Source organism: Labrus mixtus, chromosome 16 (genome assembly GCF_963584025.1).
Source record: "Labrus mixtus chromosome 16, fLabMix1.1, whole genome shotgun sequence".
Classification (NCBI taxonomy): Eukaryota; Metazoa; Chordata; class Actinopteri; order Labriformes; family Labridae; genus Labrus; species Labrus mixtus.
Window position 1 is genome coordinate 7679670 of NC_083627.1, and position 143789 is coordinate 7823458.

The 143789-nt window shown below is 43.4% G+C and overlaps 4 protein-coding genes and 1 long non-coding RNA gene across 18 annotated transcripts; 2 read left to right on the forward strand and 3 right to left on the reverse strand.

Annotated features, from left to right (window-relative positions):
- Positions 1–17952: 17952 nt before the first annotated feature.
- Positions 17953–23818, forward strand: ccn2b (cellular communication network factor 2b). Its single transcript, XM_061060014.1, has 5 exons — positions 17953–18154; positions 20820–21036; positions 21168–21419; positions 21519–21775; positions 21914–23818. The coding sequence occupies exons 1-5, from the start codon at positions 18107–18109 to the stop codon at positions 22217–22219; spliced, it is 1080 nt and encodes a 359-aa protein (XP_060915997.1). The 5' UTR covers positions 17953–18106; the 3' UTR covers positions 22220–23818.
- Positions 23819–26284: 2466 nt separating this feature from the next.
- Positions 26285–90087, forward strand: epb41a (erythrocyte membrane protein band 4.1a). Of its 13 annotated transcripts, none has more exons than XM_061060037.1 (22): positions 26285–26542; positions 48357–48682; positions 49908–50234; positions 51389–51493; positions 51579–51621; positions 51710–51785; positions 52576–52794; positions 53808–53895; positions 54808–54960; positions 55225–55322; positions 55412–55587; positions 60085–60332; positions 61619–61693; positions 61966–62013; positions 62969–63031; positions 66123–66293; positions 77573–77701; positions 79237–79353; positions 80273–80353; positions 80595–80712; positions 87805–88973; positions 89524–90087. In XM_061060037.1, the coding sequence occupies exons 2-20, from the start codon at positions 48365–48367 to the stop codon at positions 80691–80693; spliced, it is 2634 nt and encodes an 877-aa protein (XP_060916020.1). In that variant the 5' UTR covers positions 26285–26542; positions 48357–48364; the 3' UTR covers positions 80694–80712; positions 87805–88973; positions 89524–90087. The 13 variants fall into 13 exon arrangements, with proteins under 13 accessions (XP_060916020.1, XP_060916019.1, XP_060916022.1 ...); XM_061060036.1 differs by lacking the exon at positions 26285–26542 and adding an exon at positions 38346–38505; XM_061060039.1 differs by lacking the exon at positions 26285–26542 and adding an exon at positions 38346–38505 and having other exon boundaries at positions 79252–79353.
- A 4609-nt stretch (positions 90088–94696) lies between these two features.
- LOC132991502 (ladderlectin-like) lies at positions 94697–98038 on the reverse strand. Its single transcript, XM_061060286.1, has 5 exons — positions 98005–98038; positions 95932–96026; positions 95673–95807; positions 95058–95169; positions 94697–94885 (listed from the first exon to the last, which is right to left on the reverse strand). Exons 1-5 carry the CDS (start codon positions 98036–98038, stop codon positions 94803–94805), a joined length of 459 nt encoding a protein of 152 aa, XP_060916269.1. The 3' UTR covers positions 94697–94802.
- A 2224-nt stretch (positions 98039–100262) lies between these two features.
- On the reverse strand, positions 100263–104260 carry LOC132991590 (uncharacterized). Of its 2 annotated transcripts, none has more exons than XR_009676207.1 (6): positions 104197–104260; positions 103648–103713; positions 101477–101589; positions 101218–101352; positions 100603–100714; positions 100263–100430 (listed from the first exon to the last, which is right to left on the reverse strand). It is a non-coding gene; the product is annotated as an uncharacterized LOC132991590 (long non-coding RNA). The 2 variants fall into 2 exon arrangements; XR_009676206.1 differs by having other exon boundaries at positions 101477–101587; positions 103644–103713.
- Positions 104261–105770: 1510 nt separating this feature from the next.
- LOC132991201 (galactose-specific lectin nattectin-like) lies at positions 105771–109049 on the reverse strand. Its single transcript, XM_061059861.1, has 7 exons — positions 108992–109049; positions 108450–108515; positions 107509–107527; positions 106889–106983; positions 106630–106764; positions 106128–106239; positions 105771–105958 (listed from the first exon to the last, which is right to left on the reverse strand). Exons 2-7 carry the CDS (start codon positions 108513–108515, stop codon positions 105876–105878), a joined length of 510 nt encoding a protein of 169 aa, XP_060915844.1. The 5' UTR covers positions 108992–109049; the 3' UTR covers positions 105771–105875.
- Between the last annotated feature and the right edge of the window lie 34740 nt (positions 109050–143789).

Sequence of the window (143789 nt, forward strand, 5' to 3'; positions counted from 1 at the left end):
GTTATTTTCAAATAGAACTAAACAGGAACAATGACAGTTTATCAAATGGTAAGATAAATATATGAATTTACAAAAGAACATGATCATTTCCTGCATGTTAGGAAATCGTTTTTTCCGGCCTCATGTTGGCACACGGTGTCTTTAATAAATTGTAGGTTTCTCAGTTCGGTCCAGATCTCCTAAATTCAAGCAGAGATGCGTCTCTGTTTTTCTCTAGTTTGTGTCATAGACTGCTCTGCCACTCAGCGCGAGAGCGGGGGGCGTGTATCAGTGGGGAAGTGACTATAGCCTCTATAGGAGACAGGCTGTCCTCTGTCTTCTTTTCATTGTGATCCAGTGGTGATGAATTGATGCTATTCTCCACGATACAACATTTCTGTTATCAGCAGCTGTGAGGTCACAAGAGAAACTTTCAGCGATTCGATATTTTGTCAACGGAGGTCAAAAAAAGATCCACTGAGGACGGACTTGTTTTTTGAATTTGCATTTTCAAAAAAGCCCATTTATATTCAGTGTGTATGCCATAGATCACACCTTTATTTGAAAGGGAGGACGAGGACTTCTCCTTGTCCTCCTTATCCTTCTCGTTCACCTCTTTGTGTTCCTTCTCATTTACTTCCTCCTTGTCCTGGTATAGCTTTACTCCTCTTCCTCCTCCTCATGTGGAGTCCAATAAGAATACCTAAAGTTGGTGGCAGTAATCAAGAAGCACCTTGACGTTAGTAGGAACTAATGTAGTCCACACCTGAAGTCTTTGATACTGTTGTTACTATGAGATCTTTTCTAAAGCGTGCAGGTGTAGGACACAGTCTGAGCCTTCAGTGGAGTCTGCTTCATGCAGCAGGCGGATGTTGGAGTCTTGTCTTGTTCTCCATGCAGGATCAACCGAAATCCTCTCTAACACGATCCAGATGCAGAGATTCCCCCCACGAAGAAGCGTTTCTCCAAGTCGCCATGAAATCGTATCCGTCCTGACGCCGTGTGCGATGAGAAAGAGGGGGCGTGAAGAACACAAGGCGGGGATTCAAACCCTCGGAGAGCTTTTATTCGGATTCTGCTCCGCCTCGCTTCCTCTCTGGACACTAAAAGTCTCTTGTTATGTAATATCTGAGTGACCTGTGACCACACTCATGCATCTTTATGGGTTTCATCGACTCCCCGGTCCCGTCCCTGTCCGTGCTCATAAAACACACCGTGGGGTCTTGGGACTCGGTCTGCGAAATGATTTCATTCCTGAAGGAGGTTTTTTTTATCGTATGCAGCTCATCTGATGAAGAGTTGTCGCTGTAGCTGAAGCCAAAGATCCTTAAATAAAAACTCCCGAGATCAAACCACAGGCAGGGCTGGGATTATTCTGTGATACAAAACAAATTAGTGGTTCTCAACTGGTGGGCCGGGACCCAAAATTGGGTCACAAAGCCGTTATCAGTGGGTCCCGAATGTGCCTGGAAATGAAACTGCGTCAAAACGTCTATAATGACCCTTAAACACATTTCAGTTTCTTTATAGAGAGGGGAAAGAAATCAGGAATAAAGAGCGCGGGGAATGAAATGCGGGAATGTGAGATCTTTCCAGTTCCTGAGGACTGGACAAATATTCAGTGAGCGGTAACCCAGTTTGAGCGTGACACCAGGCGGTGATGGTGTGATTCACAGGGGAGAACCATAAGAACAGGAATGTGGTTCCAGGGGAATTGTGGGTAAAGAAGTGAGCCTGGAGTCGGGGCGGGTCTCTCTCCGACTCTGGGAAAATTGGTCTCACCACCTCATCCACCTTTTTTCCTTCTTTAATTATTTCCAGACGACCCAATGTTGAATCTGGACGGCCTTCAAGGGCCTCTACTGTATGTGTGTGAGTGTGTGTGTGTGTGTGTGTGTGTGTGTGTGTGTGTGTGTGTGTGTGTGTGTGTGTGTGTGTGACAGAGAGAGAGAGAGAGGGAGAGAGAGAGAGAGCAGGGTGGGCACGAGGGCAACATGATACACCTCCTCAGAGGACCTGTAGGGCTACTTTTTCAGAAATCCCCTCTCCTGTCCAGTCACACTGAAACAAACTGCTCTCTTTCTTCTCCTCCTCCTCCTCTTCCGAGATGCGCTCGTTCACCTCCTCCTTCACCTTGTCGTTGTACTCTCTCCTCCTCCTTGTTCTTCTCCTCTTTCTCTTCCTCATCCCGGTCTTTGTCCTTATCCTCCTGCTTCTGCTCCGCGTCATTCTCGTCTTCCTTCTAGTCGTTCACCTCCTTTTCCTTTTTGTTCTACCTCCTCCCGTCCTTGTCCTATTTATTGTCCCATCCTCCTTCTCTTCCTCGTCCTATTTCTCATCTTCCTCCTCCTCCTCCTCCTTCTTTCTCACTTCCTCCTCCTAACACACCTCCTGCCTTCTTCTCCTTCTCCTCATCCCCAATCTCCTCTTGCAGCCTCCTCCTTGCTCTCCTTTCGTAGCCTACTCCTTCTCCTTCTCAGGCTTTTCCTCCACTTTGTCCTCCTCCTGCTGCCTTCTTCTATGACTCCTTCTCCTCTGCCTCCTTCTCCCATTTCACCTCCCCCTAATCTTCACGTCCTCCTCTCCAACTCCTCCTTGTCTTGGTCCCTATCCTTATGATCACCCTCCTCCACCTCATCATCCTGGTCCTCATCATCCTCCTTCTTCTCCTCCTACTCCTCCACTGCATCCTGATCCTTGTCCTCCTACTCCTTCTTTTCCACCTCTAGCCTCCTCCTCCTTCCCCCTCTCCCCCTCCTCTTCATCCTGTTACTTGTACTCATCCTTCTCATCTCCTTGTCCTGGTCCTTTTTCCTCTCCTTCCTCTTCCCAATCGTCATGCTCTCCTCCTTCTCGCCCCTCAGTCCTTTCCTGCAGGCTCTTTGTTCTGCACTGTACCTTCTTCTTCTTCCTCCTCCTCCTCCTCCTCCTCCTGCAGACGAGTGGAGGTGTTTCCCGCAGGCTGTCAAAGGTGAGGCACGCTGCCCTCGCTCTCCTCCTGAGGTATTTCCTCTCAGACGTGCTCGGGTTCAGACTTCAGGGACTCGTCGTCCTCTTGCAGCTCCTTCAGTCCAAACAGCCTGAAGCTGCAGCGGCCGAGGACAAGGGTCCATTCTGCTGCAGCTCCCCGCTCACACACCTGCAGAGACACACACTGATACATGTACGATCTGATCACGATCTTTATTCATCCTGCAGACGTCTAAAGAGAATAAAATATATAAAGTTTAAATACAAAATGAATAATAAAGTACACAACACCAGAAATGTAAACAGGACTATGGGATGGATCCGTATATATTAAAAAGTTAATGTGATTACATATACGTATGATAAGTAATACTGTAGACAATACCAACATATTCACCTGGTGACATCAAACATTTCACTTTTTTTACCGTTCCCTTTCGCTGTTTTCATTCACTTTTCCATCTGTAGCGAGTTTCTTCTTCCTTGGTGAAGTGAACGTCGTAACCTTCGATCTCAAATAAAAAGCAGGTTTTGATCTAAACAGGAAGTAAAGCTAACCTGGCTTGAGAAAGTACAAAATACAAAATAAAAGCATGACAAAAAAACTTTTGAAACGCAAAGTAGGGACGGCAGTGGCTCAGTCTGTTGGGACTTGGGTTGGGAACACCCAACGGAGAGGTCACCAGTTCAAGTCCTGGTGTGGACTGAAATATGGAAGTCGGTCTGGGTGCTGGAGAGGTGCCAGGGCACTTCCCGAGTGCTGCTGAGATTCCCTTGAGCAAGGCACAGAACCTCCAACCGCTCTGGGTTGCTCCCTGTGTAGCAGCCCCACTCTGACATCTCTCCACTAAAGCATGTCCACAGGTCACGCAGGTCCTGTTTGTGCATGTGTGTATTTTGGGCCTATGTGTGTGAGAAGCGTGTCTCTCAATAACTCAGAATTCAGGAAATGAGAGCTAAACTGTTAAAAAGTGTTCTGCGGGAGGACCCCATACCCCCCCTTAAATTGTCCCTCCCTCTTCTTTAATGCTTCGGACCCCTCTCTGAGTTTCAGCAGAGCTTAAAGGCTGGTGTTAAGTTACTGTGTTTGAGTTACACATCTGTCTCAAAAAGATGCACTCACACATTTTATTTTATAGTTCACATGTTGCTAAATGAAGGAAACTCTACTTCAGGTTACCTGGAAGTAAACGGTGTTCTGCATATTTTAACTGTTAGAATAGTGGTCTGAGCTGCTCACTCTGTTTCTCCTACATGAACAATAACAACAGGAGAGGACACATACAGGTGTGTGTATAATTCTATATATTATCCTCGTCTGTGTCTCAGTCTGACAGCTCGCCGCCGGGTACTCTGACCCCCCCCCCCCCCCCCCTCTTCCCTCACACTCAGACCCTTCCTCTGGTCTCTCTGAGGAGAAGCGTGTCTGCTGTAGAGTTTTACATTCCTGCGGTCTGACTGGCACTTCCTGTCAGGAGCACGGCTGCAGTAAAGAACATCGCTTTACCTCCTCGTCCTCCTCCTCCTCCTCCTGTGTTTTTAACAAGCTACGTTTTGTTCAAAGACATGTGGTGAAGTTTGCTCATGAGTGACAGCTGCTGTATAAATCAAACCAAAGACATATCCGTCATTTCAGCCCTGTAGAAAAGGTGAATGCAGTCATACCTGTCTGTGTCAGATCTGCTTCACAGGGAGTCACCATGCTGACTTAGGTCGTCAAACATTTCTGTTCTTTTGGATACCATGTGTTTACAGTTTCAAAAAGTACAGAAGCTTGGAAAAAACTTCAAATCTTGAGTCACATTTTTAACCAACAGCTGCAGCTAGCGACAGTCAGAACTGCACAAATATGAAATGTTGCCAACGTATTTGTGCAATTTAGACTTTGTGCAGGAGTTCCCCTGCATTCTTTGATCATTAAAAAACAAGAAATGACCCAACATAGGGTGTCTAATGGACTTCTATTTCTGTTACCGTGGTGTTTAAACTTCATTAACAGGATTTAACATGCTCATCCTAAAATGAGCACCACTGATCTTCACCTAACATCGTGCTCTTTTTCCACACCATCGGATGAGAACATGTTCTCCAGTTGCCCCTCTGAGGCTTAGAGACATCCTCACAATTATTATTATAATTTTTTTTTAAATTAGTTTTAACTTTAAATGACGTACCTCACCGATTATGAAAAACTTCACTGTGCAAAGCGAGATAAATCCTTCTGAAGGGTGTTGCTGCTGCTGCTGGTGGTAAAAAGTCTGTGACCAGAAAAGACACGGCACCAATAAATTAATGTGTCGATGGAGTCTAGAAGATTTACACTATGGGAAGAATTACATCGAAGCTGAGATCCTGATTTGATGTCTCAGAAGAGAACTGGTCAACACGGCTTACTGTGAAAGGTATAATATGCAGAATCTTTACACCAGTATACCTAAATTCATTTAAAATGGACGAAACCAATGTTGAATATTTTTTGCTACTTTACCTCAAATATTTACAACAGTTATCAAAGCCTGAGAAATCTGTAATTTTATAGTAGTAATGGGACGTGTCTTGTGGTGGCAGACTCGACATGTTTGCCGTTGCCGTGGAAACACCGGATGTTACGTCAAAGACCGCTGCATAAGGAAGTGTGAGCTGCTGCTGAAAGCTTCCGTACTGTTGCTGTATGTGCTGCTGTGATAAAAACGTCATGTAAATTATACTCGGATACATTAGCTCATCTGTCAACATGTTCTCTTCCTCAGGTCGGTTTCACCCGGTCGTCATGACTACGGTCAACTCAGAGTTCGTTTTCATCGGGTGTGGAGCAGAGAGAATCACTCCCATGATTCCCCGCCAGCACCGACATCATCTTTTCTTAATGTTTTGATTGAGAGCCCCCTGGTGGTGGATTTTACAAACTGTGCGCTGGAAACTTTTAAGGCCTGATTTTATACATCGTGTTGTACGTTTTCTTTGACCTCTCTTGTAAGTGGTAAACCTTCTGACTTCACTACCCACTGAACGCCTGTCTCACTATTTTTACTTTGCTCTCTCCTCCACGTGAAAGGTCTTCCCCACAGAAGAAGGTTTTATATGTTGTTGCCACAAATGTATAAAAAAAAAGATCTTGACCTCTCCTATGTGTCGGGGTCAGCTCACCTTGTCGAGGTTCCACACCGTGATAACCTTTAAATCATCCCTAACACATCTTCTTCTTCTTGTTTAGCTCCCAGCAGCTGTGCGTTTTTCAGACATGGTTAACAGCCTCTAAATTTAGCAGCTCTTTGTCGTCTGTCCATAAAAAAAATAAAAACTAACCACCTCAAAGATCATAAACCAGCAGCAGCAGATTGAATCCAGCTGACTTCAGAAGTGTTTCTTTAATTCCTCTCGGCTCCGATGCCCACAGCTACTGGTTGTGATGAATTTGGTCGATGACATCTCAGACTGCGTTTCACAAACATTACACCAAGCCTGCTCACACAGCAATCTGAGACCGTCAGGCAGAACAAGAGAACAAACGATTGGAAAGAATGAAGACATAAGCACAAAATCATTGTACTCGTGTACCGCAAATTATCGAAATCACAAAAGAGATTCAACACATTTAAAGGTAGAAAAGTCAAAAGTACGGGAAATTACAACAGTATTACATATAGTATCTTGCCCAATTCCCATATAATTCATGCCCAACATGGGCCGTCAGTGCCGTGGTATTGCTCCCTTGGATGGTGGGCGCCTTGCCCAACTGGATCAGTTTCTTGAACGTGAGCGTAGAGGAGCATAGCCATGAGCAGCTGTTCACTTTTGTTGTTTGTTTGGTGCCTGTTTTGACGTAATGTTGACAAAGTGATGAAAAATATGAGAGTGAGTAGCAGCAGAGAGAACTCCCATGATGCCCCGTGAGCCTCGACATCGTATTTTGTTATTTTTTGATTGAGAGCCCCCTGGTGGCAGAATTCACATACTGTGTGTTTAATGTCAGTAAATCACGAGAAAATCTCTTCAAGTTCTTTTCAGGTGAAACGGAAAAACCGATGTGTAGGCTACTTATTATCTTCTGCTGAACTGAGATTCACAAGAACCTGATGAATGGGCGCGATACTCAGGGATGTAATGGACCAAGAAATGACAGAGTTTATCTTGCAGAGGTGAAACACAGCACAGAAAAGGAAGTCTTTGGCTGGAGGTCATTCAAACCTAACTGCTGGCTACACTAAGTGCACGCTAATTTTGGCTGCTATCAAAACCAGAGAAGGAGACCTCTCGGACTTCACAGTCCTTCAGGGTAAGAAGAGGACGAAGCCTCACTGCTCTGCCTTCAGTGGAAAACTCAAGCCACAGTGCAGCAGCTGCTCCTCGAGCACATTTTTGCACCAGGTTGACCTCCAGAAACGCCTTTCATGGCCCAAAACAACCTCAGGCTCTGGTACCTCTCCTGCAGCCTGTCAGACCACACCACGTCTGCTTGCTTTGAGAAATCCCTCCATCCAACCGTCCACCCATCCTAAGTCACCTGGCAGAAGAAGAAGTCATAGCAGTCCCCTCAGTGTTGGAGTCCGTGCCAGCTTGTTCCAGTTTAACAGGAAAAGTTCTCCTCCCTCTCTGTGCCGTGTGAGCTCAGTTTGAGCTTTCCAGACAAGAAGAAAACAGACTCAGCTCGAGGGCCGGGTTGTTCCCTGCCAACCTTAAATCTGACAAGCTTTCTGTTTCACAGTCTTATACAGTCATTTCTTCTTTATTTATAAATCTAGGAAACCAGTCCAGGGCAGTGTTACAACTTTCCCAAGAGAAAAAAAAAAACACAAAGCTGCAGAAAATGACTGAAGTACAACCCACAAGTCGACTGTAGAGGGAAGTGTTCTTAGAGAAGAAAGACATTGACCTTGGGGCGCCGGTAGCTTAGTGGTTAGTTTGCACGCTCCATGTGCAAAAGGCTTAAGTCTTCAAGAGCGGGCGACGCGGGTTTAAATCGGACCTGTGGTTCCTTTCCCGCCTGTCGTTCCCTACTCTCTCTCTCTCTCTCTCTCTCTCTCTCTCCTGTTTCTGACTCTATCCACTGTCCTATCTAAAAAATAATAAGCTGCAGAAAATTGCATGACAGAAGTAAAACTCCCAGGTCTTACTGTAGAGAGAAGTGTACTTAGAAAAGAAAGACCCTCATAGAATTAGGGACAATAATTGAGATTGGTGTTAAGGGCGTAAGCTACAGACTGCAACAGGTTACAGCACCTCCTTGTGTCAACGGTGTCAGGGTTAGTCTGCCAAGAAGAAGATCATTACAAAACCTCTGTAGTCAGATCATGCAGTTGATCTCGTCTCCTTCTTCATGATTCTGGATAAACTTTCTTCCAGCTTCTGCTGTCCAGGTCCCGGTTTGATGACCTGTTAGGATCAGTGATGAGGTCAAAAAGCTCCAGCAACACTTATGAACATCAACTTTAATAACAAATTAGACCGACGCTTTTCGGCTTCTGGTATTCATCAGGGTCATCCCCTCATGACCTCAAGCCTTCCACTCTTCATGCATCTTGTTAGTTGATGAAGTTGTGCCAGAAAATCCCACTCTGCGTCCAGGATTTATCTGATGGACACTAGAGTGGTGTAATGATGTTTGTATTTGTCTTGAACAATGACAATCCAGTGCATGCGGTCACACATGGCAGTATCCACTCTCCAATCCAGGTAGCAGTAATGCTCGAAACTGTTCGCTAACCGTTATTAAACAACAAATGCAGAAGAAGAAGCAGACCTATGTATGTACGTATACATGAGATGGCCCAGATCACCCAGAGGTGCCGATCACTGGAGCTAGGTTAAAGTAACCAGGTGTCCAACAACTTATCCCCGCTGTTTTTTTTAAAAAGCACGGAGGGTTGAAGACAAGACCGAAGCTGATGCATTTTCAAGGCCATGCGTGCACGTGCAGTAGGAGCGGACCCCGGCCTCAGGTGTGTCTTTAAAGTGCTCAAACTTTTTTTTGTGTGTATCAGAGTGTAACATCCTGAGTGCACATAGGCCAGTATGTGGTCCTCTACTGGCTTACAGGAGCACGATGACCTCTGCACCCGCTGTTCACTCACAACAGACTGACGGACACTTAAAGTGACCTCACATTGACAAACTTATCATCTCTGAGTGGTCATTATCCATCTCCAAGACATTGCAATATTTGGTTCCCTTGGTGGCTGGTACACAATTGAATTTGCATTGATACTTTAAGTAATTGCTTTTATTTTTTGACTAAAGACACCTTTATGCATATTCAAAGAACACCTCAGTGTAAGACAGATAAAATAAGGATTTAAAACATTGAACTTGAGGCGGCGGTTACCTAGCGGTTCGTTTGCAGGCTCCATGTAGAGAGATTTAAGTCAGTCCCTCCAGGAAGTTGCAACGTCGCATTTGCAACAATTAACGCAAATTCAACCAATCCCCGTGAATTCTGGGTGACCTTGCAATTTTGACCAATCACCGCAACTTTTCTGCAAATTTGACCGATCCCCCGCAAGTTTCACCAATCATAGAAAGTCCCCCGCTTCAATCACATCGAAGTGTGTGTAAGAAAATAGTTTAAGAATAAAAAGTCTCGTTTTTTTTTTTTTTACATAAAATTATTTTCACTGACTGCCGCAATTTAATTGCAAAAAAACCCATCTAAAAACATTGCAACATGCATTGCAATTTTTTTGAAAAAAAAAGTCAAAACCCCCAAAAAGTCTGCAAAATCTTGGAGGGACTGTTAAGTCTTCAAGAGCATTCCTCACTCTCTCTCTCTCTCCCCTGTTTCTGACTCTATCCACGGTCCTATCTAAAAAAAAAAGATGATGGCATAAAAAGCCCAAGAATTTATCTTAAAAAAAGTCTTCAACAAACAAAAAACTTTGAACTTGTGACCCCGATGACATTCAGAGAGGAATCAGCAGAGAAAAGATATCTCGCCAGTAAATATTATTAAAGTCTAAAATCTTCAACACAATCACAAAGTCCAGCAGCTGAAAGACCCATTATGTTTTTTAACATCTGTCTAAAAGAAAACACAATGTGGACTTCAGAAACGTTCATGAAGGATTTATTGCAGGATCTCTGGATTAACTGTGCGAGTTTAAGTCTCAGCTTTATGTTACAGTGACTAAGTTACATACATCGTGACAGATGTGCAAACACTCGGCGCTTCAGATCTGGAACAGACTGTTCTCCGGGCCGTGAGAAGGTGGAATAAAAAAAGGGAGAGAAGGGGAAGAGGCAAGTATGCAGGTTGGCTGAGCGTGTGAGGAATGTTCCAGACATAAACAACATCCTGACTGAACACATGAGGAAGGTAGAGATGTGGTTCCCTCCTGGAGTCAGGACTATTTTTAGCCCGGCTCTTTAGAGACGAGGTGTTTGTGTAACCCCAGTAGGTGTCCCAGAGGGCCAGGCTTTTGGGGAAAATAACCTGAGTGTAGCAGCCTAACAGGACTGAAATGTCAACCCCCCCCCCCCCTTCTGCAAAGCTTTAATCTCATAAAATTATGCAACATGGGACTGGCACGAACTCAAACTATCCCTCGGGAAACGCTGGACTACAATGGACTGTGATCTCCTGCAATTTTCACCTCATAAAGTGATCTGGTTTCTGTAGTCCAGATAATGAAAAGGCCTTAAGAAAAAATCTTTTTCCATCAGACCCGACCGACACTCCCAGCCTTCTCACCCAAACACAGAAAAAGAAACTTTCACTTTGGATCTTGCCTCCTTTGATCCGCCCCGTCGTTCCCAAACTGTACATTTCAGCCTGAACTTTATGAGAGCACTCATTAAAGCGAGGAGGGACCCGGGTTCATGTAACTGACCTCAGATATCACCGTGAACACACTTCCTCTCCTCTCACGTTCAGCACCAAACTCAGAGCTGAAGGTGTTTTTTTGGACAAGTGGAAAAGTCTTTACAACACAGCAGGGGCCTCATGAAAAGATAACACATCGGGGCCTCAACTCAATTGCTAAAAACCACTTCTCCAGAAACAGATCCCCTCGTTCAAAGCTTTAAATAACTCGACTTCTGCAGCCGTGCACCTCTCTTTAAGTTCAATGCTGTGCAGTATTTACTGACACTGAGCTGGGACGAGAGAAAACTACTGAATGTTGAAAGGATCTCATTGTGTCATCCTCTAGAATAAATGTGCTACAGGCTGTCAAAGCATGAGATAGAGTCAGTAGCTTTTCCCTGAAAGATAGAATATAAACAGAAAAATGTACCCCAGGGATGAGACAGCTGAGCGGGGCTTCTGTCAGGGCCGCCCTATTCAGCGCTTCTCAGTGGTTGTTATGTTTTGGAGCATGGAAGCTGAGCCTTGGCACTTGTCGACCACCGTACCTATCACCTACCTAAAACATCTGACAATGAAATGGTGGCTAAGATGACGTGTGAAAAACAAGACAAGATGTGCAGAGTGTTCCAGTCCCAGGTGTGAGTGCGATCTGGGAACAGGTGCTGCATCAGCACCATCACAGAAACATTCCCAGCAGGAGGATCAGCTCCGTCAGGAAACTCCTCTGTTCATTATTTCTTTATGTTCTACAAAAACAGCAGCAAAGCCTCGAGCCAGGAGCCCGACTTTGATGTATGTCAGATCGAGATGAAAACAGAACTGAAAAGTCTTGAGAACGGAGGACGGCTGTGAATATCAGGATATAATGTCCTGCAGTGGGAGGAGGTTACATCACCTCAGCACAACATTAATCCCTGTGTGCCAACGCCATCTATTTCACACTGTATGAATAATGGACATAGCCAACATTTTGTCAGCTGTCCTTCTGAAACTCTCCTGGAGCAAAGATGGAGAAGCAAGAAGTTGTCTTTCTCCAGGCGATCAAAACTTTAGTGTCGGATTCTTGTAGCTAATTCTCGAGATGTGAAATATGCTAATTAACCTTCATGTTTTCCACAAAATTTAATTCTATTTGAGGTAATATCTGGCAGGAGTTTTTAAATGTATCCTGACTCGATCGGCAGGACACCCGTAATAATATGACAAATGCTAAACAAGCTTACACTGCATGGTGAGCACGACATAGATAGCTGCTAATTAGTGCTAACAAGTTGTTGGAAAGTCTGTTAGCACAATAAAGCTCCCCGCAGGACAGACAATTTACAGGAAAATGAGGTTATAAGGATATGACACCACAAACACGGCCCAGAGGTTAAAGTTCAGGGACTGCATTAGCTGAGGTGACACCTAGCAGAAGGCTAGCAGCTCTAACCTGTCACTCAAAGAGGCCACGCCCCTAATCATGCACACCTTTAATATTCAGCCTGTACAGTCGTCATGAAGAGAGAAATGAGCTCCAGAGACCCAAACTGTTTTTGTACCAGGTTGTAAAGATGTTTACTTCTGCTGTAAAGTTGGACATTTTAACATGGAGCTCTAGGGGGATTGATTCACTTCTGGGACTGCCTCTAGTGGACAAAAGAGGAACTGCGGTTTATCTGCATTTTGGTAAATGGTAAATGAACTTGAGCTTGTAGAGTTATTTTCTCGTCTTCTGACTACTCAAAGCACTTTTACACAGCAGGTCACACCTACACATTCACACACTGATGGTAGAGGCTGCTGTGTAAAGAGTTTAAGAGTATTAACTCATCCTTTCATACACTTTTATACGCTGCCGACGATGCAGCTAGAGCAACTTTGGGTTAAGTGTCTTGCCCAAGGACACATTGGGTATGTGGCTGCAGGATCTGGGGATCGAACCGACGACCGACTCTACCAATTGAGCCACAGCCGCCCGCTGCCTACATTACTCAGCTAATCTTTAGCAGTTTTTTCTCTTCTTTTTGGACTTCTTTCTCTAAACTGACAGGTAGGAAGGACATGATGCGACATAATGGCTGTACTGTGAAATGAAACACGAAGAAAGCGTTCAGCTTTTAATAATTTTGTTTTGACTGAGAAACGGTCTGAGGACCAGTTGGTTCTGAACCTGATAGTTGGTTCAGTGCACGTTCTAAATATTTGGGGATTTGGTCTCAAGGCGACGGGTGTTCAGGAAACGAACAGTCAAGGACCGACCTTCATTTTCTGATTTTTCAGCAGGAAAGTTTCCCAAAGTAATCAGTTCATCTGGTTTAATCACACGTCAGCCCGGCTCCACCCTGCTGGGTCGGGGGCTAATCTAGCTCCAATAACACTCGTCAGCGCATTAACAGGTGAGGTCATGGCGCAGGAAATCAGAGTCAGCTGAGATAAAAGCGTGATGTCAGGTCGCGACCTGGACTCTGTCTCTGCTCAGCAGGAGGTTCAGGAAGTGGATGATAAGCTCGTCGGCCCTCACACATCGTCTGGACGGAGGAGCGGGGAGGGAGCCTGCAGTCTGTGGGAATATCAGAGTACGATGAGGACGGTCAGAAAAACTAAAAGAGCGTTTGTGCGTTTGAACTCTGCAGCTAAGAGCTTCTCTTATTCATGAAACGAACCAGAGTTTAAAGATGAAGATGTTAAAGTGTGAAAGTCGATTCTAAACTATGGAAGTGATGACAGAGAAACAAGTCGATTATTGACAGTATATGATTTTTCCAACTGATCCTCATATCTGAAGAAATTTGGTTTTCATAATAAAGTTGTTCCATGATCCCTTAAACATGACAGAATAAACACAAGTAATATTTCACTTGAGAGAATCAAGCCAAATGCTTTAGAAGACAAACAGAGCAAACAGTGTTTTATAATGTTTACATTTATTGATATTGATTTTAGAAACTCTGGGCAACAAGAAATCTGATTAGTTTATGAGAAAATCGTCTTTCTTCTCCGTTTATTGACTCCCTCTGTAACATTTTCATAATCTGCAGTTTCAAGTCTTCTTCAAAACAGCATGATATTCATTTCATAAATGATGGTCCCGTTTAGAGTCATCCAAACCATTAAGCAGCGGAGGATCTAAGTTCAAGTCCCGACCGCATTAACCTCCAATTTCCACAGACTCCATGCGCGCCGCGGTCAGTCAGCGCTGCGCACTACTCTTTTGCCTCTATTTGATAGGACAGCTGAAGAGAGACCGGATACGTTTAGGGGAGAGAGCGAGGGATGAAATGAAGGGCTGAGACTGGATTTGAACCCATGGCTGAGACCCATACAAACTGTTATTAAGACTGGTGCATAAAGGTAGCTTACAAAAACGTTCATTTTGCAACGCACTACACTCCTCTCAGGCGTTAGAAATCTCTCAGTAAATCTAGAAAACAAATCGTGTCTGACTCACTCTCACCTGCAGACGAGTTTCCGTAAACGAGGACTTTAATAAAATCAACAACAGTGTGAGTTCAGTCTGTGAGCGCGCTCTCACCGCTCCAGCTGCACTGACTCATCAGCCGCTTCCATCGGCGGCCAAAAGCACCAAACTGAGCTCTAATTCCAGTCAAACACCTCCAGTCACCTCAGCTGTTGTAGCGTAACACAGGATGCAATTAACTGCACATATCCTGCTGTGAATAACAAGCTGCGGAGTCAGGTGGCTTGTTTTCACTCTGAGTGAGAGGTACACAGGTCAGGAGTTATACAACAACATACTCAATGTCTTCACCATGGAAGGGGAGGGTTTGCCTGGTTGGGTGCAGCTCCTGATAGATAAGGATTTACCCTTTCAGAGGAAGCTGTGGTGAAGTTATACACAGCCCAACAAGAAGACAGTCAGGTCCTTCATTTAGGGAGCATATATGGAGACTGATGGGTTGTGGGTAATCCCTGTGATTAGGAAATTCTGACTACTTTACCTGACACGACACCCACATTTGGGCCCTCGCTGGGAAGTAAACACTGGGGATTCAAATTTACGTCTCTTTGAAAAGGGATGAATCTTTTTGCCCTGTTTCCTTTCTATTCTTTTTCTTGAATCTTAAAGGACACACAGGTTGGAGCTAGCCCATTTAGGGTTTGTTTTTTGGATGCAAACAATTCAATCTTACAATCGGGTGGAAAAGCATGATTTGATCACTAATATAAACATTATATAAATTTTGAAAGTACAGTGTCCATTATGTAGGGTGATCATATTTTTAAACGTTCAAATAGAGTCACTTGTGTTTCTTCCAGTCTGTACCCACCGTTTGTGTTCACCTGTTTTAATATGGTTTTTGTATGTCTGCATTTCCTACGTGGGCGACTTTAAAACAGACTCTGGCAGTGTGTGCAAAACGCAGCGTATTCATTGGCTGGTACTTTTCAAAGATAGCTGTAACTCTTTGGAAAACACTGACTTCATTTTCAGTACGACAGCTGGCCTACCTGTTGTTAAGCAGCTGATCCTGTAAGTATGATAAAGCTAGACTAGCTAAGCAACAGCCGCAACCCTGAGATTGATTGACACATGACCAGACAAATCAGTGTTGATCTTTGACTTGTGGTGCATTATGGATGTTTTTCTATTGGTTAAAACAGCAACAACCTTGGTAACGACATTGATTGACATACTGTATATACAGACAGACAATGATGTAAGCATGGTTTATTGTTTTGGTTGGTTAAAACCGGGACAGGGACTGTTCAAAACCGGGTACATATCAGTGTTTTATTGATATTTGTTGGGACTTGGGACACAGAGCTTGAGAACAGTTCAGTCCTGGTCAAATTGGGGAAGAATGGTTCCCCTACCATTATGACACTGAGATTTTCTTCTGTCGGTTGGCATGTGGTTCAACTGGTCCATGGTTTCAGTGGTTTTAGTAAGTAAGCGTCATTTGTTAAGGTAAACTAGTGTGTCGTCTGCGTAACACAAGGCGTGAACAAGATGGCATACTTTGAAGGATCCATCCTAAATGGAGCAATGGGGAGGAAAAGCTGGGCTGGGGTGACAGTTGAGTTTAAGTATGTGACCAGGCACAGTTACAGTAAATGGATCTGCAGTTTTAGCTCGACTAGGCCATTTAATTGGCTCAGAATATTCTTGGGGGCAGAATGAATTTATTGGTGGAAATATGTCTGTACAGTGGCAGGCAATATGACCACTTTCAGCTAGATACTACCTCCTTCTGGTTGACCTATTATATCACGTATCAAACAATCCACAATCAAATTATCAAGCAGCAAACTGGTTGTTTTCTGATTGCCCCGCACCTACCAACTGGTGGTTGTATAACCTGCCCTGTTTCAGTGACTTAATGTGCCTTCTTGAACCTGAAAATACTTTCAGAAACCAGAGACCAGTATGTGAGAGTCAAACTCTTTATAATGGAAACAGGCTCAGCTGCATCTGTCAACGTCGGGTGAAAAAAAGAAGACAGGGCTGAAGGCCGAGTGTGAGAAACAACAAATAAAGGTCATTTACTCCCCAGGTCGGACATTATGAGGAGCACATGTGAGCCAAGCTGTGGCAGCTCGATGATGTCACCGAGCAGGCATCGTGTCACCTGTCTGGGCATGGTAACTATTAGCTTGTAGTCAGTAAAGAGGTGTTATGCAATGTTTATGGGACGAACACATCAAACATTTCATTATGTGGTTACTGCAGTCTGCCAATAAACACAACAAGGACTCACTGTTTTCATACCGCTCCATGTCCAACTATTTCCTCCTGATTTCTATGAAAAACCTTTTCAGTGGAAGACAAAGTCACATTGTTTTATAACCTCCGCCAAGTTTGTCTGTATGTCAGCTGGATTACAGAAATACTACAGGGCAGATTTTACCATGGAGGATGGACGTAGAATCAGAGCAAACGCTTTACATTTCCATGACTAAACCCTTACTATAGCTTTGCTCTCGAGGCACGATTCACAAAAAGATTGCATGGCTTTTGTGCCCACCTAAGCTCTGCAAATGAGTCAAAGAGACACTTCTAATCTTAGACTGTAAATATTAATGGACAAAGCCTGAGTGACGTCACCCGTCTGTTCCTGCAGGGGGCTCTGGAGGCTCATCGGCAGCAGCCGCCATGTTGGAAATGTTGTCTCAGCCTAACTTCCAGTCAACCTAACGACAGGCTGAGAGCTGGAGCTGAGGCGGGTTTTAATCCTCCTGACAAACTGTTAGACTGGTCTCACAATGCACTTGAAAAAGCTTCCCCTCGCCTCCCAGCGCAACTTTGAGCACAAAACAAGAGCAAACTGCACGGAGCAGGACGACACTATGGGTGTGTTTGTGCCTGAATATCATTACCGCTGTTTGCTTTGTGAATTAGACCTTGAGTCAGAGAAAGGTAGGAGCAAATGATGTGCAATATTTGGAGCAATTAGCAGCTGCAATCCATTTGAGGGCTCTTAAAGGTGCAATTTTAAATAGTTCCAGCACAAACATGAGGTCCATTTTCAGATTTGCTCAAGCACCTGAAGAGTAGGTTTGAGAACATGTTCTTTCCACTGCAGGAGAGACTTCCTTTGCTCCTTAATTAGGTGGAAAATCGGACAAAGAGGCTTATAAATATCAATTAATCGGATAAATGCAAAACTTCACAATCATGCATCCCTACATGAAAGGAGGTGAGGGTGATATTCTGACCATCAAGCCTAACCTTGAACTTTACAGTAAAGTGTGATGAAGAGCATAGACAGAGGAAGGTGTGGCAGTGTGACTGAGTAAGTCAAAAGTGACAGAAAGCAGATGATCGGATTCATGTTTTCTGCATCTTAAACTGCTGATTCAGGAGACAAGTTGTCCCTGCAGTGAAGCATCTTTCTGTAACAGTCTGTACTAAAAAAGTGTTGTTGTGGATCCTAAGGATTTTATTGCTGTCTCTCTTTTTTCTGTCCGTCTGTCCTTGTGGCTGTTTCACTTCTGCAGCTTTTAAGTCAGTTTTGCCACATGTTGCTCTTATTTTCCACAATATTCCACCAACTAACATTCCTTAAAACCTTTCACAGCTTTAAAACACTCAGATGTTACAGTGACTGTTTATTCCTCTCCTGTAAACTGATGCTGTGTCTGCGGAGACTGTCTCTCTCTCCCTCTCTCTCTCTCTCTTTCTCTCTCTCTGTCTCTCTCTCCCTCTCTCGCCCTCTGTGTCTCAGAGTTTGATTTGGAATATTTTCACCTCAGAGCATGCAGGCATGGCTCTGGTTTCTCCGGCTACACCCACCGAGCTGCTATTTAAGCCCGTTTCTCATCCCGGGGCTTCATCAGTCTGCAGCTGCAGGGAGAATCAGGACTACAGAGCACACAGAGGACTACAGAGAGGACTGCAGCCTGCACACTAACATGTCGGTGGAAACAACATTTTATCTCCTCCTGCTTCTCTTCTCATTGGTAAGTTGGCTTCAAACAAACACAAATGTTATCACACTGCAAAAACTCAAACCTAAAAACATTCTCAAACTCAAACATTCACCTGAGAGGACCGAGTAGAAATCTTATTTAGAAAGCAAAGGTGTGTTGAAATGTTGATACTTTTTATAATAAAACATTTAGATACAGACATCTTCTTTCAGGACACTCAACCTGTATATTTTGCAGCATTGGCTGATATTTTTACTCATTAAAAACCATCAAGTCTTTATTATTTTTCTTTAAATGTCTTGAAATAAGAAGTTAATCTGGACTTGTCAGGTGAATGTGGCTCTTTGATATATTCTTGATAGATGTGCTATAAGTTGAGGTTTTGCAGAGTTGTGTTCATGTTAAGCTGGTGTTATGGTCCTGCATGGAAATGTTTGTTTGAGTCAGCATGTGAGTCACTGCATCGACGTGTCGTCAGACTTTAAAAAGAACTGAAAGTCCTCCTGAAGTGTGGCATCGTTGCATTTGGTCTGATTGGCTCTGAGCTCCTGCTGGTTTTGCACTTCTGGGATTTTTCTTCCAAAACATTTTTCTTCTGCAACACCTTCCGTCCTCTGCTGTCATGTTTTCCTCTGAACGTGCTCCCTCTCTCTCTCTCTCTCTCTCTCTCTCTCTCTCTCTCTCTCTCTCTCTCTCTGATGCTGAACTCTGGAGGGAAACTAAACATGGAAACTATTCGCTGGCTGCCTCCTCACAGTGTGGTGTCGCCCTCTTGTGGCTTTAAACCAGATCAAACAACAGCCCAGATGACTCAGACTCACTTCTCCTTTTATGTACGTGTTTGCAGGAGAACAGTCTAAACTGCTCTACCGAGGTGTCGAGTTACCTGGCTGACGCCCTCTACCTTTTGCATTCAATTAATGTTCTGCAACCAAATCTCAGCTTTTTAAAACAGCTCCCTTATCGTGCAACGGTCTGTCTAAAGTCAAGGCAGAAGCAAACTAATTCCAAACTTTTGGTGGCAAGACTTCACAGCATAATAGTCAAAAACAGTTTGTCCTTCCAGCCTTGTATCAGTTATCTCTTCTAAACCTGCTGCAGTTAGTTTGTAAGAACTACCGCAGCTAAAGGTTTCATACATTTTAGGATGGAGTTTTATTTACCGCAGTTTACTGCTTATCTTTCTGGGGATCACAGGGGGTGGGGGGCCTGAGCAGGTCCCAGTTATCGTTGGCGAGAGGCGGGGTACACCTGGAGAGGTCGCCAATCACAAAGAGAGACAAACAAACATTTCATACTCACACCCAAAGGCATTTTAGGGTCACCAGTTAACCTAATGAGCGTGTCTTTGGACTGTGGGAGGAAGCCGGAGTCCCTGGAACAAACTCCACACAGAGAGGCTGGATGACCGTGGATTAGAACGAGGGACATCATGATCAGGAGGTTGTCAAAAGTATTCTTACGTTTTTTTGTAGTCCAAGTTGAATCAGGGCCTGTGTCCATTCTTTTGCGCCTATACTTTTCAATAAAAAAAAACAATGCACACCAGTACTCAGCACCCTTAGTGCAATAACGCCTCAGGCATCAGATGTTTTTTGTAACATAATGGGCCTGACTGATCTGTCTGTCTGACGGGCAGGCACGTTGTAGCTGTTTGCCAGGAGGCTTAAGGCCCGCCTCAGCTCCACGTCCTTGTCAGGAGGTTGACTTAAAGTTAGTTTGAGACAGCGTTTCTAACATGGTGACTGCCACTGATGGGCTTCAAAACTGTGCTGCAGAAGTCAATGGGTGACGTCCATCGGTCTACATACGCTCACAGCGCTGTCTGTTGTACATTTTTCAACTTTTGGAACACCGTTGCGCTTGTTAATGTCACTTCTGGCGGAGTAGAAACTAATCTGACTCGTCTTTTCAAGGGCACAAGTTCCTGGTCTGGAAGAGCTGCTGCTCCCGATTCCTTGCCATCGTTTTCACATTTTCTTTGTACAATTGAATTGAATAGAAGTAAAGATTAAGCATTCTGAGCAATTAAAAACAGATCACTACTGAGGGAAACAGAAGTGCCACCTAGCAACAGTAGGCGGCACAAGAAACGCTCTGAAACTGATGCGGCAAACGTTGCCAGTGCAAAACAAGCCGTAAATTGACATTCTCATCGGATAGCGTTTGGTTTAGGTTATTTTTATGAAAACAGTGATGAAAGAGAAAAAGAGACAGAACACATCAGCCGTAATGCAATCAGCCACCAACCGAGGAAACAAATTCCCTGCAGATTTGAGCCGTTTGGTTCAGAGACTGTAGGACCATAACTTAACCACATGGAAGGTTGCAGGAGGAAAGCCCTTATTTATCTGTCCTTCCAAACTAATCTGCATCATCATCATCCTCACTAACTGTAGCCTGTGTTGCTTTGAATCTCATGTTTTAAAAGACGATGCAGTGTGTGCATCGGTCTAACTGTCTGCAAGGGTCCTAGCCTCCGTGCTGGCAATCCGATCAATAAAGCTGACCGGCGTCTCCTATTGGTAAAAAACGTACTATTGACAAGTACCTGATACAACCCCACTTCAAAAATACAGAACTATCCCTTTAATTCATTCTGTGGCGTCAAACTGACACTAAATCAGTTTACTTGTGCTCTCCTCCTGCTCTCTCCTGTTTCATGTGACCCTTACCTGTATTTGTTGTGTTTCAGACAGCGGCCCAGGACTGCTCCCAGCCCTGCTCCTGCCCCTCTGCCCCCCCTCCCTGCCCCGTGGGGACCAGCCTGGTGCTGGATGGCTGCGGCTGCTGCAAGGTGTGTGCCAGACAGGCGGGGGAGCCGTGCTCTCTGCTGGAGCCCTGCGACCACCACAAAGAGCTGTACTGTGACTACAACCTGCTGAGCGACACTGAGACCGGAGTCTGCATGGGTAACACACTCTCACCTAATAACAGCTGTGCAGAAGAAATCTCATATCTGATGTTTGTCTTCTGTGTTACTCCATTAAAGAGCAGTTTTTTTCTTTAAAATAAACAACGTGGTGTCTGTGTTTGTCTGCAGCTCAGGAGGGTCAGACGTGTGACCTGGGGGGTGTGATTTACCGCAGCGGGGAGTCTTTCCAGCCCAGCTGTAAACACCACTGTGTGTGTATGAACGGAGAGATCGGGTGTGTGCCCATGTGTGCCAGCGACGTCCGGCTGCCCTCGCCCGACTGCCCGTACCCCCGACGCATCACCATCCCCGGGAAGTGCTGCGAGGAGTGGGTGTGTGAGGAGACCCCCCAGGACCAACACTACGAGTCAGTGATGGCCGGTCAGTATCGCCCTTAACTCAACTTCAGTGATTCTCCGGCTCTCTTAAACCAGCCAGCTAAACTTTCAAAACCCTCCACCCTCCTTCCTCTCCTCTCAGGGGCGTCTCAGATTCACCCCCTGCCCTCCTCAAACCCGATCTCGGTCTTCAGACATGGGTCCCCTTATGGACCGCCTGCAGAGAGTCCCAGAGATAACTGCATCGTGCAGACCACGGAGTGGAGCGAGTGCTCGGCCTCCTGCGGCATGGCTGTCTCCTCTCGCATTACCAACGACAACCAGCGCTGTCAGCTGGAGAGACAGACCAGGATCTGCATGATCCGACCCTGCAACAGCCAGCAGGACAGAGAGATCAAGGTGAAGGCTTGTGTTTCGTGCCCTCGTATTCTCCCCCCGCCTCCCAAAGTGTCCCAACTGTCCCCCATTAAAGGTGACAAAAGTATAACAACTCCATGATGATGCTGACTTTTAATCACTGATGTCTCTGTCCTGCAGAGGGGGAAGAAGTGTGTCCGGACCCCAAAGGCGCAGCGGTTCATGCGCTTCGAGCTGTCGGGCTGCTCCAGCACCAGACTGTACAGACCAAAGTTCTGCGGCGTCTGCACCGACAACCGCTGCTGCACGCCGCATCGCACCGTCACAGCACAGGTGGAGTTCCGGTGTCCAGAGGGAGACGTCTTCATCAAGAAGATGATGTTCATCAAAACCTGCTCCTGCCACCACGACTGCCCCCAAGACAACGACATCTTCCTGGCGTCAAACACTCGGAGGATGATCGGGGACTACGACAACGAGATGTGACGCAGACGTGCGTTCACACAAACGTAACGGGACTGCACTTAAGCACAACTCTGCGTACAATCACACACTTCTCTTTTCTCTAACTCAGCCTAAAGGTAATGGGTCGGCACTTAATTACTTCTTCATGAAGGGACTGTTGATTATTCTTTGTTTAGAGGAGGTGAAAGGACGAGGTTGCTCTGAGATGTTGGTCTGGAAATCATCCACTGAGCGCGGTGGATCCAACAGGAAGATCAAACTTTAAAAACACAAACACTTAAAGTCCGAGCTACGAAACTAGAAAAACATAAAAGTTGCTTCGGCAGCTGTTCACGCTTAGAGACGAAGGAGGGTCACAAAAACCTCCTCTCCTTTAGTTGAACCTGTTTTCAGTAGATGTTAAAATGCAGTTATAAAACCCTCACAGCTCTTTACTCGACTAGTTTTGAAGGTTGACGTATAATTTGGTGGAAAGACGCACTGGCAAAGAAATATCAGATTTTAACGTTTTTTTACCGTTATCTAGAGCAAAACGCCATCATGAAGCACTCGTACACCCTGTGTTTGGAGTTTTAATGTCCGGGAAAAGCTGCACGCACAAAGCGGCCATTTTTAAGTCAGGAGAGGAGGCTGAAGTTACAAATATTCAAAAATTAAACGAAAGCAAATTGCCTGATTTTGTTGATGTTGCCGGACATCTCAGACTTTAAAAGTGGAATGTTTAAACATGTGACAAATGACACAGATGACATGAATTTGACCTGAACAGCTCTGAAGAAGTACTTGTAATGTAGAGACATTGACTTCTCTGTCAGAAACCATACTGTCTCTAAAGGATGAAAAAACCCCGGCACTGTTGCACTGTATGCACGCCACTGCTGCGATCTCCGTGCTCGTAATGAAGCGTCTTCATTATGTTGTTTGTTCATATTGTGAATATGTCGAAATTCAACACGTAGCATTGATATTAAGTCAAAAATAGTCAGAGCATCAGACTCTTTTTCTTTCTCCGCCATGTCCGCATTTTTTCCTGACTCCTGAAACCGCCAACCTCCCGTCAGACAGGGACAGCCTCTCCCGCTGTGAGGTGCACGTGTGAACAAACAACCCCAGGACGATTTCAGGAGCAGTCTGCCTGAAATTCTCAAGAAAGAAGAAGCTCATGTGTGAAAATTGGCTTATTTCTTTTTTTCTAACTTATGGATTCAACCTTTTGTTTGCGAGGTGAAGATTATGACATGACTTTTCAGAAGGTTTTGGTGACATGTTTGGATCACCATCTACGTAAAGAAGCCAAAGAAATCTGTCCCATGACTGTTAAAATAGGGTCCACCATTGTGTCTATAAATAAATGTTTCGTTTGGTTTTACGTTTGAAAGGGGAGAAAACAGGACAACTGATTTACAGAACGAATCTCTTCTCTGAGTTTATTGGCTTTAGGTTTGTGTAGCATCAAGCTGTTAGTTTTTTATTCTGACCTGGACGTCCCTCCTCAGAGGCTGGAGCCGGACGTCTGATGATACTTCAGTGTTTGTCATCATATTAAGACTTTTAACGTAGCTCTTCGTTTTGACAGTTTGGTCTTAAGATCAGTGCAGGAAGAAAAAAAAAAGCATAAAAGATGACTGAAGAAGTGCTGTAGCTTCTCTAACTTACTGTATATTTAAGGATGAGAGACGAGTTGGGCCTTTTGTTAAATGTAGCTCGTGTAAATACTGTAAGACTGTGTACAGTTTTGTACTCTAATTTATGTAACGCAGTGTGTCCTTCTGTTGCTGTATCATGTTCTATCCACCTGACTGAGAGACATGGTCTGTTGCACTTTTTCCTTTTTGTTCCAATAAATAAAGTATATATTTTTTTATAGAAACCCTGACTGTGTGTCGGTCCTGCAGCTGAAAATAGAAAAACACAAAGTCGACTGGATGTCTCTGAAAAAAAGCAGCAGTGAGTGCATGATGATGATGATGATGGTTGAAGCAGCCGCAGCAGCAGCAGCAGCAGCAGCAGAGAGCTGGTGTGTTATGTAAGAGAGACGTGTGTTTGAGCTGCAGGCTGTGAGACCATTAGGCTGCACACACACACACACACACACACACACACACAAGCGCGCGCGCGCACACACACACACACAAGGAGGAGAGGGAGATCAGTCTGTGCAGAGGGATTAAAGAGACAGATTTCTGCTCAGTTTTCAAAGACAAAAGAAGTACTCTCAGTACTCTACAACTCATTTTGATAGTTTGAATAATTGTAAATGTTTGTTTGGGAATTTAAATCCACTTAGGCTGCATGATGACATCATCCATTCTGCAAAAAGACTTATTATGCATTCATTATTAAGCCAGTTAAGATTGATTACATGTCACAGAGGCTTAAAGAACACTTGTCATTATGTGAGCTGGTTTGCGTCTTAAGACCAGCTGCAGCGATTCAGATAAAGAAAAGAAAACCAGCCAGAGAGCAGAGGGCAGACATGCAGCTCGTCAACAGGCAAGGCAGGCAACTGCTTGTGGTCGCAGGTCAGTAGGGGGCCTCCCCGAGGGGGGGGGGGGGGAATGGGGGGACAAACTTTAAACCACAGCAGTGCCTCAAAATGTGCAAAGTGTGCAATGACAGTAGGAAACCTCCCTAAGGGGGCCCATCTGACAGAACTCATGCTGGCTGTGCTGCTACATGTCAGATACATTATTCATGTGAAAACCAAAGTTTGTCAATAAAAGTGAAGGAAAATTAAGAGAAAGCTCCCTTCATTAAAGACGCTATGATTTCTGACTCTGATTTAAAGGAGCAATATGTAACTCTGACACCTAGTGTTTAAAATGAGTACTGTAGTCCAGATTCTAAACATTGGAGAGAGTTTGTTATTTTTAATACTTTATGTATCGTCTACCAGGGGATCTGAGTTGATAAGTTCAACAATGGCTGAAATAAACTAAACTTATCTCAAGTCTACCACACCACACCATCGGGAGTCAGAGGCGGGACACTGGTGGTCGACTTGTTAGCGTAGCTATCAGGCCTGAAAGAACGTGAAGAAGCTAGTTACAGTATTAACACTTTATAACCAGTCAACTTGGTTTTGTTTATCCTGAATCTTATACCATCAGCTCCTCCTTAGTAAAATGGAGAGAATCAGGATGAGCCGATGTGTCAATACAGCAGGTGTGTTCTCCAAATGTCCAGGAGCGGAGAGCGAATGGTTCTTCACTTATCTAGACTCAGAATCACAAACATAGGAGGACTGAGCCACACACACATAATAACACACACTCCTCCTTTAAACTCCACACTGGCTCTGGTGAAGTTTAAAGGATGGTGAGGGGAACTTTAACTGTGCATCAATCTACACACAGAGCTTTAAATCCAGCTCTGTGAACGGTTTGTTTCTCCGTCTGTTGTTGGAGCTGAGGGGTCCGTTGTGTCACAGGTCAGACAGTAGAGACAGTAGAGAGGACGTGTGTTTTGTGTGTGCGTTTGTGTGTTTTGTGTATGTAATTGTGTGTGTGTTGAGTCGGGTGGATGCTGCTCTGCTGCAGTTCTGCTGCCCTCAGCTGCACTTGGTGTTCCGACTGGCCGGCAGCCACATTGTCTCCATAATAACTGTGTGTTTGTGTGTGTGTGTGTGTGTGTGTGTGTGTGTGTGTGTGTGTGTGTGTGTGTGTGTGTGTGTCTGATCCTAATGAGTGTGTCCAGCCATAACACACAGCAGATGGTCATTGGTGTTTCCCCATTAGGCTAAAGTGTAATAGACAGATGGGGTTACAGTATGGAGCCCTGTACAGTAATATCATGAAATGATAAACTGTGAATATAAAGTAATGCAGTCACACCTCCTGCCATAAATATTCATGCAAATATATTACAATTAAAATCAGGATGTTAGATAATTAGCTGGATTATTTATGGATGTTTAGCTTGTAATTTTCTTAATTATTATTATTTTTGATCAGGAATACGGTTTATCTGCTTGATAATCAAACACACAGAAGTCTATAATTATGATCATTTTCTGCAACTCTGCACAAATGTGAGTTAGCACCTCTCTCTCTCTCTCTCTCTCTCTCTTTCTCTCTCTCACTTCCTCACCCACACAGCCCCGTGTTTCGACAGCAGGCTGTCTGCATACTGTGTACCGTCCTTTTAAAAAATCATTATCATAGTCAGGATTTCGAGCCGTGCCTCCGCGTCTCCGCTCTGACTGAGGCAGCCTGACGCAGCAGCAGTGAGCCTGGGGCGGACACTCCTCCGCGGCTCCGCTGCAGCCGCCGATGCTGCTGTGAGATCAGCTGCAGACGAATGGAAGAGACCGCACATCTGTCAGCGGAGACCGGGAGCTCTCAGGTGCTGTAACGTGCTGATCTTTCTTTCTTCTACTCTGAAAATATGTCACTGCTGCAGGAGTTTTAAAGGCAGACAGGATGTTTAAAGGAGGCAGGGAGGATGCTCTAGATGTGTTGTGTAGTGGTTAATCTGTTTGGCCTGTTTCAGGGTTCTGTCTCAGTGGGTCTCTTGCTCTCTGACAGACGCAGTACAGTAAAAGCAAACTCATGCAGTGATGCATATTTCATTAATCTGCTGCATGCTGCCACTGAAACACCAGGCGGCTCTGGTTCTCTCTCACAGAGCGGCACACTAAGTCAATTACATCATAACAAGATAACTCAAAGGCTGCAGTATAACGAGATGTTCTGTTCTTTTTAACATTATATAGATGCTAGAAGTGATATTGCTGTACTGAAGTGAGGCTCTGTGTTTCTGTGAGGTGTGTGTGGAGCTGAACAGCAGGTGACAGACCCACAGCAGAATGTTTTTTTTTTTTTTTTTTTTTTTTTGGGGGGGGGGGGGGTGTTCAGTGTCTCCCTCTCTCTCCTCTCTGTGTGTCCATGTTCCATCACACCTCCCTGACAAAAGTCTGCATAGAGACAGAGCGAGGCGACTTCTAACGTTAGCACTGCAGACCTCAAACAGCCTGAGTCCTGTGAGTCAGACAGAGCAGAAATATTATGTTTCGGTTCCTGATGGGGATCCAGATCTGAGGCAGAAGTCGAGTGAATCCAATCCTAGGGAGTCAACACTTTTTCAGTAATCTGGATTAACTGTGTCACACTTATAAGGCGTCCTCCCCTGCCTGAACACTGGTCCTTCAAAGACATGAAGGCCAGACTGAACCTGCTGTAACATATTGTATCAAGTTATATGATATCATATTAATCATATCTTTCAAACTTTTCAAACTATTTACATAAATCCCGCCTCTGACAGGGTAAATAACCAATCATATCTGAGGATTTTGGCTTGGCACCCGGGGCAACCAATCAGATTTCAAGAGGGGCCTAATGCTGTATTCCTGTGTTCCTCGGATGGTCCCAGTTTCTGGATTGGGAAGTCATTCTTCCGACTTAACGCGTGGATGCTAGGAGAAGACGCGTGAATGTCTCTGTTATGAGTTATATTTGAGCAAAATGTTGACGTGCGATACGTGAATTCAGTCGGCAGGTCATGCACCTCATTCTTTCCTGAGTTTCCGGTTTGTTGCTCCGATTTGAGCAGGGGTTCATGTGCATTTTACAACTCAGAAACACGTTTTACCGATGTGTCCGACACCACATGAACGCACCATAAGGCCAGCAATTCCCCCCCCACCCCTCCACCCCAGAGGGTGAGCCCCACAGTTTGAGAAAGACTGTGTTTTTGAATCATATTGTACCATATCGTGTAGTATCCTATCATTTCCAAACGTGTCATATAGTCGATCGTATCGCTGTTTTGCACAGTATCATATTGTATCCTATCGATTATATCATATATGTGATATTGTCGTATCGTATAGTTTCATATTGAATCGTTTCATCCCATTGTATCGTACCCGAGCCGCACGCTTCGAATACAACAGCCTCTGTACAAGTAAGCACAAACCAACCACTAGGCTTCCAGGCCGGCGCCCCCATTTTCACATTTCTGTGTCGTTTTATAGACGTAGATATAATGGATTAATCATTGAAGTGTTCTGCAGATTCATCAGAAATACCTTCAGGAATCTATTCTGTGTTCTGCAACAAATTAAATATCTGTCGAGTTATCATCATCCTGTCGTGATGTTAGACTTAAAGGTACAATATGTAGAATCAGCCACCAGGGGGCTCTCAATCAATAACTACAATAACAAAAGATAAACAAAAGATGATGTCGAGGCCAGCGAGGAATCATGGGAGTTCTCTCTGCTTCTCCACTCCCCCCCCCCACGTCCTCACCATGACTCCTGAGCTGCCTCTGCTCTGTCAGGAAGTTTTGATCACGAGCTAAAGTCCAAACTCTGCATCCTCTGAGATTTGATTCTTATTTTGAAGACTTCTCAAAGAGGATTTTTAAAGTAAGCTTTTCCGTTTTGCAACCTGCAGTTATGATCTGTGAGCTATTTGCAGCCGCGGCTTAAATGAAGAGGTGCTTACTGATGAAAAAAATAAAGCCTTCTCTATTCCAAGAAAACTCCCAGCTGATTCAAACTGTTGTATCAAATCAGCAACTCTACAAAATGGTCCGTCATATTTACCACAGATAAATAAACCATGCAGCTAAATATAGACACAGAGCTGAGCGAGTGTGCTGGGCAGCAGCAGGTTATAAATAAGTGATAAAAACAACTATAAATACACTGATAGTGCTGACTGCAGAGGGAGAAACACGTTCCTGTGGATTGAGTTCTTTTGTGTTTCATCTCCATGACAGAGAACCCGTCCGCTCCTCTGCAGAATGCTCCATGCTTTAAACACAGCTGGCAGCACAGTGAGGATACCCCCATTAATTATTTAAACCTTCCAGAACAACAGCAGCATCGGACTAACTCGGCTTTTCCACACACTGACAAACTGATCTACTAATCTTTGTATATACAGTTAAGATTGTAGGCCTATAGTTTTTCTTCTGTTGGATAAATAAATATCCTAAATTTGTCTTCCTCTTTCCAAGTTTAAACTGAAGTCAGTGTCTTTTTTTCTCAACTATGACCAGCTGCACCACTTACATCAGCTGTCATGTACATGCTACAGATTTGGGCCGATGCATTTGAAAATGTGAGATGTTTTGGAACTTCAGGAGTGGGGCCGACTGATAAGAAATGCTTGGGGCCAATACCGATATAGATATAAAGAAGAGAAAAATCTGATATTGGCCGATATCTTTCTTCCATCTTTAGAGATAGAAAGTTATAAATATAGATACACACATTTATTACGTTTATCTCACTTGTGGAAAAGATTCATAATGAAGGAAAGATGGCCACTGGAAAGTAACTGAGCATGTACGTGCATCACACTTGACACTCTGGAGAGTGATGATGCTTTTTGTAATCCATATAGTGTCCTCTGCTGGTGAAAAAGAACTGCTTGTGTAATACAATAAAACTCAAATGAAATGCTATTTGACTGATAAATCTAGTGATATCGGCACGTATCTGCGATAAAATTAGCCGATACCAATATTCACTGGATATGCTAATATCAGCCCATAATATCGGCCGCTATTATCCTCTGGTCAATTAATTCAGGAGCTAACTGTTTGTCTCTCTCCTTCTTCTTCTACATCATTCTTTTTACACCTCCAGCTGCAGATCTTATTACCTCCTGATTATATTCAACCACTTTCATACTTTTTTATGACTTTGTGTAGAGTGTCAGCACTGCTGTGACCCTTTGTGTTAGCACTACAGAACTTTGGCACAACAAATATGTGTTCTTCCCCTAGCAGAAAGTGTACTAGCGGATAAAAACACTTTCAGTATGGCGTTAATTCACCCCGATGCTGTTTCTTAGCTTGTTTTGATCTTAAAATAGAAAACATAGTCGTACCCCTCTGCTATTATTTATAGCCTATAGCTTCCAAGTCCATTTTCTCAATAAAGGGGTGAAGCTGACCAACATCTCTGCTGGCTAATATGAAATTCAAGAATACACAACTATCCCTTTAAACAGAGAAAAACTACAAGAGCAAGTTTCACAGAAGTACAGATTAATCCTGTGACTGAATAACATATCGTTGATGCTGCAGTAGTGAAATCAAAGAGCAGCTGTCGAAGTGAGTCAGCTTAATGAGAACGACTTGTTACAGCTTCAATATAGGACACTGTAGATACAGAGAGATAAAACAGTGTCATACTTGATTAAAGCATCAACGTTGTATCACTGAAGTCAAATTAGTTTGATGATTGGAGACAAAGGTCATAAATGTAGGGTTCAGGGGGCTACGGGGGGGGGGGGGGGGAGCACCTTGATCAGGTTCAAGTACAATGTGAACTCACTCTTTACAATGTGAGAAAGAGAGTAAAATTACCAACAAGAAACAGAGTTGTTCATTACCTGTAAAGCAATCCTTCTCATATTAATGCCATATGTATTTAGGATTAATTAATGAATTGACAGATTAATAGCACGAAAAAAAAAACTATAAAAAATTATCTATGCTGGTTGCTGATGAGCTTCTAACTTTTTGTCATGTTGTGTTCATGCTCTGATTTCTTTCTCTTCTGGATCCGTGGATGCTGCTGCTGCTGTCCTCTGAACGTCTGCCCCTAAAACGGTGAGTAACATTACATCTGGAATATTATTTATCATTATTATTATTATTTATGGCGATGAATGGCAGCACTGACACTGCTGTGCAAAATTCCTGCAACGAAATACTGGCTACAAACTCAGACCTTGTGAATGCACTGTTTTGTTGTCATGGTGATCAAACTGTTTCATCACTGTTGACATTTTACTGTCTGTGGTGTTTTTTTAAATTTATTTGACTTGTTGTTCAGTACCCTTTATAGAAATGAGTCACCTAAAGGAACATCCCGAAATACTTAACTATATTAGATAACATACAAAACAGAGGCTCTCTCTTAGCCAAAACTAGACCTACTTGCAAGTAGCATTATCAAAAATAGATTTTTTTTTTTACATAGCTCATGTAAAGCTGTATCACACATTAAGGTTCCTTGTTTTTTCAACGTTATATATTTTAATTATTTCCTTTATAAATTATTTTCTTACCGTCTTCTACCCAATCGCAGTAACCAATCGCAGATCTTCCCGCTCTGTCAATCTGTACCCGCAGCCACATCCTAAACCCTCCCTTCCTCCCGCCCCCTGCTCTCACGAGCCAATGGCAGGCCATGTTTCCTGACATCAGGTTAGTGTGTCTCGAAGCGTAAACAGCAAATGCCATGTGAGGATACGTTAACACCGTTGTATGTTTAAACTTTCAACTGCATCTAAATGTGAGTCAAACAGGAGACTGTTGAAGGAGAAAGGACTGAGAAAACACAAAGAGAATAGTTTTTTAAGATCCCGAGTGTTGTTAGCAGACATGACTCTGTGAACTGGTGAATTCCGCGCCTGACATTGACGTGGTGACAACGGCTGTTTAAAAAGTTTAAAATACGTCTCTTTTTGTTTATTTTATTGCTATAAAGGTCAAACAAACTAGTCATATGTGTCTGTAATGAAAAACAAAAAAACATTCGTAGAGACTTTTGCATTTTCATCAGCTTTTGACAAACATGACAACGGCTGCTGTAACCATGGCAACAGTAGTAGCCTTCGCCGGTTAACAGGGTCACAAGTTAAACTGAAACGCAGGAGCTCATATCAGTTTTTCAAAGCTAAAAAAGCTACATTGGTAAAACAACTAGACTAGAGTAGACTAAACTAGAATAAAACAAGAGACTACGGGGCCTGACAAAAATCTCTATGGAACATGAACGGACACAGAAAAGTGAAGGAAAGGATCCACAGGAGGCCTTTACTGCGATGAAAGTTCGCCCTCTGAAAGGTAGGCCGAGCTAATCTCTGCACAGTCGTTTCAGTTTCAGATGGTTTTATGGGAATGCGCACATTTTATTTGTGTTTGTATGTTTGACTCAGGCTAGAAAGTGTTGTATGTGAGATATTTGCTGTTGAGTTGTTTATTTTGATGAACTGAAATGTGGTAGTTTGGAAACCTGTCCCTAACCCACACAGGGCCGTTTCACTTTTTGGGGGCCCAATGCAAGGTGGTGTTTTGGGGGGTCCGATTTTGTCAAACTTCAATGGAGTGATTACAAACCTTACTTACAAAATCTTTCTAAAACTCTCTCTAAACCATTAATGTTTAAAAATGGTCTGCATGAAATAAGTCTGTAGTTATAGATAAAAGCTTCTCCTGGTTTTGCATTAAAACCATCCAGCCTGTGTCAGTGTGAGTGTCCAGCAGAGGGCAGGAGAGATCAGAGCAGGAAAAATTATGAACAGGTGGTCTCTGACTCAGGCTGGATTATCATCATCATCATCGTCATCGTTATCATCATTGTTATTATCAAATGTCAGCACACTGATCCAATATTTCAGAGAGGAGATAGAAAGTGTTCACGCACTGCAACACACACACACACACACACATACACACACACACACACACACACAATGAAGACTGCACATCATGATGAAGCAATATGTGTCATCCACTTGATTTTACCTTTTATCTCTAGTAACTGTGACGCTGTGTCGAGAAAGCCTATCAGCGTTAAGATTGCTTTTCTATCAGTCGTGGTCAAACCAAACTTCATTAAAAAAAGAAGCGTTTTAAAAGTTGTTTGCTTGTCGTCTTGCAGACAGACATGACAGGTCATGAACTCGGACTTTGTACGAATCCTCATCATGATGTAATTATTTCAGCATCCTTTCAGCCTGTTTATCGTCATTAAATCACAGTAAAAATCTGTTTTGGGTTCACAGCACATGCTGTTAGACAGATTTCACTCGCAGTGTGACTTGTTAGATACAGTGAAACTGTCACTCAGTGGAGACAGATAGACAGGAGCTCCACAGCTTAAACAGAACGCAGGTTGTTGGTGTCCATCAGAGGACTCCTGGTGCTGATCCGAACAGTTCATCAAACTGGGCGCTCGTCAGCCTCAAGTAGCTGGAGGCAGCAGGAAAGTTCATCCAGACACAGTTCATGGAGGGGGAGGGTGAGACAGGTGATGATGTGAACACAGACATGATGTTTTCTAAGTTTCACAGCGTGTCTGGAAGGGTGAATATTAAATACACAATTGCCCCCTGTATAATAATGCCCCAGTCACCACAGTATATCATCATGCAGCTTACATAGGCTGCTTAATATCTTACAGGCTCAAATTTTCAGACAATATTTAGTTGGGAAGTCTTTGATATTCAAGAGCTGATGAAGAGTTAGAGGTTTTATAAACAGGAAAAGATCCAACTTTTCATTTAATGCTCGTTGTTTCACATTTCAGAAACATACTTTTTCTTCCCCCCCCCCCCCTTTCCTTGTGTGTTCAGAAAACAGAAAATATGTCAACTGGGACAAAACAGACTGTGATGTGTAGCTCCACGATGATGACACATGATCAAGCTGTGAGAAACAGGTGAAAGCTTTTATCCAGAGAGTGGACATGCTGACTTTTTCTTTCTGCTGATGTTGTAATGCAGCAGATGGACCTGTTCTTTTTGAGACCAGATGCTCTCTGATGTAACAACAAACAGAAGAGATTTGATCTGTGCTGTGTGAGGTAGAAAGCATTTAGCATTTCGGAGACTCATTGGGTATCTCTGTCGGGTAATCTCAGAAATTCAGTGGAGTAATTTAAAATGTCACTGAATGAATTATAGCACCAGCAAGCCAACACTGACCTTTAAGGCTTTAAACGCTCCGACTCCCTCCACAGGAACACCAGTCGGCCTGTTAGCGTCGCTCACCGCTGTGTCGGGCTGTGGGCTATTGTTGAGCTGCTCTAAGTTAATTGAGTGGAAGTGAAGGGAGGTAATTAAAGCACACGCTCAGCTGGAGGCCTCAGAGCACAGATGTCAACAGACGAGAGGGAGAGCGGAAGCTTCTGGAACAAACAGAGGGAAAGTGATTCACAGCGCGGTCAGGGTGAGAAATCTACCTGCAGGAAACTGGAAATGAATCTAACCCAGCTGTACATGATGTTTGGAGGGGCTGCAGGAGTCGTTTTGATCCTCCCACTGATGTCCTGCTTTAGCTCCTGACCTGATGCAGATTTTTTAGAAAGCCTTAAACATGTAAAAACACTTCTCTTTGTGTAGGAGGTGAAATTATACATCTATTTTTTTTAGTGCTAAATGTTCCATGAAACACTGAATAATCACGGCGAGCTTAGGAGAAAACTCAGGCATCATGTGACACAGTGGTTGAAGTACTCTGTTTGGTTAAGGAAAAGGGGCGGAGCCTGGTTAGAGCAAATAAAAGGAGGAGTTTTCAGTAATGGTGACTGTAAACATCACTGCAACATTATAAGGGCCTTTCCACAATACAAACACAAAATTGAATACAGACAACTGTGAATGTTCCAGACTATTTTCATTGTATATTTAGATGGACGGAGCAATAGTCACCTGGAAGTGAGGCCCAAAACATTTAGAGCTCCCCCTGCTCACTGCCTGCAGTATATGTAATAAACCCGCCTCCTCCATGTTAACAGATGGGACATGGGTCCAACTATAAAGTTAAAAATACACGTTGAATAATTTTGTGTCAAACCCAGAGACTGTCCTGGTAGTTATCATCATGCTTACGGAGTATTATGCTTTATCTGCTACGAAAAAGAGCGGATGTCACATCATGATTGACAGCTCTGTTGACAAATGAGGCTCCTTGCAGCGTCCTCAATAAGATTATCACACATGCAGCTCACCCTGAAAAGTCTGCAAACGTTTCAGGAGTTTTGTGCATGTGGGCATCAAGTGAAGCTGCCAAACATCTGTAGCCACTCCAGAGGAACCTGTAACACGTGCTGTTCTTGGGGGGCCAGAGGGGGCCCACAGCTGACTTTGGCCCTGGGTTCATGTGAGTGGAGCCTGCCATGGTCTTAGCTATTACCTGTCAGTTTATTTACTGGGGACAGAGATGGTTTAAAAGACCAAGAGTCTCTACTTTAAGAATAAATTCACTTTAAAACTGTCCAGAACTGAATCCTGCAGGATTCTAAAAAGTTTTTTCAAGGCAGAACCTGTTGACCTCTTCTTATTTTATCTGATATTTGTATTATTTTATTATTTTTCCACATTTTTAGGATCCACATAATAATTTCAGATTAAACTCATGGTTTTGAGCTTTGTCAGCGTAGCCTGTCATTGTGTTTCTGTTATCTTTGCCCTTCTCCGCTCTGAACCAGACTTCATTCATTACTGAAGGTTTTTTTTTCTCTCTGCGGGGGTGGAGGGGGGGTTTACATGTTAGGGGGTGTTGGTGTTGGATTGTGGTCCTCCTCGCTCTCTCTCTCTCTGGGGAGCCGCTGTGCTCCGTCTCTTCACCTCAGCAGACGGTCTGGCACAGCACCTGCTCCTCTCACTGGGGGAGGGGGAGTCTCAATGGAGGAGGGGGGGAGGGGTCTGTGAGGGCAGAGGGTGAGGACCCTTTGTGTGTATGATAAGGGAAGGAGTGTGTGTTTGAGAGAGGAGATGAGACTGTACAGACTGATGCAGGCTGTGATGTGATGAACAGAAAGCTCCTCAGACAAAAACACTAAATAGGCTTAGATATGCCAATTAGTACAACGCTGCTGTTACCATGGTGACTGTCTCCGTATCTCTGCTTGTGTACTCATGATGCTCGGCTGTTTGCTTCTTTGTGCTGACTCTGCTCTTTGATGCTAATCCTGAAGGATTGTTTTATTTTGTATTTAAAGTTTAGAGAAACTAAGTTTGAATCAAAACTGCTTAAACCATCTGCCACAAACAAAGTTGATAGAAGTCAGAGACCCATGTCGACTGACCATGTACAGTAGATTTTGTGCAAATGTGACCATGCAAACATGTACAGCCCGTTGAGACAACTTTTGGCACAAGATGTGTTTATTTATTTGTTTGAAAGCCTGTTTTAGATGACTTTCTGCACCCCATAATGCTGCTGAACATGAGACTACGATGACACCGATACCGATACAGCCTAACGCTACGTCACGATAGGTTCTGAATAATAACAGCAGGGACGTACACACTGCTTCTTGCTGGCTCACTCTCCATTTCTCTTCTTAGCTTCATCTGTCACCGTCCACTTAACGTCTCTTAGCCTCAGCCATTGTGTCAAACAGGAGACAAGCTAACTGGCTTGTGCTGTAAAGCTGTAGCGAGAGAATTTCCGCCTGCTGCCAAAACTTGCATATAGAGCTATCAGCAGGTGACAGTGCGATCTGAGGACATGTGAGAGACGATGTTCTGCCTGTTGAAGATTGTTTTACTATTAGCAGACGAACAGGTCGCCAAATGAGATCTTATAAAACAATGCAAGTGCCAATGCAACAACGCCAAGTACAAAAGTATAATGTTATGTACGTGTAAGTAGATACATCACCCTCACAGGTGGCTTTAGGAACTGACCAAAATCAGTTAGAGTTAAAGCAACATAAATGTCATACTGCTGGGTTGCTCACTGTGCAGCTCCCTCGCTTGCAGTGGTTTTGATCTCACTCTTAGAAAGAAAGTGAACAGGAAGTTGACTTAGACCTCTCAGGATCATTCTGCAGTTTGTTGAGTTTAGTAACTGTATGCAAAAAAAAAACCTTCATCTCTGTAGTGATGTGACTTTATTGTTGTTTATTGTTCGGAGCTCCTGAATAATCACCGAGCGTGTTTGACATGCACACAGAATGAGGTCTACTACAGGGTTATGTAACCTAACACATGTGGGATTATAATCCTCAACATGGCAGTCTTTAAATAAAATCACATCTGTCTGTGTTAAGTCATATAATTTTAGTGGACACTCTGTTCTGACCCCCTGGTGTTGAACTCTGATCACTGTATATAAATGGATGTATTGATCTGTATGGAGCAGGGAGCTTGGTTACTGATGGTGGAGCTCTGCTCTGAGGAGCAGCTCTTTGAGCTCTGATTGGCTCAGGCTGCAGTCTCCCTGCTCCCATTGGCAGACTCTACAAATACACTCTCCTTATTACATACAGAGCTCCTCCCTTCTGTACAAAACAGGGATAGCTAGAGGGTGTGTGAGCCCTGTGCGAGGTCTTACAGGCTCAATGTGTGTGCCTTGCAGTTTGGGAGCTGAACTTTCCCTTTGTACCCCAAAAAATATATTTTTAAAGATTTATTTGAGATTAAAGGCATGTAAAAAAAAAATCATTTTGGAAAGTAAGGTGGAATCAGAGACACTTATGCAAAGCAATGAAGTGGGAATCAATCAATCTTTATATAGCTGTATAGATAAATGATAAGAGTTCATACGATGCAATATGTTTGGTTTTGTATAGTTTTCTTCTATTTACTGGTGGTTGAACTGTTGAGCTGTTGAACTGTTGAACTGCGGCCTTGTGCCTGTGAACGAATCACAGCAGTGCGAAGAATCTGTACAAAATTGCTCCCTCCCTCTCGTGTGAAAATTCTTAAACATTGAAATGAATTCTATTTAATTAGGAATTGTGATATCATTGAGTACATTAACATGAACTGGAGTATCTTGAGTTTTACTAAAGGGATACTGCGGCATGTATACACCTTACCCTAGTTTCTCACAGCTGCCGACTGTGCAGGTGAGGCCTCAGCCAAGTGACGCATCAGCACATGGCGTCAGCAACAAGAGCATCTTAAAGCGGTTTCATTTTTCAGTGATTTTCGAAATATCTGTGGTATGTGTTGTTAAATAAAAAACATCACAAGTGCCTGTGCAAATAAGATGAAGTAATCAGAAACCTGGATGTTATTATTTATCTTGTATGGATATGAATAACCAGGTTTTCTTTGTGTGCATGTAAACACCACGATCCTGAATATGATCAAAACAAGGCTGAGGCTCATAACAGGGATACTCAAGTCCATGTTAACGCACTGGTTGGTGAGCATTGAGTATTGTAATGGACAGTCAACAATAGAGCATATTTACTGCAATAAAACACCAAAAACCTGAGCCTGAAATAAAAAACAACAACAAATAACAACACATAAATCTGGACCTTTATGGTTCACTTTCTCTCTTCCTCTCCCCTCCTGGAATTCTTTCTTCTGAAGGATCTCTGTTCTCACACTGTGCAGCTCCATCAGCCGGGTGTAGCTGAGGACAGAGAGTAGCTGCACACTGCGCCTCCTCTGGCTGCCTGTCAGACTGCACTGAGGGCACAGAGCTCCGTGAAGCGTTTTCTCCTGGTACCTAAACACATTGTTATAGCGGCTGATAACGCTGATGGTTTTCACTTTGTTAGTCTGATGATCTCTGGGAATAGTCAGTGAGGATTGTTTAATAGGATCTCTGATTTTTTTTTGTTTCTGCTGGATGATCTGAAGTCAGCGGTGAGTGAATTTTTAAATCAGAACATCTCCGACGATTTGTTGACATTATTTCACATTCAGCGCCATTTGCAGACAGGTACACCTACCGCCCCTTTTATTGTTCCCACCGTCTAACGCGATGCGTTTATGGGAATAAAAGAACCGGGCACGTTAAAGCAGGATATATAGAGAGAGAGAAATAGAGAAAGTGCTTCAATGAGTGTTGTGTAACGGAGGATCTTGTGTGATAATAAAAATATGCTGTGATGATGAACGGGATCAGATGTGCGGCTCAGATTCATGTAAACAGCGACGCTCCTCGTATCTCTGATTCACAATGATCGAGGTGAAACCATCAATTAGGATTTTTCGTGTTGCTGATGTTGTTGAGATTCATCCTCATCTTTATCTTCATCCTCCTCATCTTCTTCGCATCGCGTAGCCTGCAGCGGCTGCATTGAGCCTGTATGTTCTCCAGCAGTGATAGAGGAGGCAGCGGCTGTTTCCCCAGCAGCCTATAGATTCATCATGGAGACTGTTGAGGGGAAAATCAGCTTGAACACATCCAGAGTCAGTGTGTGCATCATGGCTCAGGTCGAGATGATGTCTGAATACTGTCATAATTAATGATTACATCACAGTGTTTCGGCTTTATGTTTTACACTCACAGTGAAAACTAAATATCAGAGTCCTCCCTGAAAATCTAAGAAACTCATAAAAACAAACACAACTCTCAGCAATTTATTTCCCTTCATTAAAGTACTGAAGTTGTGGTAGACTGTATGGAATAAAGTTCATAAAGTAAATTAACATGGCCATACATATGACACTGAGGAGAATTTGCATCTTCCAAATTTAATAGTATAAATGTTGCCAGTCTTTATGTCAGTGTTCCCAAATTGGGGTGTGGGACCATGAGGGGGGGCCCAGAGATATGACAGGGGGGGGGGGGGGGGGGCCTGCAAGGCTTAAAAACAATGCACACTGTTTTCAATGCTGCACAAAGCACATAGTGTCAGAGGACTTCCAGACGCCAAAAATGTAGCAGTTTCATATTACAGTTTTACCTTTTAATTGCTTCCTCTTCAAAAGCCTCTTGTTGTTGTTGTTTTTTTTTTTCAGTTTGCAAAAAATTATCAGAAATATAGTTAAATTCTATATAAAATAAACATTCTCCGCAGCACCTCCTTTTGTTTGTCTGAAGTTGCTTTCTGTACTTTTTGCAGCCAATGTTGGGGATAAATTCTTAAAATATTTGTTATCAAAGAGCGTGACTCGTAGTGATTTATGTTGATATGTATGGTGAGGGTTGAGTAGTGGGGGGGGGGCTTAAAAATATTTTCATCTCCCCGGCAGAAAAAGTGTTAGGACTCATGGCTTTATGTGATTTAATAACGGAGCTCCCTCTCAGTGAACAGACACCTGCCTGCTCTGTCACCCAGCAGCACCGGTCAGGTTTGACATCCAGGCGAGGGGGCGTGTCAGGCGGTCAGATGGTTACTGTTCCCCGGGCTGACTTCCAACACCTCAGATGATCAGGTCTTGCGTTTGTCTCTTGGCTTTCTGCACAATTTGAACCTCTTGATAGATTTCCAGCAGACAGGATATGGAAGTTGACCAGCTGATGAGCTAAAAGCACGACAGCAGGGCCGTAACCAAAGTATTCAGGGTCCTGGGTAAAGCTTCCTGCTATGCCACACCCCGCTGAGAAATACAGATTTAACTGTTCCAATTAAACATGTGTAAGTTTATTCATAACTTATAATGACAATAAGAGAAGTTAATCAAAGTTTAAACAGGAAACAACCAATTATAATGTACAAATGATTGATTTGAGCAGGTACTCACTTTCTTTATCATGTAAGTTTAAGTCAAAGTTGATGATTTGGTAAAATACTGACAGCCTATACTGCCATCTGCAGCTGCCTTTATGATCTATATAGTAGACCCCCACCCCATTTACAGGCAGAAGAGGGGCTCTATTCTCTTTAAGTTCCTTTCACCTACCTTCAGAAGTTTCTTGAGATATTCTTGTTTTGATCATCTCGTATTTGACATGATCTACATTTAGCTAATCCATAATCTTGTCCTCATAATTTGTACATGCCTGGGTTTCCTCGTGTTCAAACTTCCTAATGAATTTGCTTCAACCAGAATCTTCTTCTCATCTCAGAAATCTGACGTCTTAAATGCTCATTTCTGAAGCTCAATGACAGCTGTAGCCCAGAGTCCTCAAAAACTGAAACAATATGGACTTTGCTGACAAAGACCTGTGACAGTGACATTGACGAGCGCGGCGCTGTTCCAAAAGTTGAACTACTTTCAACTGGGAGCGCAGCGATAAAACCCAGCGAACGCTAATGACATTTCTGCTTCATAGGAAACTGGTCCTAATAACTGACTTACCATGAAGTAAAATTGAAACAATGAATAAATGTAATAAATATTTTGTAAATGTTGCAGCCAGTTCGAGAAAGTGACGTCAGCATGTTAATAAATATTTTTCAGCCACAGGTCGGATTTGAACCTGGGCTGCCCGCTCGGAGGGCACCGATCCATTAGCTTTGAAAAGTGGTATAGAGGTATAGGGGGGGTGGGGGCTGGAGCCGATCCCAGCTGCCATTGGGGAAGAGGCGGTGTTACACCCTGGACTGTTCTTCACACAGTCACACAGGACTGACATATAGAGACAACAAGCCACACTCACATTCACACCTACGGGAAATTTAGAGTCACCAGCTAACCTAACAAGGATGTCTTTGGACTGTGGGAGGAAGCTGGAGTACCCGGAGAGAACCCACACATGCACGGGGAGAACATGTAAACTCCACACAGAGAGGTTTCTGTCAGACGGGGATTCAAACCAGGAACCTCCTCACTTTGACAGCACTAACCACTGAACCACCGTGCAGCCCCTAAATTCTGATTATCTAAAATTATATAATTTATGTCTTTAGAACTTACTTCTTAATTTTAAAGTGAACCTGTTTCACGGACCGTGCAGCCTCTCAGTGTCGTTAACGACATGACATTATGCTGGCCTTTATTCTGACTTCATACAGCCTCGTTCTGACCTCTACTTCTGTTCTCTCTTTAATCAGACGGGTCTTAACTGCAGCAGAGAGTCGTTCCTTTTATTGATTAGTGACGTTGTTCATAATGGACCAGGTGTAGATGTCTTTGTGACCCCGTGTTGCCCTCTCCCCTCACAGCTGCTCCGGCAGGCTGCAGTTGTTTCTGTGTTTGTTCCCCCCTTCATTTCTTTAAATATCTGCAGCCTCCGTCTCATCTGGGTCAGAGCGACTCGCTGTTTCTGGGATGATTCCAGAGCTCGTGCCAGCAGGGCGGCCCAGTGTGTATTTGACTGTGTGTGTGTGTGTGTGTGTGTGTGTGTGTGTGTGTGTGTGTCTGTGTGTGAGGGGTTTGTGGGCGGGGCTGGTTGTCGAGGCGTCCAGCGGTCGGATAGACATCCAGCTTCCTGTCCAGCAGCAGCTTTAATCCCACACAGGGAACGATTAATTTTAAAGCGGCTTTCAGACCTTAAGCTCACTTTCAGCGCTACGACACACACATACACACGCACACACGCACACAAACACACGCTTTATGTTTTTATTTTTAGCAAACACTTATTAATCTGAAACTTATTTGAGTCTAAAACTAAGACTAATAATTTAATATCAGAGACTGTAAGTGTGTCATTGTTTACTTTGAAATCAGCCGCGGAGGACGAGCGATAGAGAGAGAGAATCTGTGTACTTTGGTTTGATTCTTTTATGGTTTGATGCCATATGTTTGATATAAAAGCTGCTTGGTAGGATCTCTGACCTCTGACCTCAGAGTGTCACAACATTTCGTCCACATACCTGGACTTGGGTTTACCATGATGTTTCTCTTTGGAGCGAGAGTTCTTTCATGTTATTGACTTGTTTTTCCTGTTGGAACAAATGGACATTTCAGCCCTCCAACTCTGAGCCATACATATATTTAAATATGATGTTATTTCTGTGACACACATTAATATGATGTAAATAGCAGCCCTGCATCTAGGGAAACTGTCTGATGAAACATATAACACTGAATTGTTCTTTTATTAATGCTGAGAGTGATGATATGCCGTGACAGTATCTGCACATTTTATAGACGAAAACTATAAATGAAAGCTGTCTGAAGAAGATTCGGTGTTGTGTCCAGTTCTGCTGCTTTGTCGAAAAATGCTCCCGTAATGAGAATCATCATATAATTGTGTTATATTGATTATCGGAGAATCGCAGTATCATGATGTTATTGTGGGCTATGTACCCCGTTTCATATCCTATTTTATATCCTGTCCTATCGTATCCTGCTAACATGCAGCTCTCACTCCTCAGCCTGTGTTCCCGTGCAGATTACTGTTCTAAGAGGAGAGGTGTGATATCAGCCCGAAATAACACACACGCTTTGAAGTAGCACTTCAGTACTTGTTCATGAAGAGTCTCACCTGCATACACCTGCTCTGTCTGCCTGCTCAGCTCTGAACCTCTAACTGTGGAGCTGCAAGCAAACGTGCAGCTGGTCATCATGTACACAAAGTGACATTTGAGCTGTTACAGTGCCTTTGATTTCTGAGGAGAGAGGAGTTTTGATCGAGGTGAAACCAGCAGGTTTATTCTTGTAAACGCATGAACATACTTTATTTTTTCAAAGGAGGAGGAGGTGTTGTGTTTGTGCTTTTCTGGTCTGAAAATCTGCAGCCTCGTGTGTTTCCTGTGACACCTGCTGCCTTCGACCTCACGCTGACTGAACAAACACACATCAGATGAAGAACTAGTCTCCTGAGTGTGTGTGTGTGTGTGTGTGTGTGTGTGTGTGTGTGTGTGTGGTGTGTGTGTGTGTGTGTGTGTGTGTGTGTGTGTGTGTGTGTGTGTGTGTGTGTGTGTGTGTGTGTGTGTGTGTGTGAGTGAGAGAGAGTATGTGTGCGTGAGTGTGCACGCGTGAGTGTGGCCTGTAACGTCTATAACTGTCCCCCCTCTCCTGAGGATACACGGGGTACACAGACGAGTGTGTGTGTGTGTGTGTGTGTGTGTGTGTGTGTGTGTGTGTGTGTGAGTGAGAGAGAGTATGTGTGCGTGAGTGTGCGTGTGTGTGTGTCTTTGTTTGTGTGTGTGTGTGTGTGTGTGTGTGTGTGTGTGTGTGTGTGTGTGTGTGTGTGTGTGTGTGTGTGTGTGTGTGTGTGTGTGTGTGTGTGTGAGAGTATGTGTGTGTGTGTGTGTGTGTGTGTGTGTGTGTGGTTCATGTCACGCCCTCCTCGGTACACCTGGAGCTGTGATCACACACCCTCTGTTCTCTGCTCCGTCAGCGTTTGTGTGTTTGTGCCAGCGCGCTATCACTGCAGGACGATAGCGATGTGTCGTACCAGGAGCGTCGAGCAGATCAAACCTTGAGGATGTCAAATACATACCCAGTGATTATCGTTTTTTTTACAAACTCTAGAGCAGGGGTCTCCAACTTTTCTTCATCTGAGAGCTACTTTGAAAAAATGAAAGTGGCCAAGAGCTACTTGTATCAGAGCGCTTGCATTTATTTACACAGCACACATCAGCTGAATTAAGCTACTGTTTGTTCACGTGTGAAATTGCAATAAGCCAATGCTTATCAATAATCTTAAATTCACATCAAGGTCCAAGAAAAAAACATGAATATTTTACACTTCTTATTGTGCCACATAGTAAGCTATGTTACTGAAAATTCACATCAATGTCCAAGAAAACATTACTACTTGTTTTTATGGGCCAAATATATGAATAGTGGGAAGAGGTGCATTAACTGTCGTCAGACTTCATTTTTTTTCTTTAACACAGCCTTTTTTAACACAGACGAGCTACTTAAAACCTGCCTGCGAGCTACCTGTTGGAGACCCCTACTCTAGAGGACTGTGTGACATGTTTTTCTGAGTCTTATTTGGATCTTTGCAGGAGCATGGATTTCTTATGGACTGTCCTCTTAAATTGAGGAAGAGAAAGTCAACATAACCTCCCTGATGCCTCAGAATAATGTAACTGAATCATTTTAGTGTAACTAAACCTACATTTAGACCTAAAGGTTGCTGTGTGTTTCAAAGAGGAGGTCATACTCTGTCAGAGCATGTCTAAAAGTAATCATAGCTGCTATGAACAGTCAAAGTCAAAGCTTGTCTTACTCCCACTGTCTGCCTGATCTGCTGAACATCTCTGTGTTTGTGAGTCTTCGTTGAATCTCACAGATGGATTTACCACTTGATACAAACTGAAACCTTCAGCTCTGGTTTAAGATCAGCTGACACACACAGTAAACAAAAATGAGGAAAACTACACCCAAAGAAACAATGTGCAGAATGTTTTTATTAACTGACGTGTCTTTGTCTTTATCATGTTTTAACTTTAACAATCACAAGAAAAGATCCTAAACACCAACATGGAAGCCATCTGGAAACTCTCTTTCTTATGTCTATGAAACAATGACCCGTACGTTATATGTCAAACTGGAGCTCTACTCCCTTATGTCACATGTCCGACATCTTTGGCTTCTCCAGAAGTGTGCAAACAACAAGTGACTTCTCCTTTCTGAGCTTGATTTGCTTTTCATTTGGTGCATGTTTAGACGTGCTGTCGATGAAGTGATGGGATATAGGACCCTGAGTCCGTATACACCTGTGCTGTGTTTTATTTTGTAGTGGAGCGGATGCTCTGTGCGTTCCCTTGTCCATCTATTCTGTTCAGCTTGACACGTACTTGCAGGCAGCGAGCTCCGTCGAAAATGGACTCGATGCATATTTGTAGTGAGCAGAGCAGAGCGGATTGAACGCTGCTGGTACGTACTGGAGATGGACGCATTCATGAGCATTGACTAGAGAGGGTGCGACGCACACTAGCCCTGTACTCAAAAAATGTATATGGCAAAATTTTGCCCTTTGTTCCTTGCCAATACTTGTTGTATCGTTGCAGATTTTAAATAATGATGCAGACGCAAATCTGTGATGTCAGTTTAGAAAGCGCATTGCCCAGCTAGTAATAAATGTCACAGGGACAGATCAGCATTAAGACAACAAATGCAATAGAAGTGTGAAACCATAATGGTCGAAGGACAAGTCTGCAGGTTTATAAGACATCCAGGTGACCCAGTTAATAATGTGTTTCTCTCGGACTGTGCCATGTTTAAACCTGAAGAAAGAACAAGCCCAGGGTTCATTTTTTAAATTGAAGGACCACTTGAGAGGACAATCCAGTGTGAAGAGGATCTTTTTGACCCAGAGTGTGAGAAGTGATATCTGAGTGAGTGCTGACTCTTAAACTAAAAGGCCAAGGAGGGAACATCTGTGCTGAAGACATAATTTATTTACCATGTAAATAACATTTTTACACAACAAACGCATCAATCAACAGTCCGACATTGAAACGTGGCCCTGCTTTTGAGTCCCTCAGAATAAGGAGGTTATGGTTTCTGTACTTTCACTTTCAACAGGAGAGTTTTTACACATCGACTTCTGATTAAACTTAGTGACATGACTTCATCAGCCACTTCTTACAGGTTGATAAGTTCTTTCAATACAAACAGCAGGAGAGAAGTGAGCTTTGAAAAACTGCCCATGGAGAGAAAATTACTCTTTTATTACTCCTCTGTCAAAGTCTCAGCGAGTTTCCAGAGAGTTTAATTTATTTAAGTTAATGATTTGTTTAAAAAAACGTCTTGATTGACAGCTCTGCTCTGACACATGAGACTCTTTGCAGCGTTCTCTGCAGGATTAACGGAGTGGAGGAGGAAAGGTAAGAGGAAACGTTACGACAACTAACAATACAGTCGTTGAACTTTCCATAATCATGAAGGAGGGGAGTCTTAAGAGGCAAGACAGGATGTGAAAAAAGAGCTGAAAAAAGCTGCGGGTATCTCATGATGGACGAAGCAACAGAGTCTGACGCTATGATGACAATTTCCGCCTTTATATCTAAGCTTTGTGTAACTGAACGTATTTATGAATGACAGATTGGAAAAGGAAATATAGTGATGAGCAGGAAAGAGTTTGGAGCAGCTTCATTACATTCAGGATGTAAACTCATCCTCCTCCACTCTCCCGCTGACAAGATCTTCAGAACCATCAAAACATCTGGACTTTGGTGAGGATATTCAGAAGGGGGGGAACCAGTCCGATTCTCAAGGTCACGTCAATATGACTCTGTGAATATTTTATATTTCCTGAGTTAATGTATCACAGTATCTTACTGTATTTGTTAGGGTTTTTGTATTGGTACGACAGAAACTGGAGATCCTTCTCTTTGTTTCATGATTGTTTTTTATCACATGTTGAGAAAAAAAAATGGTTCCTTTAAATTCCTCCTTAGTTTGACTCGGTTGTTGTTGCTGTGGTAACAACAATCTGAATGTTGTTGTGTTGCAGCTCATGCAGCCGCCCACCTTCTCTGCTGTGACAAAGTGTGCGTGTGTGTGTGTGTTTGTGAGGTGTGCGTGTGTGTGACGTGTGCGTGTGTGTGTTTGTGAGGTGTGCGTGTGTGTGAAGGCGTCAGAATGTAAATGTGAGTAGTCAGCTCTCATACGGATAGAACAGCCTGCAGCAAATAAGAGCTGCTGGTGTGAGGGATGATGGGAAACGGAGTCTGGAGTCTGAAACAACGGGCAGACGAGCTGCAGCTAGTTGTTGTATTAGGAGGCTGAGGATCACAGCAGGAGGTCAGCGTTGCTGTTGGCACAGAGTGAAAGTGAGATACAGAGACAGGAAGTAATTCTGCAGCTCAGAGATACAGTGACATCATACTGGGATGTCATGTGATGGAGGAGCCTCTCTTTTTGTGCTTCTTTAATGATGGACGGATGTTGTTATTTTTAACATGCATAATCATAATCAGCTCCAAGTTTTTCAGGCCCTAAAGTCTCAAGCTGCCACGGGGAATAATAATCGAAGTTATAACATACAGATGATTTATTCTCATAATTAAAGTTTTTTTATTTCACCGACAAGTTGAGATTGTTGTTCCTAAGGTCTAGTCCAAACGTAGGCAGGTATTTTTTTAATAGAGGTTTTCCTCCTCCGTTTCAGAAAAGAATCCCGTCCACACACGCTCAGTTCTCAAGCAAATCTTCGACCACATGAAAACGCAAAACGCACTGTTATGGCTGTCATGAGCACGCCAAGTCCAAAACGATTTCCTTGATGTCTAAACGACCATTTCATTTTACAAAGTTGTTCATTCAGGCGTCTCTGCTCGTCAACATAGTGGGAGAGTAACTGTGTGAGCATGTAAAAAGTCCAGTTAGCAACGTTAGCACCAGCGCTAGTTTGGTTACGTCTGCCATCGACGTCACACGGAGGAGAAACCGGCATGACAGCGTGACGTTACAAGAACAAAACTATGTTCTACCTGTGTACACAGAAACAACTTAAACAGAGTTTCTGAACATCTTCACCCTGGAAGGAGTTTCAAAAAGGCAACAGTGAGTGCGTTTACATGGACCTGATTATCCTGGTTGTGATCACATTCATGTTGTTAACATGCAGCACACAGAGAAACCGGGTTATTCATATCTAACAGAAGCAGACAGAAAAAGGAACCAACAAGAAAAGGGCAGATTTTATTAAACCGTCCAGGTCAGCTCTCAAGTAATACAGAAATACAGAAGCAAACAAATGAAAATGAGGGGCAAGAGCCAATCAAAACCTAGATTCTCTGGGGACCAAAAGCCTAGTGGATAGTGGGCTTATCCCATATACAGAGCCTATAGTTTATCAAGCTGGCCCCTCCGGGTTCTAATCCAAACTGTGGCTCCTTTTTTTAAATGTCATTCCCCACTCTCTCTCTTCCCCCTTCTTCTCTGACTCTATCCACTGTCCTGTCTCTCCCCAGCTGTTGCCATGACGACAGACGAGGCAGAGAGTCACCAGAAGAAGCCGAGGCAGCAGGAGGAAGCCGGTCAGGAAGCCCGGCCGCCCTCGCCGGAGGAGGGCGAGCAGCTCCGGCCTCGAAACCGCAACTCTGCCGGCCGCGGCCTCTCCCGCCTCTTCTCGTCCTTCCTGAAGAGGCGCTCGCAGTGCGACAGCGAGGGGGGAGAGAGGGAGAACAAGGAGGGGGAGGAAGAAGCTAAAGCCCCCATCGCCGACCCCGAACCAGAGCTCAGGACAGAGGGAGAGGTGGCCCCGGATCAGCACTCAGTGAGCAGCGCTGAGGCTCAGGTCAGTCTGCTGGCGGCCTTAAGATGTGTTTAACATGCAGATAATAAGAATATATCATATATTACATCGACATGTAACATAGATATATTTAACATAGATCTGTTATGATAGTGTAGCGAGAAAGAGCAGAGCAGTATGTTGAACCTGTCTTTCATCATGGCCGCTTTAGTGATCGTCTCAGACAGGAGGGAGGCTTTCAATCCAATTTCATCAGGTCACCTCATCAGAGGACGAGCTCTAAATGACTGCGGGATGATTTGGGACTCTACTTTAATTTCTATTTCTCGTGCAAATTAAATTAAAATCGGGAGGGATAAAACAAGTGTTTTTTTTAGCCTCTTCTCCCCTGGTCCCATGGCCAGGTGAACAATATTAGTGAATAGACTGATCTGATCTGAGAGGTACAGAGGAGAGGTGCCAGAGAGTTATAAGGGGAAGAAGGGAGAGAGGGACAAAAAATGTTACATTGATAGATTGTTGCATCCGTGTAAATTCCGTGGACCAAAATTTTATGGCATAATTTTGTTTTCTATTCATTTGTGTAAAGACAGCTCAGGTAGACGTCGGATACATCCTGAGTCAGGGCGCACTCACACTAGGCCCAGTTCCCCTGTCCCCCTGCTGGTCTGTACTCACACTGCTCCAGGCCAAACCGGGCCTGAGCACAGTTACCTCATCACTAAGGTGTCAGGCTGCAAGAGAGACTATAAGAACAAACACAATCCTCAGTCATCATTTTGACATATAAGGTGGCTTTATTGATGAACAATTTTAACTCATGCACTGAGTTACATCCTGGATTTCTCGATTTTGCTGGCACGGGGTTGATTATACGCCACGTTGTGTTCCTGTGCTTGTGCTCTTGCATGAACTGTACTGTGCTGAAGCACACCTCTTCCAAGTGTGCCAGGGCCAAGGAAGTGTACCACGCTTGAGAACAGATCTGAGCACTCACACCAGTCAAACAAACTGGACTTTAAGCGTCAAACGTGCTTGAGCATGGTACTGATTGCCTGGTGCGGGTGCTCCCTTAGTCTCAGCTGCAGCACCTGTTGCATCATGAATGTTCTCAAAGATACAACATGTTCCTTATTTGACCTTTAGGCACACTTGTACTCTTGCTACACTTTGCTTGAAAACTGACTGACATCTTCATGAATATAACAGATCAGAACAGATGAATCCAGTTTAACGCTGTCATGTAACCAACGTGTCTGTATGTCAGGCTGTTCAGGTAGAGAAGAAGGAGGCGGGGGAGGAGGAGGCGGCGGAGGTGGAGGTGGAGGAGGGAAAAGACACAGAGAAGGACAAGGAGAAAGAAGAGGAGGCCACCCTGGAGAAGGAGAAGGAGGACAAGGAGAAGGAGGAGGAGGAGGAGAAGAAGAAGGAGGAGGGGGAGGAGGAGGGGTGTCCTGAAGGAGGCAGTAAAGGAGAGAAGGAGGAGAAGGTGATGGAGGAGGAGGCCAAAGCTCCCCGAGCTCCACGCCGGCCGAAGACGATGCAGATCAAAGTGACGCTGCTGGACGACGCTCAGTTTGAGTGTGAGCTGGACGTGAGTATTTCAAATATTTCTGTCATTAACAGGTTATATAGTGACGATGTTACATAGAGTTTATTTATTTAGTGTACAGTGTTGCTCTTTTTAATTTGACGCTCAGCTCCAGTGTGAGCTTGCTGTGAGGGGTGGCAGTTACAGTGATTAACACATCTACTGTATTTGGCCAGTGTCGCTCAACCAGGAAGTAAATGAACCAGCATGATTTGACATCCATTTTTAACGAACGCTGAAAGGTGTTGACAGACGACCAGACACATTGTCTGCATTATCCTATTTATTTATGTTCACCATGTTTAAGTCGACTCTCTTCTCTCGATGTGTGAAACCTCTGTTCACTTCGTGTCAGCACCTCTGGTCACTTCCTGTCAGCACCTGTGCTCTGCCTCTGGTCACTTCCTGTCACCACCTGTGTGTCTGATCAGACAAGCTGTCCGTTTGCATTAAATGACGTTGATTCCTCCTCTCTAGATCCTCGCTTGGGTTGCACTTAATCTCTAATGTTTGTCACTTTGGTTAAAAGCGTCTGATAAATGAGTTGTGTGATCGTACACTATTTGGAGGGGGCAGCGCCACATACCACTAGTAAACTGCTACTAAATGTAAATAAAAAGGTCCTGAAATAGAAATGAATTCAAGGGCAATAAGTCACAGAAACAAAACTACGCTGAGGAGAAAGGTCATGGTGTTACAGACAGTAACACATATCAAATACCGGTACATAAAAAAACAAACATGCAAAGCATCAAGCAGCGTCTCTCCATCCCAAATGTTTCAAACTTCACTGAATCATTTCCCACAGTGCCGATCTCTATGACGACCTGATCTGGTTCCTGATGGACCGTCACCAAATCTGAAGGTTATCTATTAGAGCTCAAAAGACAGAATACTTGTGTTGTCTGAGGTGATAAATGTGGTTTATGTGTTTTGTCAGAGAGAGAGTGTGATAACAGTCTGCTGTGCTGAGTGCGTGTTTCAGTGTGAAGCTGACAGATGTTAAAGCGTCCGGTGGGATCCTCCTCCGAGACTCTCTCACCATCTGCTCCTCTGATCAGCACGTTAATAAAACACAGCACACCGTTCTGTTACATCAGCAGGTCGAAGGTTTAACGCTCCCTCTGTGTGTGTTTGTGTGTGTGTGTGTGTGCCAGAAACATGCCAAAGGTCAGGAGCTGTTCATGAAGGTGTGTGACCACCTCAACCTGCTGGAGAAGGATTACTACGGTCTGGCCATCTGGGAGACGCCCACCATGAAGGTCAGCTGGCTCTAAACTAAGAGTCAGATCAGAAACATATCGTTATTTTTTACACATTAAAGTAATTAATTGTTTATTCTCTCAGATCTGGATGGACCTGGCCAAAGAGATCCGCAGGCAGGTACAAGGTGAGCCGAGCGTTATCTTTAAATCCTTCCGTCCGTTTTTTTGCTAAATATTTTTATTAGTTGTGAAACCCTATTTGTCTTTCTCCAGGTGCCAACTATAATTTCACCTTCAATGTGAAGTTTTATCCTCCCGACCCGGCCCAGCTCTCTGAGGACATTACAAGGTAATAAACAATATTTGATCTTTTTATTTTAATTAATTTTGTCTAAAAGTCGGTCTAAGCAGTTTGAGTGACGCTCATATGACATAACTCTATCATGCATGTATGAGGAGTACACATATAGAATAAAAACTGTCCTCTCAATTATAAAACACAAGTTAATACACTCTCCTTCTACTTCTGATGACTTCACCTGTCAGGGTTGCTGTGTGTTGAGCAGCTGAGATTGGACCTACATTCAGACTAAAGAACCCTTAAAGGAGATCTAAACTGCAGATCCATGTTTAAACACAGACAAATAATGTTAGGATGTTGATGTCCAGACTAAACCTCAGCACAGTTTTTTCAAACACAACATACACAGGTGTTGGGGTAATTTCCAGACGTGGTTTCTTCCCAGAGACTTGGCCAGAACCTGACATCAACTAAACAAAGAAGATAAAAACAGAGTAAAGCCTGAATCATACTTCCACTTCAGATATACGCTGTAGGTTTGAGTAGCCTTGTACCTGAGGACAAACCTACACACGTAGCCTGACATGCACCTCCTCAAAAATGTAACCACACGTCAACACGATGTGATTCAAAGCCGCATTTCCTACATGTAAAACATTTCCAGTATCGCTGCTGTTTTCAAAATGTAGCAGAAGGAAGAACGCTACAAGCTGACATAATCATCTGCTGCTCAATATTTCACCTCGTCTGAGCCCTAAATACTAAAACATGACATCACTAAACTTGATATCCCACCATCCCTCATGTGATCTGTGTGTACTCTATGTTGTATCTGCAGGTATTACCTGTGTCTCCAGCTGAGAAAGGACATCCTGCAGGGCCGTCTCCCCTGCTCCTTCGTCACTCTGGCCCTGCTGGGATCCTACGCCTTGCAGTCAGAGCTTGGGGAACACGATCCCGAGGTGCACGGCAGCGAGTACGCTAAAGAGCTGAAGATGGCCCAGGGTCAGACGAAGGAGCTGGAGGACAAGATGATGGAACTGCACCAGACGTACAGGTGAGAGCAGCACCTGCAGGAGGGAAACAGGGAAGGGGTGTGTTAAATAATCATGTGATTTATATGAAGAGTTTAGGATTAGGGTGGGTGGGTTTATGTCTGGAAGAAAGGACAGAGGAGCACAACTGAACACCCTCTCCTTTTTATTTATTATCTGTTCCAACACTAAATCTTAACCGGACTGTGCAGCACTCTATAATAAATCAACTGGACAATCAGTCTGTTAAAGGATAAATATGTAACTCTGACCCCTAGTGTTTAAAATGGGAACTGCAGTCCAAATTCTAAACATTGGAAAGAGCTGTCTCCCCCCGCCCCCTCCTCTCAAGAGTCGATTCTCACGCAGGAGCCTGGAAAACCTTTCTGCGTTCTAACCTCTCTCCATTTTTCAAAAGCATCTCCAATATTGATCCTAGTTTGAGCACGTTTCTGCTCGTGGAGCTTATTAGAAACATGCAGAGGCTTTTTAGGTCGGGTACAATCACTTCTATCTGAACCAGTTCTCTTGCCTGCTTCCATCGCTGCAACACCTGTTGGTTTGACCTGATAACTGCTCTCGTATCTGGCAAAACGAGGGGCGTCCAAAACGGCCGTGTGGGGGTGCCTTAAAACCGCCTACCTTCTCTGGTCCAAACAAATCCAGAGCATTCAGGACCAGAATCTAAAGTTAGAAGGAGGACATACTGGCTGCTGCATTGTTGTCAAAGAAGCCAGCACTTCAACATAGCATGTTTCCTTAATGTCTGATCATATAGTAAGGTCACTTTATCATTTCAGTCACTACACATCTTACTGATTGATTCTTTTAAAACGACCTTATACTATTTATTTTAACAATGTTCCTACTGAACCTTTATTTAAACATTTGTGGAATTTATTTATATTTGAATCACATCATAACTAATTTCTCAGCATGTTATCTTTCTTTGGATCCTCATACCTTTTGGACATATAGCTTTAGTTCTAATTTATTTCTATTGCACGTATTGATAAAGTTTGGGTTTCTGTGTCAGGGCAATGAGTCCGGCTCAGGCGGACATGATGTTTCTGGAGAACGCCAAGAAGCTGTCCATGTACGGAGTCGACCTGCACCAGGCCAAGGTGAGCACAGCGCTCAAAAATCATCCTCTTTTTCATGAAGACATTAGAACACTCTGACTGTGGGTAGCAGTGTGATGCAGCCTTCAGTCCAACCATCGCTGACGTAAAATAGAATAAAAAACACACACTGTGTGTGTTTGCAGCTGTTTGTTTTCTTGAAACATCCCGGCAGCGTGCAGATCAGAACAACAGCACGACATGTGACCGTCAGCTTTTACAGCAGAAATCAGGTCAATCTGTTTGCATCAGAGCTGGATTTAATCTCATATAGAGAGGGACTTTTATGTGCCTACACTGCCCCCCTGTGGAGGTTGGTGAGCATTACAAGGAGAGTAAACTAGAGTGCGCACATCCAGGCACAATGCATACAGGAGAAATGTACTTACTGCAGAAAAAAAGAGAACAGTCTGCACACTTATCCAATACCAATGGCAAATGTATGTAGACAGGGCAACGTTTCCTTCTTCAAGATCAAGGCTTGAGGAAGATCTTGAAGATGTGACCTTCTGGCACTTCCAGACTCCTGCTCGACTGTTCATCCATCTTCGTCCTGTAGCTGCATTTCCTCTCCCTGATCTTCCTCCTCAGCTATCAGTCTTCATCTATGGATGGATGGATAGATAGATATGTACTGTATTACTTACATGTACAGGAGGAAAGAGGTTGGAGTAGCATTACTACACTCCTACCACCCACTACGCTCTGATCCAACCTTCACAACTGGTCCCTATGTCTCTAGCTAGACTCTTTATAAACACTTAATACTTACAGACAGAGGGAGTTTTTTAAGGTACAGGAGCCTGGATGTGCCAATCCAAGGAGGAAATGTGATCAAACTTCTCTATGGTAAACTGGTACTGTTATTCTGTACATGTGGTCCTCACATGCTGTAAACTGTCCTCTGCGTCTCAGGATCTGGACGGCGTGGACATCATGCTGGGCGTCTGCTCCAGCGGTCTGATGGTCTACAAAGACAAGCTGAGGATCAATCGTTTCCCCTGGCCCAAAGTCCTCAAGGTGTCCTACAAACGCAGCAGCTTCTTCATCAAGATCCGACCGTCTGAGGTACGACATTTTTAAATCGACAAATATTAATTCGCAATGGTTGATAATCCCCGTAGTTTTGCCGCCTACGGATCGTGTCTTGTACTCACATCCTCCTCGCTTCCTGTCTGATCGGGAAATAAACGATCTAACATATAAAACATGCAGTAACAAGTAAGTTTATTCTCGGTGCACAAACGCTGCATGCAAGCGAAAACACAGCTATTGCTTTTCTGCCTGGAAAAAACTTGTTTTTCAGCAGGTTTGTGTTTGTCGTTCTAACAGGTGGAACAGTATGAGAGCGCCATCGGCTTCAAACTGCCGAACTACAAGGCCGCCAAGAAGCTGTGGAAAGTGTGTGTGGAGCATCACACCTTCTTCAGGTACCGTGATGTTTGTCAGGTCTGTGCGGCAGAGTTTGTTTTCTGTCAGTCAGATTAGAAGGTCAGTATTTGTGTCTGTGTGTGTGCAGACTGACATCCACAGAGATGGCCACCACTCCCAGGAAGTTCCTGGCGCTGGGCTCCAAGTTTCGTTACAGCGGTCGGACTCAGGCTCAGACCAGACAGGCGAGCTCTCTGATCGACAGACCGGCTCCTCTGTTCCAGCGCACCTCCAGCAAGAGGAACTCCCGCAGCCTGGACGGAGGTACACTATTCCTCTGTGTGTTTAGGTTTTTGTTTTCTCATGCCTCCACCTGAGTGTTTGTGTCACTAGTGGTCTGGAATTGACATATTCATGCAAGTACACTTTAAAACAGCCTATCAACATGCAGATTCTCCTCATGTCCTGAGGATGCTTCAGCTTAGGTCAAACCAAACTCCATTCTAAAACTAGCATTTTAAACACTGTTTTCTCATAGTCATTCATGAGCGCAACCCATCCGGGTACTTTGCCCAAACGATGCCGGCCCCGCCCCTTTCTGGGTGAAATCATTCCATCTGAATGAATGGCGGTTAATGGACAAGTTGGGGTCATTACCGATTTAAAGTCTTAAAAAACGAAAACCGTACTTTAAAGTATGAGCCTAAATCTGATGACCAGTGATGTAAACATTTAAAATATGACATTTCTGAACAGAGATTGGCATCATAACGGTATAAAATTAACCATGTACGTGAGTGTCTGTTCAATCTCTCTCCGTCAAACTGCTCAAACGAGTCATCAGAGGAGTCATAAACTGACTTTAAACACCTGATGAGGAATTATTAACCGTGTTACCCGAGAGGGATCTTTATTTTTAAATAATACATTAGTGAATGAATGTGTGAAGAATCTGTTAAGACTTCTCTTCTGTCACGGAGCGATCGCTGCCTTAAAGCTAGCAGGAACATGACAGCGGTCCCACAATTTACCACTTTAATCCTCTCTAGTTTCAGTCCAAACACACAGAGCTCTTCTTTTACCTTCCTTTGTCATTTGTAAATGAAAACCCAATACTAAATTGTGTTTTTAAAATAGTTTGAAGTACAAAAAGCTTCGCAATCGCGTTTAATCGCACTGCTACCAGTGTTTTCTAATCTACCGCCGATACATTCTCAGGGCTTGTTTTCACCCAAACGGGGGCGTGGTCACTCTGGTGAGCCGGAAGTGACGTTCGACTGCTCTTCTGAATGCAGAGAGATCTGACAAATCCTATATTTAAACTTTATACAGAGCAGCATCATGAAGTATTTATTTCAGCATCCTTTCAGCCTGTTTATCATCATTAAATCACAGTACATATCTGTGTGTTTTGGGTTCACAGCGCTGTGGTTAGACAGATTTCAGAGGAGGTTCGTCTTGTTAGTTACAGTGAAACTGTTGCTCAGTGGAGACAGATGGACAGGAGCTCCACAGCTGAAACTGAACACAGGTAGTTGGTGTTCTGCTGATCCGAGCTGAAAGGTCGTCACACTTGGACCTGGTCAGCCTCCCGTAGCTGGAAGCATCAGGAGAGTTCATCATAGAGAAGGAGGGGAGATTTACCCAGCTGTGAGAGAGAACACCTGATGTGTTGATAACTGGTCTTATATCTGGCAAACCGAGGGGCGTCCAAAATGGATTTATTTAAACACATACATTTGGTCTTTATTCTAAACACACTGAGTATTATGACATACATGTCATTCTTGTTTTATTTAGTTTTTTTCATTGGTCATATTTATTTTATCATAGACAAAATTGAGAGTAAAAACAAACAAGTATTTATTTATTTTCAGGTGATGCTTTATTTATGTTTGACCGAGAAATATGCAAATGCAGAGTGAAGCCTGAAGGTCTCGGTTTTTTAGCCTCCTACTGTAGATGATGCTGGGCTAATCCAGACAAGGAAAGCCAATGTTTGCCATGTCTGGGTATGTCTTCTCAACAGGCAGAGGACTTGGGAGCAACAGATCCTCCTGAGGCATTAGCTTTAGAAGCTTTAGAATTTCCTGATCTGATAACAGACCTCTTCTTTTCAAACATGAGGACTTTGCCTCATGAATGTTTACAGTTTGGAGGCCTGGATGTTCTGTTTCAGTGGGGTCATCAAGAGAAGGAAACCCAATATTCTTCATATTTGGGTACTTCTTCTCATCGGACCCCGTGTCCAGTACGATGGCAGCAAGTGAAGGTCTTCTAGCTTGTGGATCCCCATGTAGCATTAGCTTGCAGACTTTTCGAGGGATTTCATCATCTGCAGAAGGAAACCCTCTTCTCTTTAGAGATGAGGACTTTGTCTCATGGAGGTCCACCGGAAACCCAATGTTTTTTACATCTGGGCGTTCTCTCTCATCCAGCACGTCAGCTGTAGGTGGAGGACTCTGAGGCAGAGGAATGTCCGCCAGATCCCCAAGTGGCATCAGTTCATGGTCTTCATTTTCTAACGCCGGAAACAGGCACGGCAGATTAAAGTCCTCATTCAGAAGTTCATCTGTTTCACAGAGATCTGGAGCAGAAGATGAAGGACTTGGAGGCCTGTCCCTAAGAGTCAGGGACAACAAATCCTTCACTATGTCATCCAAGGCCAGAAACCCAGTCATGTTCTTCTTTGTGGTTTCGATGTCCAGCTCATCAGGAAGAGGACTTGGAGGAAGAGGAATCCCCTGAGCCCTCCTGTAAAGATACTCGGACATAAAATCCTCAAGTTGGTCATTCAGAGAGGAGAACTCAAGACATGTTATATCAGGGAACATGTTCTCCCTGGCATAAGCAATTTCCTTCTTGTCTTCACTGGGCAGAGGGATCTCTGCCAGCACACTGAGAGGCATCAGACCAGGACTGTCTTCTTGTAGAGCTGGAAAAATGCAAGGCACAGCTGAGTGCATGCTCAAAAAAGTGTCTCTTGCATCGCCAGCTTCTTCCCCCACAGGCTGAGCCCCGGCAGACATCTGTGCGCCCTGCTCCTCAGTCGTTGGAGATGGCAGATTTGATGGCCAGACAACCTCTTCTGAAGGGCTGAGATCCAGCTGAGGTTCAGGGGTCTCTGGCAGTGGCCCCTCCTCAGGTAGGAAGTACGTGAGGTGGAAATACTTCATTGGTGCAGCTGTCAGTTCGGCTACCTTGTGAAGGCTTCGCTTCAAAATGTTGTCCAACAGTAGAACCATGTTGGCTTCAGGACCGACAGATGTTTTAATGCAGCTCTCTGATGAATTATCTGGGTATTGTCAAATGATCGATGCTAACTATATTTCTCCCAAGTGCTCACAAAGGTATTCTCAGGGGTAATGATCTTCAGATGGGAGATTGAGGCTTACTAACTGTGTGTCAGAATGCTCTGTTGTCACAATGCCCGGTTCTGGAACCCCGAATGTTTTTCTTTAAACCAAAACTTTATTCAACATTCTCATTCAAACCATCACTAGAACATAATAATGCTCTGTAATCATAACTCTGCGTGTTTTATTGTGTAAATCAAGTCACATTAAGTACAAGATACACATAGTACATGGCGGCTTCAGCAAGATTAAAGCCAGTCCACTAACGCTACCTTTACAACACCAAACCTGTGTGACTACAAGTGTAGTAGGGCTGCTTGATTATGGTCATCATTTCTTTTTAAAGATTTTTTGTTGGGCTTTTTATGCCTTTATTGGAGGGATAGTAAAGTGGATAGAGTCAGAAATCTGGGGGGGAAAGTGGGGAATGGCATGCGGGAAAGGAGCCACAGGTCGGATTCTAACCCGGACCGTCCGCTTAGAGGACCACAGCCTCCGTATATGGGAGGCGCGCACAAACCACTAGGCTCCCGGCGTCGCCAATCTTAATTCTTTTGATTGCTACTGAGTTAAGGATTATTAAAGATGATTTCTTCACTGGTTTTATAACAACTGCATCACATGCATTCATCAAACTTAAACACTCTGAACACTTTGAAACACAAGCAATATGTGAAAATAAATAAAATAAAAATAAAAATATACCAATAATAAATAAACCTTTAAGAAAAAGCTAAAGACCCAGCTCTTTCATGAATATCTACGACCTTAATGATGATGATGACGATGGTTTTGTTTGACAACGACGATTGTTAAGATGGTTCCTATATTGATTAGAGCTCTCAAGAACTGCCCTCAATGTTGTGCTTTACCACACGACAAAACCTTTGGACAAAACGAGCAACACGGCATGCAGCACGTTTATCGTTTAATCTTGATCTTGTTTATTCATGATCTTTGGAAGAAAAAAATCATAATTTAAATTGAAACTTTAATTGCTCAGGGCTATACTGTAGTATTATAATTATATTATTATTATTAATGTGTATTATATTAAAACTGTTCCAGAGCAGCATTAAGTTAAAGTGAGAGTGATGAAACAGAAACTTTGCATTGTCTGGTTGAAATTTATAAACTTTTATATATTTTTAAAGTACTCTATGAAGTATTCAGTTATTTCCAACTTGATAGGACCCCCCCCCACCCCCAGGACCCAGCATGAATAAACTTTATTATGAAACTAAATCTAATGAGAGCATCAGACAGAAATGATCAGGCAGAAGATGCTTTAAAAGGAGTTGAACATGTAAAATCTTAACTTATTGGTTTTAATCTTTAAATAACATTAAAGTTTGTATGAGAAGTTTCCACTCAATCTTCAGACACATGCAGAGTTTTTCTGTGTGCTTCTGTTCTGTATGTCTTCTCTTCTTGTGTTTGATAAATGACTCCATTGTCTCCTCAGCCATGGCGTCCACCCCCGACAATAAGTCCACTCGTCCGGTCAGCGCTCCTGTGATGTCACCAGTGTCTCCCGGGGAGGCGACCCCGTCCCCACTGCTCAGCGCCCTGCGCCGCTCCGACCACCGCGACGGCTCCGCCCTCAGAGGACCCCGCTGTGCAATCAGGAAGTCGGCCAAGAAGGCGGAGAGTCAGCCGACTGAGCACAGCAAGAGCCAGAGTCCGCGACCAGAGAACACTCCAGACATCAAGGTACACATCTCCATCTTTACATCGGTGCACACGCTCTTTTATCGGGTCGGTGTTGAACGCTCCTTTTATCAGATATCAAAGAACTGATTGTAGTTTGTAGCTGAAGGACATGACCTCATTGGAGTGTCAGGTCTAATGGATCAGAAGTTTAAAGATATAAAGTCTGATGAAATGTTCCACATGCAACAAGTGAAATCATGAAAAGTCTGATTATTTCATGACCTTTGTCAAGTCTAATTATCCTCCTTTTCTGCAGGGAAAAGCTACTAATCAATCAACATGTTGTTCAATCTGCTTTGTTCTTTCAGTTTCAAAATGTTTAAATATTGTTAAGTTTTTAAAAGACTTTTGTTCATGAGAAGTGTCATCAGGGCAAACAGTGGACCAAAGGGACATTCATATTTGTTCAGCTAATGAAAACAGAATCGTTTCATTTGAGGTCCAATTCTGGTTCAATGACGCGTGTGTGAGTGTGTGTGTGTTCCTGGTTTATATCTTGATGTCTGTGTGTGAGTTTGAGAGAGAGTGTGTGTGTGTGTGTGTGTGTGTGTGTGTGTGTGTGTGTGTGTGTGTGTGTGTGTGTGTGTGTGTGTGTGTGTGTGTGTGTGTGTGTGTGTGTGTGTGTGTGTGTGTGTGTGTGTGTGTGTGTGTGTGTGTGTGTGTGTGGTTGTGTGTGTGTGTGTGGTTGTGGTTGTGTGTGTGTGTGGTTGTTCCTGGGCCCGTATCCACATATATTCTGAGAATATTTTCAGAGAGCACCTAACTTATATCTTAGAATATCCTAGCATTAAGGCCTTGCTTGGTTGTGATGCAGGAACATGTTCAAAGCCGCTCTGAGCGAGGACGGGACAGAAACTTTAATCTCAGCAAGGAGGCGGAGTTTACCCCGTCTGTACTCCTTTTGTTGTGTGCCATTCCTTCCTTACTAGTTAGTCATTTCGATACTAATATGAGGCTGTGAAAGAGCTAGAACTGTTCGTGTGATCACCTATCTTTGCATCTTTCCACCATTTTCTCCTCAGCTTGAGAAACTCAAAGTCCTCCTCACTACTCTGACCAGTTAGTAACCTGAGGAGCTCTCTGAAAGGCGCTATCTGCCTTAATAACTTTGAAGGACGATTCTCAGAATTTTGTGTCTAGGAGCGACTCTTTGTACTTAGGAAGCTTTGTGAATACTGCCCCTGATTTATATCTTGGTGTCTGAGAGTGTGTGAATTTGTGTGTGTGTGTGTGTGGTTGTTCCTGGTTAAAACCGTGGTGACGTGTAAGTCTGTGTGTGCCATCAGACCGTGGCGAGGAGAGAGCGAAGGCACTCGCCCTCTGTGACCACGGCCAACGGGGAGAGAGAGAGAAAGAGCCAGGTTTGTTTGTGATGCATGTTCAGACTGGAAACAGACAGCAGCATGTTTTTTTAAGGGAAATATTGAACTGGATGTGGAGGTTTAATAGAAGTAAATAATCATATTTTTTTTGCAGGTTTGATTGAGATGTTGAAGTTGTATATTCAAACAGATATCAGGGGAAGAGTAACGCATGTGTTTTTATTTCACTGTGTTCTAAACGGCTTGTTGCACACTGAGCTGTAACATGCAGTAACTGTGTCTCTCCTCTGCTGGGGTCCGGGGGGGGGCAGCACTCTCCTCAGGACAAAACAAAGATGGAGGTGATGCGAGTGAGGAAGGTTAGCATGCTCTGAGCTCGTCTCACATCCTCATCCCTGCATCGGTCACATATGAAGACGCCTGATTTTATCTCTGTTGTCTCACATTCTCCATCACAGAGACACAAGGGGGCGCTATAACCTCTGGATTCTTTTATGATTTCTGGCTGTCTGTTATTCTGTGATGGGCTTGAACGCATCATGTCAGCTGCACATCAACTTGTTACTCGAGCATTAAGACATCGATTGGTTCTGATCTCAGCTGACGAGTCAAAAAGTCAAATCCACCTTATGACCTCAGTCATTGATCTTACAAACCATGTCCGTCTTTAACTTTTGGATCCCGAGAAAGCTCCTTCTTCTGTGGTTAAGTTTAAGTCATAACTTTCGACTGAAATTAACTCCCTAATTTTCTTTTAAAATAAAAGCAGGTTTTTATCCAAACAGGAAGTAAATTGACTAAGCTTAAGATGTTTTTTTAAAATGCAAAATAATGAAAATATGAATGAATGAATAATGAAAATAATAATTAAAATTAATAATCTGTCTGCATATTTCTCAACAGGATGTAGTAATTATTCATCAGATAATCTTTCTTTACAGTCGCGACGGTCAAATTGAAACCATGATTGAAAAAGTTTAAACTTCTGTAGTGACAGCAGAATACGGTTTCTCCTCCTGCACACGCCTCTGCACCGCTGCAGCTTCTGCATGAACAGCATGAAACTCAGCTCACAGCACTGAGTGTGTGTCTGCCTCTCCTCTCACTCACACACACACAGCACTGTAATGTGTGTGTGTGTGTGCACCTGTCACCTGCTGAGGCACACACTGAGACCTGTAACCCACAGCTCCACAGCTTTTTATTTTCCATGCCACCGCATTGGTCAGCGCTGCTTGCGGACTTCATTACAAATCAAATATTAAAAATGTGTGAGTGAATTATTTCCAACCAGGTGTTCCCTTTTTTCTACAGAAAAGAGCAAAGAAACTTGAGGGGGAAACGATTTATATCAGACATAGCAATTTAATGTTGGAGGTTTGTATATGCTCGTCTTCAGTTTTCTGCTCTGGCTGTTGGTCGTCTCGTTCTTCTCTCTCTGCATGAATGTTTCTTTCTTTTTGCTTTTTGCTTTTTGCTTTGACGTCTCTGTTTCTCTTCATCTCTCGCATTGTTTCCAGCTGAACCCTAACGGCTTGGCATGCACTATTTTCCTCTCTGACACTCATGCAAGTAGCTTCACTAACTTTTCATGGTCTCTTTTCATAACTTCATTTGTGAGATATGACTGGGAAAGCTTTATTTGAACACAAGTCTGAGAAATGAGCTCTGGTGTCTTTGTGTGGACTTATATAACTGTTTTCTTCTTCAGTGCCGAGGTCAACTCACAAACTACAACATATTTTTATCCTACAGTATATTGAAAATGTTCTCTATGTCTAAAAGCTCCTGTGAGGAGTTTTTAAATGGTTAAGAATCAGATCTAAAATAATAGTGATGCCCCTTTGTGACTAGATGGACTATTTCCACCACTGTATGTTATTTCTCAGCTGCCCAGTGGCAAAGCTTGATTGACAGCATGCTGAAAAAGCCTAAAGATTCCCAGTGAGGGATACATTTTACTGTTAAAGAAAAGAGGATTTTTTATTTAAAGGTCACATATTAAAAGTTTAAATAAGTCTCAGAGCTCCCCAAAACATGCGTGTGAAGTTTCTTGAAATCCACTCTGATCCTGTATTTGATCATGTCTATAAACCCCTCTATTTCAGCCCTGCTCAGAACAGGCTGTTTCTGTGTCTGTACCTTTAAATGTAAATGAGTTGTGTCTGACCACGCCCCCTCTCTGGAAGGGCTTGGGTGTGCTCTGGCTTTCTCGCTCCATGTCCTATTGTTTACGGTGAGAAGGCAGACTCAGAGGGCAGAACAAACACCTAGCTGTGGGAGTCTCACCCACCTGGGGGAGGGGTTACTGCCCTTTGTGATGTCATGAAGGGAAAATCTCCAAATGGCCTGATTGAGCACACATTTTCTGAAAAGTGGAGCAGGTTAAAAGAGGGGAGAGGATGGACTTTTCTCATCATTGGGGGGTTTGTAGACGGACTAGAGACACATATAAGTGTTAGAGAAACATGGTGAAGTGTGTTTTACATAATATGTGACCTTTAATAAAAGAAAATGAAACAACATAAATTATGTTGACCTGTACAACACCAAAAGAACACAACAACAGTTGGGAATAAAAAGCAGGTGTTAGTTAAAATATAATAAAAGACTGTACTGGAAATAGACTGTTGTGAAGCAAACCATAAACATGGCGACGTGATGCATACAGTTAAAAGTCAAAGTGTTGTCAGACTCTAACAGCAATCACAGCGAACTACTTTAAAGTAACCAGCTGTTGCATTTAGCACAGTTTCAGTGTCTTCGTAGATGGAGCAGCCATCTTTAATCCAGATATGTCCACCATTCCATCATCTGCAGTGAGAAATATGTCAACAGGGAGAAAATGAAGCAGTAAAATAACATCTTTGTTCTTTCCCAGTCATGTCTGTCTCAATCACGTCTCTCACACATTGTGCACAGTACTGTTGTTTCTCTCTGGTCTCCATGGTTACTGAGGACTTCCTGTTTATTTTCATTTGAATAATTCAACACATGGATGTAACCCCCTGTGATTGGTTGTGTTTTCTATGACTCTGACCTTCTGTTTAACCCTCACATTAACCCCATTGTGTGATTCCAGTGAAGAGAGGGAGGCATGTTACATTACTAAACTCATACTGCTGAATTTCCCCTTTAAGGCTGCGATAATATTTTACTCTTCATGACCCCTCATGGTGATAAACACACCAAGGATTTTTGGCAATCTGTCCAACTTTACAGTTTAAACAAACATCCTCTTGGTTAAATCTCAGTCTGCTAACAATGTGACATGTCATCCTGTACTTCTTGTGTTTGCGTCTCTGATTCAGCCCCCTGCCTTGTATTCAGCCTGCAGATCACCTTTAATATAGACATTAATACATGCAGTACTTGTCGGCCATGATTCAATTTCCCCCCATGTGCAGTTTTTCCCTTCTGGAGTCTAAACATTTAGCAATATTAACCATTAACTCCATTAGGAGAGATGGTTTAGTAAAAGTCAAGTTTTCATTGGTTTGTCTAGTGTGGAAAAATTAGCTTCTTCTGGAAATGTTTGGCCCATAGCTTAGCTTTCATCTGCGTCTAACATAAGGACTCCATGCTAAAATAATTACTTTTCAGCTGTTTGATTTTAAAGGAATGTGTAAAAGGTAGTTATAATTCAATGAGGAAAAATTAAAGTCTACTCTGAGGGCATGATTCACTAAAAGATTGCACAGCTTTTGCGCTCGCTAAACCTGCGCAAATGAGTCAAAGAGACAAAATCACAAAACACACCCTAAGGGTTAAACCAGCCATTTTGCAGTAATTTGGAGGGGGAAATGTCCCCTTTTTATGCAAATCAGCTTCACTGCAAAAAGTGTCTAATTAGGGAAACAACAATGTGAATGAAGAACAGGCTGTCTGAATATTTACGGCTCCACCTACATTATACAAATTAAACATAGTTTCCTAAAAGAGTTTGTAGCTTTAAGGCCCTGAACACAGCAGAGGAATAAATGTGCATCACAAAGTTTATTGATGAATACATTTGGAGCTCACCTCTTCTTTTCCTGCATACACTGCCTTTGTGATGCACGGAAACCCCCATGAGGTTTCAGACTTGACTCACTTTCATTGGTCTGGATCAGTCAGAAACACAAAGCAGTGAGCTTGTGCCTTAGTGCCACCAATCAGGAGGCATCATCAGTACATCAGCAGCTTTATTTTCTGTTATCAGCGTGCACGAGACGGGAGAAAAATGGCTGTTAACTTCAAATCTCAATGAAACATAAAGAACAAATAACAAGTGAGTTCAGGCTGATTTCCAATGTGTTGGAATGATATTAATGACCTCAGAATAACAGAAAACATGCAGGCTCACTACAAGTGCACACTTTATAAACATTCATTTTAGTATATTCTATATTCTTTTCCCTTTTAGTTTCTTGTCTTGTCCCTCTGTCCCTTCTGTCTACCTGGTCTGACTGTTACCTTCCTGTTGAAGGACCTGGATAAGACCCAGACTGAGATCATGCGTCACCACACAAGCATCAGCGAGCTGAAGAGGAGCTTCATGGAGTCGGTACCCGAGCCTCGGCCCAGCGAGTGGGACAAACGTCTCTCCACTAACTCACCTTTCCGCACAGCGAGCATCAACGGCCAACTGCAGCCAGCGGTGAGTTCCAACACGCTGAAGCAGGACTGCAGATATTCTTTAGAAGAGATAATCTCATTCACAGAGTCACATCATCCACATAGAAACTAGGTGTGTTGTATTTGTTTTGCTTTGTAGCTATGCCAACAGCTTTCCCCTGCTCCCAGGCTTGTGCTCAGCTCAGCTAATCACATCCCTCCTCTTTCTTTAAGCTGGAAATGTGGAAACAGAAGAGATGTCATTTTGCTCACATGACTCTCAGTAAGACAGACTGTTCCTTTAAACAGGGGCGTGTCCAAAACGGTGGCATGGGCCCCCCTAATTGGTCACCACAAAATCCTGAACTATAAATGGCTATTTTCCTCATCACAGGTGTCAGAATCAACTATTCAGGCTGTGTGTAGCTTTCCTTACATATCATTGTATGTAGCAGATTAACGCTTGGAGACTGTTCCCAAAAAGTGACCTGAAGCATTTCAAGCGGTATTTTTATGACTTGTTCATCTCACTGATGGCTGCTGGGACAAAGCAAATTTTGGTATCTCTTGATTTTACAGGAAGTGTTAAGTCGAGATCAAACAAACTTCTCCTGATATTACGGTTAAATGGAGCAAAATAAAATGTAGGGATTTTTGTCCGTTTAGGGTTTCTGTAAAAAAGTTGAAAAATTAGGTACTTATGTGCACATCACGTAGGTGCAGGGCCATGCAAAATCATCAAACTGAGGAAGAAGATAGGGCCGCACTTTACTTAAATGTCACAGAAAGTTTCGACCAGAGGTCAGGTGATCATTTTTTGTGGTCGAAATGTTGTGATGTAATTTGAGCAAAGTGTGCGGGCCTATCTTCTTCTTTAGTCTGCTGTAAAAAAGTAACCAATAAAAAAAAGAAAAATATTATTCATAATACTTTATAGGAGCCCTCTGTAAGAGAAGGGGATATTTGGAAATGTTAGAGATTTCAGTTCTTAAACTGTTAATATTATTATGTATCTATCAGGTCATTTTAGTTGACCCTGTCTTGTATGGTTAGTGATCAGGTTTTACCCTTTCACCTGTAATGTTCATATCTCAAATTTGGAGAAATACTTTGGGTAAAGACACATATTTGTAATGCTTTTATCTAAAAAGAATTTGTCCAGTATAGCTTATGATATTGAGCAGTACCCTGATCGTCCACTGGGTGGTGCTGTTGGCTTTCTCCATTTCATTTCACTGCTTCAGCATGACTGTAGCTGCAGTCACAGAGGGGCTAGACGCTTCAGGATGGTTTTTCATGTTTGCTGATGTGAGGAGAAATGTGTGTGTGTGTGTGTGTGTGTGTGTGTGTGTGTGTGTGTGTGTGTGTGTGTGTGTGTGTGTGTGTGTGTGTGTGTGTGTGTGTGTGTGTGTGTGTGTGTGTGTGTGTGTGTGTGTGTGTGTGTGTGTGTGTGTGTGTGTGTGTGTGTGTGTGTGTGTGTGTGTGTGTGTGTGTGTGTGTGTGTGTGTGTGTGTGTGTGTGTGTGTGTGTGTGTGTGTGTGTGTGTGTGTGTGTGTGTGTGTGTGTGTGTGTGTGTGTGTGTGTGTGTGTGTGTGTGTGTGTGTGTGTGTGTGTGTGTGTGTGTGTGTGTGTGTGTGTGTGTGTGTGTGTGTGTGTGTGTGTGTGTGTGTGTGTGTGTGTGTGTGTGTGTGTGTGTGTGTGTGTGTGTGTGTGTGTGTGTGTGTGTGTGTGTGTGTGTGCAGGGGAGGAGGTCCACTGTTGTACCTGCATATAAACTAGTTGGTGGCGTTTCTGAGGTAAAGGTATTTTCTCATCTGGAGCTCTTTGACACAGGCTGCAGCAGGTTTAACACTGACCAGTTTCTTTATAAAGAAAGAGAATGGCACCTGGAGGCTGTGGCCGTGTTCGATCAATAACAAGCAGCTCTCACCAGACTGTGCTCGGCTGCAAGCTCAAGGGTTCAGTATGCTTCAAACCAGCTAATTCATTAACAAAAAACGTAGCCTAAACATGTCTATAAAGGCTCAGGTGTACATGCATCCTCATGAGACACCTGCAGACTGTGATGTGTCGAGGTTGTCACCCTAGCGAGGGGGAAAGATGTGCCTGTCAACTGCCTTTTTGGAGCCTGGACTTTTGCTTTTTTTGCCAGCAGGATTTAGTTTTCTGAAGCCAGATGTGACCATATTAGGACGAGAGGGTGGAAAGAAAAAAAGAGGAAAGCAAAGAAAAGGTTCATTAAGCATCGTCTTTCGAGATTCTGTTTTGCCATGAAAAGTGAGCAGAGTCGCTTAGTGAGCTAGAGAAACACAGAAGACGTCTGCTCAACTGCCAACATGTCCTTAGGGATAGCGAGAGGCAGGTGATTGACGTGTACTGGGTAACTAAAGAAGCTGTTTTCACACTTTACTGCCGGCTGTTTTTCTGTGAGGGGAAAATCCTGTCTCCCACACTTGGGCCACCACAAATAAATGTATGTATGACATCACTGAACAAGCTAACAAGCCAGCTATGGTGACCACACACAGATAGCTGTGCAAACATGTAAATAATTTTTTTTTGATTAAGTGTAAAAATGGGAGCTCAGACTTGTTGGATGGTCTGTTTGTACCATTAAGTTCAGTGACTGAATTAGCTGAAGGGACACCTAACAGACAGCTAGCAGCTCCTACTTGTCACTCAAAGAGGCCACACCCCTAATTATGCATACATCTACACATTGATAGAATTAAAATAAGTGATTTGTATATAAAACAGGCTGTACGTATGCTTATTTTTTGCTGTAAAGTTGGATTTTTTAACATGGGGCTCTATGGGGATTGACTCAGCCTCAAGTGGACACTCAAGGAACTGCATTTTTTTTTCTTTTATACATTTACTGTTACGTTCAGGAGTTCAGTGTGGTATATGGAGATTTAGATTGTGCATACTCTCTCATCTCTTATCAGTTGTCCAATCACTTTTAGAGGTGGGCGTTGCTGATCATATAGGGGGAGGGGTTTCAGCGCTGTTTAGTGATCTTACAATCACTTACCGGTTCTTTGAAGCATACTGGCACCTTTATAGGCTGGATCCCACCCCCTTTAACCCTGCCCCCTCTTACCCCTGCCTTCACTCTACGATTGGCTGCCGCAGCTTTGACATCCTGCTTGATCTGCCAATCAATCGCATGGCTGGGTTAATCCTCATGATGCATGACTCTTGTGCCTGGTGTGATGAGTGAAAGACTGAAAAAGGAAAACAAGCTAAAGACTAATGATTCGTAGCCAGAGGACTGACCTCCCCCCTCCTTCCCCTTCTTCATTTGTCTCACCCTCCTCCCCCCTTGTATCCGTCCCCCTCTGGATGTCTTTATGTGCCTTTCTTTGTCTTAAATCTCTGCCCCTTCAGTCTTTGTCTCCTTTCCATTCCCCTTCAAACTCTGGGCTTGTTTCCCGAGCAGCTCCCTCCTCCCTCCCCTCTCCCATCCTCACCCTCCACCCTCCAGTCCTACATGTTCAGAAAATGACGCTGAAGGTCGCAGAGGATGTCAGTACTCCGACCTGCCCCTGTTTCCCTGTGACTCTCGGCTCCCCCCCACCCTAAACTTTAAAGACACAGTTTCTCTCTCAGACGTGAAATCCTGCACAGGAATCATATTTTCCATTTTTTTATACTCAATAATCCAGTCGTAGTGTCACTTTTTTGCTGAGAGCCTGAGGCACAATTCTAGCAATTTCATATTATTGCTGAATGCTATAAAATTATGATGACACATTGTATGAAAAAAATAGAAATAGTCTGTGTTGCATCACCTTCCTGCAGGTCCCTGAGCAGAGTCTTACAGGCTGAACACATATCCTGCCTAGTGTGCAATAAAACATCCCCATCACCTTTATTTAGCGCAGAATTATCACAAATACGGTTTCATGGCAAGCTCCCCTACAAAGTGTCTGTCATCAGAGATGCCAGTACTACACTGTAATATTACCATTATAAAGCAGTGCAGATTACACAGGCAGGTTCTGCCAGATCTTCTGCTGTGTCTTCCTTCCTGTTGGCATTTCGAGGACTTTGCACTGCCAAAATAGTTTGCACTAGCTAGCGTTTTAGCTGCCAGAGATTGCCTTTCCTATTCCCCCATGGAGCAAAGATTTATTAATCCCTTCCCTCCCTCCCGCCCTCCTTCCTTTCTTTAGACCACTTCACTGTCCCGACCTGCCATCTTTGTAGGAACAACAGAGTCAGCATAACTCTGCTACAGTCACACCTTTATAAAACCTTCATTTGAATATTTAATGCACATTTTATATCATTTGATTTGTAGCCAATAATACATCTGTCATGATTCTGTTGTTCTTTACTCGTAGCAGGAACCAATCATGGTCACAATAACTACAGAATCTGTGTCCACCGCAGCTTTACCTGTCTGCACTACCTGTACGCTGCAGATGTTACACGCACACACATAGATCTTACCACTACATTATTTACCTTTGTGTTACCTGTCAGCAATAAAAAAACATAATTAAGGGTTAAAAACTTTAAAGTAAAGTAGTATCTCTGCTAAGCTGCTTTCGCTAGCTGCAGGCACATCTGATTTTCTTTATTGGAGCCTTCTGGTTCAACTGGTACAATTAATTAAAGCTAAACCCAGTAAGTCAGTGCTAAAATGAAGCATCTAGGCTATCAAAGCCTCAAGTCTCTTTGGGGACTCCTGGATTTTGTAGTTTTTCTCCAGTGGCTTGCTCAAGTTATGAGTTAGGAGAATTGTCTATAGCCTACGTGTACAACTCAAATAAGTTTATTTAAAATATTCTTGCACACCCGCTCATGCTAAATCCCCTGCTGCACCTTGCCTCCAACTCCCCCATCCTCCATGTCCTAACCCCGTGTCCCTCCCCCCAACCGCCTGTCAGTTATCCCACCTGTGTGTTCATTGTTATCTGTCTCTCTTGGTCTGCTGCTGCTGCTGAGCACAGCGAGGGAGGCAGTCACTGTTTGGACACAAGGTAAGAGCTTGTAGTTTGTCCCCAGCACACGGGGGGCCGCGGCTCTACAGACAGGACTGCCTGCTGGAGGAAGAAGAGGATGAGGATGAGGAGGACAGTGATGTTGAATGGGTTGATGAGGGTGAGGAGGAAGAGGAAGAAGAGGAAGAACAAGCTCACGGTCACACTCTGAAGGTGGCTATAAACGTGCCCGACGAGGGGATGAGTTTAGTTAACCCATGTGAGCTGAACCCAGCCCGGATCAAGGCGTCCCGGATGTCCTTCTTCCTGTCGGGGCTGCTGGTGATGGCTCTCACCATGCTGTGGCTGGCTTTCATTTAGAGGACAAATAAACAGGACGGTTCCTGAACATTAAATCTTGAAAGGTGACCACAACCATCCACAGACTTCCTTATCCAGTGCTGTTTGTTCCTTTTCCTTTGAAGTCATTATTGCTGCCGCTCCTCTCTTCGAGGCACCTCAGTCCAGCCTAAAATGACTCAAAGACATTTACCTCAGCCTGGTAACTGTTGCTACGTCTGTCAAGGTTTTAACGACAATAATCCACCGTAATCACACAGCAGCCATTTTTCTCTGACACCAGGCTCAGGGTGGGAAGCTCAAACGCTGTCATTATGTGTAACTGTGTTCCAGGTTTGAAAATGCTATAAACACAAGGATCTGACTTTTGACTAACATTTGAATGCTTTTGGATTGATCAGCAGTTGAAAGAGGATGGATAGTGAAAAAAAATCCATGGGTACATTAAGTATTTTCTAAGCGGTTTCTTAGCGCTGTTGACTACATTTCCAGTACAAGTTCTGAAGGAACGCCCTGAATTGCATGTTTAATTTAAAAAACAGGTTTATTATAAACTGATTTAGGACCTGTCTGTTATTCAGCCCCAGCGCAGGTTAATGTTGGACCAATATCAGCAGACAATCAGGCCGAGCGTACATTAGGAATCCATCCACGGAGACGAGAAATTACTCAGGAAAGCATCTCTGCAATTTTATAAAAAGTTTTCCGCTAATGTTAGTGAAACTAATGTTGATTCTGACTTCATTTACAGTTTAAGCACTGGTCCGTGGTTGGGCCAAAAAGAAAAGTTGATACAGGAGTCACGTGATGTTCGGACCATAAACCAACAATGTCAGAGTAAAGCCGCTTTCACATATACACTCCTGAAAATATCCAGATCATTTCAGGAGGACTGCTCTAGAGATTCTCCTAACCTGAGTGTTCACATGTGCTCCTCACGGCGGGAGAATATCCCTGTCAGACGGGAGGGGGGGTCTCCTCAGGCAAGACATGATGTAAAAAAGCGATGCAGAAGAGGCGGACGTAACTACTGAGTCGGCCATACGACTCTATAATTAGAACATTTGCCTTTATATCAATGCTATGTGTAGTTCAGCGGAATCACAACAAGCGGAGAAGAACATACTGACGAACAGAAAACAGATTAATGAACACTGTGCACTAGTCACAGGATATAAATGTCACTCTCCCCTCCGATTGGCTCAAGGTGAAATCTCCAGATAATATACCGCAGCTCACTCGGACTTGCTGCGGAATAAATACTAGCTGTCTGGCCGGAGAAATCCGGATAAAGTCATAGTGAAAAATGTGGCTGTTTGCATTCACACATACGGCTCCTCCTGGAAATATCAGGATTTTCAGGAGTTTTTGTGCAATGTCACGATGTCTTGGAGTCTTCCAGAGGATAAAGTTGACATGAGCAGCATTTGCTTTACAGACAGTAAATAAAGGTAAAGTTCATAGTGAGCTGTTGCTGCCTGGGTTGATGTGAAAGACGATTTTCGATATGCAGGACAACAGTAACATAAAAAATGTGATTTGGATTTAACTCAGTCTGGAAAGGTTTCCATGAGCCAGAACAGAAATAACATTGTTTAAACCCATAAAAAAGAATCAAATCAACTCACTACTGACCCGTGAAGTGAATCATCTGAGCTGTGGATTCATCGGACAACAAGATCCAGTGTGCAGTTAGGATGAATAAAATTATATCTGATATAAATATGTGATACCTTTTAGAACTTATCAGCCCAATACTGTCCTTCAAAGGCCTTAAATGAAACTGTTGCACTTCTTAAGGCACCGTGTACTTGTTTACATGACTTCACTGCTGGTTTGTTGCATGATTGTTGACGTCTTTAGTGGTCTGTCAGCTACATTATGCAACTTTTCTCCGACTGAGCTTTTTTTAAAATGCTGCCCAAAGGTCTGTGACTCATGTTGGAGCCGCTGCAGCGAAGGATCGGACTGTTCAGTTCTTTTAATGAAATTATCCCATATCCTGTTTCAGAGACAGGAGATCTGAACAGACGCCAACGTGGTGATCCTCGGCGTGCTCGTTGGTGCTGTCAAACAGGCAGTGCTGACCTTTTGAAGAGAACAAAGAGTCCAAAAAGAGATAGCCCACTTTATAAGCAGTCAACACATCCACTTTTCATTAACCTTTAGTATAAACAGCTTGATGAAAGACGCTCCGTCTAAGCAGTACACACAGCTGTGAACGCTGCATTCTTTGCATTATTCACCAAATAAGACCAAATGTGTTCCCAAAACCTACTTCCTGTAAAACTTCAAAAAGAGGCCCATCCCAATTGAAGGCCCCGCCCCTTTTACTAGCCGGGCACGCTTTGACAGATAAAGGTCTCAGTTAGAGGCCGTGATGCATTTAGTGTTAAAATAGTTTGCAGATCAAATATAAGGAGAAAAAGCAGCAAGACACAAAAAATAAAGATGAACTTGTGCTGGTGCTGGCTTTAAGGCGCACTCACACCAGGCAAAGTTGTCCCGTACCGTACTTAAGTGCGATTACCCCCCCCCCCCCCCCATTCCCCCGCTTGCCTGCACTCACACTGCTCCAGGACTTACAGGGCTTGAGCACAGTGTCCTCTTGTACATAACGTCCTCATACAACACATACATGGCTTTATATGATCATGAAGCGTGCTCAGTTTACAAGACAGAAAGACTTGAGGCAAAAAAAAGGAACACGCTGTCGGGTCCGCATCTGCACATTGGAGAACAACACAGAGAACACGAGAGCTACTTATCGACTTTGTGGCTTATTTTGAGTCATGTTAGTCAGATACGGACAGAAGACTCCTGAAATGTCTAGATAATAGAAGGCTGTCCACGTTGTGTTCCCATGCTTGTGCATGATCTGTACCGTGCTGAAGCACACCTTCCAAGCTTGCCAGGGCCGAGGAAGTGTACCAAGCTTCAGCACGGTATGGAGCACTCACACTAGTCAAACAAACTGGACTTTAAGGGTGAAGTGTGCTTGGGCACGGTATGGGTGGCCTAGTGTGAGTGTGTCCTTAGAGATGGAAATAAATGTGGACATTATGGAACAAAGGTTTTTTCCTCTCTTATGCTAAATGCTAACGCTATAACAGCGGCTTTAAACAGTTACTATGTGACTCACCATTTGAAGGCTCTTGGACGATTCTATGAATGTTGTCACCGCGGTGTAGACACAGCTCAGAGCCTTTACACCAATGACAGGAGATGATGGCCATCTGGGTGTTGATGAACTCTGGGAGAGTATAATGTTTACCCCTTGATATTTGGCTGGGACTGAACTGGAGCATTACTTTTACAACACTGCTATTGAACACCATATATATCTATAAAAAAAAAACAACAACTTGTGCATGCTGAATCTTTGTGTCCTGCTGGTTTAATGTCATGGATCCTTGTGTAATTCTCTTTCTGTAGGCCTGAACTTTTCACTGTGATCTTAGAGCAACCTTTACGTTGTTAAAACATCAACTGATGGACTTTCTGTCATCCAGCCGTCGGATTTCTCTCTCTGTATGTTTAAACTTTTACAGTGTTCATTGAAAGCTGCAGTAAGGTGTGTTATAGGTCGTATAAAATAATAAATGCATCGAATCACGTGTTCATTTGACTATATATATATAAATATTCTTGTCAAAATGAAAGGTGGAGTTCTGTTTACATGAATTTGATGGTAGACGCTTTGGTCCACCGTCAGGAAAAGAAGATGCAGCGTGTTTGATGTTTAAAGTCAATCAATCAATCAATCAATCAATCAATCAATCAATCAATTTTTATTTGTATAGCATCAACTCAAAACAAGTGTTATCTCAAGACACTTTACAAAAAGCAGGTAAAAGACCTTACTCTTTGTTTTTTAACATTACAAAAGAGCAGGTAAAAAGACCTTACTCATTGTTATGTTACAAAAAGCAGGTAAAAGACCTTACTCATTGTTATGTTACAAAAAGCAGGTAAAAGACCTTACTCATTGTTATGTTACAAAAAGCAGGTAAAAGACCTTACTTATTGCTATATTACAAAGATCCGGCCTATCCATCATGAGCACTTTAGCAAAGCAGCAAAAGTTACAGTGGTAAGAAAAAACTGCCTTATTAAAAGGCAGAAATCTTCAGGCCGGATCCCCGGCTAAGGACGAAACAGCCTTCACAGGCCTAGACTGCGCCGGGTATGTTGCACACAAAGGGGGGAACCAGGCACTCCAAGCATGAACCATGTAACAATGATGAAGGAAATACTGAAAGGTCTTTACTAAAACATTCAAAAGTCAACATGTTAATGACGTCATTGAGGTCTTCATCAAAAAAAATACAAGCTCTGTGCGTGACCAGATGAAGACCTCTGTGGTTGTAACATGTCGGCTTTTTCATGAGGTTGTGTTTCTCATTGGTCGGGTCATTGTCTATTCTAACATGCAACGCTGATGTAGCTCTCTTCTATGTGGGATATGGTTAGCCAAGCCTTGAGAAGGGATGGACATCTGTTGGTCAGTGTGTTAGTTCTGTGCATGCAGACTGCTGCAGACCTGTGAGCTCCAATGACATATCTAAACGTTGTTGTGCATAAGTCTGACTGGGGGTTACATTGATTCTCTGTTTTCTATGCACTGCAAAAACTCAAATTGAAGCAGTTGTATTTTTCCCAGTAGATAAATTGTAACCTCGTGTAGAGTGAAGTAGTGCTGAGCGGAGAAATGTTTTATACATTTATGTTTTTGAACAGCCAAACCAAATTCACCTGAAAAAATCTGATACACAAACATGTGAAGCCTTGAGTCTGATTTATACTTCTGTGTCGTATCTACATCGCAGCACACACTGCAGGTTCTCGTAGCCCTGTATCAACAGAGACCTGATGTGCACCTCCTCCAAAAGGAATCTATGCATCAAAACAACAAAGACCAGAAGCCCTGTGATTAGTCCCCTGGTTGGTGTTGTGTGTCCTCTTGTGTGACATCAGTGGTTGCAGACGGCAAACCAATCCGTCAATTCTACATACTGCCATCCGAAAAGATCAGACGTGCATTACCTCGTCCATGACTTTAAGGTCTAGTCCACACGTACATTAAGCGTGTATTTTTTTCAAACAGAGGTTTTCCTCCGTCTCAAAAATGAATCCGTCCACACACGCTGAGTTCTCAAAAACATCTTCGTCCACATGAAAAGTCATGAGAACGCCAAGTCAACAACGATGTCCTTGACATGCTAACATTTTCTCGCTATTCCTCTACAACGATCATTTCATTTACAAAGTTGTGCATTCAGGCGTCTCTGCTCGTCAACACACTGTGGTGGGAGCACTAGTTTGGTGACGTCTGCCATCGCACTAATCTCAAAAGTGACAGCGTCGCACAATGATGTGAAACGGAGGAAAAACCGGCGCACAGCGTGACGTTACAAGAACAAAACAATTTTTCCCCCCGTCTCTACAGAAAAACCTTAAACAGAGTTTCTGAACATCTTCACCCTGGAAGGAGTTTTACAAATGGAGCGTTTTCAGTGACCTAAAACGCTGTTTAAGTGGGTATGAAAAACCTATTTTCAAAAAGACCCGCCTATGTGTGGCCTACTGTAAGTAACACAAAGAATTCCCCCGTCTTCTTCTTGAGCTGATTCAGCCGTACATTCCTCCTCTAACGTCTCCTCTCTTTTCTTCTGTACAATAACTGCGGGAAAGTCAACGAACTGCTCAATATTTACGATCTCCAACTCCATACAACATAATGCGCTCAGTTTCAGTCGCCATAGTTTCCTGTTCACAAACAGGCAGAGAGATGTTGCGGTACAGAAAACAGGCGACGTAACCTCCTCGTGTTTGTATGTGAAGTACTGCAGAGCTACGCAGACAGATGGAGTAGTTACAGCGTAGATTTGACGCAGAAGTGTAAATCAGGCTTTAACTTCAGCGTCTGAGTGGTGTGAGTGGTTTGATGACAGCTGACATGTGAGCGATGTTTTGCATTGATACGTCCCTCAGAGAGTCGGTAGCTGACTGTTTGATCTGATCCCTGCAGTCTCCTGTCCTAAAGACGCAGAAAATCACCATCTCAGACGTCACCAACTCTCTGAGAGAGAGCGTCATCTACAAGGACGTCCCCTTAGTTCACACCGAGACCAAGACCATCACGTACGAGTCGGCACAGGTGAGGGGACTTCTGGGAACTGCATGTGGATAAACATAACATGTAACATATTGTGTTTCACTTTTACCTGCAGGCTTTGATTCAACTCAGGTAAAGGTCTAAAGAGCCCCACCTTGCATGCAATATGAAGTTGTTTTTTTTAACCTGTACTGACTTCTGCTAATAAGATGAAATGAGGGGCAAGTTTGGGTCATTCATGGCTGATTTCAGTTTCTAGAAATGATCATATAAGAGAATGATCTTCTGTGAAGACTGACCCTCTACATTTGGGGTTCAGGTGGTCGAGCTGGTCGTCGGAGCTTCGTCTCGTCTCTTGCTCGAGTGTCTTTGAGCGAGACACTGACCCCAAAATGTCTCCAAACAGTTAGGCCAACATCTTGCATGGTAGTCAACCGCTGTGATTGTGTGAATGAGAAAAAAGGCTCAGTCATGCTCTCCGCCTGACATGCTTGCGAATACAGATGAAGCCTTCTTTCCGTACTGTGCTTTCATCTCGTCTGTATTCATGCTTGTTTTCTTAAAGCCGTGATAGCAGTGTAGTCACCATTTCAAGCCAGTCCAGCAAAACACAACGAAGAAGAACACTTTAGAAAAATGGAGGAACTCTTTGGGGAAAGGTTGTACGAGCTGGTGATGAATATAAACATATGTATGATGTTAGCTCGCCCGGGCAAAGGGACAGACAACTACAACAGAACAGCTGGGCAGAGATCGGATGGGAACTGAATGTCAGTTGGACGGCAGCAAAGGAGAAGAGGAGGTCAGTGCGAGACAGCTCCCTCTAGTGGATGCATTTTACAAACACCTTCCCAAAGTGAAGGATGCTTGGGAGTATGTGGGTGGTGTCACGACAAAGACAACCCTGGGATTATCCTTGTCTAGGGCTTTCAGGCGCCTGCTGCCCGTGGCATAACTGCTTGCGGCTGCCGATTAAGGTAAGGAGGACTGACCTTACCTGTTGCAGCCTTATTTCTGCACCGTGACACGTCGCTCTCTGTACCAGCTCACTCTGCTCAGTTCCAACGCGTTCTCCTCCGTGTAGGATCACAGTCCATGTGACAATAACTCAGACTTTGTTACAAAGAAAAACTGGAAACAAACAGTCTCTCGTCCAAACTCCCACAAAGCATCTCACAGTCCCAAAGATTTGTCCTCCCTTGCACACCTGCCCGCCTCAGCTAATCAAGATGGTAGCTCCCCAGCCTTTGGCCGTACGATCAGGCAGGAAGGCCCGCCCCCTTACTAGCTTGACAGCCATGCAATACAACCTACCAGGGACATTGTTGCTGTAACAGAAGTGACACTTACATCGTTTAGTTTCCTTTCTATTTTCGTACTCAAAGGAAGCATTAACGGTTCTTCAGCGGTAGGACAAAAAAAACTCTTTAAAGAAAGTTTTCAGATGCATGGGTGAAAAGACTAGAAGGCAAATTTTAGGTTACGAGGTATCATCACACAGATTAGCGATAAATCAGATAAATTAGTGATTTTTGTTGAACTGGTGTTCTTTGAGGTTCTCGACTAACACTTAAAAGGTTTCTCTCCCGCAGCCGGTGGACACGCTGGCAGAGAGGGACTCAGGAGTGCTGCTGAGTGCCCAGACCATCACCTCCGAGACTATCAGCACCACCACCACCACCCAGATCACCAAGGTCTGTTCACTGTCCTAACAGCCCCTCCCCTGCCGGTCGATACCAATCAATACAGTAAATTACTGCCATGCGGTGACGGCGCCCTGCTTTCAATCACTCGTGCTGGTGTTATTGAACCTTCAGGACTTACTCTTTAAGTCTCCTCCAGGAGAGTGATTTAAAGCATTGCCCACTTCTTATTATTAAAACCGCTGTTTGTTTATTACTGTTTTGATATTTGTTTTTACGCGAGTGTTGCGCCAAAAGCCCGAGGTCAAACATCCATCCATGTCTCCCTGACACGAACAGAATCATAACGTTCGACCTTCTGTGTTTTTCATCCCGTTGATCTCTTTGTCTTTAAAACTAAAACTTAAAATCACATCACTGAACTGTGTTTTTCATAAAGGGTTTTTTATCTTTAGTGGACAGGACAGCTGAAGATAGACAGGAAGTGTTGGGAGGAGAGAGTGGAGGGATGACATGCAGCAAAGGGCCGAGGTCGGATTTGAACCCACGGCTCCTGCGATTAGGACTATGGCCTCAGTCGAGCGACATAATCGGCTATCAGCGCCCAAACTGTGTGTTTAAGGGACTGAAAGTACAATCAGCCTTTGACTGCTAAACATGTTGGAGTTGTTCATGAGAGTAATGGTGTTAGGGTTCATTCAGGGCCCTGGCAGAGCTCTCCAGATGAGACGTAAAGATACTCTGTGAGATGAAAGGAACAAGTGCATGTTGGCGTTCTGACACCAGTTCTGCTGATGAACACGAATCTGCCTGATTTTAAAACCTCTATCAGGGAGGGCCGTCCTGTTGAAGTGAAATCAGTTCTCCTTTAAAATTCTGTCAGAGGGATTATAGAAAATCTATCTTTTTGTGTGTGTGTGTGTGGATGGTGAGCTTTTATTTGAGCTTGCGGGATGTCTCTCTGTTGCAGACGGTGAAAGGAGGAATCTCCGAGACTCGCATCGAGAAGAGAATCGTGATCACCGGAGACACTGAGATCGACCACGACAAGGTGAGAGACACAAAACGATGAGCGGGAGTTTATAGCTGTGTTGTTTTCCTGAAAGCCTGCCAGAACAGAGACACTGTGTTGGCTCATCTATTACTACAGATGCACCTGATAGGACAGGATGGAGTTATCTTAACGCTTAATTTGCCCCATGGAGACTCGCAGAAATAAATCTGTTCTGCATGAAAGTTGTTTTAATTAAACTCATTAATCTTGTTCTTGTAAACGTGTTTTTTGTCTTCAGGCTCTGGCTCAGGCTATTAAAGAGGCGAAGGAGCAGCACCCTGACATGTCTGTTACCAAAGTGGTGGTGCACCAGGAAACAGAGATCTCCCCCGAGTAAGACGACGGATCCTTTAAAGGTGAGTGCCCCCCACCCCCACCCGTCGTCTTCACCACCACATTCTCCACGAAACAATTCACAACAATGCGAAAAGAATACTTCCTCTACAATGAAAGGGTCTCATGAAAAGGCCAAAAGTCCGGACGGAAAAGGATAGTATTATTTAGAAAATGCACAAAAGAAACTTGTGACAGCTAAACCCTCCCGTGACCCCCCCCAGGAGCCGACAGGACCAGCTGAGCTTCAATAAAAAGGTCTTATCTCGTAAATCTGACTTTGCTGACGTCTTGCCTTGATTTTACTCTGAATGCAGCGAGCCTTGACTGAGAGCCTGACGTCAGACTCGTAGCTACGCCCGGTCTTATCATGCACGTCCACGAGAACATTTGCAGAGTGGGGAGTGTTGCCAAGTCACAAACTTCCATCCTCTCTGACTCCTCCTATCAAACTATCAACAGAAGATGCTGATAACACACAAAAAGAAATCAGAACTGTACGGATATGAAAATAAGGAAACTCATGGAGTTGCATGCTAAAAAAAACATTCTCATCGCAAAACTGAACAAATCTGAAGTCTTACGATCACATTATCAGGGTTTATTTTCTCAGTAGTATATTGCTGTTTTACTTTAAATGGATGATTATGACACAGTGAGAGAGAGAAACAGGGCTCTGCTCAGCGTTTCTGTCTGACACATGCTGTAGTTGAGGGCAGAGCTCTTCTGTTTATTCATGCAGGGATAGCCTTCTCTCCGTCTTAATGCCTTTTCAATGATCATGATGATGTTCCTGCTTGGCAGCCCAGTGGTGTCCTTTCTCTTGCTGCCCACATAGTTGTGTTGGGGGGGGGGGGGGGGGGGGGTGTTGTGAGGTGGGAGGTGTCTACATGGGCGGAGGCTGGATCTGTTGAGGATGGCGGGGCAGTTTGTGGTGACGACTGGGGTCCATGTTGTGGGTTGTGTGGCTTATTGGTGGGCCATTGGGGGTGTGGATGTGACGGGGGGGGCATCTGTACTTTGTTTTGGGCACGCCTATTTTGTGCTGATTTCAAATACACGTTTCATTGCCTAATTTATTGTTGAGTTTGTTTTCACAATTTTTTTGCTTCATTGCACATCGTATATTTATTTTATTATCAGCTTGTGTTCAAAACGTTCTGCCATTGTTATTCCTGCAGTTGTGTTGACTCTGTCACATCCCCTCTGCCTCCACACTGCCCCTACTGTTCATGTTTATACTGCATCCTGTGTAGTTAATTTAAGAAGATGTGCACAGCTGATGTGTTGAAAAGACACAGGGGACTTGAGACAGCTATCATGTGCATGTGAACGCGTAGCAAGTATTCTTCGCTCTCCATGTCTGTTTTATATGATTATTCATCATCTCTTCTTCTTTGTTTAAACATCATCCTCGTCCCTTTCATCATACACAAAGCTCTGCAGGTCAATAACCTCTCACATCACTAAATGGCGCCCAGGCCAGCAGAGGGTCGGAGTGACTCTCCAGCCTGCAGTCTGTGCTGTGAATCACTCTGTGACTTCTCCCTGGGTCGTCTTTGACGGTTAAAGCAGCATGTCTGCCCTCTGGTTCTGATGTTTCCACTAAGAATCCCGAGTTGATCTGCAGCTATTTACTCTGAGAAAGCGACAAAGCTCTGCGGGGCCAGATTTACTAATCCTATTCTCCAGATTTTTCACCCGTTCTGCCCCGAACACACGAGACGTATTTATCAAACAGACGCTGCAGGATGGAGTCAAAGTTAGTGAGTCATTCCCTGCAAGATAAGGCTTTCTCCCCACTGCATCAAATGCAAAGAGGACACACGTTAACAGAGGTGTATTTTCTATTCGGCAGGATTTGTGTTGCCTGTTGCATCACCTACTCCGCTTCCCACTGTATTAATTGTTTCAAAAAAGGATCGCTGAGTCATGTTACAGAGACAATATTTCCAGTAACAGATTGTCTCAGGTGTATTTTTATCAGCATGCCCACATTCTCATTCACTTCTTTAAATGTGTTCCTAAACCGACAACAGTATTCAAATGCCTCCGTCACAGTCTTAAAATGCTGGATCAAGTATCAGGGCTCCCAAACTTTTCACCTAGCGACCCCCAAACTAACGACGCAACAGACTGGGGACCCCCTCTGTCCCTGGAAGAGGTTAAAGGGATTAATGTAGCGCACGGCAGCACGCACTAACAGGCCGATCCAAACACTGACCTCAGAACAACACTAAAGAATACAGCAGCCTTCAAATAATGAAACAAGATAAACATAGAGCACAACAGTTACTTACATTACAGTCATGTTACTACTGTTTCACAATAATGGGTCAAATATGCAATTTTAAATCATTTTTATTTGTTTTTGGAAGGCATGTCGTGTCCCCCCTCCCAGTGTCTCGTGAGCCCCCAGGCGGTCTCGACCCCCGCTTTGGGAACCTCTGAGCTAGTGCATCAATATATGCACGCCTTTAAAAACGTATCAATTAGCTCACAAATCACGTTTTTTTCACCAGGAATTGTTTCTTCTTCATGGCTCTGAAGCAGCAGCTTACACAGCGGGTCACTCCGACTACAGACAGAAACTTGTTGGATGTTTTATAGCTGTAATTTACAACCCCTTAAATTACAAATTACAACTGTGTGAGAGCGGTGGGGGAAAAGAACAGATCTTAAGAAGTGTATCAGAGGACAGTGCAGTGATGTAACACTGGTCTTTGCTGATGGTGAAAAAAACAGCTTCATGTCAAACATCTGGGCTGCAGGCTCAGGATTGTTAGCTCAGCATTCCTTCTGTTATCATTGTTAAATAAGTTTTTATAAATCAATCAATCAATCAATCAATCAATCAATCAATCATTAGTTGTATAGCGTCAATTCATAACAAGTGTTATCTGGAGACGCTTTCCAAAAGAGCATATGGGATAATATGCAGGAAGGATTTCTCCTTTGTATTCCTCATGTTCCTGTTGTCCACACTTCCTTGGCGCTGAGGTGGAGGTCGGAGCAGGCCGTGCATGAATGAGGACGGCGGTGGTTGTGGGGACAACAGTCCGATGGTGGTTGGCGGCTTATTTCTTGCGGACAATACACAAGACACAGATATAATAAAAGAAAACCATAAAAACAACAGACTGTTTTTGGCATAAGAAGTTTTTAAAGGTTTTCTCAAATAATTCCCCCGTACAAGTTTTATACATACCCAGATTTATACATGTATTAAGTTCCTCCTCAGTCGTGGCTTTGACTGTATATTAAAAACCTATTAAAAAAGGTTTATAGAATTGAAGCCAGAATACCAGCGCTGACATATTGAACATTTTTGGAGACTCAGGTTTTTGTTGCGTCGGCTGAAGGAGTTAAACACATTGAAGTACACAGATGGAAGGAAATCAGTTTGCTGCTTGTTCACTTGTTTGTCCATTCGTTGGTATGTGATGTGAAAAGTCAGCTGGAAGAATGTCAGATAGGAAGAAGCTGAGAGGAGGCACATCGCCGCTCACTGTAGCAGAGTCTGACTTCTCCCCCACTGCTTGTATATACCGGGACAAGGAGAGTTGTCGGATTAAACGACCTAATCGAGGATCCACTTAACTGAGAATGTGACCCTACATTGACTGAAGTCAGAAACACAAGAAGCATTTGTCACTCGCCCTTTTTTCAAACATATTCAGAGGGATCTTTGGAGGTTCATTTCTGGTAATTTCACCATAGAGTTTGTCTAAAAAAAAACCTTCTTGATGTTTTCTTTGTGATAAAAGATTTTTTATCAAAGTCAGATGTGGAGCCATGAATCGGACGATGAAGTCATCATGGCTGTGGTCGCAAACTCATTGTCTTTGTAAATGTGACCGTTTGATTTAGAAGAAGTTAAAGATAACAGGAAGACGTGACTAAAGGGGTAAAAATAAATCGTCTGGATGAACCTTTGATATCAGAAGATATCACTCGATTAAAACAATCAGAAAGATGTAAAGATGGAGGCCAGAAATAACCACATCAGTCTGTGAATATAATTGTGCTGCATCACTCACCATGCAATGTGCAGTGTGTGTGTGTGTGTGTGTGTCTGTGTGTGTGTTTAAACATGAAACTGTGGGCTCTTTGAGTCGTGTTCATTACCTCTGCCCATGTGGTTTTCATTGTGCCCTGTTTATGTGATGTTAGAGGGTCCGGGCCCGAGTCTGGGGCTGTTTAGTCGTCTGACAGGGTGGTATGTAAACACAGCGACCCCACCTCCCAGCCTGCCTGTTTGAGTGTGTGTTTAAGCCCTCAGCGCTGTTTGGCAGGCAGGGAAGGTGTGAAATCAGCCAATACCTGAGGGCTTGACTTTTAAATTGGTGCCAGAGAATTCAACTGCAGGAAAGTACAGCTACATGCTGCATAGTTTCACATATGTTAACCAGCAACATTATTATTCAGTACCGACACGGGCGAAGAATCAACAACATTCTTCATTTAGAAAATATGAGCAGCACATTCAGAAACACGTGCGAAACTCCAAAACAAACGGAAAAATGCTTCAAATAAAAAAAACATGTTGTCAAAGGAGTAAAAACTGTATTTACATCAAATGTGCTGCAAATCCAATCATCAACAGAAGTCCTCCTGGCCTGTAGGGGGCACTCAGCATCACGTTTTCCATATTTTTTGCATGTGTGCCAGGATTTGCGGAAAGTTTTTCCGAATGTAAAACTTGTTGGTTGTTGATCCTTTGCTCTGTCGTTACTCTCTTCTTCTCATTAAGATATTATTGGTGTCAGATGATGAGTCTGCATGGAAGTCATATTCTAAATTAACAGCTGTATACACTATTCTGTTCCGAGACTAAAGCCATTCACAAAAACTTGAGGCGCACTGCCTCTGAATCTTCTTACGTTCCTTGTTCACACATGCACCTCACAACGGGAGACTTTACCTGTCTTTACTCTACCTGACGTGACTTAAAAGGAATTAAAACCACTTCTATACGACCCTATAATGAGAATATTTGCTTTTATACCAATGCTATGTGTATTTCAACTTGTTCACAACATCACCAAAAGAGCAGAGAACAAACTGCTGAACAGAAAACACAGTGATGCAGAAAGAGATCACACCGGTCGTGTGCATACAGTATTTGGTCGTGCACCGTTTGCAGCATATAAAGTCACCTCACACTCACTCACATGCTTGCTGTTCGCTTTGAATTCTCCTGAGTATTTCCTGCTGCGTTCTCACATCAGCCCACCCTGACTTCATGCTGAATATTTGGGGAGGCAGGAGAAGTTCTGGGTAACGTCGGAGTAAAAAATGTGTCAGTTTGCGTTCACACATGCAGCTTGTGTGCACGTGTGAAAACATCATCTTCATGTCCACTTTAAGATAAGAAGAGTCAGAATGATACGTTTTATAACTCTGTCCATCTTGTTATTAACCCGCAGTGATGACAGAAGGTCATGAGCAAAAGAAACCCTGGTGTTTCCCTGTCTTAAATTCACAAACATGTGAGTTCATCAGAAGTTCAAATTGTCCCAGAAACAGCATGTTGAGCTGCATTCACTGTATTATAAAGTGTCCTTTCTTTAGCCTGTTAGCACACTCATTGATGTTACTAGTTAGCCTGGGAGGTGAGTGAGTCAGGGTTAAATTAGGCAGAGGTTGGTGGAATTCATTAAAACGACTTTGTAGCTGAACAAATTAGCACACGGAGGGTTTAATGAGCCGCCTACGCCCACAGAAAAACTGTCCCTGCACATTAAATCATCGGGAAAACTTCCTTTGTGTGGTGAGAAACTTTTGCATTATGAAAAATCTGTAATAACAAGTTTACAGTTGGGAGAAAATATCTTTCTACATCCAGCTGTATCGCAAACATCTCTGTTCTTCTTCTGGGAGAGGCGCGTCAGCAAACCATTCCAGCCTGTGAGACAAAGCTGAGGGCTCTAAAGGCCCCATGAACCGCTCCGTTTAGCCGGCACGTTCAATCAACTTCAATGTGTTTACATCAGAGTGAAGCCTGAGACTCCTGACCACTACATCTGTAATGTTCAGTAAAGTTTGAAGTCATCAGGATACAATCTAAATGTCTGAGACTCCTCCAGTTCGACACGGTGTCGTTAAAACATTTTACTGCTCTCGCTCTATAAACAGCCGCAGACTTTTACAGATTTATTGATGGCTTTGAAGTTGCAGCGACGGATCTATTTTTACCACTGTCGCTTTTATTTGAGTGTTTTAGCCTCGTATCGTAAGTTCACGACTACAGTTCAGCTCAAAGCCAGGAGGATGTTCGTATTTCAAATCAATGCATTTTGTAATTCAACACTTCTCCCATCGTTCTTATTAGAGAGGCGAGCAGGAGAGTAACATGTCCATCAAAACAGCTGCAAGCTTTCAGTGCAGGACCGTCGTCAGTCAAAGAGTTTGTACAAGAAGACAGGCCATCTTTAGGAGAAGCTTGCAAACAGTCAACATCATGACATCAGGGCGAATGCAGGAAGAACTGGTCGAAGAAGAAAAATCGCTGAGTGTGAATCTCTCTGATTGGCAGTTGGGAGGTTTCATTTCTCTCCAGCTCACGACACAGGTTCAGGATAGCCCCTTAAGCATGCTGTAGTATCCATGCTTTCACCCATTAGTGTGGTTTCTCCTTATTTGTCTCCTCTTCTTTTTTTTTTCCACTAAAAGACCAAGGACTGACAACGCCAGCGCCATTTTCCACTTTTTATCAGACATTATTCTCCATTAGTAGGCTACCTATAATACGAGTGGTGAGCGACAGCGGTGTGAAAATGGTCTTCTCGTACCGCCCCCTGCTGGCATGGAGAGTTATTTCCTCTCACTGCAGAACATACGTGGTGGTTGGCCGCCGGCTGTAGTCTCTGTGGTGTGTTCAAGTGCAACTAGCTCTTTGCCGTCTGCTTGGCGTGTCAGGGCCTTTAGACGTAATATTTCAGCTGCAGCTACATCCTCATAATGTTCTTACCTCTTTTTATCTTTTTAATCCACTGTTTCTCCCTCTGTGTTCAAACGAGTTTCTTTCTGAAGTGAGGACACTTTGCTGCCCACTAACGATGACTTCTCTCTTTTCTCTTTTTTCCACCTTCCTCTCTCGCTCTCCTCCTCAGACGTCTCAGCTTCACCTCTCTCCCTCCTTTCTTGTATCTCCATCACGCCATTTTTCCAGCAGCCCCCTCACCTCCCCGTATCACACCTGACTGCACTGCCTCTACCTGAACCCACCAGACCGCATCAGAGGGAACCAGCTTCTACCATAAACTATGAACGTAACCCCTCAGGAGAAGGAGACGGACCCTACCAGTACTCCCCACAATCCCCTCGTGTTCCAGTTACTGCCAAAAGATCAACGCTGGACTGACAGAAGAAGAAAAAAATATTTTATAAATGAGAAAAAAAATGAAATAAAGTACAGCATTTGTGGATTTGTTCCTCTCCAATTTGTCTGGAGATTTTAAAGAAATTTTCAAGGGCATTTGGTCTTTTAATCTTGAGATTACTGGTACTTTATTTTTCTACAGCTTTTCTTACCATCTGAATTGGTGACCGATAACTTTTTAAGCGAGTGTTTCAAACAGCATCGACAAAGGGATTGTGGGTGATTTTTTTGTGGCGTCGGAACTCAAGGATCCCTCTCAAATTCTAGCGTGAGTTTGGTGTCATTTCTTGTACAGTAAATATTTTATTTTCCCTCTCAATGTGAAAAAATATTTTTTCAATTTATGTATAAAAAAAAGATTGATTTTATGGAGCCCTTCACCTTCCTCAGAGTTGAGGTTTTTGTTGTGCAATCTTTCCATCTTTTGGTTGTTTTAGTTGTTCTCGTTGTTGTCGTAGTGCTCGTGCCAATAGACCGGGGTTTTCTGAGGACCGGGGAGACAACCGTTTACTGAAACCATTCTTTCTTTATTTATTCCCTCCTTTGTCTTCTTTTTGTGTGTTTTAGATCAGCGCAGTTCTTTGTAACATCAGGATTTTATATCAAGGGCACTAAGCATGACATCGTCAGCATTTCTTAATGTGTTTCACATTTCTACTTTTCTACACAATGGGCAGTGTGTACTCGTGCAGAGAGAGGAAACTCAAGCATGACGGAGCTTAAAGGTCACATATTATATTACTAATGTGTCCCTAGTCTGTCTACAAATCCCCCAATGATGAGTAAAGTCCATCCTCTCCGTCTGTAGCCTGCTCCACTTTTCAGAAAATGTGTGCTCAAACCGGCTGTTTGGAGATGTTCCCTTCATGACATCACAAAGGGCAGTAGCCCCTCCCCCAGGTGGGTCACACTCCCACAGCTAGATGTTTGTTCTGCCCTCTGAGTCTGCCTTCTCACCATAAGCAATAGGACATGGAGCGAGAAAGACCGAGTACACCCAAGCCCTTCCAGAGAGGGGGCGTGGTCAGACACAGCTCATTTACATATTTAAAGGTACAGACACAGAAACAGCCTGTTCTGAGCAGGGCTGAAATAGAGGGGTTTATAGACATGATCAAATACAGGATCAGAGTGGATTTAGAACAAGAAACTTCACAGACAAACTTCACTCTGCATATTTTATTAATCCTCTGCAGGAAATTTCACCATCACAGCAGCAACTGCAACCACAGTCAAGACACTACGAGAGCTTATCTACAATTTAAAAACAACAAAAAGTGACTAAATAGTTCATTAATCTATAAAAATAAGAAAAATATTGTGGTCTTCAAAAGAATTAAGATCTTATCAACTGCATAGAAATGTAGAATTGTGTGTCTGACTTTCAAAATTGGATTATTGTATTCAACTTTGAATAGAAGACCCAGAATAGAGCCATGTGGGACACCAGACTTAATGTGGACAGTCTAAAAACCGTTCAAGCGCCTGAGAGGTTAATAAAAACATATTTTCAGGGACTGTAAGTCTCAAATTCAAAGGGATTTTAATTTTATCTGTTTGTATAGTTGTGTAAGAGGCTTTCAATACATCAAAAACAAGTGCACAATGTCCTCCAGGGCCCTGACAACAAAGTGTATTAATATACGAGGCAGGTACAACCTGATTATCTTCCAACTATTACTTTAACTTGGTCAGTATAAAGAGAAGTTTAGGAGGCCACAGTCATCCTCCTCCAGTTGTACAAACTGCCCATTACCATCAGACTCATGATTAGAACAGCTCATGTAGTTTATATTTGTCTATTTTCAAACAGGAAGCTTTTTTAGAACACACTCTTCTGTACAGTCCTCCAACATGTTGTAATTCCTTCACTGTGCTGTCATCCCCCTTTTCTCGTTGGAAACAAGCAAAGTTCTTTCTTTATTGTGAACCCTCACTTTTCCACTACAGAGAGAGACATGTAATAAAAGAACACCATGCACAGAATAAACTCGAATGTAGAAATTGTATTCTATCTTTCTCTGTGTCTGTTCTCTTTTTCGACTGACTGCTCTCATCTTGGTCTCAGTACCTAAATGGTGGAGTTGATGGCACAGGAGTAAATGAGTTGGAGGGATTGAAATGATATTAAGAGTCCAAAGTTTAGAACTGAAGAAGCCTTTTGGACGAGAGGTAAAACGTCTTCAGGATCTTCAACCACTGCAGTTTCCTTTGGATCAAGCTTTGAATTGACCATGACCTGGATGACTGAAAACCTACACAGGTATTAAGAGTCGAGGTCTAACCTACGTGGACACGGGGCCTTCAATTATTTTCTGCATCGGGTAAGGCTGCTTAGACAACGATGACACAGATAACGATACAGCCTAACGATACGTTAGTGCTGGGCGATATATTGTGAAGCTTGATTCGATCAATATTTAATTAATGCTTGATATGGAAAAGGGAACATCGATTTTATTTTTTAAACTACTTCAAAGTTTTCTCGCGATATTTCGTTGCTCCGCAAGATTTTCGCGGCAGCGCCTGTAGTGCGGAGACCAATGGGTGGAGGAGACTCCACTCCTGCCACTGAGTAGCCTAGCTCTTATAAGCGACCAACATGGAGGAGGAAGAGAAAGATGCGAGCGAGGCCGAATTACTTCCAAAAAAAGGGCACATAACGCAGGGCTCGACATTATAACTCGGCCCGCTCGCTCGGATGAATGATTGACAGAGTCCGGGCCAGCTGATTGCACGTTCAGCTGGCGGCTTCACTGCTGTCACTTCCGCAAGCGCGCTCGCTACACTTGAATTGTACACTCGCACACAGATTTTAGCGCAGGTTTTCTCTACTAAAACACACGTTCGGTAAAACGGTTTTAAAACCATCAGATCCTGACAAAAGCCGAGCTTAAATCAGCATTCAAAGGAAAAAAATCACCGGAAGAGTCGAGAGTCGAGAACGGAGAAAAGTTTCAGCCACAGTGACAGACAGCTGGAGGAGCTCGAACACGCTGCAGCTAAATTTCCCCTTAAAGTTAAAGACTAGATCATGGTAAAGATAAAAGTTATTCACAAAGCATCTTATCCCTTAAGAGAGTTCCTAAAGTAAAGATCTAAGGATGAAGAGTTTCTCACAGAGAAGAAAGAGAGAAAGGTGATCATAACAATTCCAGCTCTATCACAGCCTCATATTAATATCAGATTAAGTAGACTCTTACGGTTACCAGCATGGTGAATAAACATGAGCAAATAAATATAAGAAAAATACAAAATATTTTTATAATTAGAGCTCAATTGATTAAATAAAAGTTGTTATTTACTTTTGCATCAGAATGGTTCAAGAGTAAATCGTTGACTATTATTCTTCGAATCAAAAGTAACGTTCCTGGGCCAGCGATTACAAGGGTCAGGCCAGTGATCTTTTTATTTTATACAGTGGAGATTCAGTTTTATAGGCTACATTTATAAACTTTAATCCGATAAATATCAAATATCGACAAAAATATTGTGATATCAAATTTAGGCCATATCGCCCAGCACTACGATACGTCTAAATCTGTTCTGAATAATAACAGCAGGGATGTTCACTCTGCTTTTTGCTCGTCACTATCCGTCTCTGTTTCTTCCTTCCCTTAGCCTCAGCCGTTGTATCAAACGGTACAGAGACGAGCTAGCTGGCCCGCAGCCAAAGTTAAATACTGCAGTAAACAGGTGAACGCGCCCCGCTGTGGACATGACAGAGATGCCATCCTCCCTGTTGAAAGTCTTTTATTTTATTTTTTTAAAGATTTTTTGGGGGCCTTCATTTGAGAGACAGGACAGTGGATATAGTCGGAAATCCGGGAGAGGGAGAGAGAGTGGGGAATGACATGCAGGAAATGAGCAACAGGCCGGATTCGAACCTGGGCCGCCCACTTCGAAGACCATGGCCTCCATAAATGGGGCGCTCGCACCAACCACTGCGCCTCCAGCCTCTGTTGAAAGTCATTTTACTATAGAATCAACCTTTGAAACGACTGTTTTAAGGTGGAAAAGTTACATATAGTTGCTTTTAGTGATTTGTTTCCCAGCTTAGTGCCATCGTCAGCTCTTTATCTTCATGGTTTAACCTATTTAACAACCTATTTGTTTGTATATAAAATGTATTCATATTCATTTGACAAGCATAAATAATGAGTACACTGACTTCACATTTCTCCCCCCACCTCGTTGGGATTTAACACACGTGGAAAGACTAACTGCGGGGGGCTTTGAGCGAGGAGAAAACACGAGGACATCCTTCAGTTAAGTATGCATGACCGATAGCAGAGATCATCTTTTCATCTTTCATTAGAGTCTCATTACACACTCGTCAGGAGGAAGACGAGCGAGTAGCGCTGAGCCTCCTCATTCCTCCTCATGTGCAGTCCGCCCTCACGCAAAGGAAAGCCAATAATGTCACAATAACACAAAAAACACATCACACAATGTCATCCTAAATATGAAAAAAAAGCAGATTAGAGGTTATTGATTATATTTATAGGATAATTTATGATTCTACGATTCATTTATCAGAGTAATTACAACACAAGCAAGGATCTAGAGAGGTGGAAACAACGTCAGGAAGTGCAAACAAACAGACACAGGTGCTGACAGGAAGTGACCAGAGGGAGAGCACTTTTTTAAATGAATATGTCGTCATCAACAATAACATCGACAGCTGCTCTTGAGAGTTCTAAACAGCATCAAAACCATCATCATCATCATCATCATCGTTTAGGAAGAACTTGTATTGTAGCTTCATTTGCAAAGCCCCTCACAGAGTGTTTTATAAAAGACGACAACAGCTAAGGAAACTGAACAAACAATTCAAAAGACGTGAGGTATAACGTTGAGAAGCTTAAACCAACACAGCCGCCATCACAGATATAAAATCAGAGATAAATATGGAAGCCCTAAAAGTATGTGCATCCAAACAGTTTATTTTCTCAATTTCCCCGTGAAACAAGTATTTATTGTTTATAATCCTCCTGATCTCCAGAGTTATGAAAGCGCTTAACGGAAGAATGTGCAACATTTTACACATAGATATATCAAACATTAAGTATATCCTGTGAATTTGTCTCTGAGTCATGACTGTCTACAATGAGTGAGAAGCTCGAGTCCCGCTGGCTGTGTTGTTTTCAGAGCTGTGTTTACATGGACGGGACGGCCGGCTCCTCCCCTTGTGTATAAAATCTGTTTTAGTCAACGACTAGAGAGAAGAAGAAGAACATACTCACTGCTTATTTGGATGTTAGTAAGAGTTTTTGGATCACGGTCATTCTGTGTTTATTTCTGTGCAATATGAAGCTACAAGCTAACTAAAGAGCGCTAACATTAGCATGCTAACACAACAATGCAGGACACAGGTGATTGCAGCTCGATCCAAGGACAATATCGTCCGCCGCTTGCACTTAATTGTGCTTAATCATGGTGCGTTCCACTCCTCCGTGCAAACGCGGATTTAGGGGGGTTGGAGGTGGTCACTCGAGGAGAGCGGAGGCTTCAGTATGATGGAGGCATCGCAAAAAGTCACATTCTTTAACTTACCTCACTAGTGTGGTGGCCAATTGCAGCATTGCATGTCGGCTTGTTGTTCTTTCTAGATCAACCAGAAAATGTCCCTGTTATGACGAGAGGACGTGACGATCGAAATATTTCAATAATATGGTATTAAAATAATCCTGTTTGATTTTTCATCTAGGAGACTTGTTGAGAAAAAGGATTCTGTTATGATACTTTCAGCATTAACTCATCAACAATAAGGCCTCTAAATTAAGCTTCGTCTAGCATTGTGGATTTATGGAGCGCCTCAGAAAGTAAAGTAAACTTCATAAATCAGAACTGTTGACTCTCTGTGACAGCCAATGAGCTTTATGAAATTAATGTATCGAGCGCAGGAGAATGTAACGGTGAGTTATGAGCTTTTATTTCACCTCGGTGTGTTGATTCCCCTCAGGCTGAGCTGCAGATGAACCGATGATTATTTGAGGAATAAGACGTTTTTATTGATCATTTCTGCAGATCTGATTTGTGTGGTTTAGTTTTGAGATATGCAAAGAAGTCGCTGCTCTCGAACTTGCAGATCAGTCCCACCGTGTCCTGTTATGTCTTGCCTCCGTGCAAAGCCGAGCTCCTGTTCATCAGTCTGCACACACAGCTTCAAATTCATATTCAGTGAAGAAAATTATTATTATTTATTAAAGCAGCTGGTGCTCCATATGCGAGTCCGTCCAGCCATGAAATAATTGGCCCAGGATGATCATTTATAAATTAGCCTTCTCAGGCTGCATCCTCCACACTGTTGCTTTCAAAGCTCGGCTTGTTTTTTAATTCCAGGTACAGTTTCTCTTATAGCCACCAGAACACGGTGCGTTGCACATTTTCATTTTTAATTTGGTGGGTGTGTTTAAGGTTTTTATTCTCACAGAGCACCATTCTCACTGGATGATGAAACCTGTCGACTACTGTCCCTCTGACCTTCCTTTTAGTGCCACAAGAAACCGTGGGACCATTTTGCTTCCTGAAGAGTCTTTGATTTGTCCTTTTCTTGCCCAAAGTTTTAATTCTCAGAATAAAAAAAAAACGGTTGGACAGCTGTTAAAAAAGAGGTCCAATTGAATGCTCAGTATAATGCTTTATTGAATTATGTTTGAATTAATCAGAAATGTCATAAAATGACAAAGAAAGTGACACTGCGTCAGGATCACTGGAGATGTTGCTTCAGTCAGCCTTCACTTCAAGGCTCCTGGCACAGATGAAAGCAGCCTTGAAATCGCAGTTGATGTCGTTGATAGGTTGGCCAACTGTAATAAAACACAACACAAAGACTTAAAGCTACACTCTGTGCCACGTACATGTTTGATCCAAGGGCTAATCAAAAAAATATGCAATGTTATTTTCTCTTCTTAATAAGCGTTCTAATTATTTGTTATCTTTTGTCAAAATCACAATCGGACTCAAAAAGGCAGATTGTACCTGTGTGGCGCAATTCCATGCAGCCTTCGTTTCCTCCGGAGTTGTTTGGCTCACCGGGGCCCCAGGCTTGGAAGTCAAACTTTGAGCCATCGCTGTTCAACCAACAACCGTTCTGAAAGAAAGAAAGACAGACAGACAGACAGACAGACAGAAAGAAAGACAGACAGACACTGATGTAAGACATGGGCTGTTCATCTGAAATATTCGGTAAATTTCAAGCCACAAACACTGCTCTTCTGTTCAATTCACTTGTTTGGCTCGGAACGCATTCTCCTCTCCAACAAACCGAATGGACTCAGTTTTTCAAAGGACCAATGTTCGCTTCTTTCGGCCGCACCAGAGTTCTTTTGAGCATTCACACCACCCCACACCAAATTAACTATCTGACAAAGCGCACCAGAGTTGGTTTCAAATGGACCAAACAGCTAAAGGCCCTGACACACCTGGCCCTAGTTGGACTGTCTTGGTGTGTCAGGGCCTTAAGGTGTGAATGCTCCCTAAGACCAAATTCAACACTCTGCAGTCACACACAGGGTGCAGTATTGAAAAATTTTCAATTCTTGGACATCTTGTAGCTAAGCATATCTCCTTATTGTAGCTACAGTAATCACTCACATGGACTGAATCGTGGCTTCCAAGCCAAGTCGCTGTGTTGGCACCTGTTGCACTCAGCACAACATTTCTGACGAAATCGGCTTCTTCAGGGGTATGGAGTGAAAACAGATTCCCTCCTTGCTCAACACAATGGAACTAACATGGGCAAACATAGTAAGAAGCAATTCAAATATAATACTGTAGGATTACAATGAATCGATAAAGGGGGACATGGAACTGATAAGGTCAGTTTGGGGCTACTGTAAACCGTTCTTAGTACCTCAGCATCACACCAGGTCTTTTTGTCGTTGAAGAATATGTAGCAGCGTTCTCCGTGCTTGGCCCAACCATCAGGGCAGGCCTCACAGCATCCTCCTACAACACAAAGATCCTCTTAGACACCTTAAAAATAAATAACCCTTTGATTTTAAACACACAGCATCTACACATCTGCCATTGGTCTACGGCTGTAGGTCGCTTGCTGAATCTCTAAAGGCCCCGACACACCAAGCAGATGGTAAAGAACTAGTGGTGACGAAGGCCGCCTGTGGCACCAAAAAGCTGCACTTGAACACACCGGAAAGACTACAGCCGACGGCCAACCACCATGTACATTCTGTGCACGCGCACCACTCGTATTATAGGTAGCTACTAATGGAGAATAATGTCTGATTAAAAAAAGTTGAAAATGGCGCTGGCGTTGTCAGCCCTTGGTCTTTTAGTGGAAAAAGAAAAGAAGAGGCGGAGGAGACAAATAAGGAGAAACCGCGAATGAGTGAAAGCATGGATACTACAGCGGCATGCTCAAGGGGCTTTCCTGAACTTGTGTCGAGAGCTGGAGAGAAATTAAACCTCAGAACAGCCAATCAGAGAGAATCCTCTCACCGACCGCCGACGTTTATTCAACATGGCCGACGGAGCCGGACACACCGCAAACACTACGGCTACGACCGCTCACCGACGGTCCAACTAGGATTGACGGCCGACGATCTCCTTGGTGTGTCGGGGCTTTTATCTGTCTCGTAGTTTGATAGTTTTATTTGTCCTCATCTTTCTTAAGTTCCCCTTCTCTCTACACTGCCAATAACAAGAGCTAAATCAATCAAGGAGTGTTGTGTTCATTTGTGTTGAGTTGATGTATTGAGTTCATGGGTGCAGAGTTTAGGGCACGCTGTGGATCTAGTTGTGGCAACTAAAGTTCCTCGAAGGCTGACCCTCAGCTGATATCGTAGAGATCATCTGAACATAACGGTAGCGATCAAAATCATCGGACCGCGTTGTAGTTCGCTATAGCATAACGTTAGCTTTTTACCTCTGTCCGCATTAACGCTTCAAACATCATAAAAATGGTGTTCATTTGTGAAGATTATCCTGCTGAACAAAACGCCTACGCATCAGAAACGTGTGTTTGCCAAAGAGCTTATTTTCTGCTCTTATGATCCAAAATCCAATAAAAAAAATCCCAATAGGCAAATTCTCGATAGACCCCATGGCGATGCTACATTTGGTTTGTTCTCCATTGCTATCTTATCTAAGTTTAAAATTCTGTTACTGTGACTAAACACTTGTCTGTTTTCCTCGTGGCTCCTTGGGTTTATCTCCGATGTTTGACAGACTTTTCTGGACATTTAACTCATCGAGGTTTGGCTGCAGACTGAAAGTTATGGATACTGTATCTAAAGCATTTGCCTCCACCATCGAACAAGAAAGAAGCACCAACCTTTTTTGCCACATCTAGCCTGTGAATGAAAAGAAGACGATATTAAACATTTGATTAATGCTCATGCATCAGCACTTTGGGGCAAACAATTCATCCTAGAGTATAAAATGCGCTGACTGAAGCTGGTGGAGGTCAGGGTGGTGGAGGGAGAATTTCACAGCAGTGTATAGCAGCAGAGTGGATGTGATGCAGGAGAGAGTGAGAGGCAGAATGGTTTAAATAGACCGCCTTGTTGTCAGAGTGTGATAGTGATTGGTTGCATTGGGGCGGTTCTCAGATTAGCTGATAGCAGCTTGCCGGAGGGCTACCGTATTCTGCCTTCACAAAAAAGCTGTTACTGGACACCGACCCTGTGTTGCAACCTACCCCCGGAAGTGGTGCAACACATTTATTTGACATCTACCCGCAAGGTCTCTTGTATTCTTGTAGAGGTCCAAAGTAGGATCAATTTATATTAAACAAATGTGGGTACTTTGTATAAAAGTTCGAGAAATCGAGCCTTTTGAGTTACAGGTGTTGAAGCAGAAAGCGTTACAACCACACCCGGTCAGCTGTTAGAAGATCCATCTTAGTGTTGACATTTTTATATATTCAGAGATCAAATCTAAAGTGAGGATAGAGATTAGAATTTACCACCTCCACCACTGTCAGACACGTGTCGTTTCATTTCGCAGTAGCCTCAGCACACAGCATAGCTCACAGTGAGGCATCAGGATGAGATCACACTTACATCTGCTCCCATCAGCAGTCCGCCGCTCAGGCCGAGGAGCACAATGAGTTGAAGAGTGAATCCCATCTGTGTGAAGATCAGACGTTGTAAAAAAAGCTGAATTAACGCTCATAAATTGTACTTCACTTCTTCTTCATGTACTTCTGTGTTACAAATGACTTTTTTTTCTAGTTGTTCTTTTTGAAAACTACTTTAAAATGTGAAGGAGGAGAGTGAACGAAGGAGAGTGCAGCAGTTGTTCATTCAAGTTCACAGGTCAGCAAACAGTAACATTTCTCAAACCCTTAAGGCGACTCATAGAGATGTAAAAGGTAGGTCAGTGTCTACTACAGACAGAGAGCAGAGGAGGTAAAAATGTATCCGTGCACCTTAGACAGTGTGCAGGAGTTTCCCTGCAAACGTAGAGCTGGAGAATATTTGTGAGCCGTGGTTGATCACAGTCTTGTTGTTGATGTCGTCTGCCTTACTAATTACAGTGAAGAGCAAATCAAGCCTACAGTAAACTATCTTAAAAAACGCTCTTATAAAAGTCAAGAATGAAAACTTTACCTTGTTCCGATGATCAGACGAGGTTGGATTTGCAGACAGAAGGTTTTCATCTCAGAGGGAAGCCCCTCTTTTTGTACCTTCTCCACATTCGGTCAGGTTCAGAAATTTGCATACAAGGTGATCTTAGGACAATATTGATATTGCAATTAACTTTGTTGAGTTGGACTTTTCCAGGGAGTTTTGCACAATAATGAGCTCAATTAACTTAATCAAAAGTAACAAGGATGTAAACTGATAGATGAGAAGCACAACACTCCCACCTGTCCATCATCGGCGCTAATTTTAAAACAAGTTTGAATCTTTCTTCAGAATCCTCTACGTGTGTGCAGCGTCTTAATTTTTTCCAAATATCTTTTTTAATTTGCACAGTCAACAATTCAAACCGATGACGATGACACGATGACAAAGCAAAAAAGTGAATTGAAACATTCTTAAGGTTGATGGTCATTTCATTGCTGTGTATTGGACTGAATGCATCTTTTAGCAATGCATATGACTGAGGACCCAAGTGCAGAACTAAAAACTATATTTCTTAAAGAAAAGGCCAAAAGGGGGAAACAGGAGTCGGCCGGACCGCTGATGGAGAACCAGGATTGTGATTGTGTGGGTGTGGTCTGCAGTGTAAAAAGCGCTTTGAGTAGTCAGAAGACTAGAAAAGAACTTTAGAAGGTCAAGTCCTTTTACGAAGTCTAATTTTTTTGGGATGGTTCTAAAGATAATTTTCTCAGAGTTTCCTGTGTTTTGAGTTGTGTTTAGAGTGATCCCATCTGAACGCCGTGAAGCACAATGGATACGCTTGAAGACGACGACGTCATATCTCTTGCTGATGTGCTCTTTGATGAGTGCGAGATAGGCTACGTTTTTTAATTATCTCCTTAGAAATGTGAAAACTAGAGCTGTCTTTTCTGAAGTTACACTTCGGAATTGGTGCCATATTCAAATTTATTTGTAGAATGTAACATCAATGTTTATATTGTAGGTGGTGATACTTATTAAGTAACACTGGCATGTCCTGTGATGTTTATTCAAGGAGGATCAAAGTAAACAAACCACTGGAGCGTCGAAAACGGGCTCAGAAATGTTTGTGTGGGTTGAGGTGGACCAGGAAGGGCAACCTCTCCCAAAAAGGAGTAGAACTGGGGAGAAACCCATTGTATTGCATACAGGGATGTGAGCTATACTAGTGAATACTAACTGGTGCATGTACAGTAAAATGTGCAGTCAACATTAAGTACTGAGCTCCATCTGTGTTTTCAGTCACGCTCACAAGCCTCTGATGAACTTCAGTCAACGCAAAATATCTCAAAGACAGTCTGTTGGATTTCTCACAGAGCACCATGCTCACTGGATGATGAAACCTGTCGACTACTGTCCCTCTGACCTTCATTTTATTGCCACAAGAAACCGTGGGAACATTTTGCTGCCTGAAGAGTCTTTGATTTGTCCTTTCAAGAAAAGTTTTTCTTTCTTGTTTAGAGATGACTTCGTTCTGACCTGTTTGTTGAACCCTAACTCTGATTATTTGTTGCCCAATGTTTTAATTCTTAGATTAAAGAAACCTGTTGGACAGCTGTTAAAAAAAGAGGTCCAATTGAATGCTCAGAAAAATGCTTTATTGAATTATGTTTGAATTAATCAGAAATGTCATAAAATGACAAAGAAAGTGACACTGCGTCAGGATCACTGGAGATGTTGCTTCAGTCAGCCTTCACTTCAAGGCTCCTGGCACAGATGAAAGCAGCCTTGAAATTGCAGTTGATGTCGTTGATAGGTTGGCCAACTGTAATAAAACACAACACAAAGACTTAAAGCTACACTCTGTGCCACGTACATGTTTGATCCAAGGGCTAATCAAAAAAATATGCAATGTTATTTTCTCTTCTTAATAAGCGTTCTAATTATTTGTTATCTTTTGTCAAAATCACAATCGGACTCAAAAAGGCAGATTGTACCTGTGTGGCGCAATTCCATGCAGCCTTCGTTTCCTCCGGAGTTGTTTGGCTCACCGGGGCCCCAGGCTTGGAAGTCAAACTTTGAGCCATCGCTGTTCAACCAACAACCGTTCTGAAAGAAAGAAAGACAGACAGACAGACAGACAGACAGAAAGAAAGACAGACAGACACTGATGTAAGACATGGGCTGTTCATCTGAAATATTCGGTAAATTTCAAGCCACAAACACTGCTCTTCTGTTCAATTCACTTGTTTGGCTCGGAACGCATTCTCCTCTCCAACAAACCGAATGGACTCAGTTTTTCAAAGGACCAATGTTCGCTTCTTTCGGCCGCACCAGAGTTCTTTTGAGCATTCACACCACCCCACACCAAATTAACTATCTGACAAAGCGCACCAGAGTTGGTTTCAAATGGACCAAACAGCTAAAGGCCCTGACACACCTGGCCCTAGTTGGACTGTCTTGGTGTGTCAGGGCCTTAAGGTGTGAATGCTCCCTAAGACCAAATTCAACACTCTGCAGTCACACACAGGGTGCAGTATTGAAAAATTTTCAATTCTTGGACATCTTGTAGCTAAGCATATCTCCTTATTGTAGCTACAGTAATCACTCACATGGACTGAATCGTGGCTTCCAAGCCAAGTCGCTGTGTTGGCACCTGTTGCACTCAGCACAACATTTCTGACGAAATCGGCTTCTTCAGGGGTATGGAGTGAAAACAGATTCCCTCCTTGCTCAACACAATGGAACTAACATGGGCAAACATAGTAAGAAGCAATTCAAATATAATACTGTAGGATTACAATGAATCGATAAAGGGGGACATGGAACTGATAAGGTCAGTTTGGGGCTACTGTAAACCGTTCTTAGTACCTCAGCATCACACCAGGTCTTTTTGTCGTTGAAGAATATGTAGCAGCGTTCTCCGTGCTTGGCCCAACCATCAGGGCAGGCCTCACAGCATCCTCCTACAACACAAAGATCCTCTTAGACACCTTAAAAATAAATAACCCTTTGATTTTAAACACACAGCATCTACACATCTGCCATTGGTCTACGGCTGTAGGTCGCTTGCTGAATCTCTAAAGGCCCCGACACACCAAGCAGATGGTAAAGAACTAGTGGTGACGAAGGCCGCCTGTGGCACCAAAAAGCTGCACTTGAACACACCGGAAAGACTACAGCCGACGGCCAACCACCATGTACATTCTGTGCACGCGCACCACTCGTATTATAGGTAGCCTACTAATGGAGAATAATGTCTGATTAAAAAAAGTTGAAAATGACGCTGGCGTTGTCAGCCCTTGGTCTTTTAGTGGAAAAAGAAAAGAAGAGGCGGAGGAGACAAATAAGGAGAAACCGCGAATGAGTGAAAGCATGGATACTACAGCGGCATGCTCAAGGGGCTTTCCTGAACTTGTGTCGAGAGCTGGAGAGAAATTAAACCTCAGAACAGCCAATCAGAGAGATTCCTCTCACCGACCGCCGACGTTTATTCAACATGGCCGACGGAGCCGGACACACCGCAAACACTACGGCTACGACCGCTCACCGACGGTCCAACTAGGATTGATGGCCGACGATCTCCTTGGTGTGTCGGGGCTTTTATCTGTCTCGTAGTTTGATAGTTTTATTTGTCCTCATCTTTCTTAAGTTCCCCTTCTCTCTACACTGCCAATAACAAGAGCTAAATCAATCAAAGAGTGTTGTGTTCATTTGTGTTGAGTTGATGTATTGAGTTCATGGGTGCAGAGTTTAGTGCACGCTGTGGATCTAGTTGTGGCAACTAAAGTTCCTCGAAGGCTGACCCTCAGCTGATATCGTAGAGATCATCTGAACATAACGGTAGCGATCAAAATCATCGGACCGCGTTGTAGTTCGCTATAGCATAACGTTAGCTTTTTACCTCTGTCCGCATTAACGCTTCAAACATCATAAAAATGGTGTTCATTTGTGAAGATTATCCTGCTGAACAAAACGCTTACGCATCAGAAACGTGTGTTTGCCAAAGAGCTTATTTTCTGCTCTTATGATCCAAAATCCAATAAAAAAAATCCCAATAGGCAAATTCTCGATAGACCCCATGGCGATGCTACATTTGGTTTGTTCTCCATTGCTATCTTATCTAAGTTTAAAATTCTGTTACTGTGACTAAACACTTGTCTGTTTTCCTCGTGGCTCCTTGGGTTTATCTCCGATGTTTGACAGACTTTTCTGGACATTTAACTCATCGAGGTTTGGCTGCAGACTGAAAGTTATGGATACTGTATCTAAAGCATTTGCCTCCACCATCGAACAAGAAAGAAGCACCAACCTTTTTTGCCACATCTAGCCTGTGAATGAAAAGAAGACGATATTAAACATTTGATTAATGCTCATGCATCAGCACTTTGGGGCAAACAATTCATCCTAGAGTATAAAATGCGCTGACTGAAGCTGGTGGAGGTCAGGGTGGTGGAGGGAGAATTTCACAGCAGTGTATAGCAGCAGAGTGGATGTGATGCAGGAGAGAGTGAGAGGCAGAATGGTTTAAATAGACCGCCTTGTTGTCAGAGTGTGATAGTGATTGGTTGCATTGGGGCGGTTCTCAGATTAGCTGATAGCAGCTTGCCGGAGGGCTACCGTATTCTGCCTTCACAAAAAAGCTGTTACTGGACACCGACCCTGTGTTGCAACCTACCCCCGGAAGTGGTGCAACACATTTATTTGACATCTACCCGCAAGGTCTCTTGTGTTCTTGTAGAGGTCCAAAGTAGGATCAATTTATATTAAACAAATGTGGGTACTTTGTATAAAAGTTTGAGAAATCGAGCCTTTTGAGTTACAGGTGTTGAAGCAGAAAGCGTTACAACCACACCCGGTCAGCTGTTAGAAGATCCATCTTAGTGTTGACATTTTTATATATTCAGAGATCAAATCTAAAGTGAGGATAGAGATTAGAATTTACCACCTCCACCACTGTCAGACACGTGTCGTTTCATTTCGCAGTAGCCTCAGCACACAGCATAGCTCACAGTGAGGCATCAGGATGAGATCACACTTACATCTGCTCCCATCAGCAGTCCGCCGCTCAGGCCGAGGAGCACAATGAGTTGAAGAGTGAATCCCATCTGTGTGAAGATCAGACGTTGTAAAAAAAGCTGAATTAACGCTCATAAATTGTACTTCACTTCTTCTTCATGTACTTCTGTGTTACAAATGACTTTTTTTTCTAGTTGTTCTTTTTGAAAACTACTTTAAAATGTGAAGGAGGAGAGTGAACGAAGGAGAGTGCAGCAGTTGTTCATTCAAGTTCACAGGTCAGCAAACAGTAACATTTCTCAAACCCTTAAGGCGACTCATAGAGATGTAAAAGGTAGGTCAGTGTCTACTACAGACAGAGAGCAGAGGAGGTAAAAATGTATCCGTGCACCTTAGACAGTGTGCAGGAGTTTCCCTGCAAACGTAGAGCTGGAGAATATTTGTGAGCCGTGGTTGATCACAGTCTTGTTGTTGATGTCGTCTGCCTTACTAATTACAGTGAAGAACAAATCAAGCCTACAGTAAACTATCTTAAAAAACGCTCTTATAAAAGTCAAGAATGAAAACTTTACCTTGTTCCGATGATCAGACGAGGTTGGATTTGCAGACAGAAGGTTTTCATCTCAGAGGGAAGCCCCTCTTTTTGTACCTTCTCCACATTCGGTCAGGTTCAGAAATTTGCATACAAGGTGATCTTAGGACAATATTGATATTGCAATTAACTTTGTTGAGTTGGACTTTTCCAGGGAGTTTTGCACAATAATGAGCTCAATTAACTTAATCAAAAGTAACAAGGATGTAAACTGATAGATGAGAAGCACAACACTCCCACCTGTCCATCATCGGCGCTAATTTTAAAACAAGTTTGAATCTTTCTTCAGAATCCTCTACGTGTGTGCAGCGTCTTAATTTTTTCCAAATATCTTTTTTAATTTGCACAGTCAACAATTCAAACCGATGACGATGACACGATGACAAAGCAAAAAAGTGAATTGAAACATTCTTAAGGTTGATGGTCATTTCATTGCTGTGTATTGGACTGAATGCATCTTTTAGCAATGCATATGACTGAGGACCCAAGTGCAGAACTAAAAACTATATTTCTTAAAGAAAAGGCCAAAAGGGGGAAACAGGAGTCGGCCGGACCGCTGATGGAGAACCAGGATTGTGATTGTGTGGGTGTGGTCTGCAGTGTAAAAAGCGCTTTGAGTAGTCAGAAGACTAGAAAAAAACTTTAGAAGGTCAAGTCCTTTTACGAAGTCTAATTTTTTTGGGATGATTCTAAAGATAATTTTCTCAGAGTTTCCTGTGTTTTGAGTTGTGTTTAGAGTGATCCCATCTGAACGCCGTGAAGCACAATGGATACGCTTGAAGACGACGACGTCATATCTCTTGCTGATGTGCTCTTTGATGAGTGCGAGATAGGCTACGTTTTTTAATTATCTCCTTAGAAATGTGAAAACTAGAGCTGTCTTTTCTGAAGTTACACTTCGGAATTGGTGCCATATTCAAATTTATTTGTAGAATGTAACATCAATGTTTATATTGTAGGTGGTGATACTTATTAAGTAACACTGGCATGTCCTGTGATGTTTATTCAAGGAGGATCAAAGTAAACAAACCACTGGAGCGTCGAAAACGGGCTCAGAAATGTTTGTGTGGGTTGAGGTGGACCAGGAAGGGCAACCTCTCCCAAAAAGGAGTAGAACTGGGGAGAAACCCATTGTATTGCATACAGGGATGTGAGCTATACTAGTGAATACTAACTGGTGCATGTACAGTAAAATGTGCAGTCAACATTAAGTACTGAGCTCCATCTGTGTTTTCAGTCACGCTCACAAGCCTCTGATGAACTTCAGTCAACGCAAAATATCTCAAAGACAGTCTGTTGGATTTCTCATGGATGATGAAACCTGTCGACTACTGTCCCTCTGACCTTCATTTTATTGCCACAAGAAACCGTGGGAACATTTTGCTGCCTGAAGAGTCTTTGATTTGTCCTTTCAAGAAAAGTTTTTCTTTCTTGTTTAGAGATGACTTCGTTCTGACCTGTTTGTTGAACCCTAACTCTGATTATTTGTTGCCCAATGTTTTAATTCTTAGATTAAAGAAACCTGTTGGACAGCTGTTAAAAAAAGAGGTCCAATTGAATGCTCAGTATAATGCTTTATTGAATTATGTTTGAATGAATCAGAAACGTCATAGAATGGCGATGAAGTGACACTGCATCAGGATCACTGGAGATGTTGCTTCAGTCAGCCTTCACTTCAAGGCTCCTGGCACACATGTAAGCACTCTTGATACTGCAGGGGGCGTCGTTGATAGGTTGGCCCTCTGTAATAAAACACAACACAAAGACTTAAAGCTACACTCTGTGCCACGTCCATGTTTGATCCAAGGGTTAACCAAAGAAATATGCAATGCTATTTTCATTTCTTAATTAGGGTTTGGAGAGTTTGTTAAAATCCAAAATCACAATCAGACTCATAAAGGGAGATTGTACCCGTGTTGTGCATTTGCATGCAGCCTTCGCTTCCTCCGTAGTTGTTTGGCTCACCGGGGCCCCAGGCATCAAACTCAAACTTTGAGCCATCGCTGTTCAACCAACAACCGTTCTGAAAGAAAGAAAGAAAGAAAGAAACTGATGCAAGAAGTGCATCCAAATGAGACACCACATCGACATGACAAATGTCAAAAGAGTACATTCTGCTCGGGTCTGTGTGAGAGCTGCCGGTGTGACGGCAGTGTTAGTCAAAGTATGACCGTCAGCGACCGTTCTTCCACCTTGACGTTGACAAGCTAAAAATAGATCTTTGAAAATAAAAAAAATCTTACAACACTCATTCATGCGGCGTCACTTCCCTTGCTTGGGTCAGGTCGCATTCTCCCCTCCAACAAACCGAATGGACTCCGTTTTCAAAGGGCCGATGTTCGCTTCTTTGGGCCGCACCATCTTGTAGCTAAGCTAAGCATATCTCCTTATTGTAGCTACAGTAATCACTCACCTGGATTTTATCGTGGCTTCCAAGCCAAGTCTTTGTTCTGGCACCTGTTGCACTCAGCACAACATTTCTGACGAGCTCGGCTTCTTCAGGGGTATGGAGTGAAAACAGATTCCCTCCTTGCTCAACACAATGGAACTAACATGGGCAAACATAGTAAGAAGCAATTCAAATATAATACTGTAGGATTACAATGAATCGATAAAGGGGGACATGGAACTGATAAGGTCAGTTTGGGGCTACTGTAAACCGTTCTTAGTACCTCAGCATCACACCAGGTCTTTTTGTCGTTGAAGAATATGTAACAGCGTTCTCCGTGCTTAGCCCAACCATCAGGGCAGGCCTCACAGCATCCTCCTACAACACAAAGATCCTGTTAGACACCTTAAAAATAAATAACCCTTTGATTTTAAACACACAGCATCTACACATCTGCCGTTGGTCTACGGCTGTAGGTCGCTTGCTGAATCTCTTATCTGTCTCGTCGTTTGATCGTTTTATTTTTCCTTGTCCGTGTGTGTCATGTCTTGTTTGAACCCCCCCCCCCGCCTCGTGTTTTCCCGTCTGCTTAATTGCCGGCTCATTAGTTTTACATGCTCTCCAGCCTCAACTCTCCTACCCAAACACCTGTCTTACATTTCCTCCTCAGCTCCCCTGTGTAAAGTCAGCCGGTCTTCATTTTGTGTTTGCCTTCCTGTGTTTTTAGTTTGGAGTTTCATCCAACACTTGTCTGTTTTCCTCGTGGCTCCTTGGGTTTATCTCCGATGTTTGTCAGACTTTTCTGGACATTTAACTCGTCTGAGGTTTGGCTGCAGACTGAAAGTTATGGATACTGTATTTAAAGCATTTGCCTCCACCATCGAACAAGAAAGAAGCACCAACCTTTTTTGGTGCATTTTGCCTGTGAATGAAAAGAAGACGATATTAAACATTTGATTAATGCATCAGCACTTTGGGGCTTTTAAGAAACAATATTTAATTCACAGTTGATATGGATAAAAATTGGACTCCTGCCGAGGTTTGACTCTGTTGCTATAGCAACTCTCAAGACTAATGAACGTTTCCCTGAAGACTTTTCCAATAAATTATGATTGTTGACTGATTCAGCATTTATTTAACCTTTATTTTACCAGGCAAGAATTATCTTATAAAGTTTGATAAAAAAGTCTAAAACGTAAATGTTATACACACACACACACAAATAGAAAATAAACCTGCATGTTCAGTACACAGGGACGCTGTAGTAGCACTTGTTTTTGCTCGGGCCGTGCCTTTTTTTGTCATTATACAAAACAAATGCAGTTGAGCGCTTTCAGGCTCTCCATGTCATCTGTTTTTTCTCGCTGCGCTCTCAGTGTAAAAGTTGTTCCTTTTCATTCAACACTGCGGTGCTCGTCAATGTCACTTCTCCCTCATCGAAATAAGGAAGACTAAGTGTGCACACCAGAAGCTGCTCCAGTTAACATTTAATTGAAATGATCACCACATGCGACGTTTCCACATCAGACAAGTCACTCAACAACCAATCAATCAACAAGAACTTCAGATAACAACTTTCTCAACAACAATGGTGGAGGGGAAACGAGTCCCAATCGTTTTTTTGAGGCAACGATTTCCAGATCTGGAGCTGCTGCTAAAGCAAGGACATGATTTACACTGTTTTTTTTTTGTGTCATTTCCTCCAATTAAAGCAAAATCTAAAGTGAGGATAGAGATTAGAATTTACCACCTCCACCACTGTCAGACACGTGTTGTTTCATTTCGCAGTAGCCTCAGCACACAGCATAGCTCACAGTGAGGCATCAGGATGAGATCACACTTACATCTGCTCCCATCAGCAGTCCGCCGCTCAGGCCGAGGAGCACAATGAGTTGAAGAGTGAATCCCATCTGTGTGAAGATCAGACGTTGTAAAAAAAAGCTGAATTAACGCTCATAAATTGTACTTCACTTCTTCTTCATGCACTTCTGTGTTACAAATGACTTTTTTTTCTAGTTGTTCTTTTTGAAAACTACTTTAAAATGTGGGGTGGACGAAGGAGAGTGCAGCAGTTGTTCATTCAAGTTCACAGGTCAGCAAACAGTAACATTTCTCAAACCCTTAAGGCGACTCATAGAGATGTAAAAGGTAGGTCAGTGTCTACTACAGACAGAGAGCAGAGGAGGTAAAAATGTATCCGTGCACCTTAGACAGTGTGCAGGAGTTTCCCTGCAAACGTAGAGCTGGAGAATATTTGTGAGCCGTGGTTGATCACAGTCTTGTTGTTGATGTCGTCTGCCTTACTAATTACAGTGAAGAGCAAATCAAGCCTACAGTAAACTATCTTAAAAAACGCTCTTATAAAAGTCAAGAATGAAGACTTTACCTTGTTCCAATGATCAGACGAGGTTGGATTTGCAGACAGCAGGTTTTCATCTCAGAGGGAAGCCCCTCTTTTTGTACCTTCTCCACATTCGGTCGGGTTCAGAAATTTGCATACAACGTATAGGACAATATTGATATTGCAATTAACTTTGACTTATCAGAGTTGAGTTGGACTTTTCCAGGGAGTTTTGCACAATAGTGAACGTAAGTATCTTAATCAAAAGTAACTGATTGATGAGAAGAAGACTCCCACCTGTCCATCATCAGCGCTATTTTTTAAAGTTTTAATCTTTCACAGTCAACAATTCAAACCTGATCATGCTGGCGGCGTGTTTAAGTTTGTCTTTAAGTCTGCCAACACCATTAGTACCATCTTGTCATGATGACGTTATTACTCTACTCATTTATAATAATCACCTCATCAGGTGACTCAGTCATATGCATTGCTAAAAGATGCATTGAGTCCAATACATCAACCTTAAGAACGTGTCAAGTAACTTTTTCACATGGAGAAAGTAAGAGCTCATTTGACCTCGTTAACGCCACTGAAAAAACTTCAGCATTAAATGACTTATCATACTGATCCCAGGTGTTATAACATGTTTTATTGATTTATTAAATATTCTATCTATCGCATCCAAAATCCCTGAAACTCTCAGATGCAGACGGTGGTGATTTTGTTGGGGCCCTAGGCAAAATTAATCTGGGGCCCCTCCAACCTCCATTATGTCGGCCAGTGTCCCGACACTCATCCTCATCCTATTTTTGTCACTCGTAGACGGATAATTCCTCGTCATTTTCCTTCAGCGACTTTCATTGACGAACTTTTTCCTGTTTTCACAGGAATAATGCATGAGATGCTCAGCAGGTCGATGAGAGTAAATGGTAAATGGACTTGAGCTTATATAGCGCTTTTCTAGTCTTCCGACTACTCAAAGCGCTTTTACACCACCTGTCACACCCACCCATTCACACACTGATGGTAGTGATCGCTATGTAGTATCATCCATCAGAAGTAACTAATCCCATTCATACACCGCCACCGAAGCAGAGGGAGCAATTCAGGGTTAAGTGTCTTGCCCAAGGACACATCGGACATGTTGCTTAGCTGGGGATCGAACCCTCAACCTTCCGGTTGAGAGGCGACAACTCTACCAACTGAGCCACAGCCGACTGTGACTGCTGTCAGATGGGGCCCCATTAGGGAGTCTTCCTACTGTTATTGCAAAATTTGCACATTTTGAGCAACCGCTGCGGTTTTAAGTTTGTCAGCCTCCGAGGGCCCCCTTACTGACCTGGGGCCCCAAGCAGTTGCCTGCCTTGCATGTTGACAAGCAGCGCTCTGGTTGCAGATTGATGCAGCCAAAGAACGTACACACTACTTGGGTCTGATTCTCCCCTTCAACCATCACAAACAAAGACATGTTTCTTTTGGGATGGTTCTAGAGATTATTTCACCAGACTTTCCTTTCCTGTGGTTTGAGGTGTGTGTGGGAGTGATCCCATCTGAGCAGGCGGGCTAATCATGATTAATCTTTAAAATCACATAGCCTGCTCTGTGTGTGTGGAGGGAGGGGGGCAGCCGAGCACGCACTCTGTGGATTTATCGCGTGGAACAAAATTGGTAGCCAATAGAAAAGATCTGACTGAAGAGGAAAGCATTCACTTCCAGTTTGCGCGCTAACATGCACATCCCATGTTCAACTTTAGAACTTTATTCATTACATTAAAACACAATTGCCAATTATTCCCGCTGTCGTCCACCATGATTGTTGACTAAAAAGTCGTGTTTGACTGTGAGAGATTTTGGAGAGTCAGGACTCTGGTGGTGCTAGTTTTGGTCATATAGTCGCTCTCCATACACTTAACAAACACAAAGTGTTAAATATTATTATTATTGTAATGAAGCCCCCTAGGCTACGCTAAGGAAAAAAATTAATTAAATTTTGTATCCGCAGTTTACAAATATGTAAGGACGTTTTATTATCTGTGGTCTTTCTGTAAAACCGCAGGAGAAGCAAACAGCTTTTTATTTGTTTCTTACCTGAGCCTCCGGGGGCTCCGCATATCTTATGTGTAGGGGTCTCACCAGTGGTGGAGCCTAGAAATCGGATTGGCCACCCCAAAATCCTGAACCATGATTGGCTGTATGCCTTGTCACTAGTGTTCAATTCAACTTTTTGGGCTGTGATACAACAAGCTGGCTGAAGCTTTATTTTCATTTCAATACATCCTGTTGCATTTTCACATCCGGCCACCCCTGCAGAAGTCAGCGGCACATTTTCATCATCTGTGGACGGCACCATGTGGCAGGTCTGTTATCATTTCAACAGCATGTGATAAACTGTATAAACATTCTGCACTCTGTCAGTCAACAAGTCAATTAACAAAAGTACGCAGTGATGATGATGATAATTAATCACAAATTAACTTATTAATAGATGCATCATATTACGAGTCGATGAAAAGTCGTCAAACAAAGCCTTGAGTCTGTTTGCAGCTTTTCTTTGTGTTTATGTAAGTAATAAAGAATCCCCAACTTTACAACATATTGCGTGCATCAAAATGGGCATAAACCATAAACAATGAAATTACTCAGATTGTAATTTGGCAAATCATCTCATTCCTTTTTTTTTTTTTTACATTTTACACAACGTCCCAACTTTGTAGAATTTAGGGTTGTATTTATTCACCGCGATTTGGTGTCAGTTTCACATCTTACTACACTTAATTTCTTCACTCTTTTTCATCACCATCTGACATCTGACATCCTGTTGTCTCCTTCTTCTTTTTCTTCTTCATTTATCCCGCTGTCAACTTCTTCGTCAGCAAATTACCGTCTCTTCATGTCGCTCTCATTCATGTCAGAAGCGCCCCTTTGAGGAGTTGTGTAGCAGGGACCTGGCGAGTCATATTGGTAGGTAAATATATTTAGCACGGGCATTTTTTAAAATTTAAAATATCGAAACTTTGTGCCAGCATATCAATAATATAGTATAGATATTTTTTCCTACTCCCAGGATATATTTTATTACTCTTGATTTGAAGGGTTATAGTTTCACACAGAAAAAGGAGGCGACTTGAAGGAGCTGCAGCACATAAAGGCCCAACACCCACATCTCAGAACCCAAAAATCAAAGGAGGTTCAAACATTTTTTTTGTGGGATGTGCAAAGAGAGGCCTGGAGATCAAAGTGTTTAGTAAGATCCCGCCCAAGCATTCGATCTTTTTCAGCTCTGCAAGCCGTGCATTGACAGAGTGAAGAGATGGGGTAACTGTGATGGGGGGATACTGGTATGTTAACTGGACATGAAGATGATGTCAAATGATTCATGTAACGCTGAGGTGCAACTGTTCTAAGCGGTCTCACACGCCCCCTTTGTGTGTCTTCCTGCTCGAGTGCGACACTTGAGTGACATAAGTCTACTGGTAACTTTGTGGTTTGTTGACTTTGCATGTTGTTATGTTGACATGTTCTTATTCCATCTGTCTCATCTGTCCTCAAATGCGTGTTGGGGTGGGTGTGTCACCCGTCTCGGCTGCTTCAAACACCGCAGCTGCAGAGCGATCGTCTCATCGCACCTCTTACAGTCTGCTCACCTGACACCCGTTAGCCCCTCCCCCCGCAGTAAACACATGACGCCTCTTCAGACGCTCTTCTCAGACACGCTCATGTTCACTTCCTGCGTTAAGGTTGCACTAACGCTGGTGGTGCAGTGGTTAGTGTGCATGTATGGAGGCCATGGTCTTCCAAACGGGTGGCCATGGTTCGAATCCCACCCGTGGCTTCTTTCCCGCATGTCATTCCCTACTCTCTCTCCCTGATTTCCGACTCTATCCACTGTCCTATCTCTCCATTAAAGACACAAAAAGCCCCCCCCCCCCCAAAAAAAAAAGGTTGCACCATTGTGCTTAAATGTGTTCTACCTCCATACAGCCACTGCTGTGCAGCTTCAACATTAGGGAAGGTAAGGTTACTTTACCTGTACGCACAGGTAGATTTAGTCTACAGTGAGAGAGTCAGCCTCCTTAAGTTAAGTTTGCAAAAATAACAACCTCATGATGCAGCCTAGTAAAAAGTTGAGCTTCGTCATGTCTGTCCTTCAGAGAAGAAGAAATCAACTTTTAAAATGTTTGTTGAACGGAACTGGTCCAATCCATCATTTCTGATGCATTCAAAGAAGTCAGGAAATCTCAACACTGATTGGCTTAGATGACACAGCATCATGCTGACTTGTGTTGTTTGATGTAGAACATATTGTGTACTGCACTTGCATGCAGATATCTGTTAGCAGAGATGGATAAATAGTTAGTCAGATTACCGATGATAAGGGCCTTTGCTGGCGTCCATGCTCCCAGAATTTGACCCGAATCTCCCCTAAAGTACGGCAGCAGTCCAAGATGTCGAGTCCATTATAACTCCTTGAAGTAGTTTCTCTGTAATGGGTTCAGTTTAAGATTTATCTGGAGGTTTGGAGCTTCCTCCACCCAAACCAGTAACTCCTCTCTATCAGGAAATAACAAATGTCTTGATTCCTGTAACATGACCACAGAAAATGTACAGTGGTCATATAATGTGCATGCTTAGAGTGCCTGAATGGGGAAAACAGCTGTGGTTTATTCAATATATTTCATGTGACTTTCCTTCTGGTCGTCTTAAAAGCCTAACATAGGAGGAGCAGCTTCCCCCGGGGGAGACGCCCAGCATACACGCTGAGTTAAAGTATGTTGGTATTTAAATGAGCCTGTAGACTTCACGTTCTGCACTCTGTACTCGTTCTCCTTCTTATTTCAGCCACTAAAAGGAAGCAGAAAGAGGCGGGGAGACCGATGAAATTGATCATAAAATATTGATGTGAGAACTGGTTCGCCCCGCAGCGCTTTCATGTCTAGATCGTGTTTCATTTCCTCATTTGGGATCATCAAATAAGTCAAATTATGTTTGCACCCCCCGGCTCGCCTTTATCCCCGGCTCTTTATTCCACTGTTGATTGTTTTAAGCTGAACTCTGAGCACATTTTACTGCAAACAAAAAAAAAGCATCTCATTAGCCTGAAGTACAAAGTGGAGCTGCAGCAGAAAAACGTCCCGGCTCCTCTGACTGAGCCTCTTTTTGATCCGCCCTAATGGTGCAAATTAAAATTGGATGTTGGTTAGGTCGCTGTGGGAAATCCCCTCTAAGGAAAAGGAAATTCAAAGCCAGAAGAGGAAAAGAAACACGGATCGACTTTTTAAAAAGACAGCGAGTATGGATAGACGTGTTGAGAACCAAAATACACCATGCTTGTGTCTCAGTGTTGTGAGACTGATTTGCATTTTTCTTATAAGCTTGCATTGGGTTGTGTCGTCACTTTTTAGATAAGGCAGCAAACCTGTGTCCTAAGCTGTGACTGTTTCGCTCTGTTAGCTGTCGGGGTTTGGTTAGGTTAAAGCAAGGTCTAAGGTCTCTGAGTGAAACTGCTTAAGACACACATCGTGCTGTTCCACCTCCCCCTCTTCGACAACATGCATTACAAGCAGAGGGTGCAAAGCCGGCCAACAGATTTAAACTGCTTCTCCAACATTTTATAAATCACTAAAAAGACCAGTGGAGATCTGTTTCAGAGTCCTGCACCAGGAAATGGACTGCCCAATCAACTGAGATGTAAAAATTCAAAATGTTGAGAAATACACTGATTTTATTTCTTTAAAGGAGGTTAAATTATTTTCATCTCATGTTGAGTAATGTGTTATGTGCAAACTTGACATTGTTTCGTTATCTTTGATGCAATACCTGACCGCCGTACATTCCTAAACCAATGATCTGCTGCACCTGTGGGCTGACTACAAAAGCCAGAGTCAAGCTCCTCCCCTTTCTCTCTCAATCTGCAGCCAGGACCAGAAGCATGGCCTCAGTCACCATTTTCCTCTCCCCCTGTTTCTGCTTAACCTTAAGAAGAAGATTCTTTTTGCTGGTCATGTTTTTGACTCCTTTATGTTGCATCCCCTGAGCCAGAGACAGGGTCAGCAGGTGATTATCTTAGTTCACCAAAAAGCCTGGCTGCAAAGAAACTGGCTGGCTGTGTCAAATCAGGTCAGAAACAGGCAATCTTTGGGGGTCAGGGGTTGATGCATGCTGGATGTGTTTATCTGCAAAAGGTCTCCCAAACAAAAGGGAACTACTCTTGCAAATATAGAGGAATGAACACCGGGTGTTCCGCTGAATGTCAACCACAGTGCATGATTTTGTTGGTATTTGCAGGTTTTTCTACAAACCTTCCTCCATCTGTTTATTAGAGACAAACCAGAGGCAGCAGATCCAGTCTGGATGTTGTTGGACTCACAGTTCAGCCTGAAGCATAAAGTCCCACAAGGACCAATCAGGGAGGTCACAGTGGTGCAATGGAAACACACATTAGACTTAGACTTAGACTTTTCTTTTTTGTCATTCAGATTGTACCTTACAGTGCAGATCAGAACGGAATTTCGTTGCAGTAGGCTTGTTGTAGTGCAGGATAAAACAGCAGCAAGTATTTACATTAAAACAATAAAAAATAAGGTGCAAATATAAATAGGTACAAAAAGAAGCTATGTATACTTGGTTATTTGCCATCACCAGCCATTGCAGCCGCAGCCGACCTGGGCGCCGCCATCTTTGCCATCACGTTCTCTACACACCTGTCCTGTCTGACTGTAACGAGGAAGCAGCATCTCCTGGTTTTAAAAGGCACACATATCAGTGTGGAGCGGGTAGATTTGACAGATGTGTTCATCATCAGTCTTTGGTCAAAAGGTTTAATATTCTGAAGGACGGAAAACTTTCTACCTCCAACGAGCTGTTAAAGAGAGACACCTGGGTTCAGTTCAGAAACATAGTGTCAGATTATTTGTTTGCCTCTGTCTTTTTTCTCTTGGACAATAAACACAAAACAGCACATGTCGCTCGGCTGTTCGTCTCCTTCCACTGGCTCCCAGTTACTGCTCGCATGAGATTCAAAACTCTGCTGCTCGCTTACAAAACAGAGCCACAAACGGCTCCTCCTTACCTAAACTCTCTGATCCAGGTCTACAGTCCCTCCCGCCCTCTACGCTCTGTCAATGAAAGCCGTCTGATCCAACCTTCACAACAGGGTCCTAAGACGCTGACTAGACTTTTCTCCTCTGTCACCCCCCGGTGGTGAAACGCCACAAACTCCATTTGATCTTCAGAGTCCCTCTGCACCTTTAAGTAAAAGCTAAAGACCCAGCTCTTAATGAACAACTACAAACTTAATGATGACGATGATGGTTTTGATATTATTATAAATGATGATGAAGATGATACTCAGACCAATCGGGGTGCTGAGGGTCCGCTGTAGTCTTGTTGGCTAAATTCAGGCTGTACCGATCTGTCAGGTAAGAAATGCTGCACATTTGCTTCCCAGTGATCTTGCTGCCTAGTTTAACAACCTCGTCCAGTTTGGTCTTATTTTGTGCAGACAATGCTCCTCCCCAACACCAAATACAAAACACACTTTCAACATAGTGCTGTCAACATTGACGTTAAAATAAGTTTATTAATCAAGCTATAAATCAGATCTTGTTGTGAAGAAGAGATGTCCACCCTGGTGGTTTTTTCCGTACACCCTGCAGGAAACATTCCTATAATATTTCCACTAACAGGCTGCTTTTAGTGGTCATATTTACATGAACACCAAAAACAGCCGACAGTTCTTTAAATGAGTTTTCCACATTTCACTGTGACTCTTTGATCCCTTTATTCTCTCACTCTTTCCCCATCCTGTCACTTTTCTCTGTTCCCATCCTTTCCAAACAGCCTCCTTCATCTCCTTCGCTCGCCCTCTTTCTTCTTCTCTGTGTCCTTGCCTTCCTCCCACCTCCTCCTCCTCCTCGTCCTCTGTCTCCATCTCTCCTCCCCGCTGGCTGCTGCTGTCTTGTGCTGTAATAAGGATTGACATTTTCCCTGCAGTGATGCTGTTTGTCTGTGTGCTTGACCTGCTGACTGCTCCGTCCTGCAGCAACCCCAACTGTCCTCATCCGACGACTTACACCAGCCGGCACAGCGAGCGCCGACGTCACGGATTACTGTCCTGTCTGTCATGATGAGGTGTTTATGCAGTTTTCACTTTCAGGCTGGACATTAATCTGACTTTCCCTGGTGTTTTAAAAACAGCGTCTGATGTTGAATTATCACTGAAGTCCATCTTTGAAGACACCAACTAACGCATTGTTATCTTGTCTTTCTTAAACGTAAGAACACAGTTCAGGCTCAGGTGGATTTATTTGCACCTGTAGATAGATTTGATTGACATCCAACATGACGAAGAGAACAAATAGATTTAAGGAGCAACACCTTAAGGAGAAAGAAAACTATTTAAAACTGACTAAAACCTGATAAAAGTGCTGGAGGTTCCACCAATCAGGGCGGACAGGGGATGGCAGCTTGTATAACCGTTTGAGTAAACATGGTTGTAATTGAGGTTTAAATTAGACAAACTTCCATTCCAAAATGTCCAATCATCCTATTTCCCTCTAAAAAAACAGTTTTATATTTTCTCCTCTGAGGCTCGACCAAACAAACGTGATTAATTCTGCATCCAGAGCCGCTCTGAATCTCAGAAATAATTGCAGACCTTAAATCTGAATCATCACATTATCACCTCTGTTCTCTCTCCCACAGCTGGCCTGGAGCCAGCTAGCTCCACTACTGCCAGCCGAGTCGCCGACTGAACTTAATGTGGTTATCATTGCTTTAAAATGTCTGCACACACGCTGGTAGGCTCAGATCCGCTGCCATCCCTCCGTCCTACAAACACTCTGAAACACACACTCCGTCTATTCCTGGCAGCGCCGTCACTCGCTGCACCTGTCTGCTCAGTGGGTGACGCCACATTTTTACCAACACGGAGGAAACAACAGAGACAGTTAAGGACACTCAGGGTTTATGTGCCGCAAGAAGAGCACACTGCATTTACTGTCCGTGAAAAAAAAAAAAAAAACTCCACTTCTCTGCTACATTTAGCCACAGCAGATATGAAGAAGTCACCCTCATCTAATGCAACAAGAAGCTGCAGCTCACAGATACACAAAGCTGTGGCAAACCTCTGGCCTCCTGCAGAGCCGCTCCTCATTACACTGAATGTACAGAGGATAAACACAGTATAGAAAGTGCCCTGTGTGTGTGTGTGTGTGTGTGTGTGTGTGTGTGTGTGTGTGTGTGTGTGTGTGTGTGTGTGTGTGTGTGTGTGTGTGTGTGTGTGTGTGTGTGTGTGTGTGTGTGTGTGTGTGTGTGTGTGTGTGTGTGTGCCGCCTGGTGTTTCAGTCCCTCCGTGCCCACTGGCAGTGCAGTCGAACAGATTGTCAGGTTTGCATCCCGCTCTGATAATGCAGCACTTGCAGTATGTATTTTTATCAGCAGCAGAACAGACCGTGTGGCTCTGCAGATCTCATGATGTAAGCAGAGCCCAACACGACACCCGTGGAGGAAAAATGCACGCTTCGGACAAAAAAAATAAAAAAAACATGCTCTGAATTATAGATAAAAATTGGCAGGAGGTGGAGGTGTGGATACACACTGAGCTTTAAGAATGACTTCATGGTCACGGTTCTCTCTAAAGCTTAACATTTTGGCCGTTCCACCCTAATTCGCCTTTCGTGGTGTGGTCATGTAACCCTTCAATAGCCATGTGAATCCTTCCACTACTGCAAGATCATAAACATTTAATCATATGGAAGTCTTGTGGTAGAAGACGTATTCAGGTCCTAAGTGGTAGTAGTGTAACTCACACTCTTAAGAAGTAGCACTCACTTTTCACTTCTTCTTTAAATCGACTTTAAGTTTCTCAAATCTGTGAATCCCACAGTGCAGATATGTGAGAGGAAAATTCAGGTGTTATTAAACCTTGGTAATATTTTGGGGTTTAAATGACTTAAGACAAACAATAGCTCAAAAGGGATCCAGTATTTTGACAAAGGGTGAGAAAAAATAAGCTGGAATGGAGGGAATAAAAAAAAAAGCTGATGGCGGCTGTTCTTCCTGTTATTTACCATCAATCATTCTTTATTTGTAAAGCGCCAATTCATAAAGAGTGTTATCCCGAGACGCTTTACAAAAGACTTTACTCGTTAAGAAAAATGGGATAGGATAAGATGCAGGGAAGGATTACTCCTTTGTGTTCCTTGTGTTCCTGTTGTCCACACTTCCTGGCCGCTGAGGTGGAGGTCGGAGCAGGATCAATGCGCATGAATGAGGACGGCGGTGTTTGTGCTGACGGCACAGTCCGATGGTGGAGGCTGAGCGTCAGGGACGTCGGGTGGTGGTAGTACCAGATCAACTCGCTGACGGTTGGGGGAGCTCCATCTACTCGAGAGGCCGACCTCTGCTGCCGGGACACGACCTACTGACCATAAAATCGTTTAATAAAAGTCGCACCAGTACAGAAGAGGCGGTCTGTTTTGGCGGTCTCGCAGAGGAGACAATAGATTTAAACTGTATGGGATTAGTTAACACTGATGGACATGCTCTGCCATCAGTGTGCGTGGTGTGACTGGGGGGATGTGACATGTGGTGTAAAAAGCGCTATACAGGGTCAAATGCTTTCACCGTCTGTGCAGTGAGGCGGTTGCTTACGATGCACAAAGAATCGGCCAATCACGTCAGGTCGCAGGCAGTGGCTGCATGTCAGTGCACTCGAGGTCATGGCCGCGTTTGGTCGCAGCTCATCACTTTTTAAATTAAAAAGCAGGTATCCAAAGTGCTCAGTCTTCACATTCACACTATTACTCTTAATGTATGTATTTAGTGTTCTATTTCTCCACGTTTGATTTTTATTGTGTTTTTTATCTTATTCAAGTCCACTAAGAGCAAGAGGACTGCTGTCCACTCGCTTTCTACGTTTATCCTTCTATGTTCTTTTATTGTTTCACTGAAAACACCAGGACACATTCCTTGATTCAGAAAACAAACCTGGCAACAAATATGATTCTGATTGTGTAAGGTAAGGGGCTGAAGTTCAGAGGGAATCTTCTTACAGTTAAGAAAGAGCAAATCAAAAGCAATGCAACCAACGCCTTCATGTTTTCTATAACATGGCACTTGAATCCCCTTAACGTCTTCTGCAGAATCTGAGTTCCTCACAGCGGATGTTACCAAACAAAAGTAGGTGGAATCACCCTTTTTAGGCCCCAACAATCACAGAAAGAGAGCAAGTTATTTCCTGCTTAATGGCACCACTGCAGCCCAGAGATAAGAGACAGCCTCTGGGCAGACTGAGGGTTGGACAAGGGTTGCTTGTTTGTGTTGTTTTAAGACTGGTTTGAATTCATCTGAGCCCATCCTTTGGATTTTTATTCCCTAACTGGTAAAGATTTCAACAGAACAAATTTGTTTTCTGTCCAACATTTTTGATTATGTGAACTTCAGAGCGCCTGGAGGGCTGCCAGCGAGGTTTTGAGTCTGTTTGAAGGGTCTCCTGTTTAGTCTGAATAATCTCGAATATTTCATTTTCTGCAGCTGTTTGCTCAAATTCTGCCCGACATGAGGCCTGCTTGGTGTTTTTAATGCATGCAGTACCTGACAAAAACATCTGTAGTATTTAGTCTTATTATGAGCCCGCCTCCTGACATGAATAAATGAAAAGCAATCCGTTTGCACAGGCCTCTGGGAAATTAAACCGAGCAGTCAAAGATGCAATAAATCTCCTGTTTAATGACCTCCCAGCAACACTGATATACGAGTTTGGAGAGGTTATTAGTTAAATGTCAAGACAAAAGCTGCTCTAGAGAAACAGTGTGACTCTGTATCTACGACGTAGTCCACAGAGGGATTTACTCTCGATTGTGTCGCCTGTTCAGATTCATGGACTTTTTAATATTCATTTTTTCTCAGCATTCAGTTTGAGGTTTCTGTGTTAATGTTCAGTCCTCTCTTGTGTGGTTTCACTTCAGAGCTGGAGTAGCAGCAGGGGGTGTTTTAGAGTCTAAACAAAACTATAACTGCCCCAAAAGCGAGTTTTCACGAGACGTTTGTCTCTGAGTATGAGTGTGTGTTTGAAGAGGCTGATGAAACAGCGAGTGTTTCAAACCCTTTCTTCTCATCTGAGGCCGAGTCCACATGTAGGCGGGTATTTTTTAAATGATGGTTTTCCTCATAATCCCGCCCACACAGACTGAGTCCTCAAAAACATCCACGTCCACATGAAATGCAAAACACACTGTTACGGCTGTCATGAGCACGCCAAGTCAACAACGACGTCTTTGACATTCTAACATGGTCTCGCTATTCCGTCTCCGTCTTCCGTATTCCTATTCGTCCAGTCAGGCGTCTCTGCTCGTCGACATAGTGGGAGAGTAACTGTGTGTGAGCATGTAAAAAGTCCAGTTAGCAACGTTAGCACCAGCGCTAGTTTGGTTTACGTCTGCCATCGCACTAATCTCATGGAAACAAAAGTGACAGCGTCGCACATTGACGTCGAAACGGAGGAGAAACCGGCGCACAGCGTGACGTTACAAGAACAAAACTCTGTTCTCCCCGTCTACACAGAAACAACTTAAACAGAGTTTCTGAACATCTTCACCCTGGAAGGACTTTTCCAAAAGAAAACAGAAGTTTTCAAAAATACCCGCCTACTCTTTACGCCTTGGTGCCTTGCTCAAGACCAATTTCCGGTCTTGGGCCTTGAGCAGGTGACCCTCCAGTTCCCTTCAGACTGAACTACTGCCGCCCCCAAAGCTGGCTACACGGGCTGAACCTTCAACTGCTGAATTTAAAATGCAACTTTAGATACAAAAATACAGAAACTTGTATATAAAAGAGAATAAAGAGAGACGGAGCAAGAAGAGAAACAAACCAGATTACAGTCTGTTAGTGAGAAGTATCGTCCATTTCAGTGCGTTTACATCTGATGTTTTTAAAGCCTGAAAGAAGCTCTGAGGGAATAAACAAGGAAAGTTTGAGCCTAAGAGGCAAGATGCAGTGTGGACATGATGTTTGATGACATGACAGTTGTACTGATAGAGAACGGGCTTTGAAAATGTACAATATTCTGAATATGAGATACGAGTGTTTGTTGTGCACATCGTTTCAACCCTCCTCTGTTTTTATATTCGACTGCTTCACTGCAGAAGGTTCAGCTCCGTCTGCAGTCTGCTCTTTTATTTACTCTCTCCTGTGCTCAGCATTACAATAACGTGCAGAGCAAACACACATTTGTGTAATATACCTACAAATATTCGACATTAATGGAGCTTTTGGCAGCCATATGTCCTTTCTTTTTGTTTCGTCATCCTCAGGCTGCTTTGTGAACTTATATCGCTGATGAAAAAGACTTTTAATGAGCTCCTTATCCCTCTGTTTCTGCAGACTAAACACAGACTGTATCAGGCCTCATTGCACACTGAAGTCCACTCCAAGTAATTCACTTTGCTGCAATGAATCAAAGACATATTTTATTTCACTGAGTGTAACACTGTGCTCTTTGTCCTGCTGGCTGTGGGACTCTTTCTTCTTCTGCAATCTGCTGATTCAAATGTCTCCTGCTCTCTCTGTCGGTATTTTATTGACTCTGCGCGGCCTTAAATCAACCCACTCGGCCTTTCTGCTGAATCACAATCATGTCGTAATATTTCTGAGCCCCGTGATTGGCTCAGGTTTTCAGGTGCATTCTGGGACAGATGTTTCCTGCAGTAGGCCTGGAGTTAAACATCTGGATGGCCCCCTCAGGTTTTTGTTTCTCATCATATTTCAGATGGAGTTCAGGCCGTATGAAGATGGATCACCTGCCTGTCTTATTTCATCACACACAGTGTCGGTGTCTTCGTCGTCCTCCATCTGTTCCTCTGAGATCCATTTAAAAACTAAACACTGAGACGGCTCAGACGCACACTTTGAAGTTTGAAGCTTAAGTGACTCTGAGTTTTGGCTCTCCCAGAGTCACCGGCTGATTTATTCTCCGGAGTGTTGACACATGAAAGCATCAAGCTGTCAGAGCGTTATAGATGAGAACAGTGTGTGAACTTCTATTCTTCAGCTCAAATTGATTTATTCAAAACACACGCGCGCACACACACGCACGCGCACACACACACACACACACACACACAAACATACACACTGTGCAGTCACATTGCAGGCAGAATAAAAGTCTTTTGTTCAGCTGCAGCAAACCTGCAGGGCTGGGAAATAAATCTGTTTCTTAAGTACAACAAGCTGCAGTTCATCAAGTGTCCACTAGATGCTGGCTTCAAACATGAGTCAACCCCCATAGAGCTGCATGTTAAAATGTTCAATTTAAAGCAGAAATAAACATGTTTACAGCCTGGTACAAAAATAACAATTTGTATCTCTCTTTACCTTAATTCTGGATTCATGACAACTGTCGAACTTCGACTATAACTAAATTATATTAAGGCTTAAAGGTGTGTATATTTAGGGGGCGTGGCCTCTTTGAGTGACAGCTAGGAGCTGCCAACTGTCTTCTAGGCGTCACCTCAGCTAACTCAGTGACTGAACTTAACTTTTTAACAAAGTTACCCAGTACCTCACAAACTGCTAAAAAAAAAAGAAAAAAGAGTTTAAAATAATACAAAGATAATAATCAATCAATCTTATTTGTAGAGCGCCAATTCATATTTTTTTTTATCTCAAGAGCAGGTAAAACACCTTGCTCTTTGATATGTTACAACAGAATAATGGGATGGGGTAGACGGGATAAGATGCAGGAAGGTTTTCTTGCGTTCCTGTTGTCCACACTTCCTCTCCACTGGGGTGGAGGTCGGAGCAGGCGGTGCATGAATGAGGACGGCAGAGGTTGTTGGGATGACACAGTCCGATGGTGGCGGCTGGGCGTCAGGGATGTCGGGTGGTAGGAGTACCCGATTCATTCAAGCATCAACATGTAACTTTTCCATCTAAAAATAGTCTTTTCAGAGTTGATCTAATAGTCCAACAACTCTTGACAGATCCACTGATTGCCCCAATCAGTGGATCTGTGAAGTACTGACCCTCAGCTCGCTCTGCCCCCCTCCTCTGGTCACTTGTTGTCTTTGATGATTGAGAACTCTTTTCGGTCTCCAGAAGCTTTATGAACCTATTAGTACACCATCATTTTCCCTAAGTGCAGGATGATGACCTCATGAGGGAGTAAAGCTGTTAAAAGCAGCGCCGCCAGCCTGGTCCACACCTGTATCCTCGGATCCTTTACAAGGCGAAGCAGCCTCTGAAGATTCACAGGTTGCGTGCAGCGGGTGATGGTGGCGGCTGCACTCAGGTCTCAGGTCATTATACAGGTGTATTTGTTGCACCGCTAGATAGGAAGTAAAAATAGGTATTAAGGCCCTGACACACCAAGCAGACGGCAAAGAAAAAGGGACGACGAAGGCCGCCTGTGGCGTCGCCTCACGTCGCCTCACATCTTGGCCAAAAGTTGCACTTGAACACACCACAAAGACTACAGCTGACGGCCAACCACCACGTACGTTCTGCATGTCTGAGAGGAAATAACTCTCCATGCCAGCAGGTGGCGGTAGTCCATTGTTATGATACAAGAAGACCATTTTCACACCGCTGTCGCTCACCACTCGTATTATAGGTAGCCTACTAATGGAGAATAATGTCTGATAAAAAGTAGAAAATGGCGCTGGCGTTGTCAGTCTTTTAGTGGAAAAAGAAAAGAAGAGGCGGAGGAGACAAATAAGGAGAAACCGCACTAATGGGTGAAAGCATGGATACTACAGCGGCATGCTCAAGGGTCTTTCCTGAACCTGTGTCGAGAGCTGGAGATAAAAGAAACCTCTGAACAGCCAATCAGAGAGATTCCTCTCACCGACCGCTGATGCCGATTCGACATGTCAAATCAGCCAAAGGAGGCCGGCGGGTAGCAAAGGAGCCGGACACACCGCAAAAACTAGGCCGACGACCTCCTTGGTGTCTCAGGGCCTTTATGAAAACCAAATCTGCACACTCACAAACGTACAGCCTTTGTTGTGCTTTGAGCTGACTGTGAGATCGCGCTGCACTGTCCCAAGTTGTCAGGTTTACGGTTCTGATGAATCCGCTTTATCATCAAACTGCATGCTTTACGTGCGTCCATGTGCTGCAGAGTATGAAGACCGATTACCCCTGTTGTGTTCTCCATATCATAAAAACCTGTTCGATGTCTGCTGGCCTCTCTGACAGACGTGTTATCTGTGTGACACAGTCTCATGAACGTGATATCTCAGCCACACCTGGAGGGAAATTAAAACATCTGTCTGAGCTCCACTGTGAACACTTTGCCCCGTCACTGTGGCCTGAGTTTAAAATTCATCATTCATCATCAGTCACAAAAACACAACAGCCATGCATACCCCTTCAGCTTTTCTATTTTTGATCTTCACCCTGGCGTGTCCTCTGCTCTTCTGAACATCTAACGGATCCCGCAGGGTGACTTTAGTAATGAAATGTCTCACTGCTCCATCAGGAAACAGCTACAGGCTTTTCATTACCAAACACAGAGATGCATTTTAATAACAGATTCAGCTGAGTGAGAGAGTCTTCATGGCTGTAATTTACCTCCAATCACACAACACTATCATCCTAAATCTGCTTCCTTCTCTCATTTGTGTGCAAATTCACCTTAATGCAATTTTAATGTTAATGAATTAAAAATTAAAAACAAGATTTAAATGTTTTCCCTTTAGGATATCAGCCTGTTAAGTTTCAGAAGGAGAAACTGCCAGATTTAATCATTCAACTTGACCTACTTTGAGTCGTCGTCTGACATGATATTCTACGTTCAAATATTAGATAAGAACATGTTTAGTCCTGTCAGAGAGTCACTCTGATGGTTTAACTGGATTCCGGGTGTTGGAGTTTCCGAGCTTTATAGAAACAGGGTACTCGAACAGGAAGTTAATGTGCAGGAAACGCTGCTTCTCCAAATGAGGCGGCAACCTCCGGTGTTGAAAACTGAAGCCGAAGCAGAAGTGCAAAACCCTGCAGTTCCTCGAATGTCCACTAGAGGCTTGCGACAGAAGCACAGGAAGTCACATACACACCCATTCAAAAATTCCAATTTGTCCAGCAGAGGTTGTGGGGGGGGGGGGGTAACGATTTTGCCAAGAGGCTTAACGCCCGCCTCAGCTCCAGCTCTCAGCCTGCCATTAGGGTGAGACAGCCCCCTGCAGGAACAGGCTTAGAGGCCGCTATTCCGTCTGCTCTCACAAAAATCTCCCTGATGTGCTTGTAAAGTCGGCCTTACTGATAACACTGTCCAATTATAGAATTGAACTACATAAAAATGAAACAGGGAAGCTAAGTGTGAACAGAAAAGAATAAAAAGCTTTAATCTGAAGTTTGATCCTTTTGAAATCTTTATGAATGCTGCCGTTAGAAGTGTGTGTGTTTGTTAAAATGTGGAGTTCAGCTTGATGCCACGCTGATGAGTCATAGAGCATCTCAGTGTGGCGCTGCTCTGACAGCTGTGACAAACAGGCAGCAGATCAGGTTCAAGTCAGTTATTATCACCTCAGAGCAGCAGATCTCTCCCACGTTACCCTGAGTTAAAATATCTTCAGGTATCAGGAAAGAAAGTAGGCGTCCAAGCTGCTGCCTGAAAACATGAGGAAACACAGTGAGGGGGATAACGTTTTAAATCTGTTGTTCATGCTTTTTAGAGCGACACACACACACACACACACAACTGTTTCATGTAAATGGTAGAAGGACTGAGCTTGTATAGTTTGTTTCTCTTCTTCTGACTTCTCAAATCGCTTGAACACTGCTCGGCTCGATGTCTGCAGCGCTGATTAAACGCAAACCCGTTGTTGCTCTGTACGCTGCTGCCCTACCTAGATAAAACGTTCTCTTCTTTCTCTGCGTGTGAAAGGGAACAATTTAAAGGAATATTCAATTATTTTTTTTACTGAAGCTGAGCGAGCCCCGTGATTGATTGGCGAGCAGGAAAAGTGGCAAAGATAATGGATGGATGAAGCTGAGCGAGTTAATTATCTTATAGTTAAAGTTGCTCTGAAATCATGCAAGTCAGGGTTTGTTGAGTCACTTTACATAATAAATAATTTTCTGTATCAAGTTAAAGGACAAGTACTTCCCCAATTTCAGCAAAAACTCTTCTCCCGACATGTTTAAAAACTGAAGCGGAGTGATCTTAACCGTGTGTGACGTGGGCAGTCAGGGGAAACACTGGTTTATCAGCGCTCAGAGTCGCAGGCACGGAGATGTGAGGCTGCTAATCCATGATCCTCTGCTGCAGAGAGTCTGGTGGCTCTTTGACAGTCATTACAATCACATTAAGAACCCTCACAGAGACTTTCTGTGATGCGTGTGCAGCTCTTCTCTGGGAGGATCTCCAGCGTGTTGTTTAAATACAGTTACTGTTTAGATTGTCTGTGCTGTTCGTTTTAAAGCATTGGACCCTGAGACTCCAGGACCCTGAGGTGAGCAGCTAAGACTGTGGCCGTCCTCCCTCACAGACAGACCCTTTGAGACCCTCAAATAAAATTGTTCAAATGAGCCTTTCTGCTACAGGTAGATCTGTGGGGGTTTTACCAGACCAGTTCTGATTTTAGAGAATAATAATAATAATAAATAATTTATTGATCCCGCAGGGGGAAATTCATTTTTACACTCTGTCTAGTTAACATGCTACACAAACACAGGCTGAAATACACACACATGCACAAACAGGATCCTATGGACATGTATTAATGGAGAGGTCTCAGGGTGGGGGGGCTGCCCACGGTGGGTGCTCCTGGGCTGGTGGGGGGGGGGTTAGGTGCCTTGCTCAAGGGCACCTCGGCAGTGCTCAGGAAGTGGACTGGCACCTCTCCAGCTACCAGACCAATTTCTGGACTTGGTCCATGCCGGGACTTGAGCTGGCGACCCTCCGATTCCCAACCCAAGTCCCTACAGACTGAGCTACTGCTGCCCAGAAGAAATGAAGCTACATCAGCCCATTCTCCGACATCATGAGCTGAGCGAAAAATAGACATTTTTCGTTGTGTTTCAGGGTGACTCTGCAGGATCCGCAGGTTGGATTTGAACCCAGGCCACCCGCTTTTGAGGACTTTGGCTTCTGTACAATGTGGTGGGCGCACTAGCCACTAGGAAATGGTCTTGGTTGGACTCTAACCATAAATCGGATTTCTAACTGCATGTCAATTAATTTATGACGCTTCTTCATGTGTTGCAGACAGTGCTGAGAGGATCGCAAACTATGCAGTCAGAACGCCCCCTACTGGACAAACAAAGTAATGACACCATTTTTAAATCAGTACAGGCATTTGTTGTTGCAGCGTACGTTCTTTTAGAATTATTTTTATTTATCTAAAAACATTTACACATTTATGTCAAGCTTTATTTTTAATATCTAGTTAGCGTTTCGTTTCTTTTGAACCTGGCGAAATGAAATCCTTATTTCTTGTTGCTCTAAATAATGTTTTACAGTGAGGTGTCTGAAGCAGCACTTTCAGGAGCTGAGTGTAACTCACTTTTATTTCCTCTGGTAGTGTTTGAGTAACAGTCCCAGGGCTCCGTCAGTGTCAGGATAAATCATGTCAGACACACACTGACATCCAAATCTGTTGTTTAAGCATTATGTCAGGTTACAGTACTGTACCTGTTCAGACAGCAAAACTAAATCACTTAATGCACAACTAAGTTTCAGACTTAGCTTGCCAGCGCAGCATTAATATCCCCTTTGGAAGATAAGATTGAATAACTTTTGCATCTGCTGCAGAACTTATGGAAGAATAATCTCATTATTGTGAGGAAACAGCTGCACAGAGGAATAACTTAAATGGAGAGCATCTGAAAGGGGATGTTTGAGTCTCCACAGGAGGAGCGTAATCCTCCGCTCTCTTGTTATTTCTTTATTCTCTCTGTCAGAAAGGTGCAGGGGTGAGGATACAGTCGAGCAGAGAGAACCCCTCTGACTTTTTGGGAAGTCTTATCGAGCTGTTTTTGAGAGGAGCTTAGTGTGTGTGTTTCCTCTGATGGTCTGTGTGCAGCTCTGGAGTGAGAGCAGGGCTTCAGCTGGGGTCCCGGCTCACTACGTGGACTGACTGCTGATCCGTCGTCTTCTCACACAAAGATGTCTGACTGCATGTTGCCGACTGTCAGAGCGTTCTCCTGTGTGTGTGTGTCAGGGCCTTAAAGTCCAAAATGCTTGCTTTTGAACCACGCATGCAGATACACTACTGGCTGCGCTGTGAACGTAAATGTCCACATACTTGCCTTTGAACGGCCACAGGTCGGTTTCCAACCCTGGCCGTCCGCTCTCAAGGAATTTAGCCTCTGTACATAGGGCGCTCGCTCGATCCAATAGGCTACCAGCGCCTCTGAATTGTATAATTTTGCTATCTAGTCTGTTGGTGTGATGTCATATTTACCCTTTTATGAAGAGCTGTTCAAATCATCAGAAAACCTTTCTTTACTAGGAGCACACGTGCCTTTCTGTTATGAAATGATTGTGTGTGTGTGCGTTTGTGTGTGTGTGTGTGTGTGCGTGTGTGTGCTGTTCTGGGTCTGTGTCTTAGATCATCCGTGCAGCTCTGACACATAGATTGGTATGTTGCCTCGCCTTCGGGCTGTTTGCTCTCCCAATTTTCTCGTGCAGTCTCGCGGCCCCGTCTCCGGGCTCGTGCAGGAATTCCTCGGCCAGAGAGCAGCTCTGCCAGGACGACAGAGTTAAAAAGACGTTACAAAGTACGGCTGAGATTAGGGAGACGAGACGCTAACATCCCACGGAGAAGGATTCCTGCGGTCCCACTCTGCTCCGGAGGGTTTCTAACATTACACAATCCTTCAGAGGATTAGACAAATCCTCATCATAATCATTGCTGTTATTACATCTCCTGCAGAGACCAATTTCAAGAAGAATTTTCCATGATGTTTGTGGGCTGATTTAAATACCAGATATTATCTTAATTAAACATTTATGAGAGATTATAACACAGCGTCTGCACCTTTCTAACAGCCATTTTAACAACAGCAAACAGAACAAATGAAGGAAAATACACCGCAGGTTTCCTTCAAAACACTCTCTGACCTCTGTAATAGTTTGTAGTTGAATATCTTGATTGAAGACTGAACAGTGTTAAAGCAACAACATGTAACGTCTCCACCCTAAAATAATAGTTTTAAAGTCAATCTAATAGTACAAGAACTTTAAACAGTGAGATCAGCGTCTCTCTCGTGTCTACAGATCGACTTTAAGGCAATAGCCAGTTAGCTTGTCATTGTACTGTTTGATACAACGGCTGAGGCTGAGAGGAAGTGGATGTTGATAGATGAAGCTAAGATGACACAAAGAGAGAGTGACCGAGTAAGAAGTACAGTGTTTATCTCTGGTGATATTACTCTGAACAGATATCGTCGTCGCTGATGTTAAGCAGCTTCTTCCGGGTGCAGAAAGTTGTCTAACCCAGATTTGTCTCAGGCTTGCAGACATACGGGGCTCCACAACGCTAGCGGAGTCATATTTGCGCAAAATCCTGTAAGCCTCCTGCAGCGTGTCAGTCGGCTTTGGCTTCTCACAACAGCGCTCCTCTCCTTGTCAATGATTGCAGGTTGTCTGTGAGGCGGAGAAGGGGAGGAGACATACAGCAGTGAGTGTTTTACAAAAGTGTAGTTGCACTCAGCGTCCTTCGGTCGGAGCCAAAGAGCCTCAAGTCAAATTCCTACATATTGTTGCTTTAAGTGCAGAAAGGACCATAAAGGCATTTAGCATACACGAATGAATAACTATGATAATATATGTGAGTGATTTGTGGTTTTGCCTGGAGTCTCATGAAGCTTTTTCCCACTGACACTGTGTTTTATAGTATGAACATCCCAGGAGGCTGCATGGTTGATAGGATACCAAAGATGTAAAATCAATAAACAGATTTAAAGCAGTAACCCTGATGAAAAGCAGGTCACCTACAGTAAGCAGAGCACAAATATGGTCAGCAATAAAGCAGAGCATGTAAACTGTATATTCAGTTTGGAGACCCCCGAATGAGACCTTATAGATGGAGCATTCATTTCATGTGAGTTACGCTGATTCATGTCGCTTAAGAAGCCGCCTTTGGACCCTTATACTGCACATTTAGAACATGTTCATTTTAATCTGGAGAGACTTAATGAAGAATGAACTATTATTTATTTAACAATTTAGGAAATAAATGTGCAAAATCTTAGACTCCATCATGATGACTTCATGCACTCAGAGGAGTAATGAGGCCGACAGCAGGATAGGATACGGAGTCTAGACCCTGGTGGTGGTGGTGGTGATAGAAGAACACTGGGTGTGATGAGGAGTGGGTTTCTGACGCTGGATCTGAACTCTGCTGAGTTGGAATGGAGGTGACCGAGGCGGAGGACGGTCGCAGCGATCGCACTGAAATGACAAACTGACTGGAAGAGAGAGGACAGATTTTAAAATCTGACCGCGGCAGGATGACAGCGACAGATATTTATATCGTATTTTGCACATATTTCTGCAACCTGTCTGTTGGAACACCAGATTTATGTTTCACAAAATTCCTAAGCAACTGCATAAAGAGAGAGAGAGAGAAGAAACACTGACTCACAACTGCCCTGCAAAGTCGATGCTGCAGAGATGTAAAAAGATCTATAGGGTGTGAGTATCTTTACTGATACCTAGAGATAGAGAGATACACGAATAATCCTCTGCAGGAAATTACACTGATTGAAACAAACATTACAGAATGTTTGAAGCATCATCATGCAAATCATAGATGGACAATAAGGATGTCATTTTTATCCTTCCTTGTTGTCAGCTTAAGGAGATATCTTCTTAAGGAGAATCCCTCAAATATCCAGATTGAACTCCTGCAGGTCGTATTAAATCTTTGCCAAATGAAAGTGTAATATTTTATGTTTCTGTATTTGTGCGCCTTCGTTCCTGTGCATGCTAACTGTGCTGCCGAGATGTGCCTGTGCCCCATGCTGTGTCTCTGAGGATAACTCTGTGCCGTTGAAGCCGGAGTCGGGATTTGATGTTGATGTGAATAAGTGAGGGTGAGTCGACAGAGTCTGTCGTCTCCTCTGACTCATCGTCTCGGCTGTGCAGCAGCTCCTCTCCCCGTCACACACGCGCGGATGTGAGAGCCGAGCCGCTCTGCACGCTCACTGCTCACACCCCGATAACGACCATTAGCTTAGCATTACTCTGACACTGGGATTATACTGGTGGAGGCTCTCTGACAACATGTGTCGGGAAAGTAGCTGTGTGAGAGCTGCAGCAGGTTTACTGTCAGAGAGCTCAGAGCGGCTGCAGTGCTCGGTTTTAATGACGAGCCTGTGCAGTCAGCGAGGAAACTCAGCCCAAAATCCTTCCTCTACGTTTCACTTTGTTTGTGGATTAAGAGAAGGTAGTTATACGACCTTGCGATTTGCAGAGGTTGTGCTGCTTACTCACACTCCTCTGCACTCCTCTCTGCAGTCAGCAGCACGGCGGTGATGCTGGGGGGAGAAATTGGGATGTAAGAAGGGGCGTGCTGTGAGCAGCAGAGGGATTTTAGAACAATAACCTCGGCTGAGCTTCCTCTGATCCGTCCCCGCTGGGAAGTTGCTCCGTTCGCAGCATCACAAAGTCATTCAATTACTTTGATCAGGTCTCGGGCCTGCAGCCTCGCGGCAGCTCTGCGCCGCTCACTTACATGTGAAACTAAGTTCTGTTGATTGATGCGACTGTGCTGCTCGCCTGTACACAAAAGAAGTCAATATCACCCAGCAAACACAATCCTGTCTCTGTAAACTTCAAACAGAGTCTTGAGTCTACTGCAACAACAATAACACGTCAAAAGCTGTTACTGTTCTGGCCCCTTTGAGGCACAGCTATTCAAATATTGGAAGTTCTTTTGTTGATGTTCTTTTCTCATTTTTCAGTAAGCACGTGCAGAAAGAGTGCATCTTTACATCCACTGGTAGCATGATATTAACATCTTCACGCCCTCTTGCCTTACCGTGGTGAATGTTTTTTGTTTTTTTTTGAAACATCAGTTCTTCTCAACTTCTTGCGAACATTTTACTCGAGGGCTAGCAGGGAAAAGTTTGTGTAAAGTAGGGTGAAAAATGTGGCCGTTTTGCGTTCACACTTGCAGGTCACCCTGAAATTTCCAGGAGTTTTGTGCAGGTGTGAAAACAGCTGAAGGCCCCGTGTCAACGTAGCGTTCTTTTTTTCTGAGGGTCAGCGTCTTTTTTCAGTTTTATTCAATGAGTAGAGCGTTCGCCTGGAGAAAAAGCGCAGTGCCAAGCGTCTTTTTTTACGAGCACTCAAGTTGAAAATGTTTCAGCTCTTCAGAAAGGCGCTCTTTTTCTAAATGTATTTATATTCCTCGTGTTTTTTTCCCGCCTACAGATTGTGTCTCGTACCCACGTTGTCTTTGAAACATGCAGTAAAAAGTAACGGAGCAGTGTCGGTCATAACAGCGGCCGTTGTCAACAGACTGTTGTCATAGAGACAGGACGGACGTGCAGCGCTTTACTGCACGGAAAAAACCGTTAGGTGGCCTAAGACACTTGAACTCCTTTAATTCACACAGCGACTCACTCCAAACCAAAGAGAAGCGAGCAACCCACTGATTCCGTTTCGAGTTAGCAGCAACTGCAAACCGCTTCAGCGTGCACTGATTTTCAAAGGTGGAGAAAAAATTCTCCAGCTGTGTTCAGTGATAAAAAAAATAAATCCTCCGAATGATGAAATGCTAATTCCATTTGAAGTTGTTACTTCGTTATTTATGAGCGTAAATTTACAGACTGTCACTTATATAACAGTCCAATCAGCTTTGACTCTCTGCACGTCTCCTCGGATGGGTTTGTGAGGATTTAGCTCGTCTCTTTCATCCGGGGGCCTTTTTCAGAAAGAGGACACTCAGACATCTGTTTCCCTCTCTGAGCGGGAAACAGGTCGCTCTCAGCGAGATAAAGACAACTTCAGAAGGAGAGGAGAGGAGATTATGTGTATCAGAGCCCAGGCTAATGGAGATATTACTTGTTTTTGTAGCATAGCGATGCTGTGTTGTATAGGAGCTAAAAATACTATCAGACTTCCTGGGCGTCTGTGTAACGTCAGAGGGAGAGCGTATCTTTAAGTGTTGTCCTTTATTTTAACTGCTGATTGTTCTGCCACCGAGTGCTCGGGCCCCTCTGAGAGCTCGCTCTTCAGTTTGCACACAGACGACCCACTAATGATGCACACACTCCTCCAGCGTGCAGCTCTCTCGCTCTCTCTCTCTCTCTCTCTCTCTCTCTCTCTCTCTCTCTCGCTCTCTCTCTGCACATCATCTCGGCTGACTGCAGGTCGGTGTGCGGGTGGACTCCATGGACGTTTTTCTCCTTAAGCTCACTCAGACACAATGAGGCGTGTAAGGATTATTGTCATGGCCTGAGTAAACTGAGTGTGAGTCGATGACAATATATGAACACATCACACACTCGGTCAAGTAAAGGCTACTCGTGAAGAATTGCACCGCTGCTGATACTCCTGAAACGAAAGCTTATATTCCTCCTGCTGATGTGCAAACATGAACGAGTATTAACGTAACTTGGCACTAAATCCTCCTCGACTTTAAGCTTCTCTCTGCTATTTATTAAAGTAAGTGAAGTTTGAGGAAATTGAGTTAGTATTTCCTCCTGTTCAGCACTTTTATTTGTGTATTTTTAGCTCCGTCTGCAGAGTTTGCTGCGGCTGCAGGAGCTCCTTAAAGATTCTTTAGAGTTGAGTCTGTTATTGTACGACGAGAGGAGGATCTATGAGTTCTTACTCGGCAGGAAAATCAATTCAGAGTTCTCATTCGAGCGTCTTCAATCTGCGTTCAGGTTAAGTTCTGAGCCTGTGTGACTGCACTCAAACACAAACTTCTTCTTCTTCTCTCATTAGCTGCACAAAAGTTGACAAAAAACTCCAAGTAAGCGAGAGTTCAGCTCGAGGATGTCAGAGGGGAAAACTGAAATAATTTCATAAATATCCTGCCTTCTTTTCCAAACTTTATAACTAACAAGCTTTAGCACATCAAACTTAAACAGTTGTTCAGGTTTTTGCTCATCTAGCCTCCACAATATTTTAGTTTTTTGATGAGCTATTTCAGGAAAGAATAACTCTCTTTGTGCTGTGCGGGAAAAAAGGGGGAAATGGGCGTGGCATATTTGACTGACTGATATGTTGTAGCTGATTGAGTCTTAAGGCCCGCCTCAGCTCCACCTCTGTCTGTTTCTAGACCAAGCGTAAGTTAGGTAGAGAACGCATTTCTAACACAGCAACCGCCATCATTGTGCAAAACAACTCGTCTTCAGAAACCAGTGGGTGACATCACTGAGACGACGTCCATGTTCTTTACATGTCTACCGGAAAACTGTACAACCACTGTGACCTTTAGGCTATATTTCTTTTCTTCCCATGTTTCCCTCTCTCTCCCCGGCTCTGTGCTTTGGTCTTATTGCTGCCAGAAACTGAAGGATTTTTTTTTTCTTCCGCTGACTGCACAACTGCAGCTCCCTCTGGCAGGCTGGTTCTAGCAACAGGGATTCTCAACTCTTTTTCTCTTATGAGGTTTTGGTTTGTTTTTTTTGTTAAAGTTGTTCTTGTTAGGCTCATACTTCACGTTTGATGACCATCACTTGTCACGATCTGCAGAAATACTGGCGTCCCCTGAAAGACATTACGTTTGGATTCGTATCAGCTCCTGAGTAAAGCCGTCATCTCGTTCCAGGACCTGATGCCCCGAGCAGGTGGAAGACAGAGAACAGAACCTGTGAACATTCAGAACGTTTTATGTGAATCTCAAAGTTCATGCAGTGAGGAGCAGCGGCTCTCTGAGGACAACAATGCAGACTTGTTTGGGGTTTGTGGGGGATTAAATTGAGGCTGCAGAGAGAAGCTGAACACAGCCTGAAGTACAAAGTGGTACATGTGGGGATTACTGATAGTGTCGTCCTGGGGCCGCAGTGGCAGCTCTGCTAAGAGACGGTTTCCATTTCAGCCAGACCACAATTAATGTGTGTGTGTGTGTGTGTGTGTGTGTGTGTGTGTGTGTGTGTGTGTTTGTGTGTGTGTGTGTGTGTGATACCTTTCTTAATAGATCAAATGCACCACCAGTTCAGTTTTTTAATTCTATCTCTGTTGTGTGCATGCCTCTGGGGTTTGCACAGTTTTTCCTATAGCTTAACTTTTATTCATACAATATTTCAAGGGAATTTATATGGAAAATTATTTGTTTTTATCACAGACCATAAATGGTGCAATAAAACGATATAATATTTCTTGGATAAACCGCTGAGATAGTTCCAGGGAGCTCTACCACTCGTACATGCTCTCCTTGTGATGTCACAGTGGGATTCTGGTAAAGTAAATACCCTCCCCTCCGCTGGTATCTCCACCCATGGACTCCTCCCCCAGCCTAGAGCAAAACTTTTGTGCAGGTCCGCCATTGTTATTCTCTAGCAGAGGATTGATGTTTACCGGGAAAACTCAGGGGTGGGCTCATTGCATTTAAAGAGACACACACACCAAAACGGAGCGTTCTGAGAGAGCTGGTTTATACAGGGTCACAAACCTCCTCTGGTGCTTGATTCATGTTATATTTTGACCAAAGCACAGCACAGATGTTTCATTTAGACCAACAGGGGGACTGTTTGAAAAGGTGGAAAAGGGCGTTAAAATATGTCCTCTTATGGAGATATGGCGATGAAAGTTTGTCGACAACAGTTTCAAGAGAAAACGTTGAGGAGCTAAAAATAAATGTAAATCTTTGACAACAGGTAAGTTTTTGTTTTTGCTAACGAGACAAAACGGGACTTAAATATTAGTGGTAGACTGTCGGTCATTCAATATTAATGATGTTTCCGTCCCCTTTTCATCTAATCTGGCCGTCAAAACACAAGCAGGAGAGAGGGCCCTGTGGTTAAACCCATGCACGCCTGAAAGGCCCTCTTAGCGTCCAAGTGTGCAACAAGTAGCTGATAACAGTCGACTCATCCAACAAGGAGACAAGGTCTGATGTTGTGTCTAATATCTCCTAAAGACAAACGATAACAGCCGTTCAATGAGCTGATTATCTGCTGCTGTAAGTCACAGTATGTAGTTTCCTTTACTCGCCGTACTCTGAGTTGGGAGTATTTTAAGTCAGAGGCTAATTTGAACTGTGAAAGAGTCTCAATAGAAACCGATGAATTTTCTTACTATCTTTCTGTTATCCATCCAAAACTGATGGCCTTATATAAGGTGTCTGAAGGAGCGAGTGCAGAGAGAAGAGTGTGGCTTGTAGGGCAAATTGTAGAGGAATCCAGCTTGATTATTCTGTTTGAATAGTACAGAGAGACTGGCCTCCCCTCCGTCCTGCCTTGGCAGCCGTGGAGCAGATTCATGACTGCAGCCTGGAGACGGCCGGTAAACAAGCGAGAGGAGCTCCAGCCTTCAAACCGCCGGCCACACACACAACACTAACCAAACAAAAACTGTTCCTATAAATGGACAGATATGCTCAGCTGTAAACATCTAATCCAGCTCCACAGCTGCACACATAAACAACGAGGAGCAGATCATCTTCACGTTAATAAAACGTCTGTGTTCGCTCTGCGGCATCCCGTGGACCTGCTCTCATTGAGCTGCTGTATGAATAAATGAATGAAGGACGTGTTTAGGAGGAATACTTCCTCAGGCCGACCAGAGACACACACACACACACACACACACACACACACACACACACACACACACACACACACACACACACACCTACACGCACACACAGGGACACAGCCAATTACTTACAGAGAGCTGCAGAATGTTAAAGGGTCAGTTCATAAAATTATAATGGTATCCGACCATAAAAGGAGTTCTGATTTTATCCGACCAGGTTTTGAGATTCCTGCCTCCTACTAAGTAAAAATACTGAAGAAGCAGAGGATCTTCTGGCACAACTTCACCAACTACCAAGGTGCATGAAGAGTGAAAGGCTTAGGAGAGGTCAAAATGCTCCAGCAACACTTGTAGCACGAAGATCAACTGACGCGTTTCGGCTTGTGGCGTTCATCAGGGTCCCTGCTGCCTGATCCCTGATGAAGGCCACAAGCCGAAACGGGTCGGTGTAATTTGATAATAAAGTTGATCTTTGTACTACAAGTGTTGCTGGAGCTGGAGCTAAGTAAAACCAAAGAGAGTTGTTTCTGCAGAAGAAGTGTTCCCGTTACTCCCTGTGAGAAATCTTCTTAGGAATTTATTTTCATGATACTGTTGAAGCCTGCTTACATCTTTGAGGGTGCCAGTGGGTGGAAGTGGTCAGTTCACTTGCCCCATGTGCAGAAGCTGCAGTCCTCGAAGCGGGTTGCCCGGGTTCGATTCCGACCTCTGGCTCCTTTCCCGCATGTCATTCCCCACTCTCTCTCTCTCTCTCTCTCTCTCTGCCTGATTTCCACCTCTATCCACTTTCCTGTCTCTCCAATAAAGACACATTAAGACAAAAATAAATCTTAGAAGAAGTCTGATAACATCAGATATCTGCCTTTTTTGCCAAAGGTAAAAAAAAAATCAATGAGATAAAGGATTCATTTGTCTCTTCATGCCTTATTAAAGGTGTCACACCTTGAGATGAATCTTCAAAGAATATCAGCCGTGTCGTTCCCCTCAGCTCTCCAGATATTCTTTTTGTTTTCCAGTCACAGCTGGCTGTCGTTGTTGTTGTCAGTAAAAAAAAGCTTTGATAGCACCACTCTACCTCGACACAGGTTCAGGAAAGACCCTTGTAGTATCCATGCTTTCACCCATTAGTGAGGTTTCTCCATATTTGTCGCCTCCGCCTTTTCTTTTCTTTTTCCACTAAAAGACCAACGACTGACAACGCCAGCGCCATTTTAAAATTTTTATCAGACATTATTCTCCAATAATACAAGTGGTGAGCGACAGCGGTGTGAAAATGGTCTCGTATCATAACAACGGACTACCGCCGCCGTTGGCATGGAGAGTTATTTCCTCTCACGCATGTACGTGGTGGTTGGCCGTCGGCTGTAGTCTTTGTGGTGTGTTCAAGTGCAACTTTTTGGCCAAGACGTGAGGAGACGTGAGGAGACGTGAAGCGACGCCACAGGCAGCCTTGGTCGCCGCCACTACTTCCATGCAGTCTGCTTGGTGTGTCAGGGTCTTTAGCAGAACAGAGACACCGCTCAGGCTTACACACTTCTAGTGTCACTGGTCCTCTTCAGACTGCCTGTTCAAAGCGCGATGTTTATTATTGATTGTACTATGAACTGTGGCTGCGTGGAGCCATTTTTAATATTACTAAAGGTGCCTTAATGTGAGCCTAAAGTCCTTTTGTTGCACCAAACTGCTCTCAGATTGTGGCTGAATAGTTGTTGGCATGAGTCAGTGACTGCAGCAATAATAGCTTTTAAAGTTTACATTTGGGTTTGTGTTGGGTGGAGTCTGATGAAAATGCACGGGCCAACTTTTGATCTCAGTCTGTCTCTGGTCTTGGGGATAAGCTGAGCAGACATGGAGGAAGTCAAACAGACAGAATAAGTGTTTCGGGGATTCCAGCATTACAGTGAACAACATCTGACAGTTTTCTCTTGGTGTGCATTCTGAGCCGATGAATATTAAACTCTCTTTTCTCTCAGCACACACACACACACACACACACTGCAACAGGATCATCATGCAGAGAAAACTGTGACAGAGAGATTCCTACAGATCTGTGACAGCCTCGCTCCTCGGAGAGAGCTTATTCAAATACAGGACACAGTGTCATCTCAGCGAGCAGAACCAAACTGCTCCTCAGAGAGCTCGCCATGTTATTGATCGGGAAGATTAAAAGCTTTTCATCAGGAGAGCCACAGGAAGAGGGCAGCAGTGTGGATCCAGACAGTGTGGAAACAAGGACAGTGTTTCACGCTGTTATCTGCAGACTGAGAGAGCTCGGCCGGCCCGAGGCTCCACTATCAGCCAGAGAGGGCACGGGGACGATAGCAGAAATCTGCTCTGTGTACAACAACTCTGCTGATAAGATAGAGAGGAATGCAGGAATTGTAAAGTATTTACTAGAAACACAAAGCTGGGAAGGGAGCTAAGCCTTGTACGCAGTTTAAGAGATAAAATGACAAAAGTGCAAAGTCAAATCTGAAAGTTTTTCTTTACAAAAACATCTCCACACCACTTTGAATTCAAATCAGTGACGGTATATAAAGATGAACGATGCATCTCCACCTCCTGTCGTATAAAAGTGAAGCTTTATTGCACATGTGGAGTCAGAGTCTGAGGAGTAAAGATCGGCTGGTGGAGCCTCTTAACTAAACACACGTTTAAATTATTGATGAATCTTTAAACATCCCTCAGGGTGGTAGAACAGATTCTCGTGTCAGTGGAGCAAACACTTGGAAACGCACAGTTTGTAAAATCCGCCGCCAGGGGGGCTCTCAATCGAAACAATAACAAAAGATGACGTTGAGGCTGGCGGGGAGTCATGGGAGTTCTCTCTGCTACTCCCTCCCTCCCCCCCCCTCGCGGTGAACACTCTGTGTTAACCGTAGTCGGTACGAACGGGTGAAACCGACCTGAGGAAGAGAATATGTTTACCGACGATGTATCATGACTTTTTTATCACAGCAGCACATACAGCAACAGTACGGCAGCTTTCAGTAGCAGCTCACGCTTCCTTATGCAGTGGTCTTTGACGTTACATCGGGTGTTTCCACGGCAACGATAAACATTTTGCTACATACCGTTACAACTATAAAATGACGGATTTAACAAAATAAGCAAATAATAACAACTGGATGTATGACGGCTAAGAGACTGATTGCTAGCCACTGGAAAGAAACAGGAAAACTGAATCATGATCCATGGCTACTTACATTTCTGGAGACTGTTTCAATGGAAGGTGCAGCCTCTAACCTGGTTGACGAATACAAGGAAGACCAACACATATGGAAAGACATTTTGGACATTATAAAGACTGTGCCGATATTCCCCACACTCCAAAGACAGACAGTGCAAGCTACGTAACCAGAAAATAATACCTCCCTAAGTACACCCTCTCTTCGCCCCTCTATAGCTATATGATATATACGACCTCTGTGATCTCGTTTGTGTTTTGTTATTGTTCTCTGTCAGTTTTTATTTATTTATATATTTTTTCTCTGTCTTGTTTTTTTTTAAATTTAATTAAAAATTTTTTTTTTTTTTTTTGTCGGATGTTGCAAATGTCTTAACAAAAAGAAAAAATGTTAATGCATACTGTAAGCTGTCTTTAAAGTTGAACTTAAATAAAAAACTTTAAATGGAAAAAGAGCTTTGATAACTCTTGGAGATATTTGAGGTAATGTAAGTACTCAACAAAAAAATAAATAAAATGTAAGTTTTAGTAAATTTTTTATTAATTTAGTAAACATTGTCATACAATTCTACATACTATACCTTTCAATGACTCTCTTTCAATGAATCCGGTGCTTACAGCGCTGCAGGAGTCTCATGTGCCAACGGGGCTGTCAAAATCATTTTCATTATAGTTTTAATTTGTACAAACTTTATTAATCCCCGAGGAGAAATTCTGGTTTTACACACATAGGCCCGTAATACACACATAAACAAACAGGATCTGAGGACATGCGATGAAGGAGAGATGAAAGTGGGACTGTTAGAGCGCCAGAGTTGTTGGGGGTTCGGTGCCTTGCTCAAGGGCACCTCAGCATTACTCAGGGGTGACCTGGCATCTCTCCAGCAACCATCCAACTTCCTGACCAACATTTTCAACCGGCAACCCTCCAGCTCCCAATCCAAGTCCTTACAGAGTGAGCTACCGCCCCATCAGGGTGTTACAGCCCCTTTTTAAAGCGTCAAAGAGACAAATACGTCATTTAAAATAAATGTATCAGAGAAAACAAACACTTGTACATTAATCTGCATGATAAAATTTAACTATAATGACAGAAACCATGTTTGAGAAAAATAATTTGTAGTGTATTTTTATTTTAAAGCTTGACCCATGTCCGATCTGTTAACATGGAGTAGGCGGGGCATATGACCTATACCGCAATGAGGCAGTAGGGGGAGCTCTAAATGTGTTTCCTTCACTTTTAGGTAGCTGTAATGTCGTCCATCTTTTTTAAGATTTATTTTTGGGCTTTTTGTGCGTTTATTGGAGAGATAGGACAGCAGATATAGATGGAAATCAGGGAGAGAGAGAGAGTGGGGATTAACATGCAGGAAGGGAGCCACAGGTTGGATTCGAACCTGGGCCGCCCGTTTGGAGGACTACAGCCTCCATACATGGGACGTGTGCACTAACCACTGCGCCACGATCGACCATCTTTTTATATAGTCTAGGGCTACGTTCTGATTCAGGGGCTGCACCAATCGGAGGGTGCATTGAAATGCTCATTCACGAAAAAAATAAAAACAGTAGTCATAATTATCGCGGTGTGTAGTTCCAGTGCAGCTGCTGAGGTTGCTAGGCGACAGCTTAGGAACGTCAGGGTAAGGGCGGGGACAGGTGGTGACGCGAGAAGGAAATCCTTCAATAGACCAAACTGTCTCAGTTCAGTGAGACACGGCTATAAATGAATAAAATTGACTCACCTGTAGGTGGCGCTAAAGGATTTATGAAATTGAAATAGCAGCTTGCTAGGGGAGAGGCTGCAGCGGCGGCAGCACGCTTGTAGATAAATACAGCTACAAGCGGCGCTGTATGTGCATCATAAAAACAAAGTGAAAGGTTATGTGCTGAAACAACTGTTGCCGTTTCTCTCCGGAGTAAAGCTTCAGTCTGCTGAATCAGCAGATGAGTGACAGGGATGGTGTCCTGTGGTCATCATGAGTGCTGAGGAGGAGCTGAACCACAGGGGATTGTGGGAAAAGGGTCATCACTTGAAAGCACTGTTGATACAGAAGTCTGTTTTACTTCTGGATTACATGGATCACATGGATTTTCGAGGCCTGAGGGGGAGTTAAACATCACGTTATCTTTTGGTGATCTGACTTCACTAACCCTGACAAATGAGATCGCACAAAGCGGTCACACACAAGCTGTGAGCGTGTTCATGTGAAAGGGGCGGAGTTAGCAGCACATGACAGTCAGCAGATCGTCATATTCCACAAACTCCGAGCGCAAACCATGATGTACAAAATATGAAGAAGTTGAACACATAATCACACAGCTGCATTGACAGATGCAACTGACAGAAGCAAAAATCACAGCCTCTGTGAATGCACTTATAAGGGTAATAATTAGGGCTGTCAGACCCCCCCCCCCCCCCCCCCCCCCCCCCCCCACCAACACAACAACACATTTGAATACTGGAGCAGAGGTTGTATCCCTGATTATATAACTAAATTTAGAAGAATGACTAATCGCTGTGAGCTGACGATGAGACAGTCCAAGTTTTCTGACTCAGCTTCAGAAAATAAAAACAAAAACTTTGAGAACTTTGATAATTATTGAACTCCTCCTGTCAGTCAGACATTAATCAGCCCACACGTTCTCTTTGAAATCCATTATTACAAAAACAGTTCTCTGTTATTGCTGCAGGAGGAGGACCGGAGCAGTCAGTCATATCTGTAAAGAGCTTAGAGATTCACTAAACCTTAAAAACACCTCAGTGTTATTGCAACTGAGATTTCATCAGTCTGACCTTGTGCAGGTTTGAGCTCAAAGACAGTTTGGAGTCAAGATAAAAGAAGACCTGATCAACATAGAAATCTGTCAAATCATCAGAAAACAAACTGAAGATATCAGATGGATCCAAATGTACTGAACAAAGTGAAGCACAGAGCTGGGTGGATGTTTGAGTGCAGCTCAGACCCGCAGGCTGCACAGCACCATGGCTGAAT

Excerpts from the sequence above, each read along its gene's own strand:
- ccn2b (XM_061060014.1), top strand. The coding sequence starts at position 18,107 with ATGTCGGTGGAAACAACATTTTATCTCCTCCTGCTTCTCTTCTCATTG. Across the intron at positions 18,155-20,819 it reads TCCTGCTTCTCTTCTCATTG|ACAGCGGCCCAGGACTGCTC; the intron begins GTAAGTTGGCTT and ends GTTGTGTTTCAG. Across the intron at positions 21,037-21,167 it reads TGAGACCGGAGTCTGCATGG|CTCAGGAGGGTCAGACGTGT; the intron begins GTAACACACTCT and ends GTTTGTCTGCAG.
- LOC132991502 (XM_061060286.1), bottom strand. The coding sequence starts at position 98,038 with ATGAAACGACACGTGTCTGACAGTGGTGGAGGTG. Across the intron at positions 96,027-98,004 it reads GTCTGACAGTGGTGGAGGTG|GAGGATGCTGTGAGGCCTGC; the intron begins GTAAATTCTAAT and ends TTTGTGTTGTAG. Across the intron at positions 95,808-95,931 it reads AGACCTGGTGTGATGCTGAG|TTCCATTGTGTTGAGCAAGG; the intron begins GTACTAAGAACG and ends TGCCCATGTTAG.
- LOC132991201 (XM_061059861.1), bottom strand. The coding sequence starts at position 108,515 with ATGGGATTCACTCTTCAACTCATTGTGCTCCTCGGCCTGAGCGGCGGA. Across the intron at positions 106,765-106,888 it reads AGACCTGGTGTGATGCTGAG|TTCCATTGTGTTGAGCAAGG; the intron begins GTACTAAGAACG and ends TGCCCATGTTAG. Across the intron at positions 105,959-106,127 it reads CATGCAAATGCACAACACGG|AGGGCCAACCTATCAACGAC; the intron begins GTACAATCTCCC and ends GTTTTATTACAG.
- epb41a (XM_061060037.1), top strand. The coding sequence starts at position 48,365 with ATGACGACAGACGAGGCAGAGAGTCACCAGAAGAAGCCGAGGCAGCAG. Across the intron at positions 55,323-55,411 it reads GAGCATCACACCTTCTTCAG|ACTGACATCCACAGAGATGG; the intron begins GTACCGTGATGT and ends GTGTGTGTGCAG. Across the intron at positions 61,694-61,965 it reads AGAGAGAGAGAAAGAGCCAG|CACTCTCCTCAGGACAAAAC; the intron begins GTTTGTTTGTGA and ends GGGGGGGGGCAG.